The 140,455-nt window shown below is 50.6% G+C and overlaps 9 protein-coding genes and 1 long non-coding RNA gene across 27 annotated transcripts; 6 read left to right on the top strand and 4 right to left on the bottom strand.

Annotated features, from left to right (window-relative positions):
- Window positions 1–1,475: 1,475 nt before the first annotated feature.
- LOC122371493 (lactose-binding lectin l-2-like) lies at window positions 1,476–2,099 on the top strand. Its single transcript, XM_043347864.1, has one exon. The coding sequence runs from the start codon at window positions 1,476–1,478 to the stop codon at window positions 2,097–2,099; it is 624 nt and encodes a 207-aa protein (XP_043203799.1).
- Window positions 2,100–19,557: 17,458 nt separating this feature from the next.
- LOC122371487 (DNA-directed RNA polymerases I, II, and III subunit RPABC2-like) lies at window positions 19,558–24,621 on the top strand. 5 transcript variants are annotated; one of them, XM_043347844.1, is made up of 2 exons: window positions 19,558–19,817; window positions 24,115–24,621. In XM_043347844.1, the coding sequence occupies exon 2, from the start codon at window positions 24,138–24,140 to the stop codon at window positions 24,531–24,533; it is 396 nt and encodes a 131-aa protein (XP_043203779.1). In that variant the 5' UTR covers window positions 19,558–19,817; window positions 24,115–24,137; the 3' UTR covers window positions 24,534–24,621. The 5 variants fall into 5 exon arrangements, with proteins under 5 accessions (XP_043203779.1, XP_043203783.1, XP_043203781.1 ...); XM_043347848.1 differs by lacking the exon at window positions 19,558–19,817 and adding an exon at window positions 20,513–20,603; XM_043347846.1 differs by lacking the exon at window positions 19,558–19,817 and adding an exon at window positions 20,867–20,885.
- Window positions 24,622–24,890: 269 nt separating this feature from the next.
- Window positions 24,891–27,931, bottom strand: LOC122371486 (MIT domain-containing protein 1-like). Of its 2 annotated transcripts, none has more exons than XM_043347842.1 (5): window positions 27,849–27,931; window positions 27,451–27,587; window positions 26,692–26,931; window positions 26,316–26,515; window positions 24,891–25,354 (listed from the first exon to the last, which is right to left on the bottom strand). In XM_043347842.1, exons 2-5 carry the CDS (start codon window positions 27,577–27,579, stop codon window positions 25,204–25,206), a joined length of 720 nt encoding a protein of 239 aa, XP_043203777.1. In that variant the 5' UTR covers window positions 27,580–27,587; window positions 27,849–27,931; the 3' UTR covers window positions 24,891–25,203. The 2 variants fall into 2 exon arrangements, with proteins under 2 accessions (XP_043203777.1, XP_043203778.1); XM_043347843.1 differs by having other exon boundaries at window positions 27,722–27,911.
- Window positions 27,932–28,111: 180 nt separating this feature from the next.
- LOC122371485 (synaptophysin-like protein 2) lies at window positions 28,112–35,123 on the top strand. 4 transcript variants are annotated; one of them, XM_043347837.1, is made up of 6 exons: window positions 28,112–28,190; window positions 29,536–29,625; window positions 31,160–31,287; window positions 31,594–31,795; window positions 32,128–32,325; window positions 33,104–35,123. In XM_043347837.1, exons 2-6 carry the CDS (start codon window positions 29,563–29,565, stop codon window positions 33,230–33,232), a joined length of 720 nt encoding a protein of 239 aa, XP_043203772.1. In that variant the 5' UTR covers window positions 28,112–28,190; window positions 29,536–29,562; the 3' UTR covers window positions 33,233–35,123. The 4 variants fall into 4 exon arrangements, with proteins under 4 accessions (XP_043203772.1, XP_043203773.1, XP_043203774.1 ...); XM_043347838.1 differs by having other exon boundaries at window positions 28,149–28,190; window positions 29,520–29,625; XM_043347839.1 differs by lacking the exon at window positions 28,112–28,190 and adding an exon at window positions 28,201–28,416.
- Window positions 35,124–57,580: 22,457 nt separating this feature from the next.
- On the top strand, window positions 57,581–101,378 carry LOC122371484 (NADPH oxidase 5-like). Its single transcript, XM_043347836.1, has 11 exons — window positions 57,581–57,789; window positions 71,437–71,630; window positions 76,859–77,047; window positions 77,838–78,010; window positions 91,190–91,378; window positions 97,852–97,984; window positions 98,267–98,889; window positions 99,116–99,240; window positions 99,698–99,782; window positions 100,054–100,260; window positions 100,624–101,378. The coding sequence occupies exons 1-11, from the start codon at window positions 57,758–57,760 to the stop codon at window positions 100,753–100,755; spliced, it is 2,082 nt and encodes a 693-aa protein (XP_043203771.1). The 5' UTR covers window positions 57,581–57,757; the 3' UTR covers window positions 100,756–101,378.
- Window positions 101,379–101,772: 394 nt separating this feature from the next.
- Window positions 101,773–107,985, top strand: LOC122371488 (NADPH oxidase 5-like). Its single transcript, XM_043347850.1, has 11 exons — window positions 101,773–101,966; window positions 102,204–102,392; window positions 102,717–102,853; window positions 103,214–103,393; window positions 103,631–103,763; window positions 103,957–104,192; window positions 104,605–105,246; window positions 105,450–105,580; window positions 105,809–105,893; window positions 106,000–106,203; window positions 106,526–107,985. Exons 1-11 carry the CDS (start codon window positions 101,819–101,821, stop codon window positions 106,655–106,657), a joined length of 2,217 nt encoding a protein of 738 aa, XP_043203785.1. The 5' UTR covers window positions 101,773–101,818; the 3' UTR covers window positions 106,658–107,985.
- On the bottom strand, window positions 106,842–110,702 carry LOC122371490 (protein OPI10 homolog). 10 transcript variants are annotated; one of them, XM_043347853.1, is made up of 3 exons: window positions 110,560–110,702; window positions 108,356–108,563; window positions 106,842–107,879 (listed from the first exon to the last, which is right to left on the bottom strand). In XM_043347853.1, exons 2-3 carry the CDS (start codon window positions 108,525–108,527, stop codon window positions 107,452–107,454), a joined length of 600 nt encoding a protein of 199 aa, XP_043203788.1. In that variant the 5' UTR covers window positions 108,528–108,563; window positions 110,560–110,702; the 3' UTR covers window positions 106,842–107,451. The 10 variants fall into 10 exon arrangements, with proteins under 10 accessions (XP_043203788.1, XP_043203797.1, XP_043203791.1 ...); XM_043347862.1 differs by lacking the exon at window positions 110,560–110,702 and adding an exon at window positions 110,394–110,412; XM_043347856.1 differs by lacking the exon at window positions 110,560–110,702 and adding an exon at window positions 110,337–110,375.
- LOC122371489 lies at window positions 110,611–121,862 on the top strand. The gene is made up of 4 exons (XM_043347851.1): window positions 110,611–110,729; window positions 115,945–116,528; window positions 117,500–117,665; window positions 118,784–121,862. Exons 2-4 carry the CDS (start codon window positions 115,990–115,992, stop codon window positions 119,555–119,557), a joined length of 1,479 nt encoding a protein of 492 aa, XP_043203786.1. The 5' UTR covers window positions 110,611–110,729; window positions 115,945–115,989; the 3' UTR covers window positions 119,558–121,862.
- LOC122371491 lies at window positions 111,978–114,731 on the bottom strand. Its single transcript, XR_006254745.1, has 2 exons — window positions 114,200–114,731; window positions 111,978–113,070 (listed from the first exon to the last, which is right to left on the bottom strand). It is a non-coding gene; the product is annotated as an uncharacterized LOC122371491 (long non-coding RNA).
- Window positions 121,863–124,833: 2,971 nt separating the features above from the next.
- LOC122371492 lies at window positions 124,834–129,878 on the bottom strand. The gene is made up of 5 exons (XM_043347863.1): window positions 129,042–129,878; window positions 127,028–127,160; window positions 125,793–126,209; window positions 125,428–125,603; window positions 124,834–124,873 (listed from the first exon to the last, which is right to left on the bottom strand). The coding sequence occupies exons 1-5, from the start codon at window positions 129,683–129,685 to the stop codon at window positions 124,834–124,836; spliced, it is 1,410 nt and encodes a 469-aa protein (XP_043203798.1). The 5' UTR covers window positions 129,686–129,878.
- Between the last annotated feature and the right edge of the window lie 10,577 nt (window positions 129,879–140,455).

The raw sequence follows: 140,455 nt of genomic DNA, 5'->3' as shown, positions 1-140,455 counted from the left end.
GGCGCTGGAGTCGGGACTGTGGTGACGGCGACTGCGTGCACATCTGGGGTCCGGAGGGCCACTGGACCACCGACGGCACGGTGCGACACGGCTGGAACGACGCGCCCTGTCACACCGATAACCATATCCTGTGCCAGATAGAACTGAATACATTGTGCTCCACATAATATTACTGTGCATTGCTGATCATGTAAATATACAGGTACCATAGTAGACAGTAGACATAGTAGACATAGTAGACAAAGTCTGAAAAATTAGAACCGAAGCTACAAGATAGGTACATAAAATATATTGGTCGCTCCAAAAAGGCAGATTTTCTTATGCCAGGCTTCAAGGTATTTGACCTTTACATCAAGGGTAACTCAAGAGTGTGCTGTAGATCCTATTTTATTTCATATGCCCATCAGCGGTAAGTCCGACCCAGTAATGTGTTGCTGGTATTACCAGAGCCTGTCTGTAGTAGCTGGTATACGATTTGTTTGGTCAATCGCATGGTGCTATTATATACAATACCTACCCACATTGCATATGCAATATGCACACCGACGTCTTGCAGAGTTGTTTGCACCGTGCAGTGACAGTGAACACTCTGTCCGTGGGTTCGTGGCTTTCGTCCCAAAGCCCAGAGGCGAGCCCTATCCAATAACACAGTACTCTCCGCGGTGGAGCAGCTCCGATTAGGGCACTCGGCGCCCCTCCCCCTTCCCACCCTCTCCCTCTGAGCCCAGCTGACTGATTGGACCGCTTCCCTCCCCGCGAACCTAAGACGAACACTTTGAGCTACCACAGCCTCCCATTTCATAGCCGCTGAATACATAGATTCCAGGTGTGTGGGCGATAGGTACCGGGCCAGTTAGATTGTGACGCCCATTGTTTAGATGTATGAGTGACCAGTTACCGATTCACCGGCAGCACGGACGTCGGACATCTGATGGCCAAGTGGGAGCGTTTCAATAGCAGCAATTTCTCTGAAGCAATGTAAATACACATTGGTCTGAGTGCAAAGCTGTATGGGAACTCCATTGACAGTAATGACGCACAGCTAATGCCTGATGACGTGCGTGCTAAAAGAATAACAACTAATCGAGTTTATGACAAGATTATCGTAGCGACATTTGTTGATGATCGTCCATCCACTCAGGATTGAGGCCATTTTTCGGAACGTGGCACGGGATAACCCATGCTCAAAACGCGTAACATTTGCATCAGTTGACTCTTGACATGTTCCAATGCAGCTAGGGGTGCTGGCACCAATCAAAGTCCGAAGTTGACGTCCAGCCCCCTCCCCGCCCTGGCCTCTCCAGCCCCATGATGACGCTTCTGTTGAATAAGCATGGCCGAACGACGCTCGTGGCGCCGCCGGCCGTCCCACCAGACGCCGACAGAGCTGCACTCGTCCGACCACCTCCAGTATAAACTTGGCGTGCAGCCGGTGCGGAGCACTCTGCCCCCGGCCGTCTGAGCTCAACTCTGACATGGTATCCAGTTGGCTCCTCCTGTCCGCTGCGGCGCTGCTGCTGGTGTCGCCATCGACGGCGTCCTCTGCAAGCGGCGCCGTCCAGGACATCATCGAGCAGCTCTCGACGGGCTGTCGTGCCGGCATCGACGACTCGGCAGCCGTGGAGGAGATTCGGCTCGGCCAGGAGGAGATCAGCGAGATGGTCACGTCCATTCAGAAGCAGGCGGCGCAGGAGGCTGAGGAGTGTCCCAGCGGATGGACGCGACACAGAGACAGCTGCTACCTGATCCCGCTGTCCAAGTCGAGCTGGTACGAGGCGCAGCACCACTGCGCGGCGCTGGACCGGCGCGCGCGGCTCGCCACGATCTCTCCGTCGGCGGGCGACTTCACGGAGCAGCTGGTCGCCTCCACCAGAGGCAGCTACGGCGCCTGGATCGGCCTGTCGCGTCTGGAGCAGGCTGGGGAGTTCGGCTGGATTGACGGCGCGCGCCCGGTGGCCACGCGCTGGAACACGGGTGAGCCGAGCGGCGACGGCGACTGTGTGCACATCTGGGGGCCGGAGCACGGCGCGGCGAAAGGCTGGAACGACCTGCCCTGCCATATCGCCAGTCATATCCTGTGTCAGATCAAACTGAGGTAAACGCTCTGCACTGAATACCTGTGTGGGTTGTCGATGATGCTTATGCAAATACATGTTTCAACATTTCACTTGCCTTTTTTGTCTCTGCTCTGTCGTAGGATAACTAAAAGTGACGACATTTAGGGACCAATGGTCTCATGCAGGCCAAAAATTCACATAATGATTCATTACATTTACGATAGGCTATTGAATCACATCCGAGAGAAAGCAAAGCACTGAATAAAAAACGGCTATTTTCACACAATTGGAGAACTAGGCCGTTGCCCGCCGCCATCCTGCATTAACGCCTTTGATTGATCAGCCGGCGCCAACCAAGCGTTGACCATACATCAACCCCCTATCGGCCTCTGCGCACCACTGAAAAGCTGCTCTGGCAACAATCAGTCTCATGTCGGCGAGCTATGCGGTCCGCCCGCTGCTAAAGGGTTAATGGAGATGGAAGGGCGCGACACACGATCAGCTGATCGATGCTGCGTCATTGATTGAGGTAAACACAGTAGCCCATTCTCCATGGAGATTAATGAATGCCCTCAAGATCTGCTACAAGGCATTGTGCTATGCTGAGCATGAAAAATACCTTGCCATAATAAGAGTCGAAGTGTTAACCGCTAAACTTTTACCGGGGTTACATGAGCAAGTAAATGCGTATCAGGAACGGATTTTCCTATTCGCTCACCATTGTAGTCCGTTTGTAATTCGTATTAACACGCGCACTGCAGCGGGTCTGAGCCGAACACGAAATGCAGGGGGGGGTTGAAAACAACCCCCCCTGAGATCTCGAAAACGGCGCAACGTAGCGACAAGCGGTAAACGGCGTTGGATAGGTCGGGATGTTATCTAGAGGAAATACTAAGGTCATTTTTGTCCTAGGTCAAAAACGAGGTCACCAGAGGTCACCGAAGACAAAATGTTACGATTTTCACAACGGGAATTTCGCGGTAGTTTTTCTTGAATAACTCGTTACACAGAAGAGATAGAGAGTTGATTCGAACGCCATCGTTCTTAGCTCGTCAATGCGCATCGAATGATATATAATATGACCTCGAAAGGTCAAGTTGAAAATTTGACCTCAGGTCAAGGTCATGACCTGACCGAAATAGGTCATGTTGCATATCATTCGATCCGCATTGACGAGACAAACACGATAAACGTCGAACGGAGTCTCTATCTCTATTCAATCTCAAGTTATTGAAGAAAAACCGTTGGTGACCTCAGGTGACCTCAGATGACCTGGAGGTCACCTTCCAAAGGTCACAAGTGATATGTTTCGGCGAAATCACCAACAGGGACCTGTAATACTATGATCCTGAGCATATTGAAGTCATAGGATGGCATTCAGAGTAAGTTGAAATTTCTCCCATTGACTTATAATGGGCCGGTCGCAAAAATGACCTGACCTTAGGTCATCGATATAAAAATTCCGAGATATACAAATTGTAGCTCGTGATGCCCTTACTACTTCCTGCGGGTTTCAAGATCCTATCTCAACAACTGTGGGCTTGGTGGGATTGCAAACTTCGAAATTTACGTTCTGAGGTAGGGTCACTTGACCTGACCTGGTGACCTGACCATAGGTCACCTGGGGTCAAAATTTTCACTCAAGGTGCGCAACAGTTGGGAGAACAGGTATGCAAAATTTGGCGGCGCTGCGCGCCGCCGTTTTCTTGCGATCTGCGAAAAACCACAGGGGGGGGGTTGAAAACAACCCCCCCCCCTGCAGTGCGCGTGTTAACTCTGCTCATGTAACCCCGAGCATTGACATGTCTCCACCTTCAGATAAATGTAAGCATTCAAACGGTACCCGAATGTGTTTGTTTGATGATGAAGGCTGGGCTTGGGCATCGGTACAAATATCAGTAAATAGACGTTTTTATAAAATGTAACTCAGTATGGGCAGCATGCCACCACTTTTCATTTAGTCTATCTTCCCGCCTCCCGGTTAGCTTTTTAACTTTTTATGTGCGAGTAGGTACCAGCCAAGCCGTTTATTCATCTCGATAATCGTGTCACTAAATTCAGAGGAGGCGCTCGTCTTGCTCTGCATAGTGCACCAATTGGGATTCCAGAATGTCAAGAAAGCCGCATCTAGGACTGTACCTCTTGGACTACAACAGACCAACACCAGAGTTCAGTCATCAGTATCATACATCAGTTATAGACTGAACACAGAAGTGTTTGCCATTTATCCAGCAAGTGAACTGCATTGCGACAATAACTACTACCAATGAGAGCGGTTTTAGAGTCATGTTCCGTGTTTTAGGCATATGTTGTGTTTGCGTCCACCTTTGCACATCTAGGAACCCACACCCCAAAAACAGCTGATCCCCCAAAGCTCTGTTGGCATTCAGTAAACATTTTTCTGGCACGGACGTTGCGGTAAAGACGGGGACCAGCTCAGCATCGCCTTTTGTCACCTCGCTCGGGCCTGACTTTGGCGGTATGTCTTATCCGCGCGCTTCCCTGCATAAAGTGGCCACATAATATATCGCCACATGATGTATGGTCGGGTGCCGTCCGGCGGTACACTGCGGGGCTGGCGGTACCCGGCGGGCCTGGGCGCGGCTTCTCACAGCAGCTCTTATATGGAAACAGCACGATTTTAGAGGTGCGATGCTCGTCTCTATTTGACCTTGCTTTGGATGATAAGACGGGTTTGACTGATATTAGCAGTGCGAATTTACGTACTATACCCTGATTAACTTTGTTTGCAAGTTGCAAGGCGCAGCTAGGCATCTGTTGACATCTTACCTAAATGCTGACTGACGCTCTCTGAAGAAGCACCCCAAGCCTCAATGATTCATTCAAGCCAAAATGGAAGCCGGTCCGATATAATTCTCGCTTCACATTGGTCCGGAATCTCGCACAGTCAAGCAGTTCCACTGCGTGAAATTAAGCCATTTGAGGGTCCGCTGCTCCATTTCAAAGGCGCCCCGACCATATCACTTCTGCACGGACCACTCTGTGAAGAGAAATGGCCCGACTATCCATAATTTACATCTCCTGCCTCAGTCGATGAATCAGCATTCATGTAAATTTTTCCCGATCGCATCTGTTTTTCTCATTGAAATGGGTCCGAAAATGGTTACGCATTCAGCTGTCTATCCGAGAAGGAGGAGGCTTTGTCCGAATCTCCCGATCGCTTGAAGGATCGTATCGCATATCAGGTGATATTAAGATGTTAATGACGGCATATCGATATCATGATTAAGCAGCGAGAGCAGGCGGAAGGAACTCATTCCCGATTAGAACAGAATGACGGTTGGGATCAAACTTTGGGGCGTAATTTATGTGGTTAATTGACACGCAATTAATCTTCGACCCAGTGCAGTGGGGGGGGGGGGCATATGTTACCACCCTGTCGCGTTTGTTGCGTGTGAATAAAATACCGCCTGTACATCAATTTTGGACAATATGTGAATTTTTTTACCCTAGGTCATGTCAGGTCAGGTCACCAGGTCAAGCTAACTCACCAAGCCTAAACAGTTTGCAATCATGTCCAGCCTGCAGTGTTTGTCAGAGGTTTTAAACTTGATGGATTGCATGATGTTATGGACGCCTATAATTTGTATATCTCGGATTTTTTATGTCCGTGACCCAAGGTCAGGCCAGTGGCGTGACCTTCCCATTATTAATCAATGGCGAAAAATGAAAATGCCTCTAGATCCGTATGTACACTGAAAACAAGTTGAAAGAACGTTATGCAAAAGCATCTTAAAATATTCCACACTTAGGTTTTTTGGGTATTAGGGTAAACTGGCTTAGAGGCGAAGCAGAACGTCTGGTTCATGAAGAACACACACAGTGTTTCACATAGACCGAAGACACGTGCTGCTTCTTCGCGTGCAATCTTAGTGGCCCCAGGGGGGCTTCAACTCGACCAACACCGGTTCTTCTTCGTTCTCCCTAGTCACGTGATATTACGTCACACCAAGCGCGCGAAAGATAAACCCTTTGAAGGTTTTGCACGAACTAGCATCGGGTTTAAGAAGAAGGGGTTGTGGTTTAATCGGTGTAATGGCTTTCATCAAGACCACGCTCGCGGTACCACGTTCTAGCGTCCACCGGAAGCGATCGCCATTTTTCGATCGCGTTGGATCACGCTTTGTGCTGTGACGAGCGGCTGGTGCAAGATTGGGTGAATGGCAAGTAATCAAATATTGAAGAACTGAAATAAGGTTAATTTTTTGCTTGTCAAGTGTTGTGTATTATTTATATTACTTGTGATTGACCATAATAAGCAATATCACAACGCTCTTCAAATGCATGGATGAATGCATTGGATGAAGACAATTCATATGCAAGACCAATCAATGCAGTAAGTATAAAGTATTTATATGTTGTGTAAATGCCCCATAGCTTAAATTATGCATGTGGTATTTAGACAAATCTTCCAAATGAAGATAAACCAGGAATAGAATCAGCTTGCCATTTTGGGGTCAATTGATTTAGGTATAAATTTGGCTGATTTTAATAAACATATGTTCGTGCTGATTAGTGCAATATTTTATCTATACTGCACTTTATATGTCAAGTGCATTATTTTATTTTTGGAGTAGGCTCATGGTCTCTGAAGTCAATCTAAGTTTCCTGTTGAATAACGCATCCGCCCGACTCTTCATTCTAGGGGACGAGGCCATCTCCGCTCTGATTGAGGCCCTGGAGTCTGAGGAGAGCGTCCTGGCGCGCGCCGCGCGGAGACGTCGACATCGTCGAAAACGCTGGCTTGAGGCTGGTGGTGGAAGGAGAAACTGTATGTGATTTGAGAGAATGCGATATCGCCACCCGGCTGCTGACATGGGCGATAGCGCAAACATACAGTGTTTGTGAAAACATCCACTTGCTAAAGCTAAAAATGTGTTCATATTTGGCTCCTGGAGTTCTTTGGCTTGGATGTGTAAGGCAAGTGACGCGGCCGAATGGAAAGCGTTCCTGCAGGCTGATTGCGGGCTGATCGCAGACTGAATGCGGGCTGGTTGCGGGCTGATCGCATGGGCTGGTTGCGGGCTGGTTGTTCCTGACTGGAGACTTGCAGGCTGATTGCTCAGAGTAAAGAGGAAGGTAATACATTTTAAGGTGTATCAAGTACTGTGTTTGCGCAGCAGATGTGACGGCGCAGGTCGATAGCCATGCATGGGAGGTTCAATAGACGAATGAACGGGGATTTTGCGGTATTGCAATAGAACTGAAAGGGTTCTACAACCGATATTCAGAACACAGGGTGGTTTCCCTATAAACCTCAGGGACTTCTTCACAGACCCTTTGGGGTTCTTATCTAGGTGCTAAGAACGCTCTTATTATAAACCCTAAACCTCATAAGAGTCTTTGGAAGAATCGTGTGGATTCTTTTGATGAGAATGCAAAGCCGTCTACGTGAAGAACCATGGAGGTTCTGAAAAACGGTGGCATAACATTTTACCCCACAGGGGTCTAAATACCCCTGTACGTTCTTAACGTTCTTCCAAAGTGTTTTCAGTGTACGCATAGGAATAGTCCAAATATTTCAGAATCACAATGATTTCAACCACCCGTGACGACCAAGGTGTCATTTTTGCTGATAGCCTCTAGAAAGGTCATCCGAGGTCATTTGAGGCTACAAACAGATTTTTGCCAATAACTCTCGATTGGAAAGAGATAGAACGTCGGGAATGACCTCATTGTGCTTGTCTTGTTGAGACGCATCGACTGATATGCAACATAACCGTTTCCGGTCAGGTCATGACCTGGACCTGAGGTCAAATTTTCAAGTTGACCTTTCAAGTTCAAATTATAGTTCATTCGACGCGTCTCGACGAGAGGCACACGATTCTGGATAGAAATGTCGTGGCTTTTTTAACCCGCGCCCGGCTGGGGGTCCTGGATTTCCACGCCCTGCTGGGGGGGGGGTGTTTGAACACCCCCCCATGTATCTCGGCTCCTGGGCCACGTAGCGATACGCGGAAAGCGGCGTTCGAAAGAGCGTCAAAAATAATGACGAAATCACTTCGGTCAATTTTTGGTCAGTGTGGCGTGATGCTAATCTGTATTTTTCCTCACTATCACACACAACACAAATAACACAGAACGTGACATATTCACGTGACACTTATCCGGCTGCCTACATCTAAGCAGCCGGCACATCCTCCGTTTTTCATTTCTGATGTGACCTACTCCTCAGCATATACGGTGACCGAGATCTCTGGTTCCCAGTGATCTGAGGTTCCGGTCCTCTCCGGGAAACCTGAGGTGGTGCTGCTGCCTCTTGGCGTGGTGGCACTCTTAGGTACAAGCTTCCGTCGCTGGTTTCTCTTCTCTTTGTCGAGTCCGTTGTGTCCTGACAGGGGCTGTACTTCCGCAGATGACGTCGATTTCTTCGGTACACTCGTCCATCCTCTGTTTTGACTGCATAGGATCGGTTGCTGTCTCGACTTACAACTACGGCGGGTCTCCATTTTTGCTGGCCGGGTCTCGGTGCCATCAGCACCGGCGTGCTGGTCTGCATGGGGGGGAGATCTTTTGCAGTTCTGTTATAATATTTCTGCTGCTTTTCTTTTCTTTCCTGAAGGCGCCTTTCTGCATCAAGCGGTACTTCGGGATTGAGCAGTTTTCCATGGATGGGTAGCATAGTTCGAGTACGCCGTCCCATGAGTCGTTGCGCCGGGGAACTGCCGACATTTTCTGACGGTAGGTTTCGCATTTCTAGTAATGCTAGATATGGATCTGATTTTGTCTCGCATGTTCTTGTCATCATTCTCTTCATTTGCTTCACCGCGTTTTCAGCCTTTCCGTTAGACTGTGGATATCCGGGAGAACTCGTCGTGTGTTTGAATTCGTACATCTCAGCGAACTCCCTGAAATCCCTTGAGTTGAAGGGAGGGCCATTGTCGCTGACGAGCTCCATTGGAATACCATAGCGTGCCATATGTCCTTTTAGCAGTCTGATGATTTCTTTCGTGGTCTTGTTGTGCACTCTGTCGCATTCTATGAAGTCGGAATAGTAATCTACAGTGACTAGATATGACCAGCCTGCAAACTCCATGAGGTCACAGCCGATCCTCTCCCATGGTCTTGCTGGTACTTTGTAGGATATGAGTGTCTCTTTCTGTTGGGCTGGCTGATAAGCCGCACATGCTGTACATTTGGAGACATAGTCTTTTATGTCTTCGTTCATGTTTGGCCAGTACAGGGCTTCTCTTGCTCTACGCATGCACGTTTGCACTCCAGCATGCGACAAGTGCACGCGTTCCAGCATGTAGCGCCTTGCGCTGACAGGTACGAAAATTCGATCACCTTTAAATATTACTCCCTTGTTGACAGATAACGTGCTCCTGAGATCGAAATACCTGCGTGCTTCCATCGGTACATCACTTTTATGTTTTGGCCATCCTTTGCTGATGAGTTCTGCGAGTGTGCATGCTTCCATGTCGTTTTCTGACTCTGTTCTCAGGAAAATAGCCGTTTTGTCAGATATCGGCAGGTAGTCTTCTATCTCCAGTTGTTCTATGTTAGCTTCTTCTTGGCATCTTCCAAGTGAAGCATAGTATATTTCATCCAGATGTTCCGTGTTCGTATCCGGGAGCTGAGCTCTGCTAAGTGTATCGGCTAGATGCATGTCAACTCCCCTTTTGTACTCTATATGGAAGTCGAATTTCTGCACCGCTAGCATCATCCGTTGCAAGCGTTTCGGTGTTTCAGCGAGGCTTTTGAGCTGGATCTGTTCCAATGGCTTGTGGTCCGACTGTATTGTCACCTCTCTTCCCAAGGTGTACCGTTCGAACTTGTTCAGTCCGTAGACAATCGCGAGCATTTCTTTTTCGATTTGGGCATAGTGTCTCTCAGCGTTGGTGAGCGTTCGAGAGGCATAGGCGACTGGCTGACCGCATTGCATTAGACACGCACCAAGCCCCTCTTGAGACGCGTCCACCTGGAGACTAGTCTCGTCTTTGGTACTGAAGTATTTCAGAATAGGTGCCTCGACGATCAGCTTCTTTATGGCTCGTAGAGCCTCGCCGTGGATGCAGTCGTCAAAAAGGAAAGGTGCATCATCCTTCAGAAGCTGACGGAGTGGTGCTGCTACTGTCGACAGGTTTGGGGAAAACTTTTGAAGATAGTTGACCATTCCCAGCAGCCTCTGCACACCTTTCTTATCTTTTGGGGCTGGCATGGATTGGATAGCACGCGTCTTCTCTGGGTCAACTTGTAGACCCCGATCCGTGAAAAGGTGACCCATGTAGGCTACTTGTTTTTGTTTCAGCTTCATCTTGTTCATGTTCAATCTTATACCTCTTTCTCTACATCTTTCTAGTAGAGCTTTCAGTTTCCTGTCATGATCTGTGACAGCCTCTTCGTATGTGTCGCCTTCCCCGTAGATCAGAATGTCGTCGGCAATAGCCTTTATGCCATCTAGACCTTCTAGCTCTTGGTTTAGCCTTCTTTGAAATTCTTCTGATGCCACGGCTATACCAAATGGTAGGCGGTTCCATCTATACCGTCCCCAGGGTGTTCCAAATGTAGTCAAGAAGCTACTTTCTTCTTCGAGTTCGACGTGCCAATATCCGTTTTTTGCGTCGCAAACAGTGAACACCTTTGCCTTCTCCAGTCGGCACGTCAGGTCATCAACTGTCGGAATCGGATACTTGTTTCTTTTCAGCTCTTTGTTCAGCGGTTTGGGATCCAAGCAGAGTCGAAGGCTGCCATTCGGCTTCTTCACTACGACTAAGGCAGACACCCAGTCAGTGGGCACTTCCACAGGTGTGATGATGCCTTCACTGGTAAGACGATCCAGCTCCTGTTTGAGGCTGTCTTCCAGTGCCACTGGAACTGACCTCGTCGCCGCCTGATGCTGTTTAGCCTCTGGAACTACTTCAAGCTTCAGTTTCTCTCGGAATCGGCCTGTCCCGGTGAAAACATCCTTGTATTCGGCGATGAGTGCCTCTTTTTCTCCGGCGGCTCCTCCCGTGGTCACGTTATTGGCTTGATGCACGGTCATGATGTTGGCGTGGTTGACATTGATGAGTTCCAAGTCCTGTACAGCACTGACCCCTAATAATGGAGTATAGTCTTGTGGTACTACAAAGAATTCCACCTGATACTCCTTCATCGTCATGGGGTTCGTCACCGTCAGTTTGCATCGCCCCTTCACCGCACTGGTCGATCCATTGTACATGACAAGCGACATCTGACATGGCTGAAGCTTCTTTAGGAGGGGGTCATCGCATGCCTTCTTGTAGACGTGCTGGGGTATCACATTGACACCGGCTCCAGTGTCGAGTTGAAACCGCTCAATATGATTGTTGCCTATCATCAAGTGAGCATGTATCTTGCCGCTCCGTGGCTGTGACATTGCACCGGTGCTCACATGCAGAATGTGACTCGTCTCTTCTAACAGATTAGTTTGCTCTCCCTGTTGAGTTGCTGTTTGAATCTCGACACCAAATGAGTTAAGGTGTGTTTCTTGTGCAGAGCTTGGTTCATCGCACTCCATACCATTCGGTACGTATGAGTCAGCCATGTCCAACATCTCTACACGGGCTCGTCTACACTTTGCGGCGACATGGTTCAGGCGACCACAGATCTGACAGGTCTTTCCCCAGGCTGGGCACTGTTCTTTTTTGAACGTGTGTTTTGTGCCACAGTATTTGCACCATCCAATGGTTGGAGTTATTCTCCGTTGTTGACCTCTTCCTCTACCATGTACTGCATGAAGGTCGGCACTTGGTGTGAAGCAAGGTTGTGTCTCTTGCTGAGTCTTCTGAGTCATCGCCTTCATCTGATCAGATGCTGTCTCATGAGCTCTTATGGTCTGCATCGCTTGGTTCAATGTCAACTCATTTTCTTGTAGAAGCCTTCGTCTGACGTTGTCGTCTTGTATACCGATAATCACCCGGTCTCGGATTAGACTTTCCTCCAGGGATCCAAAGTTGCATGTTTTTGCTAGTTGTCTCAGGCTTGTAACGTATTCGTCCACCTTCTCCTGGTTTTCTTGCTTACGTATGTTAAACTTGTACCGTTCGTACGTTTCGTTTGGTTTGACCACGCAGTAGGCTTGGAACTTTGCTACGACCGAAGACACGGATGCCTGTTCTTCTTCACTTGTGCACAGACCATCCAATATCAGCAGAGCCTCCGGACCGATGCACGTCAGGAATGTGGCAACCTGTACCTCATCTGGCTTCTCTTGTAAGCCTGTGGCAATGGAGTAGTTTTTCCACTGTCGATGCCATAGCTTCCATGTTGTGTCTAAATTATCGTGGTTTTGTCTCAGTTTTAACGGACCTGGCAGAGGCAAGTTGGCCATAGCAGTGATTGCATGAAAGTATATCAGATATTTTGTTCCAATCGAAAGTTAATCATTTCAGGTCTATGTGAAAAAATACAAAATATTTACAAATAAGATACTTTCACTTCTGACACCATGTGGCGTGATGCTAATCTGTATTTTTCCTCACTATCACACACAACACAAATAACACAGAACGTGACATATTCACGTGACACTTATCCGGCTGCCTACATCTAAGCAGCCGGCACAGTCAGGTCAAAGGTCAGGTCACCAGAGGTCATTGAAGGCAAAATTTCGCCGATTCCCAGGTCGAATGTCGAAAATTTCCAAGAAGCCAACGCATAACTCGAGAACCAATAGAGCTACAGCGCCGCGGAAAAGCGCATTCGATAGCCCTGTTAGAGTCCTTTCTGAGTACTTCTCTCAGATTTGACCTAACGTCAACGGTTTTGCCTGCAGGGGGCAAAAACTGCAAAAATAGCCGATTTTTTTCGGAAACAGTTTTTCTGCAATAACTTTTGACCCAAGCCTTGTACGAGGTTACTTTCACCGGCATCGTGTTCCTCTCGTCAAGACGCATCGAATGAACTATAAGTTGACCTTGAAAGGTCAACTTGAAAATTTGACCTCAGGTCAAGGTCATGACCTGACCGGAAAGGGTCATGTTGCATATCAGTCGATCCGTATCGTCGAGCTGAACACATCTAAGGCGTTTTCATCGCTCTAGCATGCCTCTATCAAAAGTTATTTGCGAAAAACTCTTAGATACCATACGTGACCTAAGATGACCTCAGGGCATAAACAAGGGTCACGGACACCATTTTCATGTTCAGTGTGTCTAAACCACTTGTAATTCGGTGTTTGGGAGTGTTTATAATGTCTTTTGTCCAACAGAGGCGCGTTTCAATTTTCTCCCATTGACTTATAATGGGGAGGTCGCAAAATTGACCTGACCTTAGGTCATCGATATCAAAATTCTGAGATATACATCTTGTACATGCTATCGCTCTTAGCAATCGCTGAAAGTTTCAAAGCGATCAGCCACTCGGTGTAGCTATGACAGACATTGAAACTTTTTATGAGGTGAGGTCACTTCAAGTGACCTGGTGACCTGACCTTGAATGACCTTGGTCTGAAATTTTCACAACATGTGTAGAATTGATGTATGATAAGGTGTACCAAAAACGGCGGCGCTCCGCGCCGCCGTTTTTGAGATATTCGCGAAAAACCACAAGGGGGGGTGTTCAAACACCCCCCCCCCCCAGCAGGGCGCGGGTTAAGTCAAAAGTTATTGTCGAAAAACACTTTTCGTAAAAACAGCTATTTTTGAAGTTTTTGCCCTCTAGAGGCTAAATCGTTGACCTGAGGTCAATTTTGATGATGACCTTATCAAAAGAAGAGTTCAAAAGCTATCGATTGCTTTTCCATGCGTTTTTTGCTAGCTTTCATATAGTTCCTGGGATAACGGCATGTTTTCTGAAAATATAGGTAATGACAATTGGCAAATCTTAACCTTTGATGACCTCTGGTGACCCCAATATTGCTCTAAGATGAAAACTCACTGAAATACTTTCAAACGTACGCAATGAGAGCTATCGACTGCTTTTTACTGCGTGTTTCTAGTCCTTAAGTAGTTTTTGAGTTAGAGGTGGGTGGTAACACATGCCCCCCCCCCCCACACTATGGCGAAGTTGGCTGAGACCGCCACTGGGGCGCGGGTTAAGGTAAATGTCGAGAAACTGCTGAGTCAAGAAAGTCATGCTCGTGAGCGTGAGAGTTTTGACAGCAATATGACATTCAAGACTAATTGGCATGCCGAGAAAGCATTTACAATTAAATATGCCGAATAACTGCACAGTATATATTGTAGGTACTCGGCTCGAAATAAGACTTCACGGGAACTTTGTGTTTATACCTACATTTTCGAATGTTTAACAAATTAATTTGACAGCAATATTTTTTAACGATCAAAAAGTAACATGAAGAACGACGTTTTACTTCCAACTTCTTATCTCATAAAGCGCATCGTGAAACTGCCAAGCACTTATAAATAAGAAGAGAGTCCTCACAGTCACGCATAGGTACCTACCCGTGACTCACCAGTCTATTCGGACTGTGAACCTGCACCTGAGGCGGTCTGTATGACATATCCCTTCTCCAAGGCGGTGTTTTACGGTCGCTGCTAGCGCGCTACTACCACGCTGCCAGCGCATTTCGCTAGATGTTGTCCAGGTTTATGGTCATGTCAGTCAATGTTGGAGCCTCCGAGCTTGTTGATGTCTCCATGCAAACAGAATTTGAATGCACGCTTGCAGCGCGCTAGCAGCGGCCGTGAAACACCGCCCAGTATAGCAGCACCCGTCCGGTGTTGGTTCAACTGTCAAACGGTCACCTAGGACCATGGTGAGGCTCGTCCGAGCGAGGACGGGTCGGAGCACATGTGGCCAGAACGGCGACTCGTAAAATCTCACCGGGGTCTTCCTACGACCTTGTTAGAATGTATGCGGCTGGAGGTGGACAGTGGAGAGAAGATGCACGGCCTATAATGTGCCCGTCCACTGTCTACTGTCGTACCGAGCTGCTTCTCCGTCCACAATGATGATGTGCAGAAGGCCACGGGGTGGACTTAAATTCGGTGTCCACTCTCGCTCTTGAGTGACGACCACCGACCGGTGACAAGCAGCGGCAGTTGAATGTGAGGGCGATAGGACGTGAATTTAGGCGGATATTGGTACCAATGAGATCTTGGAGAATTTTCCTATAGCGCAAGACACTTTCTTTTCATTTCAGCATGGGTAGGTAATTTGATATGAAAATAGTGTTTTTGCTGTGGTACCTATGCATTGTGGAAGCAAAAACCCACGGACAAGCTTTTGAACGGGTTACTGAATGCAGCTTGAGCCGATATTTCGGCATTTCGCATCGTTTGGATGAAGATTAATTACAGTTGATCAGGCTATTTGATTCGAAAAAACAACATTTGCGTTTAACTCACTCTGCCTCGTAATGCAGGGTAAAGAGGATTTGTTACCGGCTGTCCCGATATGTCCTGTCCCGGTATGTTTAACACTCTGTCTCGTAATGCAGGGTAAAGAGGATTTGTTACCGGCTGTCGCGGTATGTCCAGTCCCGGTATGTTTAACTCACTGTCTCGTAATGCAGGGTAAAGAGGATTTGTTACCGGCTGTCCCGATATGTCCTGTCCCGGTATGTTTAACTCACTCTGTCTCGTAATGCAGGGTAAAGAGGATTTGTTACCGGCTGTCCCGGTATGTCCTGTCCCGGTATGTTTAACTCACTCTGTCTCGTAATGCAGGGTTAAGAGGATTTGTTACAGGCTGTCCCGGTATGTCCTGTCCCGGTATATTTAACTCACTCTGTCTCGTAATGCAGGGTAAAGAGGATTTGTTACCGGCTGTCCCGATATGTCCTGTCCCGGCTGTTCCGTCCGTTTTTATGCTAAACGAGCACACCCAGGCTAGAAGCGAACATGTCAAATGTACATACCTATAATTTAGTTTCAACTCATTACCAGTAGATAGGGCTCCTTGTAATTTGCCATCAGCGTCGTATGATATAGGTATATTGTGTCAGTTACATATGTATCTACCTTCGAATTTAGGGATCGTCCTTCAGTGTTCGAATTTCATTGTCTTGGTCCTTGGAGTCTTTTAGGCGGAATCCCGTCTCCTCGTCCAAAGAGTGTAGGGAGACTGATTTGGATGAGAGAGATGACGTGCGCTGACTCTGACCGGTCGCTCTCCGCGGCCTGAACGGGCCGCAGAGGCAGCCGTCCGTTGCCGCCGACAGCTGCGACGCAGATGGTTTAATCAAGCTGACAGACTGTCTCCACAAGAACAAAGCAAACATACTTCCTGTCATGTCTAGCTTTTAATAGAAGGCAGAATATTCTAGAATTCCGAGATCTTGGACGATCAAAGCTTAGAAATGCTGAGGTGTTCTAGCTGCTATGGACATCGAAGGTGCTTATACGTTCTTTGTTCTTATAGGTACGCTTATAGTTCTCATACGGGTTTGCACTAGTCTGTTTATTTGCGAGTGCGTTCCCTCCAGTTTTTCTCATAGTCTTTGGGTACCTATCCGAGCGAACGAAATGGTCAAGGGAATGAATTAATTTCATATGTGTATTTATTTCGGCGGCAGAAACGCGAATCATGCTTTTTGGATTATCCGAGAGTCCTGTCCCATGCAAAGCACTGACTTGTTATGACGGTACAGACCGCCGGTCCTGAGCCCCGGGCCCCGGGGCACGTCTTTCGCCCCATCCACCGGCCCCTCACCTCAGCCCATCTGCCGCCACTGTCTCCCGGCAGTCCCTTCCCAACGGTCGCTCGTCCCAACAAATCGGAGTCTGATGCCTCCCTCATTTATACGACTTGCGGCTTGCTGCAGAGAGCCAACTAAACCCAAGGCCACCGAAGCAAAGCACCGGAACCAGGCTGAATACGTGAGCTGGTTGATGCTCCGCTTCCTGGATGCCGATTCTCGGTGAGTTTTGTGAGTAGTTTCTGTCAGCCGGCCCTCGGTTTCAGAAATGGATAAAACACCTACTGAATGCATACATGCTGTTTAAGTGCGTATTTCACGGTTTTGCCCGAGTACCGGCCTGCATCGGACTGTCCAACTTTTTGCCCGAGTACCTACCTACCGGCCTGCACCGGAAAGTCCAACTTTTTGTTATGCTTTGTTTGGTTAGGCCGTTTCGGTCCATTTAAACCATTGCAGTGCCGGGAGGATGATAGGAATTAGGGGGAGGCATTGGTCTGAGCAGGCAGGTACCCTAGTCACCGGGGCTGAGACCGTGTCCAGCCCCCCCCCCCCCCATACACTCTGCACCCGTCTACGGGTGTGCTTCTTTCGCAGCTGCGGTGCACGCTCCAATGGGTGAGCCGAACGCATGGGAAAAGGGAAAAAGCTGCCTGCTCAGCCCGGAGGCCGGACGGGAAGAGGGGTTGCGGCGTGGAGGAGGATTTGAAGATCTTGAGGATGGAATGGAAACGACGGAACCGGGAACGGGTGCGGGGTGACTGTCCAGCTTCGGTTAGCGTTAGGCATATTTCACAGAGAGGAAAGGAAGAGAGAGAAAAGGGTCACGGGCACGGCCTCACGGCTCCGGGCTCACGTTTCGTCGGAACGGGAAACAAGTCGGTGACTCGGTAACAGCATAATTTTGAGGAGCGGTAGGCACACGACTGGCGGTGCCCGTGGCATTGCCCAATAATCTGATCATCGTGGATTGCCCAATCGGCAATCACCAATGCCCATGAATGAATGATGAATGCATAATTATCAATTCGCATTTAGTTATACCTACAAACCTCCCTTCAGCTAATAGGTAAAGCCAGGTAAAATTTGGTAGCATAGATAAAACCGATAAAACAAATTGGCTCTACAGCGTCATATATGTCAGATATTCTATTTCCAGTATTTCCTAGAAAAAAAAAGATGAATTGCGTCATAGAAAAATGCTTTATTGTTACGATTTGCTTTATTTAGGCCTAAGAGAAAAAGGAAACTGCTTTGGGCTTGAAAAAATGGACTTCTGAAAACTATTAAATTGTTTTAGTTGGGCCTCAAAACCGTTGAGGCCATGTTTTGTTAATTTTGATGGCATCGCATTTACCTTTCGACATACATTCGACGAATTAAAATCAACCAAACTATGACTATGACTAAAAAGGGTGACAAAAAAGATCCCCGAAATTATCGATCTGTGTCTCTTCTTCCACTTTTTGGCAAGGTTATTGAAAAAATTGTTGTTGACGAGCTTCTGCGACACGCTGCCCCAGTGCTATCCCCAGCACAACACGGTTTCCTGCCTGGCCGATCCTGTATCACCAACCTTACCACCTACCTTCACACTGCCTGGGGCTCGATCTCCGACGGGTGCCAGACGGACACAATATACACGGATTTCTCTGCGGCTTTCCAAAGTGTTAATCATAAATTACTCCTGTTCAAACTATCCGAGTCTTACTGTATTAGCGGCAAAATTTTGGATTGGTTCGTCTCGTACCTGTCGGAGAGAGAGCAGAGAGTGATCGTGAATGGAAGAACTTCTGAGTGGGCTAAAGTAAAATCCGGAGTTCCGGAAGGGGCCCTTCTGGCCCCTTTGCTTTTTTCTCTCTTCATCAATGATTTGCCGACGGTTGTGTCGTCGTCCAAATGCGTCATGTATGCGGACGACGTCAAAATCTACCGGCAAATTTCAACTCCTGCTGATTGCGGCCTCCTTCAAACCGACCTCATCAACATTTGCAAATGGTCCACCGATTGGTGTCTCTCTCTCAACGCTCAGAAGTGCCTTTCGTTCACGGTCACTCTCAAAAGAGCACCCATCTTACACACCTACCTTGTCAACAGTTTCCCCCTTCAGCGTGTCGCAGAAGTTCGCGATCTTGGAATTGTGCTGGACTCTAAACTAACGTTTTCGGCTCATATTACCAGTTCAATAGCAAAAGCAAACAGAGCCCTCGGACAGCTATTCAGATCTTTCCAGACCGGCTTGCCCAGACAAAAACTTGATCAGAGGGCTCTGATAGCTACATATTACGCAAACGTCCGATCTATTCTTGAATACGGTAGTGTTGTGTGGTCTGGCGCAGCCAAAGTTCATTTAAAACGGTTAGAACGAGTCCAGCACAAATTCCTAATGTGGTTAGCAGCTCGGGCCGGTGGCACGGACAGATCAATTTGCCTGGAATACTGTCATCTTTTACACTTCTTCCATGTTTCGTCACTCGAGGCGCGGCGCACTCAGTTCGATCTTTTATTCCTGAAAAGCATTTACTCTGGACGCATCGACTCGTCTTTTTTATTAGCCTCGTTCGCACTACATGTACCAAGTCGTCCAACACGGAACGTCCAGTTGTTTAATGTGCCGTTTGCTCGAGTCTCGACGGTAAAGACAGGAACTTTTACAAGGCTGGCGGCCCAGGCAAATGATTTTATCGCCAGGAATCCTCAGGTGGATTTCACGTCGGATACCTTTATCTCTTTTAAATCATTCGTCGTGGTCCACTGCAGGAACATGCCTTTGAGAACCGTGTCTTAGAGATTTTAAAGTTTGTTTGTACTTTTCCTATTCTTATTGTTTTTTTTTTTTAATTTAATTTTATTTTTACTGTGTACTTTTATATTATATCCTATTATTTAATGGATCTCTTTCATGGATCTCTGTATTTTTAAGTGTCATCTAATTGCGAATGAGTGCTTAGTGTTTACCTTGTGTGTGTATTTTATGTTGTGATATGACTTCGCCTGTTAATGGGCCATGAGTCTGTTGGCGATTTATTTGAATAAATAAATAAATAAATAAATGACGTCATAGAACCAATTGATGAAACCGTTTAGACTTTGAGCGCATGAGTGCGATTTGCAACCCTCATACCTTGACCACATACAATATCGTGCGGCGGCGAACACACCTAGGACATTTTGTAAGTTTTTTTTTTTTAAATAAAATACGTTATTGGAGTATCTGCAAGCTGTGTAGCATGTGTACCTACATTTGTACATTTATTCTATAAAAGTCATGCATTTACGACTGTTTGTTTCTACCCTGTTGTCTAATCTGTCTAATTGTTGATAAATGATGAATGATATTGATGTATCAGCTCCTATAAATTTGCATTAACGTGATAAGGTTTTGAATCTTGACTATCTTTCAATCAAAGTTACCGATCAGGTCTGTTCATAACGACATATCGTTAACTCTTGCTAGATGTCTAATTCGGCAAATGTGTAGACAAAGTATCTACTTACCTATGGTGAAGATAAATGATCTAACTTGACCTAACCTTACCTACCAAAATAAAATCTTAAACCTGCAACATGCTAACCTTCAACCTACCAACCTAAAACCTACAGCCAGTAGTAGTAAAGGAGGTGTCACACTTATGTTTTGCAACCAAGAAGGGGGACTGTAGGCTAAGTTTAAGGTTGTAGGTAAGGTTAGGTTAGGTTTGGTTAGGTTTGGTTTGGTAAAGTTTGATAAGAAAGCATCTCTGGGTATAACACCTCTCCTTGGTTGCTTGCCAAAAGAAGTGTGATGCCTGCTTTATGACTACCCCTACAACCTACCAAGCACCAACCCACAACCTTGGTACCTAGGTACCAACTTACCAACCATACTTCATCTCCACATATAATGGTGGACGTTAATAGAGGGCACGTATTTTGGGATCTCAACCTAGTGGCACTTTTTGATATTATTTCAAATTCTTGTAAGTTGTTGATTATTAGATTATGTGAGCTATATATTTTAAACTTGTGTTGTTAATCTTTTTGGTAATTCAGGAACGCTCACTGCTGCATGCCCTGCAGCCACCTCTCCTGAATGGCCACCCATATACCAGTGTCTAATCTAGGTTAGTACCTAACTATTATCCTGGCTAACCTATAGGCTTTGGAGGAGTTTGGATAAGCTTAGAAGAGGAATGAGGGGGAGCTGTTCTTGAACAGCCATGGAGAACATCTCTGTGAGGAAATCAGCTGTTCGCAGGAATGTAGGTGCAGTAGATGTTGGATGGTGCACACTGCACCAGCATTGATTTTGGGATAAAAAAATCATATCAATAACTTTTTTTGATAAATTGGAAATTGTTTATTGTTATGAAAAAATGCCTTGTCCGATCCTGATCCTCAATCCATAGGTACCAGCATTTGTATGCTCATCAATTCTCACCTCCTAAGCAACTTTTGTTTGTATAATGTGTGCCAAATTTGTCTACCAGAGCCTCATCCGGGGTCCTGTTTCACAGCACCACGCTAGGTACAGTGTGGTACAGTGTGGTACATGTATCACTGTATTTGGTTTTCACGGAAACAACAATCTTGGAGCTTTAACATTTCAAGTCGGAGTTTGTTGATGTTTCCAATGAAACCCAATACAATATGTGTAGTAGGTATGCTTTAGCATCATGCCATGAAAAATGGCCCAGAATTCCAGCTTTTGGTTGGGATAAGGGAGGAGAGTAGTGTTGGTGAGATGTGGAATCAGAGGGAGTGATGGGAACCATCTTTTGAAGTGAGAGGAGGTTAAAGGAACTTAGAAGAAGTTGGAGGAACCACTGGAACATACACATCCGGCATGTTAAGATAGGTATATGCACAGTGTAGGTATATATATATAGGTATATTACAGGTCTGGATGGTAGTTGTTTTATGTAACTAATCATACTGTAACTCATAGGCGTCGCCAGAGATTTTCGGTTGGGGGGGCAAAATCAACTTTTGTGTTAAAACTTGCCTGTCCCCAGTCTTTACTCACTCGTTTTACATATCATTCGACGCGCAATGGTGCGAGGAATCAGATGGTGATAAAGGTTTCCTTCTAGCTATGACATGTAATTTTTTACAGAAAAATTCGAAATTTTGAAATTTCATGACAACGACTGGTAGAATGATACTATATAGTGGCTGCGATTGCCGACGCACTGCAGAGGGCCCCTGTGCAGACGCTCGACGCTCATGATCATTACCCAGAAAAAGGTGAAAAACGCTCCATTTAATCGGATCACCCTGCTTAAACCTCCATTCACGCATGCATGCAGAGGTTTTACGTGAAATGCATAGGACTTATCCCAGCCGCCGATCGTAGCTAAGTTGGGCATTCGGCGGAGAGTGAGTGTCGGAAGTGTGAATCGGAAGTAATTCATCTTTGCTCCAGTGTGAGAGGAAGTGTTTTGTTCACTCGAGTGTGAGCAACAGTTTCTCGTTTTTCGTGTGAAGGGAAGCGCTGCAAACGCGAACAAAAACTGTTAAACGGAACCAAAAGTTACGCACGGCATAGCGGCAAGGGATCCCTTAGAGATAGGTTTGGGACTTCCAGGCCATTTCAGGCCAATCAGGGTCAGTGCTGACTCTCAGAAGCATGCTTAGGATCCCGGAGATCGGCGTGGGTGACCTCAAATATTTACGTGTACCTACGTGGTGCTTTAGGGCTTTCCGAGCCCAAGGTGGGACCCTCAGAAGCCAGTGTGGGCGGCGGGCGCTAAGAGACTAGACCCAGGGTGAGCCTGGAGCCCTCAGATAACAGTGTGAACCCTCAGGGTCTGTGTCGAATCCTTAAGGACCCTACGTAGGGATATAATAAACATGTGTTGTTGACCTCAGAGGGACACGTGAGCTGTGACCTCTCAGATGCCGGCTTGGGGTTAGCAAAGTATGTCGCCTCAAAAGTTTGGCTGAACTATCAGAGGCCAGTTAAGGTTCTCAGAAATGTTCGAAGGCTCAAAGATCCCTGTATGGGCCCTCAGAAAACATGGACACCAGTGGGACTTTCAGAGGCCGGTTTGGGCCCTCTGAAAGCTTCTTTAGGGCTCAGTGGAGCTCCTTAGGAGCCTTTGTTTAAAGCAAGCTCATGAGCCCTGCGACACTTGTACGGTACTTGAGCCTGTCGCAGACATTTGACGAGAGTTGAGAAAGGCCTCGAAGATTTCGTTTCACGCTCTGAACGAAAATTGTGTCAGCACTCCAAAACTTATGAAAATCAGCTGTAAAATATAATAAAGAACGAACTAGGAACATGGAATGAATCACAGCATCGACATTTCCGAGTCTGGACTCGGAGTCTTGAAGATTTTGGCGACTGCGAGTCAGACTCTGGTTTGAACTGCACGCTCCAACCGAGTCTGACCTCACAGGCATTCTCAGAAAGGTACCCCCATTTTTTCCCGCCTCCAAAATCTCATCGGATCTGTATCGATCTCAGGGGGTGCCCGGTCCGAGGTTGGGGGGGGGGGCAAGCTGCCCCACTTGCCCCCCGTGGCGACGCTAATGCTGTAACTACTATAAATGTTTGGTATATACATCTATGGTATATATTATAGCTTTGATGGTAGAGATTTCAACTCCAGGTGGTGAGTGAAGCCTTAGAACCTGAGAGACTAGATCTGCAACTGATGCTGAATTGCTGAATTTCTGTAAGAAACCATCCCACCTTTAAATATGATAAAATAGCCAAAAAGTGTTGTTGCAATACAATCCCAGTGAATTCCGATAAAGTTTTTTACCTACAAACATAAACCTGGGAAAAATATGACTCTAAAACAGCACATATGTAAGAGACCTTTATTTATTATCATGTGGAATTTTTTGCTGAAATATTTCCATTCAATGAGACAGGATTAAAAGAGTGCACATGAGTGTTGCTTCTGTGTCTGTGGGATGTGACATTTCACAAAAAAAAAACAGCAATGAGTATAGGCGGCGGAACGGGGAGGGCACGGGGGCACCGTGCCCCCTTTGATTTTTGCATTCTAACATTAGCCCTATGGGCGTTGCATGGAAAGAATGGGACCAAAAGTCGGAAGTGCCTTAGACTACTCCCACACTACACTACTCCCTGCCGCTACTGACAGTGAGTAGTGTAGGCTGTAGCCCGTAGGTACTGTGAACATGTTGCGTTGATTTACATTGGGTGTCATCTGGTATTGAAACAGGATCCAGACAGTGAATTGGTACGTATAGCTGTACTGTATCTCTATCTACCTACATTGACCTGTGTAGTGTAGGTTGAGGTCATTTCCGTCCTTTGACCATATTTGGACAGGTCAAGGAATATGGAAAAAAAATTATCTTCTCTCCGAAACAAGTGCTTTGCAGTGTGACCGCCGATTACACCAATCATTTGTTTTTGCTCGACTACATCGCTCATCGCACACAGTCTGGTGACCTCGTCCGGCCCCGTGCTCTGTCACGCAGGTGACCTCGTCCCCGTGCTCTGTCACGCAGGTGACCTCTGATCACGGCTGGCCATGGCTGACGAGGGAGACTTCGATGGCGACAACGCCGGCGACGACTTCGAGGATGCCGACGACGCCGGCGACGATCTGGATGAGCTGGCCGAGGGTGACGGAGAGAACGTGGCCATCCTGCCGTCGGGCGAGGGTGGCGTGGCTGCCTCGGGGGCGGACCGCCAGACCACGCCCTTCATGACCAAGTACGAACGAGCGCGGGTGCTGGGCACGCGAGCCCTCCAGATCGCCATGTGCGCGCCCGTCATGGTGGAGCTGGAGGGAGAGACGGACCCGCTGCAGATCGCCATGAAGGAGCTCAAACAGCGCAAGATCCCCATCATCATCCGGAGGTACCTGCCCGACGGCAGCTACGAGGACTGGGGCATCGACGAGCTGATGATTGTCGATAACTAGACGTGCGGGCGGAGCGGCCGGCCGCCGCAGTTGCACACCATTCTCATATATCTGTATTTTGTGCTAATACATTATCATCATGTCCAATGTACTTGGTTTCAGGGTATACAAGCTAGACCGGATAGTGGATGCGTAAACTGGACCATGCATGTATCCAATTATGTAAGCTTGGTAACGACTGACGTTTTCTGGGTATATGTTCCGACAGCAAACATTAATCGTCTTTTTTTTTTAATCGAGAAAGAAAACGGATTGAGTGATGAAAATCGCCGCTTATATCGGATTTGCACGTGGCAGTCGTGCATTTCGTTGTAGTACCCACACCAAGCGGCACGGGTGACGTTTGAAAAACGCTTAAACATTTTAAAATAGTATTACAGGGCTCATTCACAGCATACGACGCTGGAAGAACAGTCTGGTCACGCCATACCAGATGATAGTTGTGCTTGGGTAACAATACATCTGAAAGCACGAAGCAACGATCACTATCTTACAAGAACAGGGCATAAAAATCACGTCGATAGTCAACACAAGATGAATCACACCAGTGTTGCATGCACGATGCATCAAAATTGTTTGTCTCTCGATGACAAGAGTCTGAACATCATCTGGTTAATGGTCATCAGTATCACAGCATAGGGCGTCAGACTTGGCTGCTAGCGTCGTGGCATTATTTAGATGCAGCCTTGTGTATTATATCAACTGTTGTCTCTTGACATGGCCGTAGGTCTAGGTCGTTGTACCCCAGGCAAAACTTGCTGGCCGGTGGCTTGAAGTAACTGAGTCCGCGCCCGATCTTTATTATCCACCCGTTGTTTATTCTGAAAAATGAAAGATGAAGCATTGTTGATTTCGCGTGAGTTCAGCATCCGCAAAATGAGGGATAATTATGCGGGATCGCCGGTAATAATTTGGTATTGCAGGGACCATCGATGCAATTAGTCACATTTTTATATTTTTTGCTTCACGAATGGCTCTTTTACTCGTTGTCATGTCCGTTCGTTGTACAGTGTCAGCCGCCTAAAACACCGAATGATCCCGGTGATCCCGGAAAACTATCCCTGATTAATACATACTTTACGGTGCGTTCACTGGAGATTAACCGTGCGTTAATTCGAAGGTAGCCGTGCACCAATTTAAATTGGTGCACGCTCGTGCAGTGATGAATTTCTCGACTGAAATTTTTCGGAAGGGTCATTGACTTCCTTCTAAGAATTCCCATAAAAGGCCCTTTTAATGTCATGGACTAAGATTAATTTTAATTTAAATTCGCACCGTTAAGCATGTATTAATTAGTTTAACACATGGTTTCCGTGCATAAATGGTTTTAACGCACTCGTGGATGGAATGGAGCACTTGTGCGTTAATGCACTCGTTTCACTCGTGCATTAACACACTCGTGCTCCAATCCATCCACGTCGTGCGTTAAAACCATTTACACACGGGAAACCATGTGTTAATATATATTATCCAGTACCGAACGCACGCTTGATAAGCGTGTGGCACAGCTCGATTGGCGCTGGACAGGTTATTTACTTAATGCGTTCAAGCAATGATGTCGCTAACGTATCGGGACATCTGACGGCCATTTCATAGTCAGTCCCTTGTTTTTGGGGCCTTGGTCAGTCCCTTATCATTACCGAGACAGCATGTCTACACACAACAGTCGCAACATTCGCGGACATTCGATCGATTTACAACAACCACGTGGATTGTTCATAAAACACACGGTTAAGAATGGTCTTGGATGCATGGCATAGCGTGAGGTGTAGCCACACTGACCTGATCTCCCGGTCGTGCAGCGTCTCCGAGAAGGTGATGGCCAGCTTGACGCCGCGCTCAGAGAGGGACGCTCCGATCTTGTTCAGCCGCTCCCTCTGCGCGTCGGCATCACCCGGGTCCGAGCCAGTCAGCAGGGTGATCTGACGCAGTCTCGGACACTTGCGCACGCACAGCTCACACAGCCGGAGAAAATTGTAACACTGCGGACAGACGGAGGACAATCAGACGGCGGATAATTACAAATTACTAATTTGAATTAGTACCGTCTTGTTAGACACTTAGTGAATTCACGCGCATTCCATCCAGTATGATGGCTATGCACTTCCGAGATGTGACTTTTTACTGGCGTGCCTCTCCCACCCCTCCTACCGCGCACCTGGTGCACGGCGCGGATGTAGGGGTCCTCCACTTCAACCACGGTAACAGCGCTGTCCAGGAACCTGCCGAACACACTCTCGTAGCTGTGACCCGTCGAGTCCTCATCGATGTGTAACTGCTCGTGGTACTTGCCAAGTCGCTTCTCTGCCTCGATTTGAGTCTTAAGTTTCTCGGCACGGTCCATGTATTCTGTGGCTTTGGTGCGGAACGCTGAGCGCCGTGAACCCTCTGGTAGGCCCTGTGGGCAATCAGCAGACATTGTGCTTGTTCACTGAGACTGAGGAGTATGTTTCTACCAAGGATGTCAACCAGCCTGGGTGACAGAGGCTGGGGATGTGACTCATAGTGCTGGCTGAAGCACCCACAACACCACTGGTGAAGAAAGAATGAAGAAAGTAAAACCCTCAGCAGGGCATGACTTAAGTGACTTAACGAGTGTTCAAAGTCAGAGAAAATGCTGTAGGCAGTAAATAAGAACTTACCATTGACTAAGAAAATGTAGAAAAAGTTTTATGGATTGGTTAACAGATAAATGGGTAGATGGGTGGGTTTGTATTTCACAAAGTATTTGTCCAAAACACAATATGTTGTGCTTATAGGTACCAAATTATCCATGATGATGAGACAATAATTTGATGATGATGCACAGTACACACATCTGAACAAATTACCTACTTGATAACCAGCTCTTAACAACCTAGGTAGGCCCTTCGGCCTGCAGCATGATGACAAGCCCTTAGATAACCTGTCAGCTGACCTTTATAACTTCCATCAGAAGGTGGAGGCCTTCTTGATAACATGTCATTGACTCTGTCCAGCGGCGTTTTGTATCCAACTCTACTGCTCGCTTTAGTACAGAGACAGCTGCGGCCTCCAATCCATCCATGACTGAACCTGCCAAAACAGGTCAATGTGCCAATCTGAGCAATCACAATCACCATAACCAGGATTCAGACAATAGTTACAACATACTGGCGAAAAACTGTACTCCTGCATGATCAAATAAATGCCACCAGTTGCCTACCTACCTGATAGAATGGAAACAAAAACAAATCTGAGTTAACTTGAACACACATAACACACGTGGATCTGAAGCAAACAGCTTAATCTGTCTAAAACTTATCAGAAAATAAATGACATATTACTTGTGTTTACCTGGATCAGCTAAAATATCTTAATTAATTGCATTTGCCCTAAAAGCAACAAGAAAATCCCCCACTCATCAACGTCCTGGCGGTAGTGTTCAAAAACGTATTCGGAAAAAAGGTTTGTGCGATCGGAGCGTCAATTGCTGAAGGTAATTGGCTTAAACCATTCACGAGCTGCGGCTGTTGCAGGTTGCCTGGCAACATCAGATGATTTTTAGAAAGTGCCTTTCTGTTGAACAGAAAGACGAGTCATGTGCGAGATACCGTCGCTGGTCGCTGCCATAAGCCTACTAAATACACACATTTCTTTCAAAGTCGAGGAGAGATAACAATTAGCGGGATTTCATTGGTAAGATGCCATTACATAGGTATTTTGAATGTGATTGTGATACGGATGTTTTTTATGGCTTTTTAGCTTCTCCTGCAAATGTAATGCAACCTCAACCTGTGGGTTGAAGTAGGGGCAGTACAGTAATGTCACAATTTGAATTGTGCCGTTTGGGAGGCAGAGGGGTAATCCTTATTTGTCCTCCCGGTCCGCCACTGGCTCCAGTACTTGTGGCATCATCAACCTAGTAGGTATAGTTAAAGTTCATATTTGAGAGCTAGTGAAAAGCCAGGGTTGGGCCCCAATTTGAATTCACATGACATAGGTACATTTAAGGGACGACGGTAAAAACAGGGCGCCTGGGGTGGTTTGATCAAGGTTCGTAAAATTCACACGTGTGACGTGACATTTAGTATGTAGAAGGCCCCATGGAGGCCCACGGAGGGGGAGAAGTTCCAAATGTCACGTGACTAATATGCCCTCCGGCGCCCTGTTTTCACCGGCCTCCCATTGAAGATGTCAGCTCCCGCAATACTGTAATGCCAGGTAGCTTCAAGCCATGAAACGCAATCATGAAACCATGCAAGCCATGTTCCCACAATCATCCCCATTTTTACCATGTTTTTTTCTGTCTAGGTTGTCATGGCTGGTTTACCAGGAAACCAGTGGGGGTCCAGCTCTGGTAGGAGCATAACTTGAACTTGAGTCTGGGTCTGGGATGGCCCTTTCTTAAAAATTTCTGGGCAGCATTTTTTTAGGTATACCCATTCTGACAGAATGGTCTTAGCCTAGGGCAAGTGCATAACCAACACGACAAACTCAGTGGCTATTTTTTCCATTGTTTTCACCCCGCCTCTCCAGTACCTTGGTCCACACCTTTAATCTACATCCCTGAAATTGATGTCATCTTTGTCAAATTACTGTTTGGAATAGCTCAGAACAAGTATAGTATCGCCACTTTGTTCAGTACATCAGACTTGGGCCTTTATAAAACTATAAGGCTGTTATCAGTAGCTCCCTCTATGCTATTCGATTGTGAATGACATGACATATTCTGCAGCTGATGTTTGTTTATGGCACAAGACATGTTGTTGTTACATATATGCTTTGCACACAATGCAAAGACAGCTGCATTTGAAAGTTTCTTTTCTTTTTCTTTGTAAATGTCATTCAATAATCTCTAAAAGCTTATTTCATTTCATGTTTGTGTATGTGTGTAATAGATGTTTCCTAATTAACCATGCTAAGGTCTTCTCAGCTTTTCAGTTTTGTTATGAGAATGAGCTTTTATTTTTAGCTAATTCACTTATGTATGGATGTTAAAATGTTTGATAGTGTTAGTTAGCTCAGCCTGTTTTTATTCCAGACTTGCAAGCTCACCCACGCTGTCATTATGCTTCAAGTGCATGTGGAAGTTCTAAAAGAGCCCCGTGGCTTTATAAAGATACTGCAGTTTGTAAGTGGCTTTTGATGTGACTTGTGCTGCTAGATTTAGTTTTACTTTACTTCCAGTGAGCTGTGTGATTTCCTGCACAAGGCTCTGTTTTACTATTAACCCTCGCCCCGTTGGGGGGGGCCATTTTGCCCCCCCCCCCTGTGGTTTTTCCTGAATAGCAAGAAAACGGCGGCGCGCAGCGCCGCCATATTTTCAGTACCTTCCCGGGCATCAATTTGACACCTTCACACCAAATTTCAAGTCTTAGGTCACCTATGGTCAGGAGTTATTGAGGTCAAACTGAGGTCATGTTCGAGCAAAAATGAGCAAAAAACATGCAATCTTGAAACGCTCACCAAATCTACAGTTGTCAAGCAATTTCAAAGTTCTTTATATGTTCTAGTAGACAAAAAGCGGCGCTACAAAACTGCTATCTCGGATTTTCAAAATTTTTGGTTTTTGACCAAAAAAAAAATTCAAAAAATTGATTTTTTTAGAAAAACTTTGAAAAAAATCCAAAAATTTTCCGAATTTCGAAATACCGGAATGTATGTAATAGTCCCAGCGCTCTTCTATATACATACCAAATTTCAGATCGATATCTCGTTTTTTGGCCAAGTTATAGCGAAAAAACTGTTCAAAAATGATGACGTCAAATTTTTGAACTCAATTTTTAGCAATTCTAGACCACGTACGGCAAAACAAAGACCACCATTGAACTCCCCGTGACGAGCTGCATCGATTCGATACCCATTTTATGCAAAAATATTAACTTTGAAATTTGACCTAATTTGACCTGACCTTGACCTGACCTTGACCTGACCTTGACCTGACCTTGACCAAAACGTGATCTAAGCTGGCCCCAAAGGCTGCCTGACCCATATAATCGCATTTGTCATGTAAAATGGACCATAAAACATGTATCACACGACACTTTCATATTGTGACCCCCCCCCCGTGACCTGACCTCTGTGACCTGACCTGGTATCAGTGACCTCAAATAGCAAAATATGTGTTTGAAGAACATTTCCCCATCGATGATTTTCAATGAAATGCATTTTACTCGATTTTACAACGCATTTCTTGAAGTGCCTGTAAACGGTGAAAATTGGACCTTTGACCTGACCTGTGACGTCATCGGTTTGACCTAGGTCAATAAAATTGGGTCACAAGGTAGTTCCCCGTTGGGGCTATCCAACGCCGTTTACCGCTTGTCGCTATGTTGCGTGGTTCTCGAGATCTTAGGGGGGGGGGGCCAAAATGCCCCCCCCCCCAACGGGGCGCGTTGCTCGGCAGAGTCCAACGGGGCGCGGGTTAACTGGAATAGTTATAAACGAAAAAGTTGTTATGTTTGAGATGCCTGATTGCAGTCAACATGCTCCACAGACCTTGCAATGCACTATGCATGAGTCATATTAAGCATGTTAATTGTTTTATAACCACCTTTCACAGTTAGCATGCAGCGAGTGACCTGCAGCTGGCATGTACGGTCCTGCACCCTGCTAGTATCATGCAATACGAGGCACCAACCATTGACCATGGATCACTTTGACAGCTTTTGGCGATCCTGGCATTTTCCACCACAGTGAGCTTCAGCACCTACTTCACGTTCCACGCCACGGTCCCGAACTGCCAGGGCGGACTGAACGATGTTGTCAGAAATACCGTCGAGTATCCGTTCGCGTGAGTTGCATCAAAATCTGCGGGTATTTCTTGGTCAGGTGGTTGTTCCTTATATCTTGAGCTAAGATGTTGTGTATTCTTCTCTGTTCAAGAGCATCGATAATGTGTTGTACAATTGGATGCATACTGATTTTTTTTCTATGTACGGTTTTTTCTAACTTTCCCAACTTCTTGTTCATTACGAGAAATTTAATAGAAGAACTTTGGACATCTTTCACCACTGTCAATCATCAGATTACCCGTCGCTCGAATTGCAGACTATACCACTCTGTGTTACTGAGCCCCCGTTCGGCCCCCCGTCGGCAGGCTGGACGCGGTGCTCATCCGTCAGACACTCTGCTCCAGCCCGCCGCAGACCGCCAGCTTCCACTTCCCCACCGACGTGTCGCCCCAGGCCAAGTTTTTCGTGGCGCTCGGAGTCATCTGCATGTTGTACGCGGTGCTGGCGCTGGTCGGATACGTCCTGCTGCACGACATGTACATCGGCAGACGCCTGATCCCCTCTGCGGTGAGCTCTAAGACCGTGGGGGTGATATTGCAGTACAGGGGGCTGTGGGCTTTAGTTCTGTTTTGCATATCCTAAGGTTGCCTCTATCTGCTGTATCCTGCTTATGACCGATGATGTCTGGTCTGTAGCTTCGATTAAAATCTGGCGGTCATATGTGACAGACAGTTTCGGTTTTTAAATGCCTTGACGTGTATTACTCTTAACTGGTTGTGGCATTGTAATGTATCGTTTCTATGAGTTCATTTTCACTTTGTGTTTACTATAACACCCAGTAAATCTACCCCTGTGACGGTTATTCGCCGTCTCCTACCCTTATCCACCGTCGCTGTCAGGACTTTGTGCTGCACGCGGCTCTGGCGTTCCTCTGGCTGGTGGCGGCGGCGGCGTGGGCGGCCGGCATGTCGACGCTGGCCGACGGCTCCGATCCGGAGCCGGCGCTCTCGCGTCTCTGTGACCAGCTGATCGGCGTCCAGTGCTCGGTGAACGGAGATGACCACCGTGGGTCGTTCGGCAAACTGAACGCCTCCCTGGTGAGTTGGCAGAGGGAGCGGCGGGCTGGAGAGGACGGGCTTGAGAGTCGGGAGGGCATAGTCATATTTCGGTAGGGACGCATGCTGGCTTTCTTTCTTAGTCATCGATTAGAATTGTAGATATTTTCAAATTCTTTGAAGAAGCTTTTACAATGAACACAAAGTTGATGTAGACAAAGGTCCACTGGGGTCCATGCGTTGCTCTACAGTTCATGATAAGGCTATGTTCTCTAATTTTAGGTATTACAGTAAGATACCTACTTATTGGATAATTCAGATTGATTGCTTGTTGCTTAGTCCGAGACGTTGACGGACAAACGGGACCATTGGTGTCACCTTCCTCGCATATGACAGCTACGTATTTGACCTATGGAGTGTCGAAGCTTATTTTACCTAGTGGCTTCCATTCAGGCCACCGTGATTAACGTGCAAGTTTTCGGGACAATGTTGGCTATCTAGGACTCGCGGACCACTATCAATGTAACCTTTAACAGTGTAACGTGTCTATCTCGTTTGGTGTCGCAACATAAGTGCAGATATTTGTGCGATAACCGATGAACCGTGTGTCGACCGAAGCCGAGTCAGCCCAGTGAGTGTTTGCGTTTGACCCCGCCTATTTGCTCTCCGTTCCTTATCGGTGACTTGTTGCTTGCCGGCTATCGTCTCCATTGTTCACTAGTGAGACCATTCACTCGGCAGTCGGCACTCATGCCTGGCCGTGAGCTTTCATCTGTTACTACCCTGCTAAAGTTTAACGCTTCTCTGTCCTTTCCGACAGTGTTTCGGCTTCCTGAATATGTTCGTGTGGGCGGCCAACCTGTGGTTCATCTTCAAGGAGACGATGTGGTACCGGGCGCGGCCGGAAAACGCTACCACCGCGGCCCCCGCGCCCTCCGCCAACGCCTAGTGGGGCTCCGGACGGGCTCAGAGAGGCTGTGCTGGCCGGTAGGTGGCGCCTCGCGTCCGCCCGTAGATCGCCAGTACCTACGTAGGTAGCGCTGCATGTCTGGCGCGGCGGCGGTCGGCCGCTGGCTGGCTCTGGTGACCGGCCGGCAGAGATCGCCCCAGTCGCCGCGTCGCGCCAGGTAGCTAGTCCTCTGCTCGTGCCAAGCGATGGTCCGTGGTGTCTGCAAGGATTGTACTCATCATCAAAACATCGGCCATGTTTTCTGGCCACGCGAATTTATGCGTAGTTTTTTTTTTGTCTTGTGAAAATGTTCTGTAATCTAATGTGTTCTTCCAGAAGTGCTCTTCCAATCAATACTGCCAAATGCGAGAAAAATAATCGTATATTAGACTGGGTTCAACATTGATCAATGCCCGAAGCACAAGGATGGTCTTAAGAGCAATGCCTGACCATAAAATGGCATGCCATTCAGCTCTTCATACGAATAATCGCGTACACTTTTCATCCGAGATACACGGGCCTGGATCTTGGGTGGATGGAGTCGGGCCATGAATGGGCAATTCCATTGCGCTGCTAAACATCTGTTAGTCTTTGAATTTATTTGAAACCGTTTTCATACATCTTAAGACCAGTTAGCTGTTCCGGCCTTGCCTTGTGGGGCATCAGGCGTATTTCTGATGCGAAGGCATCGCGCGAGTCAGTAACAGTTGCTGAGGTTTCTTGTCGCAGCTCCCGGTTTGGCCATACGCCTTGCGTAGTGTGCAGAGGCCGGGTGCTGGGTAAAATGTGGGCCCGAGTGGCTCAGTGAGCGTGGACTGGGCCCAAAATAACAAAATTGGCGCGTCATGAAGCACACAATAACAGTCGGTGAGGTACACCTCATAATCTGCGGCCGGCTGGACGAGTGATCGGTGTATCATGTAACCACTCAGCTTCGCCCCGATTTGTCGTGATTGTTTATAATTGTTTAGTTATGTTCGGTGTGAAGGTGATCTGTCGCGTCGGTCGCGAAAGTGATGCGGTCGCGATCGGTGCAATCGGTCCTATTAAGTGGCAGCTGCGTCCGCTGTCCGACAGTGTGTTTGCGTGTGTGTCTGTCTGTATACTCTCTGCGTGCGGATAATGCGTGCCGTCTTAATACTGGTATTGTTCCGTCCTTTGTGCTTATTTTGGGTGGACATCGGCACTTCGAAATGGCGGCGTCTTGGCTTGGCACATTCCATGAGGTGGATATTCACGGCCCAATCACTTAATGCTAGAGATGATTCATTCCGGTGAATGCTCGAAGAGATTATGGCTTTCCGTATTGAAAGCATGCTTTACTTTTATCACCCAGCTGTTCGCCATTGTTTATCGAAGACATCGCTTTTCAGGTTTTTGATTGAACAGTTCACCAACTCACGGCTATTCTTTTTGGGCGTTTTTGTCATTTTTGAGTCGGCGACTCCATTCCATTTTGCATCACTGGTCCTTCCTTTCCATCTCCAGCTGTTTCTCCGTCTCGCGTCTTCGTCCGGTTTCCATACATTCCTCTCAGTTTGCCGCATCATGGCCGTCTTTTCTGACTCGTGTCTGCTGTACCATATAGCCTGGTGTATGCGGCGCAGTAAGTGCCCTTTGGTCTGTAGCATGGTCTTGTGGCGTGGCCACACCATGCAGTGCCGGTCCCGAAGGACCTCCACCGAATTCGTTGTCGATGCTAAGCCGACGTCATGGGCCTCTGCCTTCCTTCCAGAGGTGCTGTCATTAACGTGTGTGTCATCCCTGTTCGCTTATCGGGAGGCACCCGTGTTATTAAGCCGTTCCAGGGTTCAAATGCTGGTCTTGCCTGGACGATAGTTAGCCGTGTGCCTTAGATGGACCAATCAGACAAATACATATATCACATGTGCACGAGTTTGTGATTATTGGGGTCGGGAGTTCCGCTATGTATAAGTAAAAAAAAAAAAAAGTTTATCATAACACTAGGCGGATTTCAGAGGACCTCCATTGGTACTCAGGAAGAGTGGCTGATGAAACTTGAATGGCTTCTACACATGTTTTAAACGGTGCTAAATGTCTGCTTGCTGCTTTCGGCGACGTTTACTGTTTCCAGGTAGTATCGGTGACTCCTAGCATTGTGCTTTTCTCCCAAATCGATCGTCACCCCAGCTCCCATCCTTTGTGCGGCGAGGCCGTCCAAACTCCGGGCTGTGTGACGGATGGCAGAGCCTGTCGTCGGGTCCGGCGCCTGTGAACAGTGCGCTGCTCCGGGACCGGGCGAGGTCACGCCCCGGGACCGGGCGAGGTCACGCCCCTGGCCGGCGCTGTTTGTCACCTCTCAGTGATATCTTTGAAGCATGACGTGACATGACGCATGATGTGTGGGGACGGGACGGTGAGACTGAGGACTGTGGGAGCTGGAAACCGACGTATTGTGGATTAGCCTGTCCCACTTTAATATAGGGAAATCCAAAAAGTGTAGCACATATTCAAACACACTTTGCTTTTCATCCCATTGCTAAAAGGAAGCTTCCTACAAATTTTTGAGTCAATCGGTCAATGTTTAGGGGTCGCGCCAAAATGTAGATTTTATGTTTATTGTTTTTATACCACATCACACCCACAGGCAAATCGGTCCAGTTCAGCGTGAAGTCATGTGATAAAATTACATAGGTAGGTACATACATGGAAAACAGTAAATAAAATCAGTCGATATAGCTGCCCAGTGTTCGGGCGTACTGGAAAGCCTCGCGCCGGAAGGACGTGGAAGGATGGTAAAAGTCCACCGATGGGCTATGTGCCAAAAATTGATTGCACAACCGAGGGATACGCACAGAAAGACAGTTCTTTACGGTGTTCACTCTCCCGAAGGGCACATGAAACAAGTCTGTGCGACGGTTACGCCTCCCAGGCACATTCAGACCAAACATCGATACCAGGTAAGTGCAGTCCAGGTAAGGTGGTGACGACTGACGGAGTTGTACAAGAACATGATATCGGTGTGAATGAGGCTGGCTTTGATGGACTCAATTTTAAAGGTTCGCAGTAGACTACGATAGTCCATAGGACAGCTCCTCTGCGTTTTAGCACCTAGCCACATGAGACAGCGGTGCTGTAGCCGCTCCAGCCGTACCTACCAGGTGGGACTGGGCTGCACCGCTCCAAATGACACTTCCGTATTGGAGGACGGACCTAACATGACCATTGATCAGATCTGAAGAACAGATCAGATTTCTTCGACTCACGTTCCCGACGAAGAGCGTCGACAAATGGCTGCAGCCCTCTCTCATCCTGCTCGGAAGGGCACGAAGAAGCTGGAAGGTAAAGGTCTCAAACTGGACGGGACTCTCCACGGACGCGTCACCTCGAAAACGAAGTCCCTCTTCGACCCCCTCGGTGCATCTCCTGACCTTACCAGGCCCGTTCGTGAGTGGGACATCGATCCAGCCTACAGGCATGCCAGGGAGAGAACAGCTGCACTGTCAGCTGTGAATGATGCAGCTGAACGAGGAATCGCCCTCATCGAGAAGTTCAACAACTCCATCACACGAGATGGACAGCAGAAGCAGCACTGGTCCACCGCCATCGTCAGTTGGTGGGCGACGAGAAGAAGGCTGACCTTGCCAAGAACGTGTTCTGAGTTTCTGTTAGGCCTAGGCAAGTAATTGGTGGCAGAGATGTGACTCACTTTGCATTCAGTTGTATTCCAGTTCACTAATTCACAGTATACACTAGATAATTCGCAACAACCCAGAACAGCATGAAGCGTTATGGCGCGACCCCTAAACCTGACTCAATCGTTCTCATTTTTTCAGGGTTTCATGTTCTGTTGTTAGAGACTCAAGGGAACATGTGTCTCTGCGGTTTCAATGGCGTTGGCACTTTTGGGACAGGCTATTGTGGATATCGCTATATTGAGTCGGGAGCCGTAATGTGAAGGTAGCTGGAATGTGGTGCCCGTAGAGGGCAGGGATTGAGGGAACCGTAGAGACGGTGACAACGGAGACTTCGAAAACCATCATGCTGGATGAAAACCGTTGTTGCACGCCGGACCGTCCCCTCCCGATCGACAGAAGTGAATAGTGCCGTCTTGTGGGACCTAGGGAGCTGTGAGGGCCGACTGGACTATGCAAACTGCTGGGTATTGTAACCCCGAGACTGTGGAGACTGTGATCTGACCTGTGAGGTTCGGCGGACTGTGGAGACTGTGCTCTGACCTGTGGGGTTCTGCGGACTGTGGAGACACTGATCTGACCTGACATATAAGGTTTGACGAACTGTGATCTAACCTGTGGGGTTCGCCGGATTGTGGAGACCATCACCGTCACGGTAGATGTGTCACTGCCGACTCACCAAGGCCGGCCTCTGGATGCGTCTGTTGTGCGGCCGACCGACCGGCACATTCCGGGCCGGGTCGGCCGGAACCGTCCAAACACCGGGCTGCCGCCCCCTCCGGAACACGAGGTCGGGTCGACCGGGCGGTGTGCGCGCCTCACTGCGCGTCAGTGGGTCCTCAGTGGCACTGGAGATGAGACGGCTGACGCACAGAGACAGGCTGGGCTATGAAGTCTGAAAGGCTATTTTCTGATTTGTTTTGGCTAAAAAGATTTATGGGAAACGGCAAGACATTTAATCGTTCCTTATCGCAATATGAAAGGCGATCACGTATAACGCCGGGTATTACTCATCACATACACGCTACGTGCAAAATGAGAATTTAGAGTTGCATTCCATTTAGGTGCAAGTGCTGGAAACTGGTTTCAGTTTTGAGTGCCGAAGTGAAGTGAAGTGGGTTATTACATATCTGCCTTTGAGGAGTTCCGCACAAGTGCGCAGCTGCCTTTCATTATGCTATGCGGCTCCTATCCGCCCCGGCTGCTCATCACAGAGTCCCTGCGTCACCCTATATGCCATGTAACTTGCCTTCCCTAGCGACCGGACACCTAGCGACCCTGCGCACCTGCCTGTGTCAGTGACCGGCAGGTGACCCGTCCGCAGTGACCCGCCCTTCTGTCACCGGCGGGCAGATTGACGCAGTGGGCGACACATATTCCGATATATGTCGCCTGTCAGGTTTTCCCAGGGCAGCGAGCACGCCCTTCCATCATGCATGCGCTTATGCGTAATGGACGGGTCTTGTCTTGCTGCGGACGGCGACGCCGCTCTTGCTTCTGGATAATTCTGCCTGCCTAGGGCTGGTCGGATTCTGCGAGCTGGAATCGTAATTAGCATTCAATCAACTCCTTTGGTATGCTTTGAATTACCACGTGACCGTATCACCAGTATAACGCCTTTTGGGGCGACTAACGGAGCGAGCGAGAGGGTGAGCCTTGCACGTGCGAAATTGCGAGGGGGTACCTCCAACTGAGTTGTGCACGGCACCCTACTAACCGGTCTCTAGCGATGTGCCAAATTTGAGCACAATCGGCCCAGCCGTTCTCGAGATCTGGAAGCGGCACCCTGCACGTGCGCACGTGCAAAATGTGTCCCAACTGACTTTTGCACTGCTCCCTACTAACCGGTCCCTAACCATGTACCAAATTTGAGCGCCCTCGGTCCAGCCGTTCTCGAGATCTGGAATCGACCCCTGCACGTGCGCACGTGCAGCAGCACCCCAACTCTGGCACATGGATATGCATTGCCTAGTGGGTGCCTATCTGCATGCCAACTTTCAGCGCAATCGGCCAAGTAGTTACCGAGATATTGCAACAATTACAAAAGTGACACCTCTTCGTTTTGCACGTGGCACGTGCATAAGGGGTCACCCACATGCATCGGGAACAGTCCAATACTTGGTAGAAGGAATGAAGCTACCCTACAAAAATTACCGCATGTAAATCGGTCAAGTGGTTGCTGAGATATAAGCCTCGCAAAAGCGTGACCACGGCCGGCCGGCCGGCCGGCCGCTCATACTCAGAAATTTCCGTTAATCTAAGGAAAGACTACGCTCGCTTCGCTCGCTCCGTAACTATCGGGAGTTGTGGCTCATAACACCAGTATAACGCCTTTTGGGGCGACTAACGGAGCGAGCGAGAGGGTGAGCCTTGCACGTGCGAAATTTCGACGAGGTACCTCCAGCTGACTTGTGCACGGCACCCTACTAACCGGTCTCTAGCGATGTGCCAAATTTGAGCACAATCGGCCCAGCCGTTCTCGAGATCTGGAAGTGGCACCCTGCACGTGCGCACGTGCAAAATGGGTCCCAACTGAGTTTTGCACGGCACCCTACTAACCGGTCCCTAACCATGTGCCAAATTTGAGCGCCATCGGTCCAGCCGTTCTCGAGATCTGGAATCGACCCCTGCACGTGCGCACGTGCAGCAGCACCCCAATTCTGGCACATGGATATGCATTGCCTAGTGGGTGCCTACCTACATGCCAACTTTCAGCGCAATCGGCCAAGTAGTTACTGAGAAATTGCAACAATTACAAAAGTGACACCTCTTCGTTTTGCACGTGGCACGTGCATAAGGGGTCACCCACATGCATCGGCAATAGTCCAATACTTGGTAGAAGGAATGAAGCTACCCTACAAAAATTACCGCGTGTAAATCGGTCAAGTGGTTGCTGAGATATAAGCCTCGCAAAAGCGTGACCACGGCCGGCCGGCCGGCCGGCCGGCCGCTCATACTCAGAAATTTCCGTTAATCTAAGGAAAGACTACGCTCGCTTCGCTCGCTCCGTAATGAAGGTGACATTTTGGGAGCGGTTTCAGGGCGGTTTCTTAGGATGTAATCGTGCATGCAGGGCGCAGGGAACTTGCGTCAGTGTTAAATCCAGGACGCCATTTTCTGATGCAATTGATTATGATTCGAGGTGTATGCGATTACTGAGGCGAGTACCTATCACGCTCCTGTTGCCTGTGGCGACACTCACTTCCAGGATTTCTGAAGCGTGGCATTGTCGTCCATATCAGGACAGAAGTCAAACACTCAATATTGGCGTATCCCACCAAGCACACGAGATCACTCTCACGCTGTGGATGCATGCTGCTTGGGTGGCCATTAGCACCTTGCACGAGTTGAAGGTCTTCGTGTGCCAACCGAGCTGGGAAGATGTAGCCTTGCATGGCCTCGCATTTGTCCTGTGTAAGTTTTTGTTTAGGATGAGATATGTACTTAGGATGAAGTTTCTTCGCTAATATGTAGATAAATTATGTTATCAAGCTCACAGATAATGATTTCATTTAGTTGTAGGTGGGTATATGGTTCATGGTATTTGGAAATCATTTCTTGAGCAGCCTGCTTGATGTAAAAAGATTTTAAAAAGGTTTTATGGCAACCTCATTCGTCTTGACTCGGTAATGTTTTATCCCAGTATTTACTTGTTGCCAGAAGAGCGTCATTCTGCCTTACCTATATGAGTCGTAGATGCCCACTGCCAAAGGAATGTATTCTGAAGACTAATTATATTATGAAGTGTATTACCTATCAGTGAAGGGTATTCTGGAAGTTTTGCCCTCTTTAAAAACTAATTTATTCATTTAAATGCTTCAGTTTCAGTTCCCTGATAAAATCCAATGGTAAGTTCAGTTTATCGGTTCCCTTCTCGGGCCTTGTCCGCAACAAACATTCTGGCCGCTTGTTATGATGCCAGTAGTCGCTGTTACAGTCGTAGTTTCAGTATTTCGTCTCCGCAGCTGCTGCTAAGGAAAGCTCTGTCTCCATGGAGGAGTGGATCTGCAGCGGATGTGTTTCATCAGACCAGTGTTATGCGCTGACCGGCCGGGGACGGCTCCCGGTCAAAGGGACCGGCTGGCAACTGCATCAGCACTTTATAATTGAGTCGCCCTTTCCTCCTCGGTAACTGGGTGACGATCAGTCATCACCTTTCAGCGGCCACAGGTCACTGACCAACGGCTGGGATAGTCACCGGCCATCCGTCAACGCTCACCGGCCACCTTTCGGTCCAGTGCAGTGGTGATTTCAATAGCGGCACCGTGAAATGCTCCGCTTTCTTCTGAGATCAGAGGCCGGCTGATGCGGCTTTTTACATAGAAATGCTCTCGGTTTGCGTGGTTTGCGGCGGGATTTGCGGGAATATTGCCTCTGTCGTCGTCTACTAATGATGGCTGGTTCAATGAATCTCCGTCTCGTATTCATTGTTGGTATGATCTCGTATGCATAACGAAGGTTCCAATTCAGTGCTTCATTCGTAAATGAAATAAATAAATCAAATCATTAAAGTGAAATAAATCATTCGTAAATGAACGCGGTGTTTTGTTGAACGCACTGCGCCGTTGTCACGCACCCATTTTGACCACGTAGACGTTCTTGATCGGTGGTGACGGCTACATCTGCGATTGCACAAGGTGCTCGCACAGCTTAGCATTTTTACATGTTTATTTAATCGTTGTCCACTGAGCCTGGTTTGCAAGGTGTTCTATTTTTCATTTTAAGAGCGAAGATGCGCTCTCCCTAGCCCTGTCTGATTTGCATACTCAACATTGCAAACAAAGGGCGTGGTCTCGTGTTCCCACATTTTCAATTATGTGCGATCTTTCATCCAAATAACAGATATGGATTGTTTGATCGCTCTATCTCATTCCATCATCTGTCATCGCCACAACATAGCGAACTCGTCGGTGTTTTGACAACCATTCAGCGCGGTTGGGGCTGCCGCAGCTTCCGCGTCGTGTCCGTGACGTCGTGACCGGGAGTGTGAGTCGTCCTCGGTCCGTGACCGGGAGTGTGAGTCGTCCTCGGTCCGTGACCGGGAGTGTGAGTCGTCCTCGGTCCGTGACCGCGCTGCCGGCCGACCTCTGACGCCGCTGACCGCGCCGGCTGCCCCCGCCGTGTTTTGTGCTCGGCGCCCCGACCTTGTGACCAGTCCGCCGACCGACGGTCTGGGATGGGAGAGAAGGCGACCCTGGTGACTGAGTCGCCTTTGTACCGTGGATGAGTCCATGCCTCCTCGGGGCAGCGTGGACGGCGAGAACTACACACCTGAACGTTATAGAACTAGGGCCAAGCTGGCAGCCCTAAAAGAGGGTCATAGAAGGAGTTGTGCCCTTTGAAGGGGCATGTTGGATTGGTAAATGAAGCTTTTGCTCTGCATTTAAGGCAAATTTCGGGATAGGGTCTATTCATTGACCCACAAGACTATTATTTGTTATGACATTTATGACATGACTTCAAGACTAGACTATGACAAGGCGCTTATTTGTGGTCAAATTACATTAGTGTGATATTAGGATCGAATCGGAGAAGAAATATTTATCAATTTCTGGAATCACGTACAACGCAATAAATAGCGTTCGCAATGCATAGCACTCAGTAAACGAAGCCCCTGAACAATCGTGACCCACTGTAGCTCAATGGAGCTTTGCTTTTGTGTCTTGTTAATGAAATGCTGGCGCACTTGATAAATTGGAATAAAATGCTAACCGAGTTGTTGTGTTGGTGGTTACTGAGATTTATGTTTCTTCTATGCTCTTCTATGACCATAATTACGTGGCTTATTAGTTTCCCGGGCGTGTTTCCCCTAATCAGCAAAGGGAACAACAGAAATCCCCACATATTTGTCACGTAGCCGACAGTCCATCATTGTCTGGGGGCTGGCTGCCGGCGTCGGCCGACTGTTTGAGATGAATGGCGCTGCTTTGTGCGGCGCGTGTCCAATCATCCCCTGTGGCTCGTGGTCAGCGCCGAGCGGCGCGCGCGCGTCGATTCCGCCACCCTTGACCCGGCGCCGGCGCGTACCGCAGCCTCTAATGACGCCAGAATGCCAAAAGGCGCCGCGCCTCCGCCGGTTTCCTCATTAGCCATCTCCTGATGCAGGTGTCGGATGATCGAGGATTTGAAGGAGTTCCTGTTTGTTTTTGCTTGAGGTGAAATATGTTTGTGACGCGAACATAATTTGCCTATTTCGGCGTGTGTTGATTGTGCTTAATGAGCGTCTTGCCCCGTGAGTCTGAGGAGATACCGAGGAGGAGATGGCGGCAGCCGACGACCCGCGGCTTTCTCGCTCAGTTCTGTCTATAGGTATTTCTCTCCACGCGTCCTCCTGTTTCGTGCCCCATGTTCTGTTTGGTCCTGTTTCGTCCGCCTTCTCCAGTTATTTTTGTGTATTCGTGTATCGATTTGTAATTAACTCAAAACAGGACCTTATATTTGATGACAAGTTCTTTTCTACCTCCGCGTGTTCCGCGCATCTCTGCTTGGTCAGTTTATCTCTGCGTTCCTGGTGGCTCGCTGATTGACCACCTAAGTGTAATGAACAGTCAGCGCTTTGTCAGTCATCGATGATGAAACAGTCGGCTGGTTCCGATTGGATAGTTCTTTTTCTATTGAATTTTGGTTTTGGCAGCTATGCATATCTATTTTGTGATTGTTGATTGGGTCGGTACCTGATGCGGTATCGCCTGTTCCGTGTAACGCACCTTGTTTACACACATGGTGTTATTGGCTTGTGTTGAGCTACAGTCGCTGGCGACTGCAACGCTGGCTAAGCATGTAGCACCAGTCGCTAGCGACTGTAACGCTTGCTAAGCATATAGCACCGATCGCTCGGCAGCATACTCCGCTCACATATATATGTACTATCGAACATCTAATTTAGATGTTAGGTAACAGATGGTAGTTATATGAAAGCATAGGATCTTGAGAATAACATATGTTTATTGCTAAGCGTCTTCCAGTGCATAGTTGATGCATTTCTTTTCAAGATGAGTTTTCAGTCGGCAAGTGTATTTATCGGTGGCAGCGCAGAAAAATGTTAGCTCATCAGATGCGCAAGGTTACCAACTCCTTCCTTCGGATGAATCATCCAACGAATCACTGCGTGTGGGCTGAAGGATTACGCGCCTGAAGACTCGACGCCGGAAGGCTATAAGGCGACATCTCGAAACGTAATCAATCATCATTCCAACGTGCCGCGCGGATCGGCTCGTTGTATGTACGCGCACACTTCTGGGAATCGCGGTAGCTGATCAATATTCAACTGCATCCTTTATGGTCCGACTTTTTTGGTGCTGTTATGCAGCATCGATCAATTTGATCGCCTACGCACTTTTGAGAATTGCTCATCTGTGTTGTATATTGAGAGTGGGTGGTTGTGGGGATTGACGAATCTTGCCTCTGTTTAGCTTTATGTGTACTGATATGCCTACCGTTGGTATTGGTACCCATACTTCATTAATCTCAATTTGAAATCAGTCGGCAGCTGCACGGACAATGAAGGGACGTTAGTGGCTGCCTGATGAATAGCTGATACAAAACCTGTGGTTTCATGTGACTACCAGGTGCAGACTGATGCGGCTGTCGGGACGTTAACTCGTGTAGTGGGTGGCCGTCTCCCCACGATGACTGATACGACCATGGCCAGCGATCTCCCGTGACTCTCATAGCGTAGATTACGTGCCTCGATGACGCATTATTGGGTAACAGTTCCGAGTAGCGCTGCGGCCGCTGGCGGCGGCTGACCTGTATCCGACCCCGGCTCCCTGTTCTGACCCGAGGAGGAGTGACGCTTCCTCCGTCCTCCCCGCGGTCCTGACACCGCACCCTGTCCTCCGGAGCTGAGCATGACGCACTGAACCCGATGGCGATACACTGCCGCGCGTGCCGAGTTGACTCACCGCTGCTCCAACCGTTGTCTTTGAGCGCTGCTCAGATGGCACAGATAGATTACGCGCCGTCCTCGATATGCATAAACGAAATCGTTATGTCATCTTCATGGAGTCAATAAAATAGAATAAATGGGTGCGTTTTCTAGGAGCCTGACGTTGCTGTGGTTCCGGGGCCGGAAAATCCAGCGCCTGTTCTTTGGGTATCGTGATATCACTAACATGGTATGATGAGGCGGTTTGGGTAGGACCTAATACCATTTGAAGGTTGAGAGACCATACAAGGACGAATATTAGCACAGCTGAAATGTTTCAAGGGATTTGCGCTTTTGAGCAGAAAATTTTTAAGGCGTGTTTGAGGATTCGTTTAATCTAAACGGATCACAACATCATTACTGCATCGAAGACAGATTTGCAAGAGCTAGCTGGTGTTACATAACCCACTTGCGGAATTAGTTATGTAATATCTTACCTTTGTGTGAGTATAATTTTGTTTATTTAATTGCTAGTAAACGAAATTGAATCTATTCGGCTGCCAGATATTGACAGCAGGATGGCAGTGGTGGATTACTCGATTAATGTGGAATTTTTTTTATTTGCAAGTTCGTTATAGGTAATGTTACAAAATAAGATTATGCATTATCCAACCAGTTGCTAGGCGGATCTTACATTTCTATGTTTGAATGCAGTATGCATGGATGAGTACAAGTGGCATGCACAATGCACATTGCGCGCGCATGTGTTCATCTTTTACTTCAGTTAGTGTTCTTGAGTTTCTAAGCATTCATTTTAGTATAGTGTTTGTGTTTGGTAATGTGGTAGTAAATAAGCCTCGGATGAATATAATGCCTCTAGTCTTCACCATACCGTTGACAGAGCTGTTGATATGAGGACTGATGTGTCTCCACGCCTGACGGCGCGCCGTACCGAGCTATTTGGGTCTGGCCGTGGCCGCACGGCCCGGCCGGCGGTGCGTGACCGGTCGGTGCGCCGTGGTCACGCACACGCACGTGCGTCGGCCTCGCGCGCACAACTCAGCCGCTAATGGTGCCGGGCGCCGTCAGCGCCGTAATTAATTAGTGCGCTGGGGCGCGGCGGTGTGCTATCGCCGGTGACGGACCGGCCGCGGCGCAGCGCTCACTCCAGCCGCCGTAACTCTGCGGGCCCCGGCAGACCAGTGAACGCGAGACCGAGGTGACTTGAGAAGGTGGCGGATTAAATTACCGCTAATGACCCGAGCAGGCGCCGATACAGAGCACGCGTCTGACGGAGAGGGACGCGGTGTTCTTACTCGGGCAGGAAGTCCTTGAAAGGTGTTTTGTTCTGAAGGCCACTGCTTACGTCGGATTTAGATTATTTATTGGGGAATTTGTTTCTTATTCCGTGGTAGCTGAGTTCTTGAAAGTATTCATGTTTTTTATACGTTTAAATATTCCAAACATCACCTTGAAGAAATGTTGTGTTATGTTTTTCTTTTAAACAGGGGGCTACTCAGTACTATGTATGTTCATTGTTCTACCAACCTTTTGCCACGTTTTCTTTGTTGTAAACATCGTTCCCGTGAAGGATTGATCTCTCAGATGGAAAAGCTCTTCCTCATCTTATATGATTACTAAGCTCTGCTGCTTCTCCCTCATGGTATGGATGGCGAGTTGCAATGGTAAAAACAATCGGTGTGCGAGACATGCTGTCTGCAATGTGGTCCAATCGATCGTCTATGGGTCACCTAACATCAGGCTGCCTCAGGCGACTGGGGAGGGGGCACACAGATTTGCATGGTGCAGTGTACTTGCAATCAGGCTGTGGGTGAGGGATCCGATAGTGCACGCTAGCGCGCTATTTTACTGCTTGGTCATGCTGAACTGGTTCGGGCAGCGGGCGGTATGTAGTATTTATGCGTCCATCTTTCATCTCCTGTCCGCGATCGGTCCAACGATGTGTCTGGATGTGGGACGGCTCTAACAGGGAGTGAACAGTCGGTCGAGCTTTTCCTTGCGATTTCCTGCTCGTCGTTTCATCTACTGAGCTTGGGTGGCGTTTACTGAAGCCTCTACACCTGAAGTAAAGGAGACGACACCTGGGTACGGACTAGAGGTGGCAAAATGTGGACCCAAGGATAAAGAACCAGTCTGGACCCATATGGGTCCAGACCGGTTCCTGGAAATTTTCTGACGGATCCAACCGTGTCCTACCATAAACTACACATCTTGCACACTGCACATTATTGCAAATTATGAAGTGAATGTTTCTTTGCACACAGTAGCTCACGAGTATTCCCAGTGGGAAATAGGCTGTTTTACATGATGCAACTAATGATACCCACAAGTAGTTTGTATTGATTGACTTTTGGGCAACGGGTCCAACTGGTTCCGATTCCAACTAAGACCGGGTCCGACTGGTTCCAGAAATGTCCAGCCGGGTCTGGTTCGAGACTGGTTCCCAAAATTTTCATCTTTTGCCACCTCTAGTACGGACAACGGAAGACTGCCGTACCGCAAGCGTTAGTCATGAAGGTCCCGCTGTCTTATCGGTCGGTAGTGGTCACCGGGCGGATAGAATTACGCCACAACCGCATGGCTACTGCCAGCGTCACCTCCGGCCTCCGGAATGTGACCGGTGACCACAAACCTTCTCAGTCAAGGCTTCATCCCATATCTCATCCATCTGAAGGGTTCATGTGTGACAGAGTGGCCCTTCCTGATGGCTGAGATTCCGTCGAGCCCAGGGTGCTTCCACATTCGCTTGCTGCCGGCCATGTGATGGGATCAGACATCCCGAGTCCCCATGGACGGTGGCTAGTTAGTAGTTATCGAGACAGGTATCACACGACTGCAGATTTTCGGACAACGGTGTCCTTTGGCAACCTGCAATCAGCGAGTGGTGTATGAACAAACTTCCGTTAATGGTTCCTACTTATGGGGCCAATGATTTTGCCTGTGTTTTCTGTTTGACTCCGTTATGCTGTGAAGCTCGGTATCTCTCTTGCTCAAGGGTGAAAAGTCAGTCTTCTATGAGACAATTTCTGGGCAGCTTCATCAGTGAAAAGTTCCGTCCGTTGTGAAGGGTGGGGCGGGAGGTGTGTCCCTGTGATCGGTTTTGGGACGGTCCACAGGGCCGCCCGCTCCGCCCTGCCCCGCCCGGGCCGACCGTACCAGTCCGAGCCAAACGGTGGAGGTCACCCCCATCGGTGTGATGGACAGATGGACCGACATCGGGCCCGCCCCGATCCACCCCGGGTGCCGCCACAATGCGGAAATACGGGGAGGACGGGAAGGAAGTGAAACACTAACCGACGACCGGTGGGAGCGGCTGTCCGACGCCGGCGCACATCGGCACGCAAAAACTGGCATATCCTACACCCGAATAGAATGGATATAATAACACAGAGATGGGTTTCTTCCTGGTGCCACTGTGACCCTCAGTTTGAAATTGTAGGAACGGTTGAGTTATTTATTTTCTACAAGGGTTAAAACGGCGCTCCCTAATCGCAAATCACCACTGCTGTAAACCGAACATGAGTTGTCACGACTATTTGTGAAATGTGAATGCACCACAGAGAACATCTCCGCTTCACATTGAGCCGTACACAGCGATGTTGATGATTATCTGAGAGGCTTACGAGGGTGACAATGAACCTCCTGTCGGGAGTTTCGATGTGCTAAGCTGGTAGTTGAGCTAAGCTGAATGCTCAGCCGTCCGGAACTAATTTGTCTCTTTACCAGAGGACAGCAGCTCGACACAAGCCGGCTCGATGTCGGGCCCTCTTCCTGACTGGCGGCCGGCAGTGGGTGGTGAGAGGGTGGCCGGCAGATCGGCCCTTTATCCGACAGCTCCGCGGCCGCTGGCGCCGGGCCATCTCCGCAGTGACCGTGTGCTACTGTCCACAGGACGACAGTCGAGTCGTGCGCTTCTGACCGACACGGAAGGCTTCGGAGGCGCGCACGGCCGCTCTCCGACCATGGGCGGCCCTGACCCTTTTAAATCCTCTCGCTTCTCGGACAGCGAGGCGCCCGGCCAGCGCTGAGCCGGCCGCGGCAGGAAGCCAGGGACTGGTTTACGTTCAGAGTGATGCTGGATCAGGATGTCTTTGACAGGACGAATCGCTGATCGGCGAGCAGACGGGCACGGCAGGTGCTGAACAGGCCGGCCACGGCAGACTGCTGAGTAGATGGATCACTAGCTGAGCTGTCCGTCATCCATCAGTTTATGTTTCTGATATATCAGCGCCGTTTGGTGGGGCTCAAGACATGCTGTTGGTTTGACTGAGCTCTGATTTGGGGCATCATCTCATCTGTGAGGGTTTGTAGTTATCGATCGATTTGTCTAGCTGTGCTTTCCAGCGACCCATTGGTCGTTGATTTCGACGTGAAAAGCACTGCTAAGTATGAACTGATAGACTGCATTTGACGTGTTATATCTCCGCAGCTCTTTACCTCCTGTCAGTGTGGTGTAGTCACAAATCAGTCCCTAAACCAGTCCGGAACTTCTGTTAATGATCTATCGTACTGTTTGTATTTGTGCACCGGGCAGCGATTGCAAGGCCACCACAACTGCGTGGGCCGCGCCATTGGCCACCATTACCGGGGTATTGAATACGATTTACATCAATTGAATCCGTACAAGGAAGGACAATCCAGGTCAGAGTCGGGCCCCACCGGGCGTGGTCAGGACTCGCCTTCGGTCACGGCTCGCCTAAACCGCTTGCATGAATGTTCACGGTCAGTTTGTCGTTCGCTGGTCTGTAGATCACCCAAATTGGTCGCCCCTTTCTCGGGCGGCGCATACGTCGCTCCCTGATCGGCACTGAGTGCCCGCTGCAGTCCGTGCGAGCAGTGCGCCTGTGGGGCCGCTCTCATAAAGCACTCCGTCAATTAGTGGCAGCCAATGAGCGGCCGGTAATGACCGGCGGGCCCCGCTCGGCGCCGGGCGCGTGGCCGTTGACAGGCGGCCGGCCCCGCCCCGCACCTCCGCGGCGTGCCGGTGGCCGGCCGGAGACGGCCCATCTATCACGGCAGCCGCCTATCCCGGGCCGCGCCGGCCGGGATTCGCCGCCGCTTTGCAGGCCAAGGGCGGCCTAATGCCACCGGACTGCGCTGTATTTACGGTGTGTTAATGCGGCCCGTGTGGACTGATGTGTGGCTCCGCGGCCGGCTCCGTCAGCAAAGCAGTGCACGACTCGGGACGGGGCGAACTGAACAGTGGGGTTTCGCATTACCTTAGGTACAGCGAAGCAGCTTGTAACGTGCAATTTATGTGGCATGTGTGCCATTTCACGTTGAGAAGTGGCTCTTGACAATAAAGTCTGGCGTCTTCAGATATATCTAACTGATGACTTTCAACATTCAAATGCACATTCGCCTTCAATTTCTGAATAGTTGCTGTGTGCACAGTACGAGTAAATTGCTTCCTCGGCAAAGCCCCTGGAATACGAACATTTAGTGACCACTATTTGATTTGAGCAGTTTAACTACTAGCTGTTCTGCAGTTTAGCTCTTGTAGGTTGTAAATATTTATTACTCCGTGCACGAGCAGCTTAAATGATTCCCGCCGAAATGCTATGGATATTGACTGTGTACGCTGGCTAAACGTTGACCAATTACTTTGTTCTTTGCTACAGGCATGAGGCAAGGCCATATGGTAGGGCTATAGGCTCTAAATATTCGCGACATCCAATTCATGACCTGATTTAGCCGTTTATTGCTGCGCTTATATATAGTGTTACTGGCTTATTACACGAGCAATCATCCATTTCTTGCGAAGATGTTTAAACGTTTAGTGCCTATGTATATGCTTGTACTCAAATCATGTATCTTGGTGGAAGCTATTTGATTGTTCCCTTTTGAAATTTTGCTGGCGTTTCTTTTGTGCATTGTGTCAACTTTGGGTAGTTTGTCTCCTCGCTCCTTCGCTGCTTCTATATAAAGATTGGGCAAATCGCAAAGAAAGACTCTCTCCGATATGTCACTGTTTTTGCCGGAAGGTGCCTTGTACGATCGTTGTCTTGTACAATACTGTGATGACACGCAGCTAGCTGTACTGGGGAGTCCAAGCGATGCCGGAGCTATGGTAACCCAGTTGGAGCGGGACCTTGCAGCTCTGTCACTCTGGTTCCGAAAAAATGGGCTAAAGATTAACGCAGATAAAACTCAGATCATTGTTTTGGACACAAGGCAGCAAATTCGTCAACTAGTCCCGATAGAAATCAGGTTCATGGGTACCACTACAGTGGGAACGTCCTCAGCTAAAAACCTCGGTGTCACTTTTGACGAGAGCATGACCTTCTCAAATCATGTGACTGATGTAGCCCGCCGATGCACCGGTATTCTGAGCGGCCTGAGTCACAGTAGGCACTACCTACCGAAAAGTACGCTGGCCACTCTGGTTCAGGCTCTAGTAGTCTCATCGATCCGGTACGCAATTGTTGTCTATGGTGGATGTGGTGTCACCCAGATGTCTCGGCTCCAGCGGCTTATCAATTTCGGTGCTCGTGTTGTGTCGGGCAAGCGGAAGTATGACCATGTAAGCGAAGTGCTGAAAGAGTTGCGGTGGCTCTCGGCCGAGAATATGTGGCGTCTACAGTCTGTCACGCTATTAAAGAAAATCCTCGAGACAGGAGAGCCCGAAGCCCTATCCAACGCGATTGTGTCGCGAGGTAGCGTGCATGGGCGTGATACGCGTCAGGCCGACCTGCTCGATTTACCCGTGATTAGAACGGAATCCGGGCGCCGCCGGTTCCTATACGCCACTGTATCGCAGTATAACGCTCTGCCTCAGGCGCTGCGCAATCTCGGTCACAGGCTCTTTCGGAGGGAGTATCGGAAGCTCCTACTGCGTGAGCAACACGGCGACCCGGCCAGTGTGTAGCGGCGCGGTGGCGCAAATGTGAATATGTCTGCAAATGTGATGCGTGTGTGTTGTGTGTAATGTTGTGCCCGCCTCGTTCGTTTCACCTGACTCGGCAGCCAATAATAGCCATTTTCGGATGGATCGGCTTGCCACGATAAGTACAATACAATACAATGAACAACACTGGAAGCAAAAGTCATGAGGGTTTATAATCGTATCGGTATTTGTTATTTGGACTTTTGACTTGCCGGTTAGTCGGTTAAGTTTTGATGTGCAAAAACAATTGCATTTATATTCAAGTCCAATCTTTCGTCTTGATCAATGTGCTCAATAAGCTATAGCAATTTGTTCGTGTCCTTCCTGTGACTACTGTAACCATGCCCCGGTGGTTTATGTTGCTGTTTATGAGCTAGAGCTGTTTGATTTTCACAGCGGAGACCGCCTGTTGATAGTGTTCGGACAGCATTATATGACTGCAATGCAATGAACGTTAAGCCGCTTAAACGCCCGGCTTGAAGCATCTTATAGGACGTGCTTTCGCTGAATATCAATGTTCTGCCAAACGCTGCCTCAATAGCTGACACAAGGTCGGGGCGTGTGTACGTTTGAACAATCTGGAACTCATCAGGTAGTCATCCGTTTCAGTACTTAGGTATGTCGGAGTGATATTTCTCTGGGGGATAAACTTCATCTGCGCAGGCACTCGCTGCTCTGAGCCGGCCCGGCCCGTCCCCGACCTCCGAGCTGTTAGGAAGGCAGGTTGTCGAGGACAGGCACACAATGAGAGATATACGACCTATGGGGCTTCGGTCGGTGCGCACTGGCACAGTGGGGACCGAGGTCAGCGAGCAGTACCGGTCACAGGGTGGTACTTCGGTCAGCCAGGTAATGGTCACAGGATGGCAGAACTACACGCTAGTCACAGGCAGGTCAGCCTCCGGCTCCCGCACGCAGAAGAGCAGGAAGTACGACACCTTCGTTTCTCGTATCCGTCAAGAAACGAAGGTGTCATCGCAACATCAGCCGGAACATCGTCGTCTGTGTATCAGTCGGTGCTAACTGCTAGCTTATTGTTGTTGTTGTTTTTTTTTTTGTAAACCCGCTAAAAGTAACTTTCATCGAAACTGTGGCGCCTCGTCATTTTGTGCCTCAGCTGCCGACAGGTAGGCCGTTCTATCTCCCGAGGCGGTGGTTTGCCCTCTCCTTCACACCGTGCGATATCTGTAGGAGTGAGGCCGTGTCCCTCAGATAACCAGTATTTACGACAGCAACTGACAGAAGTTACTACCGCCTACCAGCTGACCGTCGGTATATCTTCTGGGACCTTCGGAGCGGCAGTAATCGGACACCGGGCCTGGATCCAGTGCCTTATGACAGTTCGTGATGCGATCTTTGTCACTTATTCGATCGTTTTGGATAGTGGATTGGTACATTGGTCTGTTGTACTGTATTTGACCACCTGTGGTCGCAGAGGCGGGCCACCAACTAAGCAAATGGTGGTGTTGCATCGAATTTTCATTGAGTTAGTTATTTCTTGTCTATCCTTTTCATTACTTACTGACTGGCTACCTCACTACTTACCACGGTTTGGTGGTCAGACTATAGATACTATAGATTGTATACTATAGATTGTATACTATAGATTGTAGTCGTTGTATTGTAGTCATATTCCGACTTTTACTGGAAGGTTAATGTTATTTTTTTGATTATATTTGTAATGTATAAATATGCATATTTGAGACAAAAATGTACATTAATCCTAATTAATTATTGGGCAACAGCCGTCATATCCAACTAGCAACATTGGTCACTAACGATGTGACGATTTCACATGGATGAGAACAAACTGGATGGGTTTCGTTGTTAGTGAAAATGTATGTGTGTGGGTCTACTGTCTGTAATATTCCCGTTGTACCTATTTTACCGCAATCGTCGTTCTCATTGGGTTAACCCGGCAGTTGCTGGGGTATTTCGCCACCCACCGTTTGCTGGGGGGGGGGGGGGGCGTTAAACGCCCCCAGCCGATAACTCGAGAACCAATAGGCGCAGCGAAACGCACGAGGCGGCAAACGAAAGAACGCGACAAGACGCTTCAGATGAGTACTTTAAAGTTGAATTTTGAGGTCACAGGTCAGGTCAAGGTCAGGTCAAACACCTGAAATCGGGCTTTTAGTAGCATGGACTTCAGGACTTCGCAATGGGCGCCTCTCGTCATAAACTCTGTCAAAACGGTGCACAATCCATCATATAGGGCCTACAAGAGTGTCAGCTCCATGCAGGGGTCAGTCAAGCATAGGTCAGGGTCAAGGTCAGTTCAACCGGGGAGGCACATATCCCCGAAAATAAAAACTGATATTCACAGCCTGTGACACATGTTTTATGGGTAATTTGGGGCGTAGAACACGATGGTGACATTCATTTTATCATATGTGTACGTGTTTTGCTAAAAAAGCTCAATTTAAGAAATTCATGTATCATGGTCGTGAAGTAGTCACGAGAAATTGCCAAGACTCAGTTCAAGATTTTGGAAAATGCGGAACGATAATCAATAATCGAAGATAGCCATTTGATTCTTCATGGTATTGGCAGTCTAATGGCGTTTACGGCATGTCTATATGTCTAATCTGTGATTTTATATGATTTTTTGAACATATGCCGTTTTTGGTCGAAAACTCAGAAATCATGACGTCACTAAAACCTCGATATCTCAAAAATTTTCCAACCGATTTTTTTGAAACTTTGTCACAATAAACTTCATTCAATTCCCTACAGGTACCCAAAATTTGGCGTTTTTATGCTATGGCCCGGCGAAAAAAGTGGGGGCGTTTAACGCCCCCCCCCCCCCCAGCAACTCGCGGGTTAACAGGCCGTTCATAACTCCACTAAACATGTGTTTCTTGATCTAGTTAAGATTGTGGATATTATGCTGTGAGTTATCGTTCAGAATCTAACCCATATCGCGCGGGCTGAGCAGCAACGCATTGAAATTCACTTTCCTGTGTTATTCAACTCGCTTCATTCTCAGGTCAGGGTTTCGATAGCCACGAGATTTATGTATTTGTCAACATGGATAAGTGTTACTGGGTCAGTGAGAAGTGGTGTCAGGGACTCCTCTAATGATCTTGATTTTAGCCGGTGCCTTCCGTGATTGAATCACGACCCACCTTACCTTCTAGAAATCCCCATTTCGTATCTGCATCTCGTATTCACTTGCATGTATGTGTTTGTGACCGATCAAATTTGTCTTTAGCGTCCCTGGACATTTATCCAGCTCTAATTAATACGAGCCTGGAATTATACGCTTGGTTCCAGGCTGCCCTAAAATATAAGAAAACTGTGGCTGGTGCCTCTCAACGAATTTTCTGGACACACTATATTTACGCCGCCTTTTTCTCTTTTCAGAGCTGAAGAGTCAATGTGCCATGAATATCGGGAACTTCTGTCCTGATACCGACGTCACCGAGCATCCCCTCTGCGGGTCTGGAGGTCAAGGACACCAGGTCAGTCCTATTAAGGTTACCGAAGGGTCACTGGCTTACATCCTCCAATTCCCTCAGTCGCGTTTGAGTAGACTCGCTGTCCATCGTCCGACCGTCTCCGGTCTCGGCAGGTTGGCCGGCCTCAGGCTCGCTGGTGCGTCTCGAGACGGGGCCGGTCGGGAGGACGGGGTCTGGCGCCGCGCTGACGAGGGGCAGGTCGGAGGACGGTGGGGGGGGGGGGGTGGCCGGTCGACCTTGCGTGACACAGCCGTGGGTCGATGAACAGACTGCGCCGAACGCAGGCCGACTACCTTGAGAGGTCGGGCAAGGCCGTCCGATGGAACCTCGCCGGGCATGGCGGGAAATATATCTACATGACAGATATGAGCCTATTTCTGGACTATCGCCTGTCGATGGGACTGTTTATTCATTATTTTATGTTGAGTGGTATCCCCAACATTGTCAAATTAACGTATAGTGATGAGTTGTGGGAACGTGGGTGCTAAGTGAAGGGTGACTGGTGTCCCGTGGTTATGCCACTTTGTTTTCTTGTCCAATCGTATTACCAAATCGCATTGTCGGTCAGTGTGGTGTCACGGCTCGTGACGGCGTCTGGAGCGTCGGGTCACGGCTCGTGACGGTGTGTGGAGCGTCGTGTCACGGCGCCGAGTGGCGTGTGACGCGTGACGTGACAGTCACGGTCCCCAGCGGCCGTCCCAGCGGGACTCAGCGCGAGCCAGGGACGCCGGGAGATTGGCCGCCGGCATACGTCGTCAGGGTTAGAGACCGCCTCAGTCTTCTGGAGTATGTACCTACTAGACTGGCAGAATCTGCCCCCCTGTCCTAAGGTGTCGGAGGCTGACAGCGCCTCCCCTCTCCCCTGGCAGAAAAAAAAAACTGCCTTTGGGAACGGACTGAGACTGGGAGACCGTTCTGATGATTCGTTTCGCTCGAGATTGAAGTCTTTTGGAATTTCACTGCCTCTATGCGCTGCTATCGAATGGAACACACCCCTTTCCGTGAATGAATTATTTTTTCCTTTGCACGCCATACATAAATATAGTAATCATCCGACATCCCAGCCTCTGGCATTCGCGGTTTCGGCGCCAGATCGCTGCTCTGACCATAAATGTAGCCATGTGCCCTGTGGTGGCGGTAGTGAACCGCAAGTGTCGGTTGAGCGAGGAGTCGCTTTTTGTGACCTCTGCGGCATGCTGACGAGGTCAGTGGGTCACAGTGACCGGCGCAGTGAAACAGAAAGGACCGAACCTTCGGACCGCCTTGGTTCACCGCCCGGTAAAGAGACAGACAAGATAATGATAGACGAGCTAGATTTGCATGGATTCAGGGCTTCACAAAGGAACAGGACGCATAATGACAGATGAGGTGGACTGGGTCGTTAAAGTACTCAGCATTGAGACTTACATGAAGGGTGATTGATACCTGAAGGGTTCGAAGAGGTGGCTCCAGCGCTCAACCGTCTGCCTGGGTAGTTGCTGAATGTTGGGATGCACAGAGGGAGGCTGCTTTGGTGTGAATGTTCGCTGAATGTTCGGTGCACAGAGGGAGGCTGCTGTGGTGTGGATATTCGCTGAATGTTGGGATGCACAGAGGTAGACTGCTGTGGTGGGGCACCTCAGGACAGCGCGGCCGGTCCGTAAGGTGCTCGGTTGTTCCGACGGTCGGTCAGGGTTGAATTGATCGTTTTTCCGTCCGCGGCTGCCGCTTTGTTGCCTCCTGTGGGCCCAGCGCCAGGTGACCTCGATGGGGTCAAATTTGCATCATGCTGCATGCGGCGCGTGCCGAAGAAACGCTCTAGGAAATAAGTGTCGGCTTTTTCCGCCCTGCCTCAGCATGTTTGCCGTATCCAAAGGACATCTGCGGATGTGAATTGGGGAGTGTTTTTGGTGGCGGCTTTCAACGCCGCCGCTGCGGTCGTATCTCAAACACAGTCGGCCGGTGCCCTTTGTGAGTTGATCTGGTGACCTGTGGCCTCGCGCGATGACCTACAAACCCTTCAAGAGTCGAACCTGTACCGATCTAACCCCTCCACCACCCGGCACGCCTCGAATACCTCGGTAACCGCCGTACGTGAGATCGAAATGTATCGGCTCGTTCGGTTCGACTGAACGCCCCAAATTATCGCTAATTATGTGGCCGGGTGAAAATCGGAACCGGTGTACGTCTCACGGAGTGAAGTGCCTTCACTTGGTGACGTCATTGGTGACAAGTCGTCGGTTCCGACGGTTCGTCGGAACGTCGGCGTCCACCGACGGCGGGTTCGGCGACCGGCGCGGGGTCGCTGCGCAGTGCCCTGACCCGTGACTGACCGGTGACCGCGCCGGGACGCGGCCGCGGCCTTGGCGGCGCGACACGGAGAGCGAAAGTATGACGTCACACGGCGGGCCAGTGACGTCACCGGCGGCGGCTGCGGCGATGTGCCGGCGCGGAGGAGGCGGCGGCGCCGGCAGAGTGGTGCCGACGGCCGCCGACGCTGCTCGTGCCGACCGGCTGCTCTGTCTGACCGGGGGCGCTGGACGGGGTGCAGACGGATGCGGCTCGGGGTCCTGCCAGTGCCGCTGTCTGTGGGTGCTGTGCTGCCGCCGCCGACGGCGACGGACCGACGCGGGACGGCGGAGCCCACTGGCAGACATGGAGCAGGCGAAAGTCGCCCCTCAACACCGGTGAGTTTCACTTTCGGTGCGATGGTGTCGGCCGCGGGCTGCGCTGGATGGGATAGGCTCGGGCACGGGTTTATAGAGTCATGAATTGGACAGCAGTGAGAGGGACCCAACGGGGCGTCCTGTCGGCTGCAGTCCTTGGATCGCTCCCACCTCACACGGTCCGTCATCTCGTCCTGATGTAACGCCGTCTTCATCACGGCAGCGTCACAAAAACTGGAGCGGCACAGTTACGACACCGCATGCTCATCTGCGTTTTCACAAGCACGCCGGTAAAAAGGTGCCGCCGGGCTCTCTGTTCGCCGCGGAAATCATGGATCGATCCGTCTGGCCTACATTGTCGGGTAAAAACGGCTCATCGGCCCGACCCGAGTAACCGGTCACTCCGGGAAACAGCTGAGACCCCCCCCCTCCCCCCGCGAACTGGACTATGGTGGGGTTGGAGATATGGGTAAAAGCCCCGTGGTGACCGGTATTCTTCAGTCAAACTCATTACGATAATGTTTCACTTTTACAACGGCTGTCACGATCGGTGCGCCAGTTTCCAGCCCGGCACGATCGAATCACGATCGTGCCAGTCCCGGTAAAGCACGGCCCTGTCAGGTTTGATACGGTCAGTACGTCATCCACGTTGACAGCATTAACTGGGCGGCCAGCTGGCTGCAAATGCCGTGCTGAGGAACAAGGACTGCGATTGGATCTCGGTCCAGTGAAGAACAAGGTCGGGCAAGGCCGGTCGGCGTCCTTCAGCCGGTGAGGAGGCCACGATCGCACCGTCATCAGCGCCCGGCAAAAACCATCCTTGTCACCAAATCAGGCCCAAACAGGGGGCTGGAATTTGAACTTACTTGCTCGACATTTCGCAGTGACGTCTGGTTTACTGAAGCACAATGAAGAATTGTGTCGCATCGTTCATAACCTAGATCATAACTAATTGATTTTTGATGTGGTGTGCACGGATGCACAGTTGCTTGTGTACGTATTGTTTTTTTTCGTCTTGAAATTGGCGCTGTTCTGTGGAACGTGTGACTATGAGGAATGAATTAGAAAGCCTGGATGGACACAGCACGTGCGCTGTGCACCGGCACCAGCGCTGCGCCTCTGTTGTTTCGAACTCGAGCTCGCCGTGAGTGAAACGCGAGCCCGGTCTGTGAACCGGAGAGGAGGTGCCGGCCGCTGACGCAAACCTGCAGCGTGACGTAACGCGGTCAGCGCGACTGATCTCAGCTGGTGGTCAGACGCTGAGCTGACTTCCGCCGGGAAGAGAGGCCATGTGGCCAGGAACAAGAAGTGGGGAGAGAAAGAAAACAAAAGAACAACGTTGGAAAAACGTCCCTTATTGTGAAGCAAGGTAGCGAGCAGACTAGGAAATAAACAGTCAGACATGATCGCAATAATTTCACACACAAACACGAGTGTTATTTCACGCTTTTTGCTGTTAAATGAACAGCAAATTGTCCATTGGACTGCTGCGTGCTTCAAACCAGCGATTGGACGATACCCTCCAATTCATGTCAGATTAGACGATCGTCAGGTCATCGGGTCAACCAGCGCGGCGGCCTCGTACCGTGCGCGCTCCACCGCGGCATTGCCAGCTTTGACCGCAGACCTCGCCCGCTCCCATCGTTCCGGGTGCTATCTTTGGTCCCATTTCCACTGGCAATCGCCTCCCCAGCTGACGGGGAGGGGAGGGCGGTGGCTGCTAGCTGGGGTGGCTAAAACGGGCGCTGCGCCGCCACCCCGGCCCCAGGTGTGGCGCAGGGTGCGGTCGTGCTTCTCCGACGGCTCCATCTATCTCCCTCTCTCCTCGCTCGCTTTACTCTCCCTTTCAGCCAGCCCGTCGCCCGCCTGGGCTTCCGCCGTGCGCACGTGCTCACTGCTCACCCTCGCACTCCGTGCCGCGTCTCCGGCATCATAAATGCGTGTGCGACACGCATACACGCCTGACGTGCCTCCGATCAATCCATCACCTTCTGTCGCTCATCTACCGCTCAGTAGCACCGGTATAATCCCTCGGTGAGATCGAAGGCGCCGTGCATTACCAGGCGCTCGGCGTGCCCCGGCCGCGAGCGGGTAGAGGCGTGCCGCGCACTTCTGAGTAGAAACTCGCCGTGTGGCGGGGAGAGCGGCTCGTATAAACCTGCCGGCGCGGCGCCCTGTATCGACATTGTTCGATGGATGACCGGGTTATTACCGCCGCGGGATCACAGAGACGAGCTGAACTTGCAGCACGTGTTCTGGTGGAGATTTGTCAGTTTTGAGTTTCTTTTGCGTGATTTACTCCCAGAGGAGAGGTAATGCTCAATTCGGTGAGCCGTTCTGTGGTCCGTTATATTGAGATCCAAGGAAATGATTAATAGGTATGTCATGCAAAAAGAAAGACAGAATGATGCTGAATTATACGGAATAATTCACTTTTATGGAGGTGTAAAAGTTAAAGCTGTCTTCGTTGCGGAAAGCATGTCATTACAAGTGAACGGAAACTTCCGTGGGAAATCCGGAACCCCGCCCCAAAATAATGACAGCTGCATGCGGCTTTATCCTGTATCTGTCATAGTAAACTACTGGTAAACGGTAGTTGGAGCGAGTACTTGGTGTTTGATGTGCTGATGTTGATCACTGACCTGCCGATTAATTGCTCCGCGGACGAGGCTGACGCAACGTTACCAGATTAAAGCGGACATGACGGGACCCTTTTGTGACGAGGCAGTCAATCAGGGGCTCTGGTGCCGCTATTAGCCATCATGCAAAGGCGGCGGTAATGATATGGTTGGGTAGCAGTTCAACGTTTCATATATTTTTTAATGTAAGTCGATGAACCGTTTTAATAAGCCAACTCGTGCGCTGTCCGCGTGGCGGGACGCCACTGGCAATTTTTAAAGGAACTCGTCTTCCCTCATTTGGGCGCGGATTAGACCACGGTCATGCTCCTTAGCCATCCCAAGGTAAGAGTCGCAAGGTTACCAAAATGTTTGTGAGGCACACGGGCGTAGGAACGTCATGAAAAGTGGGTGGGCCACCCTGTCAAGGGGCCTCCTTTTCCAGGGGGCCTCCTATTTTCAGGGGCCTCCAACTTTTGCCTCGTTCTGCTGGCTGCTTTCAAGTATGACCTCCAAATCTAGCTTCTGAGATCGGGCAGATGTAGGTACCCAGGGGCGTAACCGCTTAAGCGAACAGTGCGGAAAGTCCGCACCATTTTTTAAACTTATTCCCCCTCCAATTTTTTTTTTTAGAATCTATTTGCCGCAAACGGCGCATGACCCCTGAAAACCCTAACACAAATGTCTTCCTCGTTTCCCAGGTGCCCCCATTAGCTTCATAGGCAGTAGGCACCCTCTTTGGCATATAAGCGCCCTATGATAGTCATCAGAGACATCCCTATATGCCCCACAGTCGCCCCGTTGTCGCATGCAATGTGCGCCGCTTATCATAGGCGTCCCTCTTTTATGGACACTTGAAGGCGCCTCTCTTTGCCATGCCGGCGCCCCTGTTTCTTATGAATGCACCCCATGGCATTGATCAATTGCATTGCAGACCTCTATTGCATGCGGACGCCCATATATGTAGGCCTCAGAGGCGCCCCTCTTTCGCATTGAGGCGCCCCTATGGGCTTCATAGGCGCCCCTCTATTGCACGTAGGTGCCCTTCTGTCTCAGAACCGCTCCCCTTTGGCATGCAGACGCCCATCTTTCGTACGGAGGAGCCGGCAGCCGCTCTGGTTCTTAGAGACGGCATGGTGCTCCCAGACGCAGATGGGGCTCTCGGAGTCGACAGTGTGGGACCTTCAGTCGCTGATGGGTGCCCGCCAGATGTGAACCCTCGGAGACGCCGGTATGGGGCCCTCACAGATGCCGCTATGTGGCCCTTAGAGACACCGGTGTGGAACCCTCAGATATTTCAGTGTGAAGCCCTTACAATTGCAGGTGTGGAGCTATGAATGCGCTGGCTTAAATCTCTCAGAGGCCGGTACATGGACATTAGAGCTCAGTGAGAGCTTGTGTGGTGCCTTCAGTGGCCTTGAGGAGCCGTTAGACATCAACATGGTGCTCTCAGGAGCCGGTGAGTCCTCAGAGTCACCGGTGTGGGGCCTTCAGAGCTCCGAGATACTGGTGTGGGGCCCTCAGATGTACCTATAGAGCCTTGAGATGCAGAGGTATGGTGGCCCACAGAGGCGCCGGTGTGGGGCCCCCAGAGCCACCGATATAGGGCCCTAAGAGACACTTGTATGACCCTCAAAGGCGCCGCTGTGTGGCGCTCATAAACACTGGTGTGGAGCCATCACAGGCGGGTGGAGCCGTTAGAGGCCGGAAAGGGCCCTTAGACGCCTACAAGGAGCCTTCAGAAGCCGGCGTGGCACCCTTATGGGGATAAGCGTGTCTACTTAGGAGCCCTTGAGGTGCTCTCATGAGCTCGGTGGGGCCCTACCGAACCGAAATATGGCCACGGCCAGTTGCCGCCGCATGGCTCTTCGGACTATCATTCTCAGGGGCCTCATCTGCCTAGTTTGAATAGAAGGGCCTCTCAGACCATCAGTCTCATGGGCCTCCTCTGGCTAGTATAAATAGAAGGGCCTGCGCCCTGCGCCTGTTAGACCATCAATCCTAGGGGCCTCCTCTGGTTAATACAAATAGAAGAGCCTCTCAGACCATTAATCTCAGGGGGCTCCTGTGGACAGTATAAATAAAAGGGCCTCTCAGACCATCAGTCTCGGGGGCCTCCCTAGAAAAGTGTAAATGTGGATAGAGGGCCCCCCTCAGATTCATTAGGAGTGGACCTCTCTGACTATCAGTCTCAGGGGCCTCTTGTGGCCAGTATGAACATAACAGCCTCTCAGACCATTAAGGGGATAAGCGTGTCTACTTAGGAGCCCTTGAGGTGCTCTCATGAGCTCGGTGGGGCCCTACCGAACCGAAATATGGCCACGGCCAGTTGCCGCCGCATGGCTCTTCGGACTATCATTCTCAGGGGCCTCATCTGCCTAGTTTGAATAGAAGGGCCTCTCAGACCATCAGTCTCATGGGCCTCCTCTGGCTAGTATAAATAGAAGGGCCTGCGCCCTGCGCCTGTTAGACCATCAATCCTAGGGGCCTCCTCTGGTTAATATAAATAGAAGAGCCTCTCAGACCATTAATCTCAGGGGGCTCCTGTGGACAGTATAAATAAAAGGGCCTCTCAGACCATCAGTCTCGGGGGCCTCCCTAGAAAAGTGTAAATGTGGATAGAGGGCCCCCTCAGATTCATTAGGAGTGGACCTCTCTGACTATCAGTCTCAGGGGCCTCTTGTGGCCAGTATGAACATAAGAGCCTCTCAGACCATCGGTCTCAGGGGCCTCTTCTGACTAGTGTGGATAGAGGGCCCTCCCAGACCACCGGTTTCAGGGGCCTCCAGTGGCCAGTTATATGAACAGAAGGGCCTCACAGCCATCGGCCTCGGGGGCCTCTTCTGACTGGTGTGAATATGAGGGTCTCTCATACCATCAGTCTCAGGGGCCTCCTCTGCCTAGTGTGAATATAAGGGCTTCCCAGGCCATCAGTCTCATGGGCCTCTTCTGCCTGGTGTGATTATAAGGGCCTCTCAGGTCATCAGTCTCAGGGGCCTCCTCTGACTACAGTGTAGACTGTAGATGGATAGGCCTCCCAGACCATCAGTCTCAGGGGCCTCTTCTGACTATTGAGGATAGAGGGGCCTCCTCTGACTAGTGAGGGTAGGGGGCCTCGGCTAGACCGCCAGTGTCAGGGGCCTATTCTGACTAGTGTGGATGGAGGGGCCTCCCAGACCACCAGTCTCAGACCTCTGACTAGCGGATAGAGGGGCCTCCCAGACCGCCAGTGTTAGGGGCCTCCCCAGACCAGTGTGGATATTGGGGCCTCCTCAGATCCACTAGGGCCTCTCAGGCCATCAGTCTCAGGGGCTTCGACTGCCAAGTATGAACAGAGGGCCTCCTTGGATCCATCACGGCCCCTTGGAGTCCGTGCGTGGGGATTCGTGGAACTTATTTTTACCGAGTTTGTTTATTCTGGAAGGTGACGACGTCCTCTCAAATCGAGACGAGGGGCCTCGAGTAAAAAGTGGGTGGGCCAAAACACATGGTTGGCCCCCCACCTCGAAAAGTGGGTGGGCACTTGCCCACCTGGCCCCCCCTGTTCCTCCTATGGTGAGGCATTCACCAGTCTCAGTACTGTAGGCTGGCCGGAACTATGAGCGCGTTTTTATACAGGATCCCAGCGTGTTGACCCGACCCTGGCGTCACACTTCTGAATCCAATCTCGATCTCCGGGAAAATGCGGCCGAAATACACACAACTCGCGGGCGGCAGTGCCGCATCCGGTATCCCATTCTCAGAGCTGAACGACCTGACCTTGACCGGGCTCGTGGCCTCTTTTGTACTTCTTTGATGAATACCGTCGCCGAGGCGCGGGCCATTCTGCACTGTCTGACAGGGGCGGTGGTAGCGCCCGGTGGCGCATTGAGGTCTCTGGGATCCCCTCTACCCCTCCCCCGCTCCCACTCCCCTCGGCCGGGCGGCGTCGGCCAACAATAGAGCGGTCGACATTCCCCGTCAGTCTGTCTCAGCTTCGACACTGCTTGTTCGGTTCAACCAATCTACCAGCGCGGAGCTGCGGAATCACGACGGGTCTAAGCGCAGCGCAAGTGGGGAGCGCACTTCATCCTTACATCCTCTGGAATAAGGATGAAGTGGAGGAACATAGGATTGGAGGTAATTCGAACCCGAAGTTTCATAGCTCCGCGGTCTGTGGAGTGACGAGCAATGCGACCGAGCAGAAGGCTGTGTGGTCTGCAGTCTGTGCGTCATTCACTCCCCTTCATACCAGCGCTGGTCATCGCCAGACACAGGAAATGCCATACTAACCGCCGATGCCAGGATGTCTGTGTCCGGTCACACCAGATCCGGCGGGCGGCAACTTCAGTGACCGCCCCCGTCCCGTCCCCGGCCCCGTCCCGTCCCCGGCGGCGCTGGGATGGTTCCAGCGCGGGGCTGCTCAGCCGCGTGCCGTGCTGGTCCGTCTGCTGCTCTGACCTGCCCCGGCGACAACAAACACAGCTCGCCGGGCAGACAGGCGCGCAGAGTTGTTTATTCTGCACGCGACTGGCGTGCGCCACTGGCATGGTAGTGGGTGGGGCGGCGGAGTGTCCTCCCTCCATTCCCTCTGGAGCATTGCATAGCGGATGGTCTCTTCAACCCAGCGTGGTTCCATAGCTCATGAGGCGACCGTCACCGTGTCACAGTCGCGGAAATGGCCACCCTTCCGACACTGCGAGGCGTGTTTCACAACGGTCGGCGCCGGCGTGCATCAGCACTGTAGTGTGGCTGGCACACAGGACTGAACCGTGACGCATGGCGCAATGAGCCCCCTCCCCTCCCCCAGACGCCCGCGCTCTACCGTTGGTAGAGTACGGAGTGTGGACGGTAGAGCGGATCTGTCACAGTAGCACACAGCTGGTCCCTAGTGACCTGTGATTTGTGTGCCGCACAGACGCCCTGTGCTGTGGGGAGGATGACAGAAGTCGGCCGAACTAACAGACCGCCTGCCGCCCTCCCCTCCCCGGCGGAGGGGGTGATGAAAAACACGCCAGACGGCGGTGGCGGCTCGCTGCAATGTTTTGAAGGCAGGCGGTGATTGACGCAGGTCGGTCTTCCTCGGGAGATGGATGGGATGGCACGGTTGCTTGGCTGGTGGTCTCAGGTGATAGATAACGCTCACACGCTGTGTGCTGACTACTGAGTCTGCAAGTGCATTGAGTCCGGTAGGCTCAGGTCACACAGGTCATGACCTGGCCGAATGTCAGCGTGATCTGCCAATAATGGCACAGTGGTCATGAGCTTCTGTTGGGTTTGGACGGTAGGCGACGGACGCTGACAAACGCTGGCTGGTCAATGGTCATCCAAACTGGCCAGACTGTGACGATAGGCGCCTCATGTCTGCCCGTGCCGCCTAACAAAGTGTGAAAACTGCGATCCCGGTTTGAAAATTCAGGACGTTTTCTTTATGTTATGGTACGTGACTCATGGACAAAAGCACTGCCTCCAAACGTCGGGCCTCTTGACCGCTACCGTTTGTACTCATCAAATAAATATGACCGAACCCCTCTCTTCATACATCATATCCCTCGCCGCCACCTCAACACTCGATACACCATCGGCCCGTCTCATTCACCAGCCAAACAATGGCGGTCGTCAGTGATGACAGGTGGCTCTAACGAACCTTGCGAGCTGTATGGAGCTAAGAGGGCGCGTGGCTGGTCAGTAGCCACTGTGCATCTGCAAACGGGACGGCACGACTCTTCATGGCCCGCACCGTGACCGGGTTGCCAGAACCGGTTCTGAGAGGGAAGGCAAGGTCCCGCCGAGGGTTGTTCGTTCGGGGACAGGGAGACGCGGCCTCAAACTGCATTGGTAGATCTGTGCCATGAGGTATTCCGGTCCGTGGGGAAGGCATTTGTGTTTGTTTGAGAAAGTGGCTGAGGTATGAAAGTCATGACCATGGTTTTCTAAGCAAACTGTGCCGATCATTATACCCAAGGTGATTTGGGTGTCATCTGAATTGATTGGAATTTAGAGCGTCGTCAAACTGATGACCCTCTAGCGGCTTCGTGATCAGTTTGGATATATCGGTATGACGCCTCTCGTCCCCTCCAATTGGCCCTTGTCACGGAGAGCCATATTATCTTGTGACGGGGCCGTCCCTCCCCTCGCCCCGCTGCTCCGTGCCTCCCCGCTGCGTTCTGAAGAGTTTCGTCATTGCTGGCCCGAATATGGGGCGCGGTGTCGGCACTGACCGCCAGACCTGCCACCGCCCACACCCGTGGGTGTCGCTGCTACCGGAGGGCACGTAACACGAACAATTCTCGTCACCGTTCATTACTCAATGCTCTGGCTCATAGCAAGTCAGATAATTAACAGAGTTCGTCAGGCGACTGTGACCTGTCGATCTAGTTTGTTCGGTGTTACGTAAAGTCAGTAACTCTCATTATCTGTCTGAGTGCTTCTACATTATCGAAGCAAATAACCATGGGACGAACTGGTTCACGTCTTTTGGTGATTTGAAAGAAGTTATAAAGTAAAGAATTAAGCTTTCCGCGGTGCAGCTTTCCAGCAGCCTTTGTTAGTGTCACAGTGTATATAAATAATAATATATGTTGTATGAAATTATATATGTTGGTTTTATCAAACATCTCTCTAGAATGCCGAGTCAGTGTTCGTGTGTCTGGGCTCCGACTGAGTCAGACGGTGCGCTAGTTGTACTAATACGGCACATTGAAGGCACGCCATTGTCCTGGGGCGTTGTCGTTCTTGAGAGCTGACTGTGGGCTTCTGGTCCGTGAATCACGAGTAGGCGGCGCCCTGGTCCGTTTTTGGAGAGCGTCTATCAGTCCGTGAACCGCAGTGGCGAACAGCTCCCCTTTCTTGGGGCAATAATAGCTCCTGACTCAGTTCTTCTTCGCTTCTGTGATGTGGCTTGAGACAACATTTTATCCGGAAAATAGCAATGTATGTCTATTGTCTACCCTTCATCATGCTGGGGTTGACGTAGGCCGTTTGCATTGTCATCTGATATGTTCTGCAAGCATGCCTCGCTGTTTTGTGCAGCCGATGCCGTAAAGCGCCATTTATGTGTGCGTATATACCACTCGACGCCAATAACCTGTGGCCTCTCCGTCATGCGGACATCGTCTTTTGCATTTTTGACAATGACGCCATCCAGCAGTATTGAAGTCAGTGACGTCTGTCCTGTCATCTCGTCATGCAGTCACACCCAAAACCTGTGACTGGACTCCGCAAATCTGGCTGGCCTTCCAATGCCACCCACCTGTCTGACGTCAGAAGATGAGACCTTATCCGGCTGCGGACACCTCAGGAATCTTCGCACGAGGCTGTGTGAGGTGCCACAACTTTTTCAGATAGCGCGGAAGCTGCTCGTGCTGATTCTCAGATGCTTGGTTCTGATCCAAGGTCTCTTTCCTTAATCGTCCATCGGCACGCCGGATGAGCGTTGCATTCACGCATGTAAATCCCTGTCGGCGCTCATGTAAGAACCTGTGCTAGCGGCTTTAGGAACACGAAACGGGTCATTTATCTGCCAGCTTCTCCCATGCACTGCTGGTGCGCGGAGAGAGGGTTCCTAGTGACAGCTGGTCCATCGCAATGTTCGCTATCGTTTTTGCGCCCGCAGAATGAAGTGAGAGGCGACCTTCTGTGGTATGTAATGCGTGTAAGAGGAGATCTACAACACGATGACATCGCTTGGACACTGTTGTCAGTCATTCCATATCGTTATCCTTATATAATCGTGAACTACCCACTGTATGCTCCTCTGCCACTGTGGGCTGCCGGGTTATGCTGGATCTGTAGTCTATTGGGAGGGAAGGGTGCGCCGGAGCAGGTCAGTCAGTAGTCACCGGTCGTCTCTGTAGGGGGGACACCGGAGCCGCCCCGGCGGGGTGTACTGTTTCACGGTGCCGACCGATCCGCGTCAGATGTCCAAAACGTTACACCGTGGCGGCAGTACTGATGGTGCAACTGTGCAGAGAGCAGGGGACTGTGGAGGGGAGGGTTGGTGGACAGTAGGCGTATAGCAGCAGCCCATATCGAATGATCCATTTACTCTTGCCGTCCACTTCCTTCTGCGCATGCTGATGACAAATGTCCACGGGGACAGCAGTTCCTCGTCAATCCATAGACTACATCGGTCTATTCCAGGATTTCGGCAGTCCACACCATCCTGCAGTTTGTCCGCCAGACCCTGACTCCTCTCCTAGAACGAACACAGACACATTTCACGGTCGGCTGGCCAGCGGGTTAGCCCAGAGCGGCGACAAACTGGTGGCGTAACGCGCCATCCCGGCCACATGGCGCATTGTTCCGTGGAGGCCATCAGCCGTCCCTGTAGCGCACCTTACCGGGCTGCAGCGGACCAGACGAGACGGGCCTGACGTCAGCGGGGCGGGCGCTGTGGAGCGCAATGTGCGGCATTTGCGCAAAATCAACATTTCCCAATCGATTGTGGCAATTGATCATTTCATGGAACGCCAGTGTGGTCGAATGAACACAATGGACAATGTTCCGCATGTTTAAATTTAGCTCCCCTACACAGTTGATCGGTAGGCTAAGCACATGATTCATCATGGCTAATACCTAAGTTCAACTGATTGAGATCTCGTGTCCTTTGCTTTGATTGTTTTTAATGCCTTCTCTAGTGTTTCATTCAGCTGTAACGTGTGTATCATGTGACAGAGTGCCCATGTCGTGACTTTTGCCTGTTCATTTTGCAGTATTTATTGATTATACCGGGTGGCCCAAAAAAACGTTCCGAACTTTGGAGGCCTATATCTCAAATTCGAGTGCAAATAACGAGCCAAAATTTTCATCAAGTTTGCGTCACTTCTTTGCGCATTGGTATGCCAAATTATAACACTGTACCATCATTTTCAAGTTAGCAATCTTATGTTAAATTAAGTAAGACGTTTTTGCTTTTTTTGCCGTTGTTGAACGGTAGTAATGATTGGCTTAGACGTACCATGTTAGAAAAAATAGGAAAAAAATAGAACACGTGAATGATACCAGCACGTGTGCTGTTATTTTGAATATTTTTGTCCCACTAATGTGCCCAATATTCAAATGCTAAGCCAAAATTGCGTTAATAGATGTCATTCGTTTCAACACAAGTCCTGTTTCGAAGAGAAGGAGCGGCACGGTGCATGGGCTACTGCTGATCGCCTTCCTTTCAAGAAGATCAAATAGTAAATCGACCGAATAAGGAAAAAAAGCTAGAGGGAATGTGTCACCCTGAGGCCTGAACCATCAATGAGGCTAGTTGCCAGTAGTGCAGTCATGGCTGCAGGCCGTGGTGCCGAGATGGAAGTGGCCCGTTCACTCACATTTTTAGTAAACATCTGAGCAAAAAAAGTGATTTTTACATGGCATGCTAGAAACACGAACCGTTTAAAAAGTAATAGACCGAATAACATAAAAATCATACCATTTGCTGAAAATATATGCCGCATTGACTATTGGAAGTTTCAATGTTGTATCTTTATCACTTTCTGAGAAATATCTATTTAAAATTGGGAACGTTTTTTCTGGGCCACCCGGTATTATTTTTGTCAGCCAGAGCATGTTGCTTCACTCTCACATCAAGGGTATCACTTCCGAGTCGCCTTTCACACACGTTACCGCAAATGACCCCGGAACCGCCCCTGTCACCGGCCATGTACCGCTCGCACCGGGCGACAGCCGCCTGACACGACCTGTGCTCCGTTCAGCCTCGCACGACCCGCGCCCGGGTGTAAGTTTCACACCGGGTCGGGTAGCAGAGGTAGATGTTAGCTCTGGAACATTGCATTGCAGCGAGCGGTTCAGCCGCCGGAACAAACTGCAATGTTTGTTGGCTGGCGGGACTGAGAGAGGACAGGCAGCAGTTGTCGGTGACACGGTGTCAGCACGCGCTTTGGGGTGTTGACATGGTGTTAGCACGTACTCTGGAGGTGGTGACATGGTGTCAAGTCACGTGCTTCAGGGGTGGTGACACGGTCCTGTTTCTTGTTCTTAGGGATGGAAGTGATAACAGTGATAAGACGTGATAACAGAGTGGCGAGGAAGAGAAGCAGCGAGTGTGTGGTTATGTCCCTGATATGTCACCGCTACGGTTGATTTCGTCCCTTGCCTTTGCCAAGATGCTCTATTTGTCTAATTGATAGTTGGTGGCATATGGCGCGCTCCTGTCTCACGGGTTCGGAACCGTTTGTATTGCAACATCAGAGGGTCACGGTTGACCGAATCTCTTCACAGTACACAGTGCATACTTCTCTGAGTCCGATACAGCTTCTACCGACCCTTCGTGGGGCTTTGAGTGTTTGCTCCTCTGCCTGTCCGGTACTCGACCGACTTTGCCGTAGTTAACGGTTGTAGGGCTCAGCAGGCGCCGCCTTGCTTGAGTCGGGTCCGGCTCTAATGGCAATGTCCGACGCTCGTGCCTGCCAGCTCTGAGTGACTCCTTTATTTTAAACTGTTTCTGCTCTTGTTGATCCGTTAGAACTGTTGAGGACGGCGAGTCGAGTTCAGGCTCTGTCGTCGCCTGCTTCTCCGCGCATAAACACACAATACTCTTCGCCGGTCACTCATTCACCTCCAGGCTTCATGTATGCACTGGGTGGCCAGTAAGGGCTTTACCCGGGACAAAGAAGTGGACAAGCATCGAGTTACGACCAGAAGGCACCGGCAAACAAGCAGCCATCGTCAACAACAGTCAGGAGGCACCCACTTAACGCCATGGTAGTAAAAATGATAGCACCTGGTCGGTAGTCATCCGTTTGTTTCTACTAAGGTATTCTAGTCAGACATCAAGCGTCATCAATAGTCCATCACTGACAGCAAATAACTCTCACTCTGACCTTTCCCTTCCCTTCTCCTGCGTGCTGAAGACTGCTGGATGCCAGCTCCGGCTGCCCTTTGTTTCTACCTCATCTGATCTCTCTGATCCTTGCTGAAGCTTGTCTCGGTTGTTATGTCTCTACTCTCTATGTCATGTTCTCTCGACTTCTGCCATGCTTAGAACGTTTGACACCAGTCTCCACTGCCTTGTACTTCCACCTCATCTGACCCATCTGACCCTTTCTCCCCCCTCCCACAGGCTGAAGGCAGCTCCGTGCCGGTCTCGACCGCGCTTCCGCCGTCCGCGCTTCCTGCGTGCCGGTTATCTGAGGAACGCGGCCAGTTTTCTGGCGTTCACGGCGCTGTATGCGGGCACGAACCTGGCGCTGTTCGGGTGGCGCGTCTGGCAGTACCGTGACCGGGCGTTGCTCGAACAGATGGCCCGCGGCACAGGTGAGACTGGGGAGGATTTGAGGCAGGGTGAGTGAGCGACGGGACTTGCTGGAAGGGAAGTATGGGTGAGACGAGAACTGGCGCTACTGGAGTCTGAAATCGATCAGATGTTGGGTACGATTTTTGTGGGGAGATGGTAGGGGTGAAAGGGGGTAACATCATGGATATGAAAATGTGTAAGAAGGGTGCCAAACCCAACCATGCATGTGGCTCAAGAGTGAATTGGGACTCCGTCAAGACGGCTTCTTTTCGAACACTCTGGTGGGGTAGCTCTGTAGCTTACTATCTACTTTCTCACACGCAAACAAGATCTAATGCAAAAAATACGACGGAGGGCCTTCCGCCGTTGTGCAGCCATTAAGTATCTGTTCTGGCTGCGCCACGGATTCCGTTTGGCCACCACCGGACATGGGTTTTTACACCGTGATCCGCGCTGAGCTCCTGTAAGGTCGGAGCTGAGCTCTTCTGAGACTGCCTCACCTGCGGTTCTTCCGCTCAGGTGAGGCTAGGGTCGTCACTGAAGGAAACAGCACATTAACCGCCCAGCAGTTATTGCGTCTTGGGTAATGAGATACACGTTTATATCGCTGTGTCGTTCATGTGGGATTTGTTCTGAGAATTACATCATAGCTGCCCTTCTAATAGAACACCAATTGAAACTGATCATTGCATTGCTGAGTGATGACACGATGTCGTATAGCCCCGGAAGAGACGAGGGTGGTTAGTTGGTTATTGTCAGGGCTTATTTCTAACGACCCCCAGTTATAGTGAATGTTGTAACCGATTCTGCGCGGGTACGGAGGGTCAAACTTTCTCCGGCGAAACTGTCCGGCCATGTGGCCAGCTACAGAGACCCGTCATCTCCTGCGGTCGCCGCTCATTACATCTGACGCCATCAGTGACTGTGTCTCGGGGACCGGACGGTCCCCGTCTATTTCAGTAACCACTTAGGCCATGCTCTTGCTTCATTAGATCAACGTCCGCATGCGTATAGTTCGTTTTTCTTAAGTTTGCCCCTCACTGTAAACGTCTTTTTGAACACAGCACGAGAATTGCTAGCTGAATTACTGAGAAAACTGGTTGGCGCACATTGTATTGTAGATATGAATAATATTTTCAAAATAAGCTTTGAACACCGACGATTTAACGTTATGTTAAGCGCCGTGCAATTTATTTATTAGTTCAGACATAATTCCCGAGAAGTCGTCTATCCCTGTGGGGCTGTAGGTATTGGCAAATACGAGCTACGAGTCTGTGAAATAGTAAATAAATTTGATCAAATTGATCGTCTGTCAAATCTGGTCAAATCAATGTGCGCCAACCAATTTTCTAAGTAATTCAGCTAGCAATTCTCGTGCTGTGTTCAAAAAGACGTTTACAGTGAGGGGCAAACTTAAGAAAAACGAACTATAGTACGATTACGCCCGGTTTCTGGTCGGTGGACGCTGTGCCGCTATCGTTTGGCGGCGAAATTGAACGCGACGGGAGTTGCACATTTTGTGCTTTTCTCCACGGGGAGTTGCACGTTTTGTAATTCTCTCCACCGGGAGTTGCACGCTCTGAGCTTCCACCGGTCGAGAGCGTTGGCAAGCTCTCGCTCTCGTTGGTGACACATCATGTTCGATTGAAGCAGCAATGGTGACTTTGTTTTTTGTTTTTAGAGTAAAAGAAGGCGAATGTTGCAGGGTTTACAGTGTAGATCGTGAAACTATGCTAGAGGACGATCAAATACAGGGTGTTTCTGAAAATGCTGACACATTTATTTCTCCTATATCTCTCATGTTTATTGACGCACACTCATCGTCATAGGCTACAACTAATCAGTCATCATTAAAAATTCACATCCATCGCCAATGATCACTATTTGATCCCCTTCTCGGAACCTAGAGCAGGTGCTCGAAGCGACCACCACTTCAAGCCAAACAGAGTTCGACCCGACGGTGCACTGCGCTTCCAGAACTCGGCGGCGCTCCTGGGGCGTCACCGCCCTCACGCACGCGCGGACCGCAGCCTTCAGCTCGGGAATGTCTCGGGGTTCACTCTTGTAGGCTCTTTCCTTGACATGACCCCAGAGGTAGAAGTCCGCCGGCGTGAGGTCCGGAGACCTCGGTGGCCACCTGGTGGGGGTGCCTCGGGAAATGAGCCCCCCCCCCTCCCCCGAAGCGCTCCTGCAGCCACTGTAGGGTCACAGTGGCTGCATGAGCGGGGGCACGATCCTGCTGCAACCACTGATCATACCACTGGACTTCCTCTGGAGCGCAGTCCAGAACTTCTCGAGGACCTGCAGATAGCGCTCCGCCGTCACCGTGAGGACGTCGCCCGCGACATCTTCGATCCAGATTGGGCTGATAATGCCCGTGCTGCTCACAGCGCACCATGCAGTGCATCGGGGCGGGTGCGGCTGATCTTCTGCGACCTCGTCCTGGGCCTTCTCGCTCCAGATCCGGTTGTCCAAATTAGATCAAGATCCAGATCCAGATCAGCGCCATTGTGTCAAAACAACAGAATTGGTTTCGTAGTAGAAATGCACTATCTTAGCATTTTCCTTCGTGTCAGTAATACGGCGTATTGAATGAAAGCACCGATGCTGTCAAACAAATTTTCAAAAACTATTCTTTCGTCTCGTGCATTGAACACGTGCATTTAATTGCAGTAAATTCCTCCAAATACCAAAACAAATGTGTCAGCATTTTCAGAAACACCCAGTGTATGTGGGTATCTTGTGACGTTGCTTCAAAGGCGATTATAAAGAGAAGAAAGTCTCGCACGCATAGGTACTCTGTCATAGTTCGGTTAACGGATTACGTGAACGATCGATGAGCACACAGATAAGTGCACGCCATTGGTCGACAATGACCGATCCCTTCCGAACACCGCCATAAGCGTACCAGGGTAAAATTATCGCTGGCCAGTCCTGCATGCCATGCCATGTCCGATATCGCGCATTGGACTAGTCGTTCAGAGGTAAAAACCATAACACGGTAGTACGCAGCACCCCCGCAGTGAGTATAACGTCCACTCAGCCCGGGTGTCCGCCGACAGCACCCTTCCGGCGTTGGCGCCGCGCCGGTTGCGTCATCGCCGTCACCGTCACCGAGACGGGACGGCAGGTTTCTCCCGAGCGGCAGCGCGCCCGTGACTACCGACCGTCCGTTGGCCGCCTCTCGGATCGCGGCGGGTGGGAGCCGAGCGACGCAGATTGCCTCGTTCAGGACAGACTGTAACTAAACTAAAGTGACAGCCCGCTGTTGTGCTCAAGAGTGGAACAATCTTAGAAGCTTAAGTTGCCAGGCCTTAAAATGGAATAGTTTTGTAATTTAGTCGTCGCCACTTAGCTCAGTCATCAGTGGATTGGATATCCATTGCATGAAGGCCAAGGATTGGTCGCAGTTGATAGGCTCGGTTGCTGCTGATACCATCACCGTTATGAGTTATCATGGATAATTGATTTCACCATTTCTTACTGTTTGCAAACTTTTGCGCCACATCAATAGCGTCCAGCTTATATCAGTCATCAGTGAGGCATCCCGATCCGACCCGCCGCCGGCCGACCACCGACCGCTGACCCGCCGCCGGCCGACCACCGACCGCTGACCCTGACCTTAGTATGTCGGCAGCGCGGATTCGTGTGAATCCTCGCCGCCTCCCCGGGGGCGCGTGGCTCTATGTTCGAGTGGGTATGCGATAAACGGTGGCCGTGGCGACTCCTTGCCGTTTGGTAACACAGACCCACCGCCGGCGGCGAAACCGGCGCAGATCGGACGGCCGGAGACGTGGAGCGGCGTGGCTCCCACGCGAAAGTTGTCTTTGATTGGACTGTTGCGGCAAGCGCTCGCAGTGCCGCCGCCCGGCCGCAGAAATTGGGGTAGGTCGGGATTGCATTGTGCGCTAATCGCCAGCGGTTTGGCTGTCGCGTCTGCAGGTGTGCGCTGAGTGCCCAAGGACGAGCACCGATACTTACACAGACCGATAAGTGTTGATTTGTTCATCGTCAAATAATTAGAACTAACGGCACGTAAAGAATGCGACGACGTAATGACAGGTTGTATGAAGGACTGGAGGTTCTTGGGCTCATGGCATGCTGTGGATTGACGTGTCATTTGATGGACTGGTGACTGATAATCTGGTCTTGCCGTCATTGGCGGGTTCCGCGTCACACCCCGTCGACTGTCGGGAATGCGCCGCGGTTCGGTCTCATTACACCGTGACAGGGCTGCGGTTACAGTACTCCCGCCGCACTAATGCAGCGTTACATTCCGCGTAACGGCCGCGTGACGCCAGGGCCGGGTCGGCCCAGTGCGTGGTCCCGGCCCGGCCGTGACGCGCCGTCATGGTAGGTTCGGCTGAGAGCGGTGCTGTTTTCAAACTGTGTAATGAGCTGTGGCAGACGCAAGGGCGTCAAACTGTCTGTCAAATTCGATGAACCGGGATTCATTCAGAGCGATTGGCTCAGGCATCACGGATTCTCTGATATCTAGCTCTAATTGAGTGGCTCCTAGACCTAGAGCATGGTTGTACCAACGTCTGAAAACGATTAGAAATTGTATAAACATCAACACCGAGTTATCCAATTGTCTTATCAATGATGCTTTTCGGCGCCGTTATGGCTTAGCCAGTGCTTGCTTTCTTGTGACTTGTGCGACCTACGCTTACGGTCTGGTAGTGTAGCTGTCGATTTTTCGTGGATTTTTCCAGCATCGCTCGCTAGGTAACCGTCTCACCGCAGCTCAGTCTCACGGGCCTACCCCGCGGCGTCGGCTCACAGTAGCGCGTGGACGCAAGGTTCCCACGAACCCAGAGCCTTACCCACCGCTACGGGGGTGGGGAGAAACCTGGCCGACTTTCCTTGGGAGTGAGACGGTGCTTTCGTATGTGTGTAGACGATCGTGTACTGAGTGCTTGCTTGATAGCGGGCTTGGGTGAGTCTCCTGCGCATTTCGCAGTGCGACATTGGCAGGATTCAAACTAAACTTTAGATGCGTCTCGACGAAGCTCAGCTCTGAGCTTGAACTGCGTACCTTTGGAGCTCTGGTTGACATATCTAAACTGACTGAGCGCTGGCAGGGTTCTATTTCAACATTTACTGCGTATTGGTATGGTCCTGTTTAGGCGTTGACTGCGCCTTGACGCTGGCTGGTGTCTGACCTGTGACTGTCTCCCGGCAGGTTTCTGTCTGAACTTCGACTGCACAATGGCACTGTTGTCTGACCTGTGACTGTCCCCGGCAGGTTTCTGTCTGAACTTCGACTGCGCCATGGTGCTGGTTCTCGTTCTGCGCCGGATGCTCACCTGGCTACGCTCCCGGCACGTGGGGCAACTGCTGCCTCTGGAACATCACATCTACCTACACAAGATGGCCGGCTGGTCGGTCTACATCCTCAGCGCGGCGCACACCCTCTTCCACATGGCCAACTTTGGTGAGTGTCGCCAGGGTTTTCCTCCTGTGTGTCAGTCACTGGCATGGACATGATATTACATACTACATAGTCATTGGTCATGGACGGTGGCATGCGCGAGGAAACAGGACAGGCATGTGTTTTGGTTGCCTGCCCTTGTATCAATGATAAATGTCCACAAAATGGCATGAGACATATTCGGGGCATTCTAAGAATTCGCTGTAACGCCTGGTTTTCATTTCGACCAATGTCGTTGATAATCGTGCAGCATGAATATCACCCCCTCCCCCCACCTCATCCCATCCATCCCACTCTCCCATATTGATAACCGCACAAGGCGGCCAGCATCGAGCAAAGAAGTGAAGAGCTGTGTGCGGTTTATTGACCTGGCGAACGACCTCCGTGCCATCCCACCTCCGAACGACCTCCGTACACGTCCCCATCTGTATGTGACCCGAATATGTCTCTATTAATAGCGTCAAGGTCACGTCGTATGGCTCAATTAATGCGGTCTGGCCCGAGATGACGCGTCCTTCAACTGTCCCCAGCGTGTCGCCCATGGTCCTATCTATGCCGTTCTAACCGCGCCGTCTAAGTGGTGGACAGTATAGCTCATGGGCTAAACGCCTCCTAACTTCATCTGACCATACCCGACTCAAACGGGCCTAACCTTACCGGATCTGACATGATCTGACCTCAACCCGTCCTCGCTCGTTCTATTGTGAATGAGCTGGCTGATGTGATTTGCCACGGCTGGCAGTCTGAAGCGAGTCCATCAGCCCCGACCCTAACCTTCGTCCTCCGCCGGCAGTGAACATGTCGCAGAGCTCGGGGGTCACGGTGCAGGACTACCTGTTCGACACGTCCATGGGCATCGGCTGGTTCGCCGGCTCTGCCAACATCACCGGCCTGGCGCTGCTCGTCATCCTCACCATTATGGTCATCTGCTCGCACCGCGCCGTCAGAAAGTCCGGATACTTTGAGGTGAGTTCCCCAAGGGGGTAGAACTTTGTCCAACGGGACCTTCTGCTCTGCTTATGGCTTGCGTCTTTTCTCCCAAAATATGCGGGTTGAGGGGTGTGACTTGGGAGTGTGAGTGTAGGACGGTATTGTATTGTATCACGTTACTTTCGTTGGGCTATCCACAAGATTGTGGCTTTTAGTTACTACCCCGAGTCAAGTCCGTTCAACTCGGATAGGGTTGTGTTGGGGTTTGGTTCTGTGTTGAGATGCAGTCCGCCACCGGGCCACGGGCGGCTGTCGGCCCTGCGTGTCCCACTGGCCGGGGTCAGGGTCGTGGCGGCACTGCGCCGTGACCGATATGCTTCGCGAGCGACGGAGATAGGACGCTCCCTGGCGGCGGCGTGCTTCAGTCTCATTGCTTGGGATGTACGAGTATACTATACACCCGGCTACCTCAGTGCGAGCTGGTGGGTATGTGGGTGTATGCTGGCCAACACCGCTGGGCTCTATCTGAAACTGAGAGTTGGAAGGCCACTGTCGTCGCCGCAGATGCCGTGACTATTACCGCTGCTGCAGTGGCCCATGGCTGGCTGGCTGCCAGCTGTAGCCAGGTCGAGCTGTGGCGATCCATCTGATGAGGCCGGAGAACCGCCTCTCATGCCGCGCGTGCACGCTGGCACGGTCACACGCGAGTCACAGACGACTCGATTAGTTACAGCTGACATTGGTGCGATGTTGCAACAGAGGCCGGTCTTCTATTGTTTAGAGTGGCACATCCATCGCATGATGCTAGCATGCCACTTAGTGGAACAGCTAGATTGGGGCAGGTCTAGTATGGATGTTAATGAATAGCCTGCGGGGAGAGCTGACATTGTTCAGGAGTGGCTTCTGAGAGGCTGCCACCCAATTCGAAAATCATGGCGACTAGTGCGGTGTCCTCCGATGTGACTCATGATGTATCTTCGGCTCTTTCTAGCATCTTTGCTTACAAATTACGATCGCTAGTCAGACATGCTTAGAAATAAGTGTCTTTTCCAACCCTTGTTACTGCTATGGGACACTGAGCAAACTAAACTAACAACGGGGCTTTGGCAGCGCTCAGAACGTCTGCGCTTTCTTCGATAATAGTGTGAGCATGGCCTCCTGTGCACCGAACACAAACACAATCGAGGTATTGGCAAGGCCTTAGACATGTTCTGTTGAGGCGAGGCGAGGCCCGAGGGCGCTCGACCGTTCATGAATAACCTGGCACGCCTGTTAGCCCTGACCCGCGCGCGCATCATCACTTTGCACGATCAGCTGGCAAAACGACTAATTCCTTGTGTCACTGCCGATGTTGCGGCGGTCGATTTGAACCGCCGCCGGCCGTTCGTCGCTGCGACTGTACCGGCGCCGCGCCGTGCTGGCTCGTCAAGTTGCCAGCGTATGGTATTGACCTAGTTGTATGCATGGCGCACGGCGACGACCGCTGCCACCGCTGCCTTCGCCACCGCCGCCACCGCCGCCACCGCCAAGTTTGCACAACCGGTGCTGGTGGCGGCCAGTGGGGAGCTCAAGGGGTGAGGTATAGGGATAGGGAGAGGGGAGTGGACGACGAGGGGCGGGCAGGATGACCGAAAACTTCAAGACAACGAAAACTTCAGGGATTACGAAAACGTCTGGGAATAGAGACGCATGTGAGAGAGACGTATGTGTAGAGAGGGAGAAATGTCACGACGCTAAGCGCCGAAGTGTTGTCTAATTGACCTCCGGTGACCTGGCAGCCTTTTCCTCACAACACACTGCCGACTGCCTTCCCCTCTCTCGTTCCGGCGGCCCTCCGTCGTCTGCCGGCCCTCGCAACCGGTCCTGGATGGGGGAGAGCCCAGCTGGGCTATAGAGGGAGACTGGTCCATCGGCGGCCTTCCTGTCGGGGGAGTGGACGGCCGTGGCACAGCGGGGAGCGGCGGCCGGCTCCAGCCCTGCAGTCCGACTGGCCCATCGGGGTATCATCCCGGTCCGTCTACTGTGAACCCAGACTGTCTTCCTGTCGCATCCAGTACGCCTGTCTTCTATCTAACGTCCACGCATTTATATTTACTGACTACTTTTTGTCTACCACTTGCAACTTCTGTCTACTCCTGTCCATAGTTTTGTCCATCCATGATACATCTACTATCCATCTCCGCTCCAATGTTCCATACCTTTATGGCATTTATGGATATATGGCCTTGTTCCACTCTCCAGAAAATAGGCATCATGCCAGATACTCAGTCCCCATTTGTCCACTCTCATCCGTTCAGAACTGCCCATCGTCCATTGTCCGTATGATGTCTAAATCTGAACTCGCCGTGCTCACTACTCAGCCCAGCGTGCACCTGGCCAGCCTGCGCGACTGACTTTCACCCCGACCCCTGCGGCGGCCAGTATCAATATCGGCATTCGGCCCATATGGTAACGAATGCGGTGCAAGAGATATGGCTCAGTTGCAAAATAGAGGGGTCTGAGGCGTTGCCATTATCTTGAGAAATGTGCTATGTGTTTGGGATTACATTGGTAAATAAGTTATGCTTCGAAATAATAACCATAAGTCGAACCAAAGCATTTGTTATGGGGACCATGAACCATGAGCCGAATGTTATCTATCACAGTTGGAACCTAACCGCCTAAGTTGTCGTCACTGGGGCCATGAGAGGGCTAGCCTCTCTTCTCATGGAATCGTGACCTGACCAGCCCCACTGGTCCGCTTCTGACGAGCTCACCGTCGATGGCCCGTGGCCTGTGTTGTGCCGGGTCATGGATGTCCGGCCGGGGCTGACCCGGGGTCGGTGGCGGTGTCAGTACCCGACCGGTCCGGCCGGCCGGCGCGTGGAGGAACGCCGGACAAGTGTCACGGATCCACTGCAGGTGGGCTTGCCGCTGTCAGTGATCTCAGTAGATAAACGACTGCGGAGTAGCTCGTGAGTGACTCCTGGCCGGCCGTTTCGCCGGTAGCCGGTCCGCCCCGCTCAGACCAGTTGGAAAGCTGGCCGCCGGCATCCTGCTCAGTTCTCTCGCGTGCTGGATAACCCGTGTCGTGGTACTTAGCAGCGCAATGGCGCCGGCCGCGGTCCACTGAGCCGCCGCTCCGCTCCCCTGGGACTGGCCCAGGCCGCGCAGATGATCAGCTGATGTTCGGACCTCCCCCCAATCCTGACCAACAAACCCGACCCTGACCCCCTGGCCGCCCCAAGGACGCCTGCCTTATCATTTCGGATGAACGCTCAAATTTGTCACCCAGTCTTACGTTTTTGTGGATTCATGCCCTGCCTTGGGTACTTTTTGTCCATGTCATACCAGGCTGTATTGCCGGTACAAATGTGCCCTCTAAGGTCACCAGGTCTGGGTACACTGGCGCCAGTCCTCCTCCCCCCCCCCCCCAGTGCGTATAGGCTACTACACCCGACCCCCGACGGGGAAGTCCGACGCCCCCGGTCTGTCAGCCCCGTGGGCCGCGCTGCCCGTACCTGGCGCCGAGCCGACTGACCTTCGGGCCGGGATCGGTTGCGAAAATCTCGGCCGTTCGGGGCGCTGCCAGTGGGACGCACCGGCCACTGGACAGGGAGATGAGTCTATGGGCACGGCCCGTTCAAGGTTGGGGAGGTTTGGAGGTGCGTCAGGACATGCCGCCAATGTTTTAGCTAAGGTACCAACGGAAACGGTGTGTGGCAGTGCTCGCCATATCCTCTGATTATTCTGCAAAATTTACGGCTAACAAACATAAATTGTCTGTTGATATTCTTAACGATTAAATATACTTGAACCGAAGCTGGGGTGCTTCAGTTGCAGTGGGCTTCTTTGGCTGTGACACAGACACGATTCGCCCATTGGTGTTCGATACTTCCTAATGAAAGTCTTTATTTGACCGCTAAGTTCTCCTCAAATCATCAAATCGAATCAAACACGCAATTCTAGCCTTTGTCGGTAATCTTGGAATGAAAACAGGAGCCATGTTTTTCTGAAGTCTACCTCAACCCTGAAAACAGCAATTAAATGAGCTATGTCAAACGGTTGGAGTTTCCGGCATCTCTACCGATCAAGTGGATAGACGCTCGACCCCACGACTCTCCCTACCGTAACGCAGCCGACCCAGTCCTGCCGTCTGCCTCCGCCCCCCCCGCCCCCCGCCCCACCTGGTGCAGGTGGCTACGTGTGATGACTGCCCAGCCCCGCGGCCACTCTGAATAGCCGTCCACCGAGAAACCGACGCCGTATTCCGGTAAAAACGCCTGCCTTGCTCTGGAGTCGGGCGGCCGGCGGCGGCGCGCGGGCGGCGGCTTCCTCTCCGCGCGAGGCCAGCGGGTGGCGCCGGTCGTGGCTCGTCCTCCCCGGCGGCGGGGCGACTCGGCGCCCGCCCCGCTGACCTGTTTTCATGGCGCTGCCGACCCGCGGCCACCGGCCGACGCGTCGAGAACGGCGACTTATCCCGGGACTTTCCGACAGGAATGTACTTTACGCCCAAGAGGCGTCGCCCGTAGACTAGTCTCTTGGTGAGGTATCTGGTCTTCATTCCAGTTTGAAATCCGATCCCACGGCCGACTGACCCTCAGATTCGACCATCCATGATCTGTGGGCCGCTACTGACGAAACGGTGCTAATGAAGTTCATGTCGACAGCTGTATGTGAAGTGCCCGTGTGCGGTGGGAGGGCGGACGGAGGGGAGGTGATATTGTGGTCACTGCGGCGCGGTCTCGGCTGGATGTGGCAAGTGGGGTGATCGACACCCAGTGGCCGTGGCCGGGTGAGGCCGAATCAAACAGCACCTCAGGGATGGACACTCTGCTTGGTACAGATTGCAGCCACTGAGGGTCCAGTACCCGCAGTACCTAAATGATACTGGAGAGCGATATGGAATCGTGGCTGGGAGCTGCTATAAGTTCTGCGTCCAGTGTGGGCCATGCGATGCGTCGTTGCACTAGTTGCACGGCATCGCTAGCCACGGTCAGATGTTACGTGTTCATTAACATACGAACTCGCTTCTGGCTAGCTCGACCTTCAGCGTGTAAGCAAAAACTTCAAACTGGGACTGTTTAGATTTTGCGAAGCGCCGTCCTGTCTCTTCCACCTCCATTTCTTGACTCCCTGGTGTTGCATACGGCGACCCTGCCCATGACAGCGCTCCCACAGCGCTCCCACACAGTCAGCAGTCTGCGCTAGTGCCCTGCTGCTGGCGGCGCTGTGGTGTAACTTACGTCGGGCGGGGGCCACGGCACGCCAAAAGCCGACTGATTGTTATGGGAAGCGGCGGCGCCGTTTTGTTTTGAAACCGGCTCCATTACGGCGGGAGTAGGAGCTCTGACGGCCTGCAGACGGGCGGAGGGGTGGTGGTCGGCAGGGTGGGTCCACGGGTCTCTGTGCGTTTTGGTCGTACTCGGGGTAATGTCCTGGGCTGGGTGTCCGTTTAGAGGCGGGGGTCATACGTGGGGTGGACCGGTCCGAGTGTTGTAAGCAGGCAGTTAGTTGCACAGTGACAGCTGACGGCGGTCAGCCGTGCCGAGAGGGTAGAGCGGGGAGCGGAGAGAGGGTGTGAGGTGGGAGAGGGGAGGTCAGGGCCGCGGCGCCAGTGTGCAGGGGATTTCCGCCATCAGCTGACGAGCGTCACGGCTCCGGCTCCCGGGTATGGTCCGTGCACGTGGAGGAATGTTTATTGTAACGGCACAGCGGGGTTCTTCGCCGCCGGCCAGCCGCGATTTAATTACCCAATGACGCTCTCTGACGAATTCAGAATAGGTAGTAACTGACGGGGCGGACTGTGGTATGCTGAGATTAGGCATCCGTAGTCACAATCCTGTAATGCTGATCCATGAATCCGCCGGTAAAAAAAGACGTTTTACTGTTGACTTTCCGAATAGTCACCAATCCCCCTCAAGTTTAGCCTCAGTCTCTTTATTGACGGGTCATTACGTGCAAACACAGACTTGCCATGGACCTTTTACGCTCCGCTGCGCCAGCCCCCGTTCACGGTTCACTGCGTTGCATGCCCCCTCTGTGAAAGGGATGCTCCCGCGCGACTGAATGTATCGTTACCCCACCGTGCTCGGTGTGTGCAACCGGTACCGGCAGCTATCCGATCGAACAGGACTGGGTGGTGGTCCGTAGAGCATCTCCTCCCAACAGCTCTACCATCCCACTCCCCTCCTCTCCCTCCCCTCACTTCTCTTGTAATGTCATGATAGCGGTATGCTGCCCGCCGCCCAGCGGCAGCGGCTACATTCGTGATTGTCGAAACCGATTGAATATATGACCACACCGGAGCTTAGATCTACAGAGGACCAGTGCCCACGCGCGTCGCTTGACGCCGCCTGGAGATGGATTGTGACAAGGAGGACGGTGGACCGATGATGTCACATGTGTCAGTTCTGATGATGACGTCACATCCCTGACTCGGTCCGTCGCTCTCAGTCTCCTGTGTGTCCCATGGTTGCTTTAACTCTCGCCGGCACAGGCCATTTTGCGTCCTTCGACGGCACAAGGGTCCTATTTTAGGTCCTACTTTAAGGTCCTAGGTCATCGGGTGACCTTCCAGGTCAGGTCAATGACCCGAAAACCGTGAAAATCGGGACCTGTTAGAAAGTCGTAAAGTGTGGCTGCTATGTGGTTTTCGGGGTGCTGATCACGAATATCGTGTTAGTTTTGATCAGAGATGATGTCTTTAAAAGCATTTAGACCAGGTTGGGTCAGGTCAGGTCAGGTCAACCGGTAGGGGTTGTGACGGATATTCGTAATACGTGTCAACCGCCTCTGACAGCTTCGTAACATGTTACGAAGGCATCAAAACTACTTCGTAAATGTTCCAATGGTTGCTAAATTCGAATTCAGCTCCAAAACTAGCCTAGAAACATGTAAAACTCGAAAAAGTGAACCGAGGTCACCCGAGGTCACCAAAGGTCAATGACCTGACCTGACCTTCAGGTGACCTTGACACTCACCCTAATGTATGGGAGCAACATCAAATCACATGGTTGAACGTTTGAAACCACGAAAAGCTTGCAAACGCGCGGCTAATGCGCGCCGACATACGCCGAAACGCGATTCCGGCCAAACATGGTCTCGGAAAAGAGGTCACAGGCATGGGCGGCGCCACCGGGGGGGACGGGGGGGACAGGTCCCCCGCTATCGAAAGTTAGGGGGGTACAGTACCCCCCTATCGGCGAGGCCCGTTCAATAGTTGATAATAATGCATTGTAAAGTTATCCGTCGCATTTAATGCATCGTTGGTTAATCAAGGCAGGTTCTGAATAAAGATTGCTGTTGGGATGTATCGCAGGGGGTCCTGGCCATCTGCAAAAGGTGTGGAGCTGTGATGCCTATAAGGTGATCGGCAGGGCCTCGGGGATCGTGCCCCCCCTTTTTTGGGGCGCCAGGCAGGGTTATTACCTCCCCACCCCACTGCCAGACCCCATTGCCGACAAAACCAAGTTAACTGAAATTCCATAGATTTCCGTTACTATATGGATATTTTCCATTCCTAATTAGTCAAATTCAAGCATGGCAGTTCTACCACAGGAACCATTTCAAATCTATGCCATTTAACCCCAGCACTTGTGGGGAGAAGTGTTCGGATAGATCATAGGCAGGACCAAAAAAGCACGCAGTAGCCCAAGACCTTATAATTGGGTAGCATCGGCTCCCTCTCGTCAAGGGGTTCGATAGCACTCGTTTTTTTTTCTGCAAAACTAAGTTCGGTCGGCGGCCGAACGGCTGGGGGTCTAATCGAGCCCCCTCCCCTTCTTACGTCAGCGGCTGTGAAAATGCCATTACCAGCTGTTGAAACATGGCAGTTGCTTTTGCATGAGTGCACGAAAGTGTTTTAGGTACGTGATACGTGAAAGGTTCTACATGGAAACTGAGATACACCAGCTTATCAAATTGTGCTCACTGTGGTACGCTCGGTTTTACCTTGACTAGTCTTTGAATTCTGGGGTGAAACAGACCAGTCAAGAAACCTGTTCCATAAGGAGAGCCACTAATGCTAAAGTCTAAAGAGATGAGGGATGAGGTTTCCAGAGACCTTCATTACCTCCCAAAGGGGGTGCCCCGCCATTTGCCAATCCCCATGCTGTGTTGTTACGATTGGAGGGTGAATATGAGAACGATGCAGGTCGTGCCAGCTCGATCATGACGAACACAATGGTGCCGACATCACAGCTCTACTGCCATTTTTGACGAAGTTAATCAACAAGGACCGGAATCCTACCCTGGGGCATTTCACCTGCAGAGGCCGCCGGACCTGAGACCCTTTCACTCATTTTTTTTTTCAACGGTGCATGCGGCATGCGCTCGTTTTTCCCGCGAAGCTCTTGGTAAGTAAAATCCATAAGAAAGTGTGATCAAATAACGGCTGGTGACCTTCCATGACCTAGCATGACCTTTTGAGTGACCACCAATGACATGACCACTGACGGCTAGCCATTAGCTGCACCCTGCCCGTTGCATATGGATCAGGTGGTGATGTCATGATTCTGAAAGTATATTGCAGTTTTGGCGCACTTGTCAGAGCAGAAGACATTCCCACTTTTCCTCCATGACTATATGGGGGTGAAGCCATGAAGCTGACCAGACGTAAGATCGAAAATTTGAAAGTACGAAACGTAAGAATAGTTGGCACTGCTACTCGACACTGACCGACCGGTCGCGAACTTCCCGCCTCCGGATTTCCAGCCGGACACCCAGTTCACTCGGCCACGCGGCCAGTATCCCTAAGCAATTCGCAGCTTGTAGGAAACCAGCTTTGAGTTGGCAAGACTGCAAATTTTGATTTAGAGGCAAGGATGCTTGAAAAGGTGATCGATCTTAGGTGTCCTAGGATAAGTTTGGAAACGGGATGCACCATTCGATGTGTTTTGGGCTTTGCCAAGTTTCGTGGCGTTACGTGCCTCGTTTTTTTTTTTTGCATACACGATCAGTATCTACTTTTGGGATTTTCGGACAGCTACAGTCCCCGTCCCCCCCTATCGAAAACCCGTGGCGCCGCCCCTGGTCACAGGTCAAAGTTCATTTGGGTCAGGGTCATGAAATTTTCAGGGTAGGTGTAAAATTGATCAATGCGAGGGTACTAAAAGTTTCGTCGCGATCGGCCGCTGTTTACGCGAGTTATTCGCGAAAAACCTTAGGGGGGGGGTTGCATCAACAGGGGGAGGCCTGTGCCAATTGTAATGGTCACTGATGGAGGGAGGGGAGTTAACTAGATGTGTCATGTATCTCTTTGTTGCAACTTGCAACACTGCATTGACCAGTTGTTTACCACGTGCGGGAGCCAGACAGTCCCTGGCTTTTTCCGATTCACTGCTGCAACGAAATGCGGCATCGGTTACAGTTACTAGCTGCCTTGTTGCTAGTAGTCCTGGTTTCCCCTGCCTCAGTCACTGCTAATGCCGCGCGGTTACCGGTATAACCGCCCGCCTGGTAACCAGAGACGGGCTTGGTCGTATAATGTGCGCCGTAACTGCCATATATCACGGCCATCGCAGCCTGCTATCGGGGTGGCATGCACGACTGTTGCAGCGCCGGCCGCGATCACTCTGGAACTGACCTACATATGAGAACTGCCGTCCGACAGTCGGTCGGTGTTTCCGTCGATTCATTCATATGTTCACCCTTCTTCCATTCGCCCGTTCATCCGTCCGCTTGTCTATCCATCCTCCCATCCATCTATCTTTTATTTCATTCATCCACCCATCCATCCATCTCTCGCCGCTAGCTGCAGACGCCTCCCCCACCCCACCCCACCCGCCGAGTACGCAGTACGCACGCCTGATAAGATCTCCCGTCGGCCTTTTCCGCCTGACTGCCGCGCCGCGCTGGCTGCGGGTACCGCACGGTGACGGCTCGGAGCCGCCGAGCCGCTACTAACCGCTGCGGAGACTGCCGTGTGCGGTTGACACAGTGCGTGCGACAGGGAAGGGTAATATGGGTCGCTGTGCGGCCTTCGAAGGCCGCCAGTGAGCCCGTCTGACGTTTGGATGGGTTGGGGTGGTGTGGTCTGGATGATGCATGTGTTGTATGTGGGTATTGATTGTATGATGGGCTGAGACAGTGATACAGACCGTTGGACTGGCGAGGATAAACCAAACCGTCTGGGCTACTAACACCATGGAGTGGGGATGAAGCAAGGGCCTAATGTTCATATATCATCAAACACCAGTGGCATATGGCAATGGCAGTGGCATATGGCAGTGCGGTATGGAGCGACTCGAGTCACGGTTCAGTCTGTCGGTGGTCGATTTAATGCGGTGTCGGTTACAGTGACACGGGTCATGGGTCACGGTTCAATCACTGGGTCACGGCCCGGCAAATGACGCCGCTCACGGACTAACGACGATATTACCCGCAGGACTGGGCACGGAAATAATCGTCATCTCGCACCGACCATACTAGACACGGTAATGACATCGAGACTGCTACTACTTTACCGCCAGCTGCCTTTGTCATTCTGTCATAAATTGTGACGTTTCTGAAGATTTTATTTACCACAACTCGCCACACACGGCTAGCCGTTTTTGTTTTACTAGGAACAGTCGTTACTGGTTGTGTCATGTGTGGACCTTGACACGGCTATGCCATTGTTTTGTTTATGGCATCTTTGGCAATCACCGGCGTATAGGCTGTTCCATGGCATTAAAACTGTCTGCGCACAGTGTGTTCAGTCTACCATCTGTTTGGGACCGTATCCCAGGGACGTGGGCCTCAGTGTCTCAGACCCCCAGATTATCTGCTCTCCATAGTCAGACTCCTATGCGTCCTCCAGTCCCCCCCCCCCCGTCCCCCTGCTCATCGGGCCCGTCCCGTACGGTGCCCGGCACGGCACGCGGCCGTGGCCCCCGGCGAGGCACGGCGCCGACCTTCCCGATCAGCTGGTGCGCTCGGCGCCCCCACATTCCTGGCGTGCTTGTCAAGGCTGACCGACCGACCGACGGGCGGCCGGGCCCCCGCCTTCACGGCGTCGCGCCGGGGTGGTCCGACCGTCACGGTTTGATGGGCCACGCAGGTGCGCTGTTCGGACTGCCGAGCTGTCTGTGGTCTACGTGCATCGAGGGATACTACGTTAGGTTTGAGACTTATGACTTATAATACGTCGCATGCATCGATTCATGACAATGAGAGATTTTCTTGTGAAGTTCTCTGGTGCGTATTCCTTACATTTTGACAGTGTGGCAGGCTTTGTTGATCACTCAACGCTTGGCTGAGCTGAGCTGAGGTGCATCTGAAACGCTTTCAATTACAAAATATAGTATCGTATGCACGTCAGGCTCGCGCACGAGCTCATGTGTCCGCGATGTCAAGGTCTCTAGGCTGACGATGAAGAATGGCCTGAAACTTGCAGCGTTTCAATTGGTCGGAAAATGGCGCTGGTTGAATACCTGTTGTGCTGTTGTTTCTCTCCCACCATAACTCGAGATCTATGACTAGCTCTCGGCTATGTGTGGCTGCCGCGCCGGTCTCGATCGCATAGTTACACGGGTGACGGCTCGACCCACCGCCGTCATCCTTGGCGGGCGCCGGTGACCTCGGTGACCTGGCGTGACCCCTGACGGCGGTGTGCGCCCCGAGGTCGGCGGGGCGGGGCAGATAGGAGATGGGACCGGGCTCACGACCCGGCGAGGGGTCTGTGATGCACCGTGACCGAGACCGGCCGGGGGCGTAACGGGGGCGTGTAACAGCCTCCGGATCGATCAGAGCACGTCACGAACCTGCGCTGGTAGCTCGGCCAAACGGCTGCTCCAATGGGGCCTGGTTCAGCCCCTGCTCCGTGGTTAGATGGGGCTTAATCGTGCTGATCGTTTGATCAAAGTGTCTCGAACGCTTGATGCTGTTGCTCCGGTCGGATAAAATGAATGAGTGTTTGAAAGGCCCCGCTGGTAACCATATGAGGCATATTAGTCAGCGGGTGGGTTCATATGACATTGACAGCGTTGCTAAAACATGAGCGGTGTCATAATGCTGATGCGGTGCTATTACTCCAACATTACCGCCGCGTATAAACGTGCATTAGGGCCATTCATGCTCGTCACCCGTCAAAAATCCTAAATAAGCTATTTTCCGGTCTGCTACCTTGTCTGTTAAAACGGACGGTGCCAGGCGTATCGTTGTTCCCGTGGAGCGGCCGTAATGTGCCGTTTTGCGGCCGGGCGCGTTTCATCGTCCTCTGAACGGGGATGGTGACCCTGCCTCTCGCTCGGCGCCGTGGGGGAGCCGGCCTCCGTGACAGCCTTGGGCGGCACGTGGCGCGCGCTGCATACGCCGCTGATGGCTGCGCACTGCGCAGTGACCCAGCGCGGGCCCGTAGAGCGCTGCTGCCGCCGGCACCAATACCTACAGTCATGGGTGGGGATGGGAATGGAGGGGTGCCGCCAAGACAGTGTGTTGGGTCGGCTGAAGGTGCCGTCTTTCCTCGCATATGCTCGGGAATCGTGCTTTGAAGTTTGAGCATTAACAGTGTGTTCAATACTGATTAGTATTTAGAGTTTCAGCTAGCTATTGTTTCGCTTCACTTGGTCTCGTTAGCAGCTACCTATCCCTTCAGCGTGAGCCGTGAGCACCGAGCAACGGCCAGCAGTCAGACCAGACGGCATGGTGAGCAATCCGCTGTTCATTCAGCCCCCACCAAACGGTCTTACCGCGGCGGCTCCCCGGCGCTGCATTGAGGGCGCGACCGTGGCCGGCCGGCCGGCGGCCGTTTCGCCACTCGGTACCATTTCGACAGTCGTCGCCCGGCGGCGGTTGACCGCCCGGCACGTGCCGCCTGCGGTCAGCGGTCGGTTTTCAGTCATTGTTTTCGGTCACCGCTCCGTCATTGCGCACAGACGGGGGTCGGCGTTAGCGGTCAGGTGTTGGCGGTTTGTGACGGCGGCACACCGCTGATGTGGATAAGGATTGGCTGATCGAGGACCGATCAGTCTGGGACTCGGCAGCTGGCCGCGGCTGTGCTGGTGTAGGCTGTCCCTGTTCGGTCTGACTGAGCTATAGTTACCGTGTGTCAGTGTTAGGATCTGTGATGGGGGAATGAGCGTCATCTGAGTTGCTGTAGATGTGAAGAGTTCTCTGATAGTCCCTTCTGATTGTACGTCCATCCATAGACTTCTGCGGTCTGCATACTGGTTTACAGCGGCCTGTGAGCTACACATCCCTCTGCCTCGTTCTGCTCTCGGTCTGACCTGACGCCCCCTCTCTCTCCCCGGACAGATATTCTACTGGACGCACCTGCTCAGCATCCCCACCTGGGTGCTGCTCATCCTGCACTCGCCCAACTTTTGGAAGTGGTTCCTGGTGCCGGGCGCCCTGTTTGCGCTGGAAGTGGCCTGTCGGGTCAGCCGGGTCTGCAGCGACCGGGGCAGATCGACCGTCACCGCCGCCACCCTGCTGCCGAGCGAGGTCAGTACACAGGTCACAGGTCACTCTATTGCTAAGTGAGGTCATTCGATACGGCACAGGTCACCCTGCTGCCCAATGAAGTCAGTTACCTACCAGGTCACAGGTCACTGCCGCCTTTCTGCTGCCAAGTGAGGTTATTTGACAGGTCACAGGTCACTCTGTTACCCAGTGAAGTCAGGACATGGCACACGGACACGCTGCGACTCAGTAAGGTTAGCTGACCATTTACAGTTCACACAGCCATCTAGCGAGGCCAGGTCACTTCGCGCTCCATCGCCGATAACTGCCCAGGGCCAGCGAGCTCGGTACAAAAGGCTGTAGGTTACACCGCCGTCCAACGATGCCCGTTGGCCAGGTGCTTTGTGTCATTATTATTACAAAGTGGTGCGATTGGCACTGAAGGGTGCGTCTGCACCCCTAAACCACCTTACCAACCCCTGCAGAAGGAACCGCAGAAATCAGGTCAGGTCACCTCCCGACAATGGGTCATTGGGGGATACAATGAGGTCCTCAATAAACTATCAGCAATGCTAAACGATCGGTTTATGGCATAATTGTCGGTCTTTCGACGGGGAGTCCAGTTACTACGTCTATCGACGGCATCGTTTACGTGGCGTGCCGTTTTACGAGCCGTGGCTGTGGAATGACGTCAGAGGTCTCCCGGTTCTCTCCGAAGTCGAAGTTGAGGGACGGGTTCAGTGGGGCCTGATGACAGCTCCCCGGCTCATTGGCCAAGGTCAGGTCCGGTAGGTTAGTTATTGGCTCATTGGAGATCGATGTGGTCAATGGTCATAATTGGTGGTTAATGATTTACTGATTTCCATCTATCAGTGCGGTATGCAACCCCTTCAAGCTGCCATCGGTAGCTTGGGCACATCATTAATTCTTGCGGTGCTGAGTCAAGTATCAAGTAATGGCCTAAAATTGCTTGCGATTAAAATTAGTCCAAAATTGCTGTCGGACGGTTTGGTGCAGTGCGGAGCCGCCATCGGATAGGTTAGCTCACGCTCGTTTCAGTCATTCATCGCTTATCGATTCCCGGGTATTAATTAGAGTCACCCCCTCTCCCTCTCCCCGTTCAGTTCACTGTGGTCGGTCGCTCTCCGCGGTAGACGGACACTCCCTTGCAGCTCTTGCAGACAGCCCTTGCCCAGCGGGGAGCGTTACACCGTCTGGGCGCCGGGCCGGCTCACATGGGGCTGCAGTTGTAGTGGGGTGTCCGGGGCGGGTTACCGAGTGGGGTGTCAGGGTCTGGCCTCACAGAGGTGAAAAAAATATCTACGCTGTCTCCAACTGTATAAGCTGGCATACTGGCTCTGTCTCCAGGCAAATTGTAAACTTTTTTGGCTGAGCAGCACACGAAGCCCTTATTAATACAAACTTTACAATTTTTGGCTTTGAAAGACACTCAAGCTCCGTTAGATAAAAGTTGAAGTATTTTCAAGGGCTGAAAAAGGATCAATAAGTGGAAACAGAATATTTTGGATTTCGGAGTTGCTTTTTGGGGAGTGTTCCTTTTTTACCTTCAAAAACTTTCTGCCATCTTTCTGCCATCTGGACCCAGCAATACCCATTGAAAGACTGGTTGTGTTTATGCTGTGTTCCCATGCTTTTGAACCGCTGTTACACGAATGCCGCGAACAAATGCGAAGGGTGTATTTGTTTCTGGGATAGACTAATGACTAGCCTTTATGCTTCAATCGCGAGGTCAACTCAAAACAATTGAACTGATGGTTTACCAATGCTTATAGAGCTTGTGTCAGACCAGACAAAATCAGCTAAGCCCTGCGTCAGTCGTCCTGGACCAACCGTTCCGTTATGCGCCAAACTCCATATAGAAGCGGACATTGGGGTTCAGATTGTTATTATGAGTAAAATATAAGTCATTTTCTTCATTAAACGGTTGTTTCTCTATGCGGCGATCATTTATGAAGCACGCCACACTTAGTTACCAACGAGCGATATCATAATAGCTCCATTTTTGGCAGTATACTGGCTGCGGCCGAGTGCGACGGTGGCGCCGACTATCGGCTACTCGTGCAACTAGGCCTCGCGGTGGCTCCGGCGGCCAAACTTCAGATGAAAACGTCCCTGTGTGGAGACTTAACGATAAACTGAAAAATGCGATATAATGCAATTAAATTCAGTAATATGCGTTTACCCTGACGTATTTTTTACCAATATTCGGGGATAATTGGCACCGGGATTTGGCAGGAGAAGATAAAATGTTTATGAACATTCCAAATTGTATTATACCTACATTGCATTGTCAAAATATGTCTCAATATATGCGAGACGTCATGCTGTTTGCCGTAGTATAGCGAAATTGTTTCATGAAAGACTCAATACAAATATAACGGGAGTGATGTATCTTAATTTCATTTGGTGGTGCAAATATTTTTTTCTTCCATGTCCCGATCCCGGGTCGAATTTTTCTCTCCTATGGATAAAAAGTGCAGAGATGTGTTGCTCAGTTAGTGAGCTACAGCGTAGTATAGCGACATTTTTATGTAAGCTGCCTATTTTTTCATACTGCGCTAGTTTCCACGAAAATCCGTGCTTACACTGACCAACATTTTTTTCTTCCATGGCCAGATCCCGGGTCCAATTTTTATCCGCCATGGATAAAAATACATAAATATGTCGCTCAGATGGTGAACTATACCGTAGTATAGCGACATTTTCATGTAACTTTCCTATTTTTTCACACTGCGCTATCACCCATCAAAATCCGTGCTCTCACCGACCTTAGTTCTCTGGCGTTGCCGATAGGCGGCGCTGGCGTCGCGTCCCGCGCTATGGCCGCGCCTGGCGCATAACGCGATTACGGACGGTCCGCGTGGCGTTCGCATTGGGGTCCGCCTGATGAAAGACGCCGTTGTACCATTTTATGGCACACAGATGTTACGGTCGGTCCTTGGCCCTTGGGCAATGGGCAGCAGTGTGGAGGCTGTGAGAGGATCGGCTAGACGTGTGTGCTGGTGGCTGCTCTCCTTCATCTACACAAAGGCAAGGAAATTAAAATTTTTCAACTTACTTTGCTGTTAAATCAGCAATACTTATGAATACAATGGGTGTTATTTTCCTAAACTAAAAGCCGGACGCAAGTATTAGCTTTCGAAAGGACTATTCCTTCGGAGGTCGGCACTTCAAACAAATCGTAAGAATTACCTACGAACAAATTTAGGTTAGCAGGGCGTTCAATCATTTCTATGTATACCTAAAACAGACAAAAAAGCAGGCTAGCACTGCACTTGTGGGCAGCATTACCGGGTGTTATTCCAAAACAGAGGGCTAGTCAATGAGCAACACGCAAATGCCTTAATTTGCCTACCAACTCTCCAATTAAAAGCAAGTTATATTTGGGTAACGTCGCGCCTGCCTTAAAAAGACTCGCGGATACTCCAGGCAAATTATTAATACCAACCTTGTTTATTAAGTGCAATGCTGCCCGTCTTTCCCGGATACCCCTCCCCACCCCTGCCGCCCGCTCCCTGGCTCGTCTGCCACGGTCGGGCCAGGCCGGCCCGTGGCCTCGGGATCCGCCGACCTTCAGTGTAGGTGGCGCTACTGCCAACTGCCGGACCGGGGCCTTACCAGCCGTCATGGCCACCGTTGGCAGGTCGAGAAATGCAGAACTGCAGGGGACTGATTTGGCTACTGGAATGAAGTTATGCATTGATAATGAAAACGTCATCTCGCATCTCCCTACTATTTTAAAGCTATAATTACCTTTGAATAAATGCTTCCTCTGCCATGCAGAAATCGAAGGCATGGGAGTAAGCCAATGAAAATAGCACATTTACATTGATATAAGCACCAATGAAGACTTGGATTGTTTTAAATCATTCAGATGCATGCACATATTTAGACTGATCTCTGGCCTTACCTGAAGGTGTCAGCAAGATGGGTGCTTTGATATAGACCACCAAGATTTAATATTTGTAAAATCAAAACAATGACTGGAGTATTTGCTCTTCACTTCCAACAGGAAGTCCAGAAATGGTTCAAAAATATAGGTAAATGCTTGTTGCAAATGCTTGCATTGAGGCTGTGCACCTCAATCTGCAAATATCAAACCATGTGGTTTGTATAATGGGTACATAGGGCCTGTTCCAGCGCCTCCAGAAGAAATTCTTGACTGGAGGCTCTACCAGAGGTTTTACTGGAGGCGCTGGAACGCAATCTGGAGATTTCTGGAGATTGGCGTCATAGATACCAAAAGAATGACGATTGTTCTCTCTTGAAATGCAGAACTTGTTTTCAATTTTAGTTAAAAAGATAAATAAAATTATAGCAATGTAATTTTCTTTACATTCAAGTTGTAAAATAATCAGTCAAATGTCCTTTGTTTACATTCGTGATTGTCACATTTGCGCCATAATTGTAGACCAGAGCCTCCAGAGAAATTTGGACCTCTCAACTCTCTGGAGGTTACTGGAGGTTTCTGGAGCTTTGGCGAGAGCTTTCTGGAGCTTTCTGGAGGCGCTGGAACGCTCTCTGGAGGATTCTAGAGCTTTCTGGAGCTTTCTGGAGGTTTCTGGAGGCGCTGGAACAGGCCGAAACAAGTTTTAGACATCATGGATTGATGCTAGGACAAGGAACAACATCAAGCTTGAATAAAACTTCTTATGAATACTTAATCTAAAATTTTTGAAATTCAAAGAGAAGTGCACTCAGCAACATAAATCACTTCAGATTTGTCTATTTCCTTTTGAAGTATTTGTAGAAAAAAAATGCAATCAATGTATTGTACCACCTTCACATGCATTCCTAAATCAGTCAATCAGAACTGAACCTTGAACTGAAATATAAAACAAATGAAAGGAAAACGAGTGTTCCTGCATCAACTATATAATAAAAATCATTCACAAGGGATTTTGTACAATATATGTTACTTTTGTTTGAAAAGTTCAATATGTCCTCAGTACCTATTGATTCCTCAACTTTGATAACTATTCCCCAACCTCAACCATTGTCTTATTTTAGTCTTACCTAGGTAGATTCAACCAAGATCCAACTACTCTCTTCAGTCACTTCAAGCACACTTCACTGTCGCTACTATCCCAACCCAACGGCATTTTCAGAAGCTGCGCCGCGTTGTCACAAGTGCGCAGGGTTTGTGCTAGCGTTTTCGCTACTGAAATTCTTTCGTGTCTCCGGAGACAGCCGTAAGGTCTAGTTTCGCGGCAAGCGTCAAAGAGAATCGTCTTTATGGATTCCGCCCGGCTCTAGGAGTAATCACCTTCTCGCCACCTTCTGTCTCCGGTGTCTCCGGCAGCCTATGTATACTGTATAGTGCTATGGAGTATGAAGTTCTCGTAATGAACTAAGACTCAATATGATTGATTTTTTTGCGTGCATCAAAGAAAAACGAGAAGAATTTTGCGACAACAATGAAAAGAGATTATTATTTATATTAAAGTGGTTGTGTCTCCGACGACCTTCCTTTATTGGATTGACTCTGTCTCCAACACCGGTTGGAGAGTTGACACCTTTTTTCACCTCTGTGGCCTCATCTTCACCCGCCGTGCGCAGTCCGTTACTGCTGGGGAGGGATTCGCCCCCGAGAGAAAACACGCTCCATGATGGCCATTTCTTAGATCAGCAGCCGCATCGCCTCACCGGCTTCACCTATCCGGAAGGCATCGCTCTGGATGTGTGGCATCGTTCGACATGAAAAGCATCGTTCTATAAATGTAAACCACACCTCCCTGGAGTCCTTCCTGGGCGTTGACCTCGCCTTCCTAGCTGCTACTGTACTTCCTGAGCGTAGGCCACGCCTTCGTAAGCTACTTCCTGAGATAAGACCACGCCTCATGGTAACTCCGGAAGCTCTGGCGGCGGTGTGCAGCGGAAGGAGATGGATATCGGACCACAACAGGACCGCGGCCCTGGCCGACTGCAGGCTGACCAGCCAGTTATACATACGGTGACGGCACTGGGTTGTGATGACGTCAGTGGGTCGTCGGCGGACAGCAGGTGTTTGGCTGGCGACGGGCGGCTGGATACTGGGTCATTCTGCACTAATGGGTGATGTTGTACAGAGGGACGGTGATGGAGAGTGCTACCACGCCATGACCCATGCAGACTCTGCATTCAGCAACCCGTGCAACTCCTCACAAGAGTACATTATATACCATATTTGATGGCCCCAGTCATGACTTCTGTCCGACTGCTTTGACTGTATACCCAACCGCAGTCCGACTACATTTAAAAGCTAACACAAGCATGAAGCATCGATACCTGTGATACAACTGATGTCGGTTCCTGTAACCTTACGTCGTTACCTGTGAAAAGACTACACCGGTACCTGTGATAATCAACGCCGATGCACCATGTTGTATTCTAACGCCGGTACCTGTGATCCTCGATCACTGAGTCTGGTAACATTGATGTTCAAACGTCGATGGCTCTTGTCGCCCGTACTTGCGATTTTATAACGTATTCAACCATTCTGTGTGATTTCACAGGTGGTGCGGCTGACGGTGTCCCGACCGCCCGACTTCGTGTTCCGGCCCGGCGACTTTTGTTACGTCAACATACCGGCCGTGGCCAAGTACGAGTGGCACCCGTTCACCATCAGCAGCTCGCCAGAGAACGAAGGTGAGTTTTCTAACATACGGGCTCCATGTGGCGCAGGAATAAAGCGTTGAGGTTTGTGTAGGTGGGTCGGCAGGTGGCCGTGGTCAGCCGATGATCATGTTGGTGGATCACATCATTGCAAATTTATAATGACAGTGTATACCAGAAAGTATTTTGAATCTTTATTTTCTTTAAATCTTTGACATGCTGTTCCATCTGAAGCACTCTTACTAAGTAAATGGAGCTCCATCCATACTGCTGACGCTGGCGAATGTCTGACGTCCCTGCCACTGACCGTTTCAGACCAGATCACCTTCCACGTGCGGGCCGTCGGCGAGTGGACCCGTAGTCTGCACGACAAGGTGCTGGAGGCGTGTCTCAAATCCTTCCTCTACGACCAGTTCGTACTGATGAAGGCCACCGCGACGCCCCACCCGGGCCCCAGCGACCTGGTCTGCCCGCAGCTGGCGCCACCTACACCGGCGACGGTAGCGCCACCGCCAGCGCAGCGGAAGTCGGGTGTAACAGCCGTGACGCCCGAGCAGCTGCAGCGCCTGGAGTGGCTGCGTCAGGCACAGGCCGAGTCGGCCCCTCACGGGTTCTCCTGTCAGAACCCGGCGGGGGACGGTCCGGGCGGCCTGCACAACGCCGGGTTTGTGGGCGACGAGCGCGTCGAGCCGGTCAGGACGGTGTCGGCGCAGGTGCCGGAGGCGACGGTCGGTGCCGGCGGCTGCAGCGGCAGCGGTTCGGCCAAACGGAGAGAGGCAGAGGGGTCGGCCAAGCGGATAGAGGCAGAGGGCTGCCAGCGGCCGGCGCCCGGTCCGGGGACGGTGGCCGGCTGCAGGACCGGCTCCGTCAGAGAGGCCGGCGCCGTCCATAAACAGCACTCGCTTCAGAAGGGGACCGTCGATAAACTCAGCTGGAAGGTGGGTATCAGCAGTGGGCATGACTATTTTCAATAGCGATGAGCTGGTGAGAGTTCTACTTCTATGATGCACGCTTGGATTAAGTAAATTTGTCGTCATACGTACCTAGACTAAATCGACAAATTTGATGACCTAAGTTCTCATCAGCTCTGCCTGTGTCTGAAACAGTGATCGTTTCCTGCTGGTTCTAGCGATCATGTGTATGACGTTGTCTGTGCCCCGGCAGATAATCCTGGACGGTCCGTACGGAGCGCCATCCACCAGTGTGTTTCACGCGCAGCATGCCGTGCTGGTGGGCGGCGGTATCGGCGTCACGCCGTTCGCGTCGGTGCTGCACTGCATCATGGACCGGTAAATGAGAAGTGGACGAGGGGGTCGCCTTCCTTTCCAGTGTCATCCCACATACCCATAAACACACACTGCATCATGGGCCGGTCAGTGAGGACAGGAGGTCGAATGTCGCCCATAGCATACCCCACATACGCCTTTATACACATCCTGTATAATATGCCGGTCAAGCGTGGACGTGTTGTTGCCTCTTTCACTCTTCTTTCTTATTGTTTACTTTATGGCTTATGCGGCTAAGTATCAAAATTATTAATGTATTTACCTATGTTGCTCGGTATTGGCTTGAAGTTCATTCAGTTCACTCAGATGTATTAGCACATTTGAATAATGAAGGTAAATAGGTCCGACAATTTAGGAAGCCTTTTGGCCAGCTACACCCACCAATACCTACTCCTGATCTAAGTGTTCATCTTCTGCAGCGCCGATCTACCAAACGCCTGACTGTGTCGCTCTGTTTCAGGTATAACGCGGCACACCGGCCCTGTCCTCACTGCCTGGTTCCCACCTGCCTGGAAATGCCCTCGTCAATGCTCAAACTGAAAAAGGTATGGACACTGAACTCACTCTTGCTCCGGTCAGATGTGTATAATGTGGGGGTACCTTGGAGCGCGACAGGAGTGGCGATGGATATGTCTCAGCTTTCCTTATCTGAGAAAAATTATAAGTGAAACGTTCTAAAGAATATCTAACGTCCAGGATTACTTTTAATCTACTTCTCCTCTGAAAAGTGTCCAGTATTCGAATGGATGTGTGTCTGGTCATCCCCACCTGTCATGCATACAGCTTATGTGACGCCTGCCATGCCCGCCCGTTTAGGTGGACTTTGTGTGGGTGAACCGCGACATGCGCAGCTTCGAGTGGTTCCTGGAGCTGCTGCACCAGCTGCGCGAGTCGCAGCAGCGGCGTGGCAGCCAGCTGGACAGCTTTCTCACCATGCAGCTGCACAAGACGTCCTCACTGCCCATCGTCGGCGCCGTGCCGCTGCGCAACGAGGTCAAACAGGGACGGCCCGACTGGGACAAGGTCAGTCTGCCGGGGGTGTCGAGCGGTAGGTGGGAGCCGGGAGGTATTGTAGGTGCTGTGTCATCAGCTCTGTAAGTACTGACGGGTGACGGTATGTGAGCCAAGAGTGGTCTGAAGCGATCAATCAGCGCCAAGTGATCTGTAGCGATTTCAGTGATCTGCAGCAGTGTTGATGCCGGGCCCCTCCAGTGACCTTTGTTTCTCAGTGATCTTAAATACCCATCCACATACTTCCAGTGATGTCAGTAACCCCAATTAACTTATTGTGTCCCGCCTGTCGCGACTTTGACCCCGATCGACCCTGTGTGACCCCCGGCACCCCTCAGTACCCCTCCACTGACCGCTGCCCGGTGCACCTGCCAGGTGTTTGGCCAGATCCGGGACCGGCGGCGCGGCAAGGTGACGGTGTTCTTCTGCGGCCCGCCGGCGCTCGGCCGCGTCATCAGGGAGAAGGCGGCCAAGTTCGGCTTCGGCTTCGTCAAGGAGATGTTCTGAGCGCGCCGCTGCCGCTGTCGCTCCGTCCCGTGCCATACCAGTACCGTTCCTCGGACAGGAGGCCGCCAGGCGCCCGCCGTCCGGAGCGAGCGCCGCCGTCAGGGTACGAACTGAACTCATCGGCGGCAGAGAACAGGAAACCAAATAGGATCGTGTGCCGGATTCCCGTGGCCCTGCGCCGGACAGAGGGCAGCCCGAGAGAGGCCCGTGCTGCCGAACGCTACCGAGAGCTCGGATTGTCCACTCGGTACCGTCCAGTACCGTTCGGTACTTCTCTGGTACCGCCGGGTACAGGCTGGTACTGTTTTCGAGTGCGCGTTCCCGGCCCTCGAGCTGAGTCATTGACTGTGACCGCGTGTGACTGACCGATTGTGACTGAGTGAGTGACTGGGCGCCGTGCGCCCGATAAGTGAGTGCATTGTGCGCGAGGCCGTGGGTTGGTCGTCCCGAGACCGGCTCCGTGGCCTTACTGTGACGCCGTCTGCCGTACGGCGAGAGTGGGACCACTAAGTTAATTATTTGAGCAGCTGAACTCTGTGCCTAGTGACTGTCGTGAAGTGTAGTATTGTATGTGTATTCGTGTATCGTATTCCTGTGATAAATAATACATGTGCGTTCAGTAACAGTGATTCTTCTTACCTGAAGGACGCTTCGATATTCTGAACGTGATTTGAACAACTGACGTGTTTTGGTAGCGCCACACCCACGGCACTTCACCGCGAGGACGGAAAGACTCGCATATTATCGAGACATCCAGCAAAAACAGACAAAAGAAGGGCGTATGGATAAATAACCGTCAAAAAGTCACAGCCAAACTTGCATTCGATGTGCACTCATATCGCGTGACGTAGCCCGTAGCCCGTAGGGGCCCGAGAAATGGCCAGAGATTGTCGCATGGAACAGCTACAGGAAGGGACGTAGGACTCTATGGCACGAGATGAATGGAAATCTGTCCATTCAGAACGGTATCGATAATATCGGCGCTCTGAAGACGAATTTGGCTCGAGGATCAAGGGATAGGGGCCGATTTCATTAATGCATTTCGATATCATTTCATTAAGCCATGGGTAAACACATATTTCAAAACAACATCGCACTGACGGTGTTCTACAGTTTTCTTGTGTGTATAAACCTGGCGACCTTTTCATTGACACTGTACTATCGGGCGGCCGAGAGCGACGACTGGCTGGTGTCGGTGACATCGGCACTCGGTGAGTGAGCCACCCGGACAGGTGACTCACCCAGGCTCGAAGCTCACCTTCTAATGACCCTAGCTAGTATTAACGCAATACGCATCTGATCTTCAAATTCGATTGTAATGTAATGGATTACCAATGACTAAGTGTTCACTTGAACTTGGTAGCTGTGTGTGGACTATCTGTCACCTTGCATCATAAAGTGTGACTAGGCGGGATTGTTCTTGAGCTCTGACCGCTCCCCTGTCCCAGGTAAGATCCTGCTGCTGGACACTGCCGTGCTGCCCATCACGGTGTGCCGCCGGATCCTGGCCTGGGTGCAGGAGACGCCGCTCTTCATGGTCTCTCCGTCTAACAGCCACAAGAGCATCCACCGCACGCTGAGCCTGACCGTCTGCATCCTGGCCGTGGTGCACTCGGCCGCTGCCATGTGGTCCTACTGTGAGTAGGTACACACCGGGGCGGGTAGGTACTGAGAGCACCTGGGGGAGCACGTGGGGTTACGGCAGGTACGTAAGGTTGGATCACCCGGAGACCAGTTACGAGAGACCCAGTCCTACTGTGGGTGCCTACTGGGGACACGAGTGAACGCTGCGAGCACGCACTCCTGTGCGTGCATGGAGACGTTGAGTGGGTACTTACCGGTCGAGACATGAGGGGATGCGGTGACCAGGACTGAAACACCCAGAACGCCGGCCATTTCGTAGGCTCACAGGATCAAAAGACTCCAGTTCTTCGGCTGTGTGACGTTTTCCTTGCCGTCAGTTGTGGACACGGAGAACCTGGCGGAGCTGTACGAGCGGCCGGACCAGCTGCAGTTGAACGTCTCCGGCTTCGCCTGTCTAGTCGTCGTGCTCATCATCGTCATCACGTCACTGCTGAGACACCACATGTCCTTCCTGGTGGGTGTGCCGGCGTGGCGGGAGCAGTGGGTGGTTGGGGTCATCGAGCCACCGACCGGTGGTGGGTGGCGAGGTCACTGGATGGTGGGCTCTGAGTTCACCTGGGTGACTGAGTCTGAGTGACCCTCGCAAACCTTAGAATCTCAGTGAGATCGGTGAACAGTAGGTGGTGAGTTGGTGGAGCCGCTGGGTCACAAGAGTGGCGATGGACCAGGCTCTGCCCAGTTTGTTCACTGGTGATGCCGCTAACCAGTCTCATCGAGTCATATCAGTCTTAGTAAGGCCATCGCTCAGTCAGTCATTCAGTCAGCTACTGTCAGTCAGTCATTGACGGTGGGGTACCCTGGGGCGGCGTTGCAGGCGTTCTTCCTGACGCACCAGCTGTACGTGGTGCTGTACGGCCTGATGATGGTGCACGCCGGACGGTTCTGGAAGTACCTGGTGCTGCCCGTCTGTCTGTGGTCGGCCGAACTGCTGCTGCGGATCGTCTACAGCCCACGCCGCTCCGCCATCGCAGAGGTCACCCTGCTGCCCTCCAATGTGAGCTTCCGTCACCGTGGTGAGAGCTGAAGTCACGGCATTGCCAATCCGCGATAATAGGGGTTTTGGGATTATTACACCGGAGTCTGAGATACAGGTATAGGGCAATACATACGAGTTATCGATGATCTCTGTTAGTGAATAGTTATGCGTGTATAGCCGATACCTTGGGTAAAACGTACATCCAAGGGGTGAACGTTCAACTGGAAGTTCGTAAGCGCGCCGTTGTCCCTCCAGGTGCTGGTTCTGGTCCTCGAGCGGCCTCCAAAGATGCTGTTCAAGCCGGGAGACTACGTGTTCGTCCAGATACCGAAGATCGGGAGGTTCGAGTGGGTGAAGTTTACGATAACCAGCGCCCCGGAGCAGCAGGGTAAGAGACAAACGCTAAGAAAAAGCAGGTGTATATCGACGTATAATCGATATTTAAGCTACACTAATCATGAGAAAATCCAACACATAACAGGGTGGTCACTCGTGCTGTCTCAAGTGCTACTATTTCCGATCACCGTCTCCCGCTGACGATCTCCGCTTGGACAGATCTGATCACCGTGATCTGCTCATAGATCTGATCACCGTGCACGTGCACATCACCAACAACTGGTCGTTCCGGCTGCGGAACTACTTCCTGCAGGACGTGTCGTTCCACTACATCCCGCACCGGCTGCACGCGCTCGAGTCCATCACCGTCATACAGAAGGTGGTCAAGTCGTGGCGCAACATGTTCGGGGGCTTCCAGAACATCGAGGTGCCGATGGGAAAGCCGAGGGAGACCAGAAAGGAGCGGCTTCAGAGGAATAAGGTGAGATGACTGTTGGGCATCAGATCAGAGCTCCGCGACCGATCGCTAACCGGTCAGTGACGGAGGGGGGGGAGGGAGGGAGGGAGAGAGAGATGGGGGGAGAGAGAGAGAGAGAGAGAGAGAGAGAGAGAGAGAGAGAGAGAGAGAGAGAGAGAGAGAGAGAGAGAGAGAGAGAGAGAGAGCTTGTAGCGCCCTTTAAAGTGACATCGCCTTAGCCAGAGGAGAAATACTGAACACATACTATTACCTATGCCTGAACAGATGAAGTAGCTTCCATGACTATTGAACTAAAATGTTATTCTCCGAGACGGTACAGACAAGGCACGCCCTGTTGTATGTATGTCCGGTCGCTGGTGACCCCCTGTAGCGGTGACGCGGCGTCTGCTGACGCCCTCCCCGCCGACGCCGGCAGGTGGACGCCATGAAGGTGGAGGAGAAACACCTGACGCTGGACGTGGTGCTCTCGGAGGATGACGTCACCGAGCCGGAGCCGTCGGCCGCCGTGCTGCTGGAGAAGCCCTCCTCCTCCACACCGGCCGCCAGCCAGGCGCCGGCCGCCGCGCCGCCGGACCCGGCCGCCAGCCGACGCTCGCTGCCCGGCCCGGCGGGCGCCAGTCCGACCAGCTCCTACACAGAGTACCGGCAGGCAGGCCGGCGCGTCGAACAGGAGGCCTCCCAGTTCACCGGCTTCGCTGAGGGCTACTCGGTGTTCACACGCGAGTACGGTAAGACGCTGCGGTTCAGCACGGCCGCGCCGCCGGCCGGCCGCCAGCAGTTCCGTAAGGTGAAGCACCACTCGCTGATACCGTCCCTGGACCAGAAGGACGGCAGCGGCGGACCGCAGCAGCCGGGGCCGCCGCTGCTGCCGCCGCTGCCGGCCGGCGCCGCGCCGCCCGCCGACAGTCGGCAGCGTCTGCCCAACATCGGCAGCATGCAGGCCACCGCCGCGCCCGCCGCCGGCGAGGGCACCTCCATCGTCAGCTCCATGAAGCGGCGCCGACAGGCGGTCGATGACGATGGTGACGACACCATCGAGTACGCCGACACCATTCGGGTGAGGGCGTCGGCCGCCGAGCCGGTGGACCGTGAGACAAATGGTAATGGGCCATTCGCTACCCGTCCGCGCACACTAGCCTGTAGACTTAACTATTTGCGACTCCAATGCTTCTGGGTTGATTTCAGACATTGTGCCTCCACCCGCACTGACTGGGTCTCAGGCTCACTGCTCTGACCGCTATCACTGCCGTGCGCCGCCAGGTATTCATTGACGGTCCGTACAGTTACGGCGGGGAGAAGGTGGGCATCTTCTCGGCTCGGCACGCTATCATCATCCTGGTCGGACCGGACGTGTTCCCTTTCGCGGCCGTGCTGCAGAGCATACTCATCAGGTGAGACGAGAGACGAGGCGACGCTGTCAGTTTGCCCGGCACAGACGGGAGGTCGAGCAGATATTAATGGTGGTGATAGTCTTCGCATCATGGGCGTATTCACTACTAAGCTTATTTTGCGCCCGTACCATCATTCTTTGTTGTGTGCGAGTTATACCAGTGTAACAACTGGTGTACCGAGAAGGATTGACCGACTCGGTGGAGTGCTGATGGTTCTCATGTTGGCAGGTATCGGTCCGAAATTGTGCCGTGTCCCAACTGCGCCTGCGAGTTCAAGATGCAGCTGCCCAGCTCATTCATGAACATTCGGAAGGTGAGAACATGCATATTGCATAGGTAAACGCTAAAACGTTCCCCTTGACTGCGCTCGCTAAGTGCGTGCAGTACGGCACGAGTATGAATATGCTCCGTCTTCCCAGGTGGATTTTGTGTGGGTGAACTCGGACATGGAGGGGTACGAATGGTTCCTCGAGCTGCTCGAAGACATGGACCACTACCAGAGGCACAGGAACCTGCTCGAGAACTTCCTCGAGTTCTACCTCTTCAAGACGGGCATCAAGCCCATGCCGTCGTTTACGCCGCTCAGAAGGCAGCTGCGACAGGGCCGGCCGAGATGGAACGAGGTCAGTCGCAAGCCAGACTGGAGTGGATGGGCGATAGATTTGTGCACCACTGTCCACTTCCTTCGGAGACTAGTTGTGTGTGGGCCACCATGGCACATTGAGGAAAAACGCGACATGCACCTAAATCATGGAAAACAACGAGAGAATAGTAGCGATGGTTCAATAGAGCGCCGTGACGATCATATTGCACCAGTTTTTATCAAAGAGTTTAAACTGGTGCAATTTTTATCAAAGGATAAAAATTGCATGTTGCAAAAATTGCAAATTGCATTGCATGTTACTCCAATCTTCAGATTAAACGCTCCCCGCCCTCTGCCGACAGGTACTGGACGAGATAGTCGGCAAGAGTAGCGGCGGTGTCGAGGTGTTCTTCTCCGGTCCGCGCACAGTCCGCAAGGTGGTGCAAAAGGCCTGCACTCAGGCTGGTCTGGTGTTCAACTGCACCAACTTCTGAGGGCCTCGGCACCAGCGGTGGTGACCAGTCGCCTGCGGTGTACCCGACACCGGCGTTGGTGACCGGCCGCGCGACGGAGCGCGGGGTGACGGGGAGGAAGGGTCGACTGTGGAGTTGTCGTCGGACGGGCTGGCGACTAGTCGTGTCAGTGTGTTGTGAATGTGATCGCGTGTACACAATGAAACAGGCGTTAGAGCTTTATTGTATAAAGAGCATTTAAAAAAGAAACACAAAAACCGCCTCCGCATTGCCAGAGAAAGTTGCCGGTCGGTCCCATATCAAGCACACCTGTACGGTGTACACCGAAAGAAACATGCTACTCTGTATAAACTTCAAAACTATGCAAAACGAGCAACACAGCCAACTCAAGTTCATGAAGATCTCTTGAGGCATTTCAGCAATAAGATATTTATGAGAAGGTCTTCAGCAAAGAAACCTTTCGGTGACACCGTGTCTCTCCTTCATTTCGATGTTATTTCTATCTACATTGCATCCAGGACGTACCTTTGCTTTAAGCTATCCCATTTCGATCCTCTGGCGTGCCAAGAGCAGCAGTGTCGGGTTCATCGCCGGCTCACATCCAACGGGCGTCCGTCACAGCGCGCTGCCGGCCGCGCGCCGCACCATCGCACCGCGACACACTCACTCGCGCGCGGAGCAGACACAGCGGGCGGGCCGGGCCCGTCCCCACTCACTGGGCGTTCGGCCGGCCGCCGGACAGACGGGAGGACGGAGCGGCGGTCCGGCCCCAGTCACCAGCCGCCGTCCGGCCAGCGCCAGCCGGCCGCGCCCGGTCACGACTTCCAAAAGTTGGGGTTCATCTCGAGCCGGCGCTGGAAGTTGTCGTACCAGCGCTGCACCACGCTCAACGGCACATAGCTCTCGTTGGGAGCCACCGCCATCTGCGCCGGCGTCACGCTGAAGCTGGTCGCGTAGTTGACAAAGTTCTGCAGCATCTTCTGGACGAATTCGACAAACGACGGCACGGTGGAGGGCTCGGCGGCGGCAGGCGTCAGGCCCGCCACCTGCACCTCCGGCTCGACGGCGATGCCCACCTGGGCATTGTGCGAGAACTGCTGAACCAGGCCGGACGGTACGGTGGCGGCGCCGCTGCCGTGCTTCAGCGACGCCACCTTGAACACGGCCGACGGCTTGCTGTTGGAGAGGAAGCCCAGGTAGATCCAGGTGGGCGGAGAGTTGGGCTCCGGCCAGCTGAAGTACACTGGGGGGAGGGGGAGAGAACAGGGCGCGAGCAGTCAGCGAACTGCGCAACAGTTACACGTCGACCAACACGTCACAGTTTACACAAGAAGGGTTAAATAACTGGATACTTTTCATGTGAGAGCTGTTATATTTTCATTATATGCGATGAAAACGAAAACATAGTCAATACTGGGCACTGAAAGGGGTACAAATGCCCCGAATGCCATCCCGGGGCCCCTGATCCACCAGTGGCCGTGCAGATAAGCAAACGCAACCTGTAACGTTCTGACAACCCACTGACACAGTTCCGTGTCAGATTTAAACCCCTCCCATATCCCTGCCACCCACTTTCCAGCTACCGATCACATTATACTGCACAGTGCACGCCATTTAGCAAATCAAATACATGGTAACGCATCCCCCAGCGACCCGAACAGCTCCCACCCGCACCCGCCATCAGCTCAGCCACCGGTGACCGGGCCGCGCTGCCCTCACCTCCGGCGGCCGTGTTGTCCGGCAGCGGCTGTGAGCCCGTCAGGAACACGATGATGTGCCGGATGTTGTCCGCCTCGGGCACATTGATGACAAAGTGGGTCTCATCGACCGCCTGGAAATCGGTGCTGACCAGCCGGCCGGCCACTATCATACCAAACACGGAGACAGACATCGCTCACTTCTGATGATCTCACATTCACACCATTACCTGTGAAAAGTGAGCATGTTTATTACAATAAAATGAATATAGGATTCCAACATATACGTAGACAATGTACTTGGACTTGATTCTTTAAAAAGTTTCCTACTCGAACTATATTTCAAAAGGTAATAAACTAATTTATCCATAACTACAGTGACTCATGACAGGCATTTTGACAGCAAAGCAAAGTAAAAAAGGTTCGTTTTTTTATAAATTTAATCCTAACCTTTCGAATGGAAATATTCACAAGGACAGAGCCCCCGCTAAGCAGATCTAATTGCGTTGGCCCTGCTCTCCACCCTCCCATCGCTCAATGCCTGTCTATGGCAGAATTTAGTCCAAATTTAACGTACGCACACAGCCGCGTACGGCCGGTCCCCTTACTGACTTCAGCTGGCTACGGCCTGCCACCAACGGGGCAGGGGCGGCGCCACTGATTTTGAATGGGGTGGGGGGAGACAAGGACTTGAGATAGTGAAGCATTACCGTCGCCACGCGAGGTAGGGCAAGCGGGACAACTTGCCCCGAGATTGGTCGGAAAAAAAATGGAGCTGTTTTTTTTTCTGAGAATGGATGTGAATTCGAGATCCGAGTCGACAGTGCTAGTCAGTAGCATCCCAATGACATGGATGGATATGTGTTGCTTGCGTTGCCCGGCGGTTGCCACCATGTTCCGGTGCCACTGCCTAGTGCCTGCCGGCTACCCACATGGAAAGTTTCAGTACAATCGCCTAAATAATGAATCTGAACGAATGAATAAGTGAATGTGGAATAGTTCTGAATGTTACCAGATGCTGTGAATGTGCACTCACAGCGTCAGCATTTGGTTAGATTGTGCCCTAGATCCGGCACACCACTTCTTCAACTTCCATTGGTGCCCTCTGGTGATACTTCTGGACTCTGGTCGCTTGGCCAAAGAAGATTTCAAGATTGCTATTTGCTGGGTGAATGTCGATGCCAGCATAGAAGATCTAGCTGGTACGCCAGAATCATATCGCCTCTTCTACAACAATAATACAATGATGGTAGGTTCAGGAGCTGAAGTCTCTCTGTGTATTTTCTGTGTCTGATGCTTTGGGCAAGCTATGCCCAGGTTGTGGTTTGCAAGTTGCATGACTGAAATTTGTAAATTGAAATGCACAACTGAATCGGGCTAGTGGTCAGAAGAGGTCCTGTGCACACTGCACACCTTAGACCTCTGCCACATTTTGCAGTTTGAATGAGGCTGTCATCATAAATAAATTTGAGCCGGTCCCGTAGCTCAGTTGGTAGAGCGTTGGACTCCGCGTGGTGAGAGCACGCGTTCCCGGTTATAACAGTCCGGGTTCGACGACGGGCGCTTGACATTTATGGGCCTCCTGACAGGTATGGTTGCGGTTGGTGGCAGGCCGTAGCCAGGCGAAGTCAGTGAGGGGACCGGCCGTGCGCGGCTATGTGCGCACGTTTAACTTTGGACTCTAAATTCTGCCATAGAACTGGAATTGCGCGATCGGAGGGTAGAGGGCAGGGTCATCACAACAAGCTTCGCTTAGCGGTGGCTCTGTCCTTGTGAATCCTTCCCATCAAAAGGTTCGGACTAAAGTTATTTAAAAAAAGTTGCAAATATAACTCGAGCCATCAGCCAGATACTGCTTCCCGTTGCGATGAAAATACACACTCTTATTGAAAATACGTCCTCGGGCTCCTTTTTTACTCTTAATCGGCTCAGAATCAGGGATAAAATACGCAGCGCGCTGGCTCCTTAGTTTATAATAATGGCCTCTGGCCTCAAGGCTCAACATAAAAAATGCAGTGGTCAATCTAATCAAGGCTCCTAGCAAGGCTATATCATGCAACCCTTGGCATGCGCTGCAAATAATGTTCGATTGCGTCCGTGACTTTGTAAACTGGTGGCGTCGACAGTAAATCCTCGAATGCGAGCATGATATTTGCCTATTTCTGCCTACCGACAGCTAAAAATACCAAAACAGAACACAACAATTTTGACTAGCCAGAGACAAACCTGAAAGACATGAGACCACTAAAATCCATCGACCAAATCTTGGCTACACGGCTTCGCCTTCGACTGGCTTCGACACCAAGGCTTCGACATATAGGGCCTTGGCTTCGACGGCCTTGCAAATCCAGGGTATAACAAATCCAAGACTCGACCAAGGCAATCTTCTACCACCTGTAAGTCAATATACCCTGCTACCAGTTACCACCTCAGTTGGGCAAACTAGGCGGCGGGAATCAAAATATGGAGGCATCAAAATATTGATTCTAGTGGGCGGAGCTTTGACCATATATGGGCATACGTGCAGACCATCACAGAAACGTCAATTCTTCAGCAACCGGCTATAATTTCAAGATAATTTTTTCACAAAATGAAGAACAATGTTGAAGCTACCCGCCAGGCACGAAACAATAGCCCTAACCTCTTTGGTTAGTTTAGGAAAGCGTCTTGAAAATAATCAAGATATTGATTCATCACGGCGGCTTATCCCGGCGAGAATCAATATTTTGATTCTGCAAACAGCTGGCTAATCATTATTTTGATTCTGAAATCAGCTGGCTTATCAATATATTGATTCTGCGATCTGACTTTCTGCAGACGTAGTTCACTCTTCAAATTGATTTATGGAATGTTTCTTGCGTGCAAATAATGCAAATTCAATAAATTCATGAAGATATTATCAGCACAGGATCGTGTAATTTTTTCTAGACCTTATTCCCACGGTAGACCAGGGATTTTCAGCACTCACCCTGGCTCCCTGCTCAAAGCTGCAAGCCTTCGAGGGAATGCGTGAAGGGAGCCGTGCTGACCTTTGAATAGGGGTTGTACACCCTGGGTTGTACTGAGTCGGAGCCGGAACCGAAGCCCGACCAAGCCCGACCATTTTACTCGGAGCCGGAGCCGGAGCTGGAGCCGATTTTTTCCTCCGGAGCCGAAGCCGTCTGACATTCTCACGACTCTACATCCCTGCTTTGTAGCATTGATTTTGAGTAAAGGGCTGCGGTCATAGCCTAGTTGTCACATTAGGCGCCAGAAACATACACAGTAGCATAGACCGAAGTCACAATAGCGTGCCGCTGAGGCGACTGCGGACAGATATTAGTGTCACTGGCTGTGACTGCGGCGAGTGTCCCGAGCCGTGGATCTCCCCGGTGCACGATACCTGTGAGTGCAACGATGATGGCGGCGCTGTCCATGGTAAAAACCGGGTAAGGTGTTTCACACGACTCGATTCGACGCTGTCAGGATGATTGGGGTAGCCAATGGCGCTAGTTGCCACGTTCGTCGCTCTAACTTATCGTCTTTCACGTGTTCATGAATGTGTTTCTACGCATCTGTATCCCGTCCCATTTCTGTGGAGTACAGTAAGAGATTTTTCGCCGAAGAATATACTCAAGCCCGTTGCACAAATTGCACAATTTGAATGATAATATGATACACGGATGTATTTACAGTCGCAAATAATACGATGATATTCATAACATATTTCACAACGATCCCTGCAATTGCCACACATTTGCCATCACAAAGCCCTGTCGTTGATGCTCACATCCCATGCAAAGCAATACTCACTTTTAGGACACGTCTCTTATTCAATATGGCTACGTATTTGCAAAACATGCAGTTAATAATATTTGAAACTGAGACCTAACCAATAAGACATACCGTGGACAGGTAAGAAAAAACAAATAAACGTCTGGAGAATGACCTCAACGTCTTGATGTTGCCTAATTACAAAGAGCCATTTTCGGTTTCGAATCAAATACATGAAATAAATATAAACAAAATTTGTACAGATACACTCAATATAGGGTTTATGATTAGCACGGCTACCTAAAACATCAATCCTGTCAGGTTGAGCCACTTATGTCCACACCCAAAGCAGGTCGCTTTGGAACACCACAAGATCCCATATTACCACCGAAAACGGTCACCAAGTGGTCTACTGATCAGCATCTTCAGAACATTCTCGACCGAAAAGCTATCAGTCCTGTCTGTGTTTTGGTTCGCTTCATTTGGGCTATGCGCACGTTTTTCTATTCCGGTTCTAGGGACGAGATAGCAGTCATCACGCGCTGCACCAGCTCGTTCTTTGACAGGTTGGTGACGCTGTCGTCATCCGGCAGGATAAACACGTGGCGCATTTCACCCTCGGCCCCGCCAGCCACATACACACTTCCTTGATGATGATGATGAATTGGGGTTTTTAGGCGCCCGGACTACAGTGGTCATCGGCGCCCATATACACACTTCCTTACGTCATATTGTTTCTCGCAACGAGATTAAAGTTCAAAAGGTCGTGATGTAGGTAGTCTCCGCCCAGCCCGAGTCAGGTACTCCACCGGTTGGTCGGGTGCGGCCAGGTCCGCGTAACGCCGCCCTACTTCGGTCGACGCTCTGGTTGACAGGGATGGCGTTGTCATACAGTTGCCTGTCGACTGAACAGCGATTCAAGACGCCATCCTTGACCCTCTGAAGCTAATCCCCGCAACAACCAGTGTTCGATCCTTGGTTGACCTGCAGCAAACAACAGAACACAATAATTAGGACATTTGTGGACAATAAATTAGGAAACTTTGTGTTATTATTCTACTTGTTCAGCAACTATTAATTTTAAAATATACTCAATAAAAAATTAAGTACTTAATGTCACTTAAATTTCCACTGAACTCCACCAGGTGCGCCAACAACTGTCATCTCATGCAGTTATATAAATTCTGCCAAAAAAGTAGATCTGAGGCCAGTTGTACCAACAGAAAAATAGGTGGCTGCTGGATTTTTTTTTGTCTAAAAGTTACTTCACATACAGAGCATGAACGGTACAGCCCTATCCGTTTACGTGCCCATCATGTTAACGCTCCATATGTGAAGCAGTCTTAAGGCAAAAAAATTCCAGCAGGCAGCTATTTGTGTTGATAAAACTGGCCTCTAAAATTAACTTTGGCATGGACAATCCTGAACATTAACTATCCAGCATTCCCTGGACTGACGTACATTAGACACATAATTTTCTGGAAGATCACGCATAATGTAAATATGGCTTACACCATTCAGCAACTTGCTTTTGTTACACTTAAAATAAGCATCATTAAATAAGTAGCAAAAATGGGCGAAGCAATTACAAGCCAAGCTTACATACCTACTATTTAGATAAGGCACACACGAACATGCACTACAACCTTTCAATCTTAACTCGGAACAAGTCAATAACCTAGTTGCCCTTAAATTCAAATGCTACAAATTAAAGTTGTAGCAACAATTGGGTGAGTGAGACACAAGCAGAGGCCAAAATATCCAAATTATGTAAAATACTGGACATGCACTGCCCCCATTTCATGAGTCCACCCAACAATTCTATCATGCGAGACAAAACATTAGGCTTCTTGTAACTAATTTATACCGTAACTTTTAAAGGACATCATATTTCACTGAAATACTACACCTAAGACATCATTTTCAAAAAAAATAGAGCTTAAAAAGACAATAGAAGAGTGAGAAGGCGTCCCGCGCCGCTGACGTCGCTACCGCGCCATGTTCCTAAAACCATCTCTTAAAACGAGTTTTCGGTAAGAAACGTTAAGATCACATGCCTGAAATTGAAAAACACACTTCAAAGTATCTAAAAATATGATCCATTGTTACTTACACTTCAGAAAAGGTCGCTTAAACAAAATAAAACCGGGAGCACTACGTTGCACCCGAACACCCACGACGCCGGCGCGAAATGGCGGGAACCGGAAATCGTGGCTAGATACTAAGAAAAAGAATATTTCTTATAAATGAATTATACAACTAAATAACGCATTTTTTATTTTCTTTTAGACAAAATTATGAAAAAATTACAAAGGCTCGTCGTTAATGATAAACAGAGCAAGTTTTAACAGCACGTTTTTGTTGAATTATGGCGGCGAAATCTTTATGCCATTCGTAAAGGTACGCGCGACAAACGGCTGATAGCCATGCAGCGAAAAATTGAAGCCGGGAAGATTTTTGTATTGACTTGTCAAAAAATCTCGCCGTCATGGGGGTTATTTCCGCCGTAACGGGTCGTCTGAAGGTGGGAATGTCCCAAATTGAATCAAAATATTGATTCTATGCCCATATATGGTCAAAGCTCCGCCCACTAGAATCAATATTTTGATGCCTCCATATTTTGATTCCCGCCGCCTAGTTTGCCCAACTGACCTATTTATATACACTGTGCTACCACCCAGCTACCACCCTCTGCTCTGTTCTTGCCCCCTCACCCTGAAGCTGAGGTAAAAGTTTTGTGATTTTACATGTCAGGTCAACATTCAACAAGATGGTGAACGTAGACCATTTTTCTTGACTAAATTTGCCCTAAATGGTGTCATAGAATTTTTTTTATCTAACCTAACCTTCAACCTGCAAACAACCTGAGCCTACTACAACCTTCACCATTGCAGTTTCTTGCCTTTATAAAACATGTACGGGGTCGGGGACCTGCAGTTGCTACTGTACACGAGCCCCAACTCTAGCCGTCTGTCCTGCCCAGTAACAACCGATAACATTGACATCGACTGCCGGTCCCTGTACAAGAATAGCTGAGGTCTTCTGTACTTGCCTTCTGACAGCAGATTGTTGTTCCCTGTGAGGGTGCTGAGACAATTTACTCAGGGTCGCTGTACAGTAGCAACTGTGGGTCCCCGTACCCACATTGACGTCTACGCCAGCCTTACCTATACCAATACGGCTATAGGCACCTTCCAAGGAAGGATGTTTTTTCCTTTCATGTTTTTATTTGACGAATTACTACCTTAAAATTGTGCTACTTTAAATGAAAAAAAAACTGAAGTATCGCCTTACCTACAGTTTTTAGAGAGTGCTAATTGCAAAAGGTAGCTGAAGCCAAAGTTTGAGCTGTCCATCCTCAATGCTGAATGTTCAATGTTGGTTCAATGATGTGCCCCGAGCTGAACAGCAGTTGTTATGCAGGCATCACTTCTGCTGTGTATATTTCAAGTTCCAAAGGTGGTGTGACAGGCTGTGGCCCTGTCCCAGGTGGTGTCAGCTTATGACACAAATACCTATTGTCAAAGGAAAAATACCACTTTGAACATGGGGTTTGAGCTGAAATAACAGTTACATACAAGCTGAGACTAGCACAAATCACTTGCTTTTTATTATCTAACGATCGCCCCAGGCAAAGATTTCCATTTCTCATTCTGAAATCATTCCCTTACACAGGAATGTATTCTGTTATGGAAGAATGCCAGCAGGAATGCAGCCGCTTGTGAGTTGTGGCAGAGGCCAATGGTCAGCCAATCAGCATGCAGTTATTAATTTGAACCAGGAAATGGTCAACCATTCGCACATGTAGTAGCACAACCAAAAGATTCTGTTCTAGGCATCCATTTTTTGTTGTTGCAGGGCTCAGAAATGAAGGCATAAGGAAGCTGCTGCTCATCTGAAAACATGCAACCAAGAATGACATTATCACCCATCTTCCTTGCACTTTTTCTACTACCATCACCCGAAAGCTGGTATGTCGGCCTTGTCGGCTCCAGTGCAGATGATGGAAGCGCGACCTTCAGGGACCCGACGTTCCAGTTCCGTACTGAGAGCGACGGCGTGGTCATCACGGCGACGGCCGAGCCGGGGCTGTTGGAGCAGCAGCCGTTTGTCGAGCTGGATACGGAGGATATGTCCGACAGCGGCTTCTGCATCCCGCTCTCCGTGGCACCGCCCGCCAGCAACGCCAGCGGCGGCGGCGAGCTGGCCGTCCTCTCAACGGCACCGGAGCGCCTACCGCTGAACAACTACTGCGCGCGAATCGCCTGCCCGTGCGGCTCCAATATGTGGTGCACTCTCCGGCCCAGGTACTGCGCAAAGTACCACAAGGTCGGGGACGACCTGCGGGCGTGGAAGAATGACACTCGAGTGTACGCAGAGCGCATCGGCGACGCGGCAGACGGCCCGGCCGTCTCTGTGGTCGTACGTCAGGGAAAGCTGCGGTGAGTGCGACACACTGTGTGGAATTGGATGGGACAGGGTGGTTTTGATGCCATTGGTCATGATGTGTCCGATATATGTAGGAATATAGAAATATAGGATATAGGAACCGGGACAGGGTGAGTCCGGAACAGTGAGGGGACCGGCCGTGCGCGGCTACCTATGTGCGCACGTTTAACTTTGGATTCCAAATTCTGTCATAGAACCGGAATTGCGCGATCGGAGGGTATAGGGCAGGGTCAGCGCAACAAGCTTCGCTTAGCAGGGTCTCTGTCCTTGTGAATCCTTCTTTCCAAAGATTTCGGACTAAATTTTTACATAGAAAAATAAACCATGGTAACGTTGACTTAATACAAGTGAATTTGAAATTTTGGTTCAAGTCGGTACGGATGGATCTTTCCGTACATTTCACATGGTTGCAAGTTGTAACCAGAGTGACAGAGATAACTTTCATTTGTATGCGGTCGTGTGTCATAAAGGGCTTATGAGTTATGCCACTCCAAATTTAGTTTTTGAGACACATATTACAAAGACCATCAAAACACAAAAGGAGCAAAACAATCGTTTGGACCCACATTCAAGTGGGACCTGTTTAAGTGTGTAGTTGCGCAGACCGGATTTGCGATAGGCCGCTCACCGGATCGTAGGCGCCGGACGCCTGGTGGCGGTGGCGGTAGCGCCGGACCGGTGGCGGCTGTCCGCAGTGCTTCCGTCCCCACGACCGAACTAGGGGAGGGGAAGCGGCACACTTGTGCGGCACTGGTTAGTTGTGTGCAACGTGTATTAGCAGAACCTCGCCTGCGGCCTTGAACGGAATCGATTGTATGTCTCGCTGGTGTACAGTCGTACAGTGAAGCGACAAAAGTAAATGAAACAATGCATGCTTCCAACTTCCAAGAGTTCATTGACTGAGCTTTCGACTGGACATACCATCCCCGCTAACTGAGTCGTTATTATTATGTTTCGGCGGCAGATTCCCTCGACTACTCATCGAACACGATGGCTGTCCGCCCGACACGAAGATAGCCCGGCAAGGTGCGCCGGACAGGAAAATAACCCGGCGAGAAGTGCCTGCTGACGAGCCGTACTTTCTGCACGAGGACTGCACGCTCACTGATAACCGGAACATCACTGTGTGGGTAGGTGCCTTGGCTAGGGTGTTCCTCTTAATGGTACTCTGACCCGGGTCTGACTTATGCACGCCCACTCTTAGTAGGTGTCATTGTATGGTTACCGGTGCGGAAGTCCGTTAATAATTCTGGATAAAAAGAAGGGGACCATTCGATGCCTCCTCCCCTACGAATGCGAGGGTTAATGGTTAAGTGCCCACCATAGGACATGAACAATACAAATGAAGTGTTTGGTGTAGCACCAGTATTATACTGGTGTACCAGTATTATAGTATAACGCCTTTTGGGGCGACTAACGGAGCGAGCGAGAGGGTGGGCCTTGCACGTGCGAAATTTCGAGGGGGTACCTCCAACTGAATTGTGCACGGCACCTTACTAACTGGTCTCTAGCGATGTGCCAAATTTGAGCACGATCGGCCCAGCCGTTCTCGAGATCTGGAAGCGGCACCCTGCACGTGCGCACGTGCAAAATGGGTCCCAACTGACTTATGCACGGCACCCTACTAACTGGTCCCTAACCGTGTACCAAATCTGAGCGCCATCGGTCCAGCCGTTCTCGAGATCTGGAAACGACCCCTGCACGTGCGCACGTGCAGCAGCACCCCAACTCTGGCACATGGATATGCAGTGCCTAGTAGGTGCCTACCTACATGCCAATTTTCAGCGCAATCGGCCAAGTAGTTACCGAAGTATTGCAACAATTACAAAACTGACACCTCTTCGTTTTGCACGTGGCACGTGCATAAGGGGTCACCCACGTGCATCGGGAATAGTCCAATACTTGGTAGAAGGAATGAAGCTACCCTACAAAAATTACCGCGTGTAAATCGGTCAAGTGGTTGCTGAGATATAAGCCTCGCAAAAGCGTCCGCACGGCCGGCCGGCCGGCCGCTCATACTCAGAAATTTCCGTTAATCTAAGGAAAGACTACGCTCGCTTCGCTCGCTCCGTAATAATGCAAATGTACTTATACTTCATTATCCGTCAACGATATCGCCTTCCTCAGCAATGGCTCGTTGACCAGCGCTTTCACTTTAAAAGAGCATTCACTTTCTTTACTTCGCTGCTTTCGCTTCCCACGGTGACCCAGTGACTTTTTCATGGAAAATATGCTCTTTTTACCACAGGTGGAGCCAGGCACCAGGTTCTGCAACTTCTCGCCCAACTGCCGCAACGCCAAGGTGACGATTGACGCGCGGGCCTTGGGCCGCCTGCCGCCGCCGACGCCGCCTCTGTCAGTGCGCTCGGCGGGCCCGTCCACCCTTCTGACTGTGGGCCTGCCGCTGCTGGCCCTCGCCACGCTGCTCGCCGTCGCCGCCGGCCTCCTCTTTCTGCGGCGCAAACACCGGCGCGCACTCGGCGGCTTCATGGCCACATCACAGGAGAACGGCGGCTTCGGCCTCGAGCTGAGTGGACCGCGCGTGCTGCTGCTGCACCTGGCGCGCTCGGACGCCGAGCGGGCCGCCCTGCGCCAGCTGACGGCCGAGCTGCGGCTCCGCGGCGCCTCTGTCGTCGACAGTGACGCGCCCGAGTGGCGGCGGGCGGCGCGACGCGACGCCGCCGCGCTGGCGTCGGCCGTGGCGGCCGCCGACCGCGTGCTGCTGCTGAGCTCGTCGGCGCTGGCGGCGGCCGTGGCGGCCGGCGGCGGCGGCGAGCCCGAGCGGCTGGTGGCGGCGGCGGCGCGCCAAGTGTCGGCCGGCCGGCTGACGGTCGACTACGGCCGACTGTACCAGGCGCGGCTGGCCGCCGACGCGCCCACGTTGGACTCGCTGGTGCCCGGCGCCGCCTACACGCTGCCCGAGCACCAGCGGGAGCTGGTGACCGCCCTGCTGGCCGGCACCAACCGCACCAAACCCGCCTCCGACAGTGCCGCAACCGATACTATACTCACCTCCAACTAGGCGCGCCTGCGACTATCACACGTCCTCCGCTGAGGACTGAGGAACGAACGTACGTAGACCGGCATCCACACGTCTCTGGACCATGGTTACGGAGGGATCTGACAACTGTTAGCTCTCGGTGACCGGTAAGTAGCTACAACGCTGTACAAGTATAAGAGCTTCATCGCTGTAAGTTACGATATCCAACAGGTTAGGCTCGCGGCTACCCTGTAGAGCCGGCTTGGTGCGCCCTAATGAAACTGAAAAAAGAACAATAGCTTCAACAGATGAGATAAACGTGAAATTTGTTTTTTCCCCGATGTGAATGTCGTTATTGTGTGACACTGCTTTCGGAACTTGCTCACATGGAAGGAAGGGGCGCCGTACGTCGTTGCCTGTAGCAACGGACCTACGAGATTGGCGACGACGGACGAACTTACCCGACTCTTCGGTTAGGTGTCTGCTCAGACCGATTGACGTCTCTCTACGTCCCGGATAACTACGTGAGTCAGTGCCTTATCCAATGGGACACATGGGCATACCTGAGAACTGTGCGCTTTCATGGTATTTGTAACGGATATTGTGCGCCGCACATGTAGTCATTTTAGCGTGTATACTGTATGCGATGCCACACATACAAATATAGAGTAGCGAGCAGCCAATGCTCAGTGCGCGCGCGTTATTAGTTATTACTCGCAAGAGATCTGTCATTTACCCACCGTTAAGATCTGATACAGATCCATATCAATGTCACCGCGCTTTCGACTGTTACACCGCCAAGTGTTAGAGACACTGAATGTCAATGTAACAGGCAAACAAACTGGACGCTATGTATGAACATTGAACACGTTTTAGCCTTCTGCCTCCCATGTTTGCTCCCTTAGCGTAAGTCTGCTTTGGCCCTTTTTAGCGTAAGTCCCCGTAGTTATTGCGAGGTCGCGTCCCTGATGTGTCTTCTTACAGTCAAGTTTGCCTACTAGCACTGACGCGTTGGTGCATTTTGCATACTGACACGGGTCATGTGACGCAGGATGGCTATTTGTATACTGTTTGATAGTGTTTTTTTATTGCGGGTGCTAACGACAGGCGTTACGTACCCAATATGTGGCGCTGCTCTTGATTCGAAGGCTCCTGCCTACGTGATTAGCGATAGCAGTGTGCGCGCTTTTGCATGTAATGCCTTGTGTATGTGAACTTTGAGTGACCTGATTTGCCTTAGAGGCGGCACACTGACGGGTCTTGGCCGGCAGAATGGCGGGATGCTCGGCCGCCGCCGGGTCGTGACGCTACATACGGGGGATCCCCGCGAGGTACTGTGTCCCGCACCGTGTGACACCGAGATGGTGTGTTTTTACTGGAGCTTCCGCGGGGCTGTGCTGTGTGTGCCGCACACCGGATTATTGTTTATATTGTAAACTGGTCACATGCATTAGCTCGTAGTTGGCGCCGTAATGTTTATCAGCGCGCTTGGGCCGTGGTTAGCACGTTGCGATAGTGACGCTCAGCTTAGTTTTACAGTGGCATTGGACCGATAGTTACCGACAATGCTTTATTAGGGCATGACCGATAGTGGTAAGCTGCTTCATGTGCACTGTGCAGTGCGAGACTGGCTATTACTTTTGCACAGGACTTGTAGGGTGCCGCTTTACTCACGTGTTCCAGCGTATTTCACGTTTCACGAGCTTACGTCACATGTTGCTCTCGATCGTACGAGACTGTGATTCGCTTGATTCTCGGCCGATTTCAGCTCGCTACGTAAATTTCCCCTTAGCTATCATTACAGGGTCTGCGCCCATGGTACGTGAACTTTTTCAGTGCTTCGTCAAAATGTTGCGTATGCCTATTTCAAACCAACCTGCGGTTACCTATATCTCCAATTGTGTTTGCTGAAGACAAGTAAAGGCGGCGGGCGCTTGGTCCGTTAGTATTACACTCCAATAATAGGATCCAGGTCTGATTAATTGAATCTTGCCAGGGCGTGACAACTGCCATGCAACGTGCGATGGGTGGAAATGAAGTGATCTGGTCTGGTGATATGAACGAGGCTGTTCTGCCCATTAGTGGGCGAACCGAGCCGATGCTGTATTGGCTGTGGCCCGGTGACTTCGGAATGCAGTGGTGCTGTGGCGCACAGGGTCTGTGGGCCGTGGTCTGTCGGCGCTGTGAGGTCACTCACACAGGGTCTCCCATCGCTGTGAGCCGGGGGTGGTTAGGACGCCGGGCTAGGCTGTGGAAAGGAGACAGTCGGTGCCTCATTGTTAAAGAGTCACGTTAGCGACGTGTCATGTGCAGATGTTTTGGTAAGCAATACATGTTTTTTCGCTTTGATGTTGTGTCTCGCACTTTGCAAAAGAAAATCGTCAATGGGAAGGGACTAGGGACAGCAGGCAAGTTTTCATCTGCCTGCACCGTTCGACCGCGGCAGTCGAGTCACGCTGGATCAACTGGTCGCACGATTCAGAATGTCATTTATGCATGATGTAGCTACGAGTCGCGATTCGAGAGTCGATCCGCGTGTCGTCACTGTCTTGGGAGTCGCCGTCAGTGGATCAGAAGAAATGCGGTGGCTTTCCCCTCTCTCTGTCAGAGATTGTGAAATCCCTGAGTGACCTTCGCGCATAGCATCGTTGGATTAGTATCACAGCTCAATGTGTATGCAAAAGACAGTGTCTAAAACCAAACTACATCACATCCAGAGAAATGGGTTCGAAAAAGACATGTATTGAAGACCAAGGCACAATGGGTCGCAGTGAGTGATGCCGGATAAACACCTATAAAATCGGTTCGGTCTACAGAGAGCCATACAAAGCGTGTCAGGAAGCATGAACGGTACACTAACCACTAATACACCATCACCAATGCACAACCCAGAACATCAGCGTACGGCACGAGGTGGTGACTGGGCGGACGGCTGGACAACTGTCCGCAGCGTCGTGAGCAACATTGATTTGTGGGGTCCTGTCGCCTTCTAGGACCGAGACCAGACCTAATCAGGTGGTCACTACTGTCAATAGTTGAAAAAACACAACATCCACCAGGTCACATCCTAGGGTGCCAACGGGCGCCTATAGTTGAGTATATGAGCCTATCACCAAGAGGAGCCGTTCCGTACGATATGAACCGGTGAGAACAACACGAGCATAGCACAGGCCGCCGTCTCCCCGAGATTAAAGCACTGCGGGACGAGACGGCGAACAAGAACAAGACGCCACGTCTGAGGAACGGCGTGCGCGACCGCGATTAACCCGAAAAACGGTTAGCAGTCTAAAAACAGCAGTCTACATATTTAGGAGAGGAATAACCATGGTTCAGCTACCAGAAAAAGGACGTCTAAGGACCAGTAACGAGAGACGACCACAATACATATAGTCCGAGGAGGGACAGTATCCCGGCAACAGAGGGACGAGAGAGAGAGAGAGAGAGAGAGAGACCCACTCCCAGTCCCGGAGACAGAACACGGTTCATCCTCGGAGAGAGTGGCACCAATCCGGAGGGTGACACCAATCGAGAGGGCGACACCAATCCAGCCACAGAGAGAGGTCATACAGACACTGGCAGGCGGCGGTAATCGCACATAAACAGACAAAGCGGAAGTCACAAACACCGGGCAGCACAGAGAGGAAGAACTGACACACAGAGTAATTATGTGATAGCTATAACGGCATACAAACATCGCGAACTGACCATAATCGCAGGCACAACGCGGACAGACGTCCATCAGTCGATAAGCACAAGTAAATACGCATCACAAATGATGTCCCTTTTCGCTCAGAACTGTAATCCGTTCGTAATATGCATTTACTCTGCTCATGTATCCCCGGTAATTATATCACCCGATAGATGAGCTATGGACTGGGCAGTGGAGAGTGTGGCAGCAGTCATCTGCCCAGTCTCTGGCTTAGCTATCACTTTTCACGGCAGTTAAACGGGGCGGGTCGGCTCAGCCGGCGTGGTGAGACTGGAGTTAGGTAGTTAGCAAACAGAACACACAGAACATTGGATAAGCACCGGAACGATAGGCCAAAGTCGACGACGCTCAGAGCCGGGCGCGAAACAGCGTTCACCATGCAACCCCAACACTGCATCGTGAGTGAACACGAGAGGAACAAACAGCACAGACTCCACTGAGGGATAGTTACTTATGTGGCACAGGTGTCCAACATATTTTGATTTAACTGACAGTTTACATATCAACTGAAGATCATATATCATGGCTCAAGACACACCGGCGTACCTCAATAAAAGCAAACACCCCTTTTGATTTAATGTCATTATTATGTCATGATGAAATGTCATTTTAATGAAACTGATAAATCAGGTACCACGTGAGAAGTCATGAGATTCATCGCGACAACCTCATAATCATTCCATGGTCACCGCTGATCATTTGAACTGTATGTGTAATATGTCTATCGAAATCACGATCAGTATATAAGAAAAAAAAAAGTTCTTAATCTTAACATGATTTTGCACAGTAATGTCTATGGATTTAATAGTGAGACCAATATAACGGCGTATTTGGCTTGGAAATGAATCATGAATGGATATCACCAAATGCTCAGGTACCACACTAGCCATTAAAGTCGGGTACCGAAGCGTCTAGCCCTGTCATACAGACCACGGCATGCACCGACAACACTCAAAACTGAACTAAAAATACGTTAGTAAATTATGTCTTATATAAAAATATGCTAGCTAATGCTGGAACATAAAAAGACCCCAACGCACCTTTGGTTAGCCGAATATCATAAAACAACGCACCGTGAGCAAACGTCAAGATGCCCCAAAGGGCACCACAGCTGGGCGGCCGTCCTGCGGCAGTCAATCACCAAGAATTACAAGTGGAAGCAGGGCTATAACTGACCTAGAGGGACAAGTTGCGATAGGTCTACTCCCCACACCGGGCACTTTAAAGGCAACCCTCGGATATCATGTCATGGTTCTACAAGCAGAAAATGGCATGCACTGTCATGCGCTGTCAGCCTGTTGTCATTACTGTGGCATGGTGGGTTAACTGGAAGGTATTCACCATACATTGCACTGCCAGTTTGGTTTTCTGGCCGTTGGAGTGGCGCCCAGCCGCGCAGTGTAGCCCGATACGGCACATGTCTTTTACGCCGCAAACTAACGACAGCTAACTTTGAGTCGCCGCTTATCTTCGCCATCAAGTGATTAACCTCTCCCAACTCAGCTGCAGGGGTACCAATGGCATTCCAACACAACCTGCCTAAATCCACCTAAAAGTCACTGAACCTCAAAACACAACTACCAACGTGTGCAGCCAAGAATTGGGTCGGCTAGGCCGTCCAAGTTGAATCTCCTGTGACGGAGACGACCCTGGGGCCACACTCACAATCAGTGAGCAGAATATCGAAGCGGACGTGTTCGGCAACCACTGGTAGCCAGCTCGGTTTCCCCGCACGCCAGCGGCACTGAAGCTGAGACCTGCTAATTGCACAACCTTTGGACCGGACGGCCGACTCGCCGTGAGATTCTCCGGTATCCCCACCATGGGTGAGTTTACGCAGTAACCATCGTCAGCTGAAAAAGTAGCTGCTCTAACTAACGCACTATTATGACACGCACTGCGCTACCAAGCAAGGGAAACTACCGCTACATGGCCACAAGTAGTAAAGCAATCTTGGCTATTACCACAGGAACGATAGGTTTCTCTAAGAATGCTTATGAGGTCTAGCAGAGCTTAAATAGGATTCCAACACCATATGAGAAGTTATCGTCCACTATGTCGCAGTGGCTGGCCGAGTATGCTTGGCAGCGAACACATCGTCATCACATGGGGGACAAAATGAGATACCGGTATACTCTACCGGTAGCGTACAGGCCAGTTACGATGACTGGCCTCTGTGAGACCCAAGATTTGCTCAACTCACACAGTCAGCTCGGCGACGGTGATGTCTGCAGGCAGCACCGCGTCGGCGGCGGCGCCTTTGGTGCAGCTGGTGCCGGCCAGCAGGGCGGTCACCAGCTCCCGCTGGTGCTCGGGCAGCGTGTAGGCGGCGCCGGGCACCAGCGAGTCCAACGTGGGCGCGTCGGCGGCCAGCCGCGCCTGGTACAGCCGGCCATAGTCGACCGTCAGCCGGCCGGCCGACAGCTGGCGCGCCGCCGCCGCCACCAGCCGCTCGGGCTCGCCGCCGCCGCCGGCCGCCACGGCCGCCGCCAGCGCCGGCGAGCTCAGCAGCAGCACGCGGTCGGCGGCCGCCACGGCCGACGCCAGCGCGGCGGCGTCGCGTCGTGCCGCCCGCCGCCACTCGGGCGCGTCACTGTCGACGACAGAGGCGCCGCGGAGTCGCAGCTCGGCCGTCAGCTGGCGCAGGGCGGCCCGCTCGGCGTCCGAGCGCGCCAGGTGCAGCAGCAGCACGCGCGGCGCGGCCGGCAGGCCGCCGCCGGCGGTCAGGCAGTAGCAGCCGGCGGTCGCCGCGCGGTCCACGTAGCGCCGGTGCCGCCGCCGGCTCCAGAGCAGCGTGGCGACCGCCACGGCGGCGGTGACGAGTGCCAGGAGCGCCAGGCCGGCGGTCAGCCAGCCGGGAAGCGCGGCGGCGCGCAGCAGCGGCGGCGGCTGGCTGGGCGGCAGCCGCTGCAGGGGACCGATGTGGACACGCAGGTCACGGCAGCCGCCCGTGCCGCCGGCGCAGAACCACGTGTCGGGCAGCACCTGCGAACGGAGGCGGGAGGCGGCGAGACGGCGGTTAGATGGGCTCGGTTGCGACCCGAACTAAACACTTATTGACAGTTTGGGGTGACAAAAAGACGGTTCATGTTAATAAAATACATCTACCGAGCAAAAATTTTAACTGATTTTGTTGTAGGCCAGTGAATATTGTTTCGCTTTTCCACATTTGTAATACAAATCTTCTCGTGATGGTCTTAGTTTGGACCTCGTGTCGTTGACTCCGTTTAAATAACCCGCCGGTCGATCTTGAACATAATATAGTTAGCAAAGCCAAGTGTCAAAGTGCCAAAGGCCAAATGAAAGAACAAAGAGCTAGTACTGAATCACCTCCGAAAACAGAATTGACAAAAAAAGTGTAAAAGGCCAAGAAACAAGTGATAGGCCAGAGAACAGAACCGGAATCAGAATTAGAATCAGAACGATGGGCAGCGCGGCACTGGCCGCGTACATGGCGGCGGCTGCCTCTCATACGCAACACCCACATAGATGCACGTCACATCATGGCACCAATCAGAAGCGGACAAGGACAGACGTCACATGCGAGGAGTAAGGATCGTATGAGGGTAGATTGTATTGATAGGGTAGGGAACTGAGAAACAATTAGAGAGAGAGAGAGAGAGAGAGGTGGAGGATGGGTTAGGAGCGAACTTTGTAACAGCATTGTCTTTGATTTATCTGCAAGGCGATCACGACCTGACAGTTGACTGATCAGGTAACTATGTACAGCCAAACTTAGCGACTCGATTGAGGAAGTACCGGTCCACCAGGGTAGGCTGAACCCAGCCCATGGTACAACCCACCTGCATCAGCAGCGAGGTGTTGTACTGGAGGGAGCAGTTGGTGTCCAGCCGTAGCCAGCGGTCGGCCGCCGCTGTCGTTTGAAACACCGGCACGGCACGACACCCCAGCACGGACACGATGAATGACTCGAACCTGGAGACAGACACGGAGCCTGGCTAGTATCGCAGCGAAGACACGACAGGAAGAGAACACTCAATTTAACGTAGCATGTTAACCTTCCAGGCGGTGGGGGGGGGGGGGGGCAATTTTTTGCCCCCCTTTAGTTTTTTCGATATATCTCGAGAACCGCTGCGCCGATCGTCACCAAACTTTCAGTACCCTCCCGGGAGCAGCTAGCGCACATGGTGACCAAAAATTTTTCAAATGGCTATGATAGGTTGGCCGCTAATGACGTCAGAGTGACGTCATTTTTGCCATTTTCGACCCAAAAAAAGGTTTCGCGGGAAGAGCTGTCAGGCCTACAGCTTTAGGATACATAAAAATGTTTCAGACATAAAAGGTGTGGAATCAAAAGGGCTACAAAACTACTATTTCGGTTTTTCGATTTTTTTGGATTTTGACCCCCAAAAATCAAAAAAATAGATTTTTCGAATATAATAGCCGAAAAATCCAAGAAGTTTTTTGAATTTCGAAAAAACCGGAATATATGTGATAGTCCCTACCGCCTTCTATCTACATACCAAATTTGAGATCGATACCTCTTTTTTTGGCCAAGTTATAGCGAAAAAACTGTTCAAAATTGATGACGTCAAATTTTCAAACTCAATTTTTAGCAATTCTAGACCTCGTAGCGCAAAACAAAGACCACCATTAGACTCCCCGTGACGAGCTGCATCGAATAGATACCCATTTTATGCAAAAATATCAACTTTGAAATTTGACCTTTTTTGACCTGACCTTGACCTGACCTCCACCAGAAAGTGACCTTAACCGTACCTGATGGTCTTATAACCAACACCATTGAGTTGGAAATGAAAAACTGGCCATAAAACATGCATCGCATAACCTTAGTAAAGTTGGGCTCATGTGGTGACCCTTGGTGACCTTTGGTGACCTGACCTGTGACCTGACCTGGTATGAACGGTGACCTCTAATAGCAACATATGTACTAGATAACTGACGCCTCATCGCTGATTTTCGACAAAATGCGTTTTACTCGGTGTTATAGCGCTTTCCCTAGAAGCCCCGTGAACGGTGAAACATTTTGTCTTTGACCTGACCTGTGACGTCATCAGTGACCCCGAGGTCAATGAAATTTGGTTTCCCTCAACAAATTTGACAGGGCTATCGAACGCCGTTTGAATTTTCCGGATCCGTCCAGTAGTTTTGGAGATACGGGGGGGGGGGCAAAAAAATGCCCCCCCCCCCACCGCGCGGAAGGTGGCTGGTAGGCCCACCGCCTGCCGGGTTAAAGAGCCGTTAATGAGCTGGGCGAGAAAACGGAACCACAAAATTAATGAAGTCCCCCCAATTGAGCTCGAAATGAAAATGACGTTCTGAATTCTGATCGCAGATCTCGCAGTGAAAATCCAAGAAAATATACCAACAATACAGTGAACGATTGGCAGCGTGCCTAAACGTTGAAAAACAAACACTGGTTCAGTCTCCCCGAGTACAGGTACAGGTCTCGCGAGATTAAGCGGTAGGTTTTACACTTTTACATTTCCGGTTATATCTCAGAAACTAATCGATCTACGATGAAGCCATTCTACACGATCATGGCCGGCTTGTTACCCAACAAGTCGATCGCATCTTCAACACTAAAAAGCTTAAGACGACGAAGATATAGCCTGAAGTACACTAAATTTTCTAGGTGCAAAACCTACCGTTAAAACCCGCGAGACCTGTACATTGGGATCAGCTACAGCCGATACACCGTCCAGTGTTACTAGCAGCAGCTCAAGTCCCCTTCGACTAACTACCCTGCCCCAACTACCTGGGGTTATTCCCGTCTCCGCTGTCCTGTAACCGGTCTAAAGCAGTCAATCTACCCCTGCCGTCCGCGGGACCCACCTGAACCCGGTCTGTTGCACGCTGACGGACACGCTCGGCCCGGCGGCCGTGTCGTCGTGGCGCCAGACGCTCACGTTGGAGGTCCGCCGCCAGGCGCGCATGTCGATCCCGGCGCGGTGCTCGTAGCGCCGACAGCGGCTCGGCCGGCGGCGGCACGGCCGGCCCGACCGGCAGCTGCAGCCCAGCTGGACGCAGTAGGAGCTGAGCGGCAGGTGGCGCCCGCGCGCCCGCAGCACGCCCGGACCGTCCGCCGCGAGCGGCACGCAGTGCTTGATGGAGCGGTCCAGAGAGGTCAGCCGGAACACCGAGTAGCGCTCCAGGGAGTCGGCGGTGTCGGGCGGTAGCCGCGCCGTCACAGTCACCCCACCGTCCGGCCCGGAGAGGAGCTCGAACTCCGGCTCCGGCTCCGGGTCAGTGCGGCTCCGGATCACGTTCTGCGCTGGCTGCTCAATGCTGCCCGGTTTTCCCAGCTGAGAGAGGCCGGCCGGGCCGAGATCCCCGGCTGGCAGATCCGGATCCGCGAGCAGCAGCACTGGGTCCGGGACGAATGTGCCATTCTGCTGCGGTTGGATGGCCACACCAAAGGCACTTGGCAACATCAACATGTGAAGGAGGAAAGCCATTGGAATCAAGGAGTGCAGCATGGGAGATAAGGATAAGGGCGTTTTTATTGCTAGGATGTCATTATTTCATGAAGGACATGTTGCCCATATATTATTTGGGAGTTATGTAATATACATAGTTAAAAAAATCATGTCTTTTTGTTGTCTTAAATGGTCATTCCTGATGGAGAGTGAGTTGTACTTGCTTGCTCATTGAGTGTTGCATACCAGCTGCATTTCTGAAAAAGAAACAATGCAAGAATAATTAGCTGGGCACTTTGAGCCAAAACAGAAAGTAGGCAATACCAATAAAAACTACACCATTGTCATGCACAGAGTCAATATTTTGACCCTTCACCCTAAAATTTTTCCACTCTGGTGGTGGGTACACTTTCATTTGGTTCCAACCCTGAATCTTGTCAATGTTAAGCTACAGCCTCTAATTTTATTCATGGTGTGAGATTAAACACTACTATTGAAATTTGAAGGACTGCAATTAATATTACTACTGCACATCCCACAAGCTTCTACATTTTGCAGATGTCAATGCCTGAACATCTATATAAAATAAGCTTAAGAAATTGCATGAGAAAATAAACATACCTAAACAAGCTAAATCAGTACATTACTGGTCAAGTTTGTAGATTGCTGGCATGCAGCGTGAGCATTACAGTCAATGTAGGCTCTAAAAAATGGGTATTCATTAGAACTAGAATTATCATTTTAGAATTACCATATTCGAACTTGAAGCATTAGGACTATTGCTGATATTATTTGTCAGGTAGTTTTGGCCATGAGCCGGTGTTTGCTTATTTGCATCCTATTTAAATTATGAGTTGGAATACCTCATCGTCGTTGTTATAACAGATTGTGACACTCACAGCACGGTACATGCACAAAGAGACAAGCCAAGGTGCGGTTGGAGAGGCCGACGTAACCTGGCGTTTTCATTGTAGTTAATTGCTCGCTCTGACCTTGTCCTATAAATCATCAATTGCCAACAATCTACTTGCGTAAATCTCACTCAACAAAACTTATTCCACACTCATTCCCCAACTTGTAAAATTCAACAACATCAAGATATCATATTCTGATACATAAGCCTTGCACTAACTTCAGTTCTTCACGCCTTTACCAGATTGAAATCAAAATTGGCCAGATCTCTATAGCATTGATAGCATTGATAGATTGAGATAGGCCAGCTAGCTAGCATTGATAGGCCAGATTGGCTGGCCCACAGTGTATATAAATCGCCTGGCCGTTCGAGGAACTTGAGGGCATGTAGGTAAAGATCACCACACAAAGTGGGGCACTTTTTAAAAATATTATTTCAAATTCTCGCACCTTGTAAATTATAGTCCTCTGCACCTTTGGTGCACCTCAGATTGATGCCAATGACCCATCAATGACCTATTTATTAGAATTTACCCCGCGTTCGATGTCCTTCGGACGACGAAGATTCTACGCCGTCCGGCCAATCCCGCTCAAGGTCAGCGGGGGATCGGCTGCGGTTATGGAACGTGATTGGCTGGACGGCGTAGAATCTTGCCGTCCGAGAGACATCGAACGCGAGGTTAGTAAGCAGTCAATCGTCTTAGTTGCGCCAAAATCACTGAATCTCAAGTCTTTTTTTAAGTATTAAAAGCTAAGGTTTTATCTACCACTCATAGATGACGCCACTTGGCCCCGACGATTCCCCTGCACTGCAAGGGCCATTAGCGTCGCCACGGGGGGGCAAGCGGGGCAGCTTGCCCCCCCAACCTCGGACCGGGCACCCCCTGAGATCGATACAGATCCGATGAGATTTTGGAGTCGGGGAAAAATGGGGGTACCTTTCTGAGAATGCCTGTGAGGTCAGACTGTTGGAGCGTGCAGTTCAAACCAAAGTCAGAGTCGCAGTCGCCAAAATCTTCAAGACTCCGACTCCAGAGTCCAGACTCGGAAATGTCAATGCCATGATTCATGCCATGTTCCTAGTTGGTTCTTTATTACATTTTGTAGCTGATTTTCATAAGTTTTGGAGTGCTGACACATAATTTTCGTTCAAAGCGTGACACGAAATCTTCGGGGCCTTTCTCAACTCTCGTCAAATGTCTGCGACAGGCACATGGGCGCCGCCACCGGGGGGGACGGGGGGACGCGTCCCCCCCACTCTCAGAATGGAAGGGGGACGTCCCCCCCAAACTCATTACGGAGCAAGCGTAGTCTTTCGGGAAATTTCTGAATTCTGAGTAGGTATGAGCGGCCGGCTGTGGTCTTGCTTTTGCGAGACTTATAGGGGAGAGTGGGGAAAGATGCCCAGGGTTTTGCTATGTCATATATTATTCGAAAATGACGATCGGAAGGCAAAAACTTGGAGTTTCAACGGAAGCCGACATCATTTTTCTCCAAAAATATCACACTTTCGTGCCTGAAATATGATAACGTTTTTTGCTATTAAGCATTTTCCTGAAGAAGTGAAAGGGGGCATCTTACCCCACAGGGTGGGAAAGACGCCCCCTGGGGTTGGGGAAGATGCCCCCTGCACTATAAGTGACATAAATGGGCACGTGAATCGCCTGAACGAATCAGTAGTCCCTTCGAGCCTGCAGTAGACACCAAACGTCATCGTAAGGGCCCTCAAAAGTAGTCGTAAGGGGCTTCAGAGGTCATTGTTAGGGCCATCATAGTCCAGCGCGGCCAAACAAGCCTCCGTGGTGGCGTTCGGAGACCACTGTGGGGCCCTTATAGGTCTTCATGATTCTTGAGGGCCCTCGAGCCCATCGTGGGGACCTCAGATGCTAACGCGGCCCGTGGAGCCAACGTGGGAGCCCTCAAAGGATGTCGTGAGGGGCCCTGGAGCCAATAATGGGGCCCACGGAGGCCGTCGTGAGGGCTCTCAGAGTCAGATGCCGCCCAAAAAGTCGCTGTCTGGGCCGAGAGACCGGCATGGGTAGCACCCGACCGTACTGGACTCTCAATAGTCCCAGATCGGCTTTTGTTTCTCATCACAAGTATGTAAGTAATAATTTGACGGGCTGCTTGAAGGACAGCCTACGGATTAAGGGGGGCGTCTTTCCCCATCAGGACAGGGGGCATCTTACCCCAAGGTACCGAAGTCACATTAAATCAGTACAATTTGTTAGCCATAAAACTACACCCTGAAACAAACTGTTTTTTTTTTTAATCATGTATTCGTTTATTATCATCAAGCGAGATCAAGAACAAGCATCCAAGTGCACTGGCGTTTAAATACGCGGGCGGGCATACTACATACATTGCCGCCCCAGCCCTATCGTACCCGATTCCTAATAGGTATGAGTGTCCTCTCTTCCCGTGTACGACATTACACAGCTGGCCGCCCGAATGCTGCGCCAACTACCAGAGTACGCCCCAGTCGTCCACACTCGGCAGAAATCATACAAACCACGCACCCGTGCGAGATATAACAGTTATACACAGCTCTTTTTTATGCATACATATTACTAACACTGTGCCATCGGACCGCCACGCCGTCCCGGCCGAGCGGGGCCAGGCCCGGCTGCGGCACGGGCAGCAGCGCCAGCGGGCACGCCACTACGGGTGGGCCGGACGAAAGGGCCGCCGGGCGACGGGCGCGGCACCGTGCCGGCCGCCGGACCCCCGACGACAAACCCCAGCAACGGAGGTATCTCGCACGCATGGGTTAATTGGATGTGGGGAGGGCTGAGGGATGGGATAAGGAGTTGGTTGGGTATCAGACAAGATTTTCGATACACTGCCCCATTTTTCTAAAAATTGTAAATTCTTGTTATTTCTAATAGAACTTATCTGCTCCTTTTCAGCTTCTATTTTCAGTAACGCAATGAACTGATTGATATTCGGTGTGTTGTTCTTATGTTTTGCTTGAAAGACTGCTTGTTTGGCTATTGTAATTATTATTATACTGAGTTTACTCTCTTCCCCGATCCTCGGAAAGAACCAGGACTGTGCCGTAAGGCGCATTATTATGTTATAATTGTCTTTTATATATCCTATTATTTCTTTTATGAAGTCTTTTACTTTTTCACACTCCCACAGTATATGATATAATGTTTCATTCTCCTCCTTGCAAAAAGTACATAACGGACTTTCGGATTTACCAATCTTGAATAGGAATGTATTTGTTGATATAATTCTGTTTATAATGCGGTAATGCAAAGTTTGCAGGTATGTATTCTTTGTGGATTTCTGCACATCGTATAACGTACCTTCGTGCATACACCCTACATCTACTATACTATTTGTGAAATGAAACTCTGTAGGTATGTGTTTCTGTCTGTTTGCACCGTGCAGAGGTGTGCTTTGACGCCGTGCACAGGTCAAACGGTGCGGTCGATGAGGCTGAAATTTTCGCACAGTGTTGATGACGTCACGGGCACGTGCAGTGGCGTGTTTCGGGTCTCGGGGGGTGGATGGTTCGCACGTGGCACGCGCTGGAAAAAGGCGCATTTCCTCGGAATTTTGCTCGGCTCTCAAGCTTGCTTCAAGGCATCGGCAGCCGGGTTCATTCGCATTTGACAATAAAATGCATGACGATCGGCGGCGGGTGCCTCTCATTTGCAGATTGGCCAAGTTATTTATTTTGCTAAACAGAGGCGAATGAAGGTGTTGATTTTCGGAAAAGAAAGACAGTTTTCAATGCGCTTACACAAATGCACCGCGTTTGCCGTAGTGAGCCACATTTGTCCACATGCGCTATTTTTGCCGCAAATCGCACAACTTTGTCAAATATGGTCCGATAAAGGTGCAATGCGGTGGAAGGATGCATGGCAAAATAACAGGTACAAATGCGCCACGTTTGTCGCAACGCGCCACATTCGTCACAAGGCGCTATTTCCACCAAATATGATTAAGAATAATGGAATTCCACGAGCAGGAGCACGGTAAGGAACTCTTTTTTTAGTTCATCAGTTTAAATGATAATCTGTGACCTCACATGACCCAGTGGTAGTGGTGGTAGTGAAGTGGTAGTAGTATTGGTAGGAGTAGCGTTAGGGGTAGTGGTAGTATTAAGGGTAGTGGTAGGGGTAGTGTTAGGGGTAGTAGTAGGGGTAGTCGTAGGGGTAGTGGTAGGGGTAGTAGTAGGGGTAGTAGTAGGGTAGTGGTAGGGGTAGTGGTAGTGGTAGGGGTAGTAGTAGTGGTAGGGGTAGAAGTAGGGGTAGTGGTAGTAGTAGGGGTAGTGGTAGGGGTAGTGCCGGTAGTGGTAGGGGTAGTGGTAGAGGTAGTGGTAGGGGTAGTGGTAGGAGTAGTGGTAGGGGTATTGGTAGGGGTAGGGGTAGTGGTAGGGGTAGTGGTAGGGGTAGTGGTAGGGGTAGTGGTAGGAGTAGTGGTATGGGTAGAATTAGTAGAAGTGTGGTACAGGCCGATCCAATGTGACGTGGTGACCTATACGACCTGGCCTGACCGAAGGTGACCTGGCCTGACCCAGTGTGATCAGGGTGACCGACTTGACCTGACTTGACCCCGTATGACCCAAATTTTATCCAACTAAGCCATCAGAAAGTTCCTTTATATATCTGCTTCCAGACGGCTCATCGGTATGAATCAAACACCATTTGAAAGCAAACTGGCTGCTGCGTATTTTATGGCTACGCCGCGAAGCAAGTGGCGCAGCCGCTTGTCTACTGTTCGTTTTTTTTTAAGTTTGCCCCTCACTGTAAACGTCTTTTTGAACATAGCACGAGAATTGCTAGCTGAATTACTGAGAAAACTGGTTGGCGCACACTGATTTAACCAGATTTCACAGACGATCAATTTCATCAAATTTATTTACTATTTCACAGACTCGTAAATCGTATCTGCCAATACCTACAGCCCCACAGGGATAGACGACTTCTCAGGAATTATGTCTGAACTAATAAATAAATTGCACGGCGCTTAACATAACGTTAAATCGTCGATGTTCAAAACTTATTTTTGAAAATATTATTCATATCTACAATACAATGTGCGCTAACCAGTTTTCTCAGTAATTCAGCTAGCAATTCTCGTGCTGTGTTCAAAGAGACGTTTACAGTGAGGGGCAAACTTAAGAAAAACGGACTATATACTATTTGTGAAATGAAACTCTGTGTGTGTGTTTGCACCGTGCAGAGGGGTGCTTTGACGCCGTGCGCAGGTCAAACGGTACGGTCGAGGGGGCTGAAATTTTCGCAGTGTGTTGATGACGTCACGCGCACGTGCAGTGTCGAGGTCCGAATGTCGGGGGGTAGATGGTTCGCACGTGACACGCGCTGGAAAAGTGGGTATTTCCTCACAAATTTGCTCGGTCTTCAAGGCATCGGCAGCCGGGTTTGATGAACTTTACAACTAAAATGCATGACGATCGGCGGCGGGTGCCTCTCATTTGCAGATTGGCAGTTTATTTATTTTGATAAACAGAGGCGAATGAAGGTGTTGATTTTCTGTAAATAAAGACAGTTTTCAATGCGCTTACACAAATGCACCGCGTTTGCCGTACTCCGTAGTGCGCCACATTTGTCACGAGGTGCCATTTTTGCCGCAAATCGCACAACTTTGTCAAATATGGTCCGATGAAGGTGCGATTCGGTGGAAGGATGCATGACAAAACGACAAGTACAAATGCACCGCTTTTGTCGCAATGCGTCACATTTGTCACAAGGCGCCATTTCAACTAAATACAATTAAGAATAATAAAAAATGACACGAATAGGAGAAGGGTTAGGAACTCTTTTTTTTAGTTAATCAGTTTATCTGATAGTCCGTGACCTCACATGACCCAGTAGTAGTGGTAGGTGTAGTGGTAGTGGTAGTGGTAGTGGTAGTGGTAGTGGTAGTGGTAGTAGTATTGGTAGGGGTAGTGGTAGGGGTAGGGGTAGTGGTAGGGGTATTAGTAGTGGTAGGGGTAGTAGTAGGGGTAGTGGTAGTGGTAGTGGTAGGGGTAGGGATAGGGGTAGGGGTAGGGATAGAGGTAGGGGTAGTGGTAGGGGTAGTGGTAGGGGTAGTGTTAGGGGTAGTGTTAGGGGTAGTGGTAGGAGTAGTGGTAGGGGTAGTGGTAGGGGTAGTGGTAGGGGTAGTGGTAGGGGTAGTGGGAGGAGTAGTGGTATGGGTAGAAGTAGTAGAAGTATGGCCCAGGCCGATCCAATGTGACGTGGTGACCTATACGACCTGGCCTGACCGAAGTTGACCTGGCCTGACCCAGTGTGACCAAGGATGACCAACTTGACCTGACTTGACCCCGTATCACCCAAATTTCATCCAACTCAGAATACTTTCATCCCTCAGAATAATTATTATGTTCAAAAGTTTCCTCCGCACGTTCCCGTCCATATTTCTGCTTCCAGACGACAGATCAATTTAAATCTATATTACTATTTGAGGAGGGCGTAGTTTCTGTCTATTACAAAGGTCGCGACATGGTGCTACGTAGCGCGGGTTACAGATCACACCGTTGCACCTACCGCGCTGAAATTTGCGCAACTCATAGAACAAGGATGGACAACGTGCCTTTGAGCGGTCTCGGCTATATCGGATCGATAGCGAGCGCGTGGCGCGTGCCCAAAAAGTGCAAATTCACGTCATAGACTTTACATGTATAAATCGGCTGGCAAAAACGGGCGAAAATGGCTAAATTTGCCCGACACGGGTCCGTTCCCCGTGCAATATCTCGGTAGCCGTGCGCCCGATCGGCACGGGGAAAACAGCATCGTGTAGAGAATCGAACGGGCAATCGAATAGTGTGCGGTGCAGGGGTGGCACGCGCCACGTGCAAGTGTGAGGGCAATTTCATTTCAAAAAGTGCCATTTCAAACGGATTTTGGATTTTATTTTATTTTCCCGTGACCATCAGACTGAGAGAGTTGAAACAACGTCAATTGCCAAGAGAAATGTACCGCCTCTCATGGAAAAATTGTGGACAGCTAATTGATCAAAAACAATGTGGAAAAATCGCTGAATTAAAATGGTATTTGTCCATAATGTGCCACTAAAAAGATACACGGGATTTGCTGCTTAACCTGATACGCTTGATAATTGAAAATGCTATCATTAGAAAGAGCATTCAATTCTCTCCAAGATCCAATCATCACGTTTGCATGACAAGCAACAGTATTCTTAAAAATATAAATGTTTTAAACCTCTGCAAAACGATTTTTAGCGAAAATTATCTACGCCTTTCATTTGTCTTAAAACTACGCACCTCAATTATAAAGCACATTTGACAGATTCTGAAGTGGAAAGCATGCTTATCAGACACGGGCACCTCGATGCGGTGGATATTTTTTCCACAAACCAAAACGTTTAGCCGTCAAAAAGCAATCGACCGAAATGGATAGATAACCCAACCGACACAAGAACAACCGAACACCCGCCGATCGAAAATATCCCTTTTCGCGTTGCGGAGCACGCGGGTCACCCTAGTCTATATTACTATTTGAGGAGGGCGTAGTTTCTGTCTATTACGAAGGTCGCGACATGGTGCTACGTAGCGCGGGTTACAGGTCACACCGTTGCACCTACCGCGCTGAAATTTGCGCAAGTTATAGAACAAGGATGGACAACGTGCCTTTGAGCGGTCTCGGCTCGATCGGATCGATAGCGAGCGCGTGGCGCGTGCCCAAAAAGTGCAAATTCGCGTCATAGACTTTACATGTATAAATCGGCTGGCAAAAACGGGCGAAAATGGCTAAATTTGCCCGACACGGGTCCGTTCCCCGTGCAATATCTCGGTAGCCGTGCGCCCGATCGGCACGGGGAAAACAGCATCGTGTAGAGAATCGAACGGGCAATCGAATAGTGTGCGGTGCAGGGGTGGCACGCGCCACGTGCAAGTGTGAGGGCAATTTCATTTCAAAAAGTGCCATTTTAAACGGATTTTGGAATTTATATTAATTTCAGGTGATCGTCAGACGGAATGAGTTGAAACAGCGCCTATTAGCAATAAAAATGTACCGTCTCTCATGGAAAAATTGTGAAAAGCTAATTGATCAAAAACAATGTGGAAAAAATCGCTGAATTAAAATGGTATTTGTCCATAATGTGCCACTAAAAAGATACACGGGATTTGCTGCTTAACCTGATACGCTTGACAATTGAAAATGCTATCATTAGAAAGAGCATTCAATTCTCTCCAAGATCCAATCATCACGTTTGCATGACAAGCAACAGTATTCTTAAAAATATAAATGTTTTAAACCTCTGCAAAACGATTTTTAGCGAAAATTATCTACGCCTTTAATTTGTCTTAAAACTACGCACCTCAATTATAAAGCACATTTGACAGATTCTGAAGTGGAAAGCATGCTTATCAGACACGGGCACCTCGATGCGGTGGATATTTTTTCCACAAACCAAAACGTTTAGCCGTCAAAAAGCAATCGACCGAAATGGATAGATAACCCAACCGACACAAGAACAACCGAACACCCGCCGATCGAAAACATCCCTTTTCGCGTTGCGGAGCACGCGGGTCACCCTAGTCTCTGTTCCATTTACGTTTGATATGTATTGGCAGAGTGTTTTCTTCGTTATATATCGAGACGATAAATGTTTTATATGCTAATCGCGAAGTATTTACATTTTTAGAGAGCAGTGTTACTTTATATGGTACTGAAACAAACTGTTTGTGACACAGTACACGCATCTTAATGTATCACGACTATAGCAAGGGACGCAAAAAATATCTACCTTCTTTGATATTTGCAATGTTTTGACACCAAAATATTTTTGAAAGCAGCAAATAAAAAACATACAATCACCAGCCAGCCGTTGCCCAACTGAGCTTCGCAAATTTTTGTGCAGTTAACAAGGCAGGCTTCCACTTTACGCTAAGAACATTAATTTCCAGGTTCGATTCTTTGTTTCCCCGCTAGAGGGGGTGGGGCGTCTTTCCCACCCTGGGCATCTTACCCCACTCTCCCCTATCTCAGGAACCACTTGACTGATTTACATGCGGTAATTTTTGTAGGGTAGCTTCATTCCTTCTAACAAGTAGGTATTGAACTATTCTCGATGCATGTGGGTGACCCATTATGCACCTGCCACGTGAAAAACGAAGAGGTCAGTTTTGTAACAATTATAATATCTCGGTAACATACTGGGCCGATTGCGCTGAAAGTTGGCATGTAGGTGGCACCCACTAGGCAATGCATACACTGTAAACCAAATCTACAAGTTGGCTCCTTGTTACAAGTTTGGTTCCAATTCGCATACACTGAAAAAAATATTGACTAACTACGACCTAATAAACGAAGTCATGTCAAGGGAAAACTTTGCGTTCCAAAATATTTGTCATTTAACCAACCCAAAACCAGCGAGCACTCAGTAACCAAGCGACAACAACGTGTATACTAGTGCTAGGCATTACAGGAACCAAAGGGAAACAACTGGAAAACAATAGAATAACCAATGCTTAGCATACACTTCGCAATGCCACCAAAGGTACAACTAACAGTTGCGCATTCTCCAACTAACCCACTATCATGTCTGTGCAAGGTTTATACTTATGATGTACAATATCTGTACCAAGTCAATACAGCGAGCTTACCAACCCAAATACCAGGTATTCACTAGCCTGGTACTAACCCCCTTCCCTCACCCCCCCCCCCTCCCACCCACTTCACATAGGTACGATATTCCGTTGCGCCTCTCGACCAAAGCTTAAAAAAGATAAGTTTTATTTTCAGATCATTTATTAAAAAAAAAAACGCTAAATAACATTTCCGAGCGTAGTTTTTCATGAGCTCATTACACACGAATGACAGGAAATATTATCACACCAGTTTTCCACATCATGCCTTCCATGTTACGCGGTCTGGCTCTATGCCAGAAGAAAGAAACGCGGTCTCTGGACTA

This window comes from Amphibalanus amphitrite, unplaced genomic scaffold, assembly GCF_019059575.1.
Source record: "Amphibalanus amphitrite isolate SeventyFive unplaced genomic scaffold, NRLGWU_Aamphi_draft 001249F_arrow, whole genome shotgun sequence".
NCBI classification, from domain to species: Eukaryota; Metazoa; Arthropoda; class Thecostraca; order Balanomorpha; family Balanidae; genus Amphibalanus; species Amphibalanus amphitrite.
Note: the sequence above shows the minus strand (reverse complement) of the source record. Positions and strands in the feature narration are given on the sequence as shown.

What these genes read in the sequence shown, in the direction of transcription:
- LOC122371492 (XM_043347863.1), bottom strand. Translation starts at nt 129,685, where the DNA reads ATGCTGCACTCCTTGATTCCAATGGCTTTCCTCCTTCACATGTTGATG. An exon ending in GTGCAACAGACCGGGTTCAG is followed by an intron (nt 127,161 to 129,041) that starts GTGGGTCCCGCG and finishes GTCTGTCTCCAG; the next exon opens with GTTCGAGTCATTCATCGTGT. An exon ending in ACCGTCGCCGAGCTGACTGT is followed by an intron (nt 124,874 to 125,427) that starts GTGAGTTGAGCA and finishes GTGTGGCCCCAG; the next exon opens with GGTCGTCTCCGTCACAGGAG.
- LOC122371489 (XM_043347851.1), top strand. Translation starts at nt 115,990, where the DNA reads ATGCAACCAAGAATGACATTATCACCCATCTTCCTTGCACTTTTTCTA. An exon ending in GTACGTCAGGGAAAGCTGCG is followed by an intron (nt 116,529 to 117,499) that starts GTGAGTGCGACA and finishes TTTCGGCGGCAG; the next exon opens with ATTCCCTCGACTACTCATCG. An exon ending in ACCGGAACATCACTGTGTGG is followed by an intron (nt 117,666 to 118,783) that starts GTAGGTGCCTTG and finishes TTTTTACCACAG; the next exon opens with GTGGAGCCAGGCACCAGGTT.
- LOC122371485 (XM_043347837.1), top strand. Translation starts at nt 29,563, where the DNA reads ATGCTTCAAGTGCATGTGGAAGTTCTAAAAGAGCCCCGTGGCTTTATA. An exon ending in TTATAAAGATACTGCAGTTT is followed by an intron (nt 29,626 to 31,159) that starts GTAAGTGGCTTT and finishes TCACTTTGACAG; the next exon opens with CTTTTGGCGATCCTGGCATT. An exon ending in ACCGTCGAGTATCCGTTCGC is followed by an intron (nt 31,288 to 31,593) that starts GTGAGTTGCATC and finishes CCCCGTCGGCAG; the next exon opens with GCTGGACGCGGTGCTCATCC.
- LOC122371493 (XM_043347864.1), top strand. Translation starts at nt 1,476, where the DNA reads ATGGTATCCAGTTGGCTCCTCCTGTCCGCTGCGGCGCTGCTGCTGGTG.
- LOC122371490 (XM_043347853.1), bottom strand. Translation starts at nt 108,527, where the DNA reads ATGTCTGTCTCCGTGTTTGGTATGATAGTGGCCGGCCGGCTGGTCAGC. An exon ending in GGACAACACGGCCGCCGGAG is followed by an intron (nt 107,880 to 108,355) that starts GTGAGGGCAGCG and finishes CCCTCCCCCCAG; the next exon opens with TGTACTTCAGCTGGCCGGAG.
- LOC122371488 (XM_043347850.1), top strand. Translation starts at nt 101,819, where the DNA reads ATGGGTAAACACATATTTCAAAACAACATCGCACTGACGGTGTTCTAC. An exon ending in AGTACGCCGACACCATTCGG is followed by an intron (nt 105,247 to 105,449) that starts GTGAGGGCGTCG and finishes GTGCGCCGCCAG; the next exon opens with GTATTCATTGACGGTCCGTA. An exon ending in CATTCATGAACATTCGGAAG is followed by an intron (nt 105,894 to 105,999) that starts GTGAGAACATGC and finishes CCGTCTTCCCAG; the next exon opens with GTGGATTTTGTGTGGGTGAA.
- LOC122371484 (XM_043347836.1), top strand. Translation starts at nt 57,758, where the DNA reads ATGGAGCAGGCGAAAGTCGCCCCTCAACACCG. An exon ending in GAAAGTCCGGATACTTTGAG is followed by an intron (nt 78,011 to 91,189) that starts GTGAGTTCCCCA and finishes CTCCCCGGACAG; the next exon opens with ATATTCTACTGGACGCACCT. An exon ending in CCACCCTGCTGCCGAGCGAG is followed by an intron (nt 91,379 to 97,851) that starts GTCAGTACACAG and finishes GTGATTTCACAG; the next exon opens with GTGGTGCGGCTGACGGTGTC.
- LOC122371487 (XM_043347844.1), top strand. Translation starts at nt 24,138, where the DNA reads ATGGCTGACGAGGGAGACTTCGATGGCGACAACGCCGGCGACGACTTC.
- LOC122371486 (XM_043347842.1), bottom strand. Translation starts at nt 27,579, where the DNA reads ATGGATGGATTGGAGGCCGCAGCTGTCTCTGTACTAAAGCGAGCAGTA. An exon ending in ACATCCGCGCCGTGCACCAG is followed by an intron (nt 26,516 to 26,691) that starts GTGCGCGGTAGG and finishes GTCTGTCCGCAG; the next exon opens with TGTTACAATTTTCTCCGGCT. An exon ending in CTGCACGACCGGGAGATCAG is followed by an intron (nt 25,355 to 26,315) that starts GTCAGTGTGGCT and finishes TTCATTTTTCAG; the next exon opens with AATAAACAACGGGTGGATAA.